We start from the raw sequence: 136,858 nt of genomic DNA, 5'->3' as shown, positions 1-136,858 counted from the left end.
TTGCTGACCAGGCTGAGTTATGGCTGACACCTTGTAGCTTCCACAGGAGACAACCAGAGGGCGGCACGCAGGCCCGGGTCCGGCTCAAGCTGTGACACACATGCTCCAGCCCTCGCCCCTGACCAGCTGGCCCTCCCAGTGAGGGGCCTGGGAGGCCCGGGTGTGTGGAGACAGTGCGTTCAAACTCTCGGCCTCGGACCTTGGGACGGCAAATCTCCAGTGCCTCCGAGAAGGGACGGGGGCCGCTCCCACCAGCATTGGGGCTTCTGACGGAAATACAGGCAAGCGGCCAGCTTCACCTGACAACGCACGACTGGGTCAGGGGGGTCATTTCCCCAAACCCGAGAGCTGTGGTCCCCGCCCTGCTGCACAAAAGCCTTCTCAGGCATTGTTGCGAGAAGGGGTCCCGTGTCCTCCTCCAGAAGAAGCGGCGGCCCCAGCGCCGAGTGTCCCCTGGCTTCCGTCCACAGGACATGGCCTCGGGCCCCTCTGGCTCTGGGCTGAGACGCGCAGGGCTGGGCAGGGCTCTGGAGGTGACAGGCCTGGCTGCGGACGGCGGCCCCCAGCCCCAGCGCGCGCGGATTCCTGCTCGGGGAGCGCTGTCCAAGCGTCCTCGGGCTGCGGCACGAACTTCCACAGACTGGGCGGGGGAAGACAGCAGGAACGTGTGCCTCACGGTTCTGGAGGCCGGGATTGTGAAACCAGGCTTTGCGGGGCCGCGTTCCTAGGGAGACCTGTCGGGGGGTCCTTCTTGCCGCCTCCAGCTACTGGCGCTGCCGCTGTTCCTCGGCTCCCAGCTGTAGCCCTCCAACCTCTCCTCTGCCTTCTTGGCCCTCCTCCTGTGGGTCTCCGTCCTCACGTGCCATCTCCTCAGGAGGACACCAGTCGTATTGGATTGGGGCCCACCCTACTCCCCTTAACTAATTGCATCTGCAGGGACCCTGTTTCCAAATCTGGCCACATTCTGAGGCCCTGGGGCGTGAGGACTTCAACACACCTTTGTTGGGGAGGACAGAATTCAACCCGTAACAGGCGATTTCAGGAGTCAAAGTGATCACGTTCATAGGAGGCCTTGGTCCCGCCTGGCTCACACTCGGCGGCCCCCTAGGGAATCGGAATCGTGGGGTTTGGCTTCTCAGCAGGCGTGTGGCTCTATCTCCTGGTGGAGGGAGTGCTGGCATCACGTGGATGGGGGGACCATCTGCTCCTGGGTGGCTTTGCCCCTTTCTCAGCACCAGGATGAAGGCCTGCGCTGCCCACGTGGCAATTCACACCTCTGGGTCAGCTGCCCAGGGTCCCGTCTGGGGCAGAGCCTGGGTGACCATCACCTGTGGCCTCTCAGGGCCCCAGCAGGAGCTGGGGACCAGCTCCCGGGGCAGGAAAGTTCCAAAGCTCCACCTTTGCAAGACCAGCAGGATGATTTCCTGCCCCATCTCTGCCCTGGGTCCGCAGGCCGGCCTGGTGGGGGCTGGACGACCCGCGTTGTGGGAGGGCTGAGGGTGTCTGGGTGCCGAGGCAGCTGTGGTGGTGGAGGGTGCAGAGGCAGCGGAGGAGGGGCAGGGCCCGAGACAGCTGTGGTGCATCCCAATGGTGTCTCTTCTTCCCACAGAGTCCCCCCACCGAGCTCGGCCTCCCCAGTCCAGGAACAAAGCCCCAGCCCCCTTTTATCTTCCCAGCACGAGGTCCTGGGGGAGGAGCAAACAAAGGCCTTTCTTTACAGCATCATTTTTCTCCTCCTTCACCCTCTGGCCACCCTTCTCTTCCTTTATCATGGATTTTAATAGGGTCAGACCAAGACGGATGGCCCGAGCTCTGGGGGGGCAGCGCCTGTCCTCCCGCCTGCTCGCCAGGACAGGGCTGCAGGGAGGAGGGTCACACCCAAGGGTTGAAGGCAGGGTGCCCACTCCCTGCCTGGGGCTACTCTGCTCTGTGTCCTGGGGTTTCCCAGGGGACCCGGTCTGGGGCTCTCGGGGGCTGGGCTCTCCGCCTCAACGCTAATTCTAAGCTGCGTCTGCTCCCTGTTCCCGCCTCTCCCATCACTCCACGAGGATACGTGAGGGCCCAGGGGCTCCAGCTCCGGTGTGGGAGTGGCAGAGGGGACCCCAACCCAACTCCCACTCTGGCTGGAAGGACAAGAGACGGCCGACATGTAGCATCCCCAAATGAGCCTTTGTTCTTCCCTTCATTCACTTGATAGCATGCTCCCGCCACGACTGCTTCCTCACTGGCTCCTTGTCCTCACTGGCCCCTCTGTTCATTCCTCTGTATAAACACCGCCCGCTGGTCTCCTTGGCTTCTCCAACAGTCCCAGCACGTGGGCGTCGGCACCCCCACTTTACAGATGTGGAGACCGGGCCCTGGGCCTCTAGGGCGCTGTGGTCAGGGTTGAGATGTCAGGAGTAGCTTCATCCTGGCAAGGGGCCCTCCTGACCCCTGGCCTCTTGGAGCTGACCCCGTCCCTCATGGGGAGACTGAGGCCCGGGCTGGCTGAGGACCTGCTCACCCCTTCAAGCCTCAAGAAGATGGGGCTTGGAGCTGGGGGCTCAGGTCTCCAGGCCGGTCTCACCTTTGCTCAGGGACAGAAAGTGCTTTTGAAAATCCAAAGGGCACAGTCTCTCTCCCGGGGATCAATTCACAAATTAAGCTTAAAATGCAAATGTCGGGATTGAGGGTTCCTGTAACAAGAGGATTGTTTGTCAGCTTCTCTGGCTGATTTCTCCTTCCTGGGGGCTGGGGGTAGCTGTATCCACAGCAGCCAAAAGACGGGAACAGCCCAAACGTCCCTCAGTGGATGCATGGATAAGAACACATGGCATATCCATAACATGGAATATTACTCAGCCATAAAAAGGGATGAAGCACTGACATGCTCCAATGTGGATGAACCTCGAAAACATGATGCTGAGTGAAAGACGCCAGACACAAAAGGTCACACACTCTCTGGTTCCATTTATACGAAATGTCCATAAGAGGCAAATCCACAGAGACAGAAAGCAGATCAGTGGTGGCCAGGGGCTGGGGAGGGGGAATGGGAGTGATGCTAAGGGTCTGGGGTTTCTTTTCAGAGTGATGGACATTTTATGGAATGAGATAGTGGTGACGATTGTACAACTCTGTGAATATACTTAAACCCACTGAGTATACACTTTAATAGGGTAAGTTCTATGGTTTGTGAATTATATCTCAATTTTAAAAATTAAAAAAAAAGCCTTACGATGGAGGTGCGGTCAGCCGGGGGCGAGACCCTCCTCTCTGGCTTCAGGAATACCAGACCAGGTCCTGTGCTGCTGCTTTTGGGGTCAGGCCACAAGTGTAGCCCTAGCTCAGCTCACGGAGGGGAGGGGGTGGGATGGGATCCGTCCAGGGTGACCTCAGAATCTCAGGAGGTCAGGGCTGGGACGGCCTGTCTCAGGCCAGCTCCTTCATTTTATAGATGGGGAGTCTGGGGCTCAGAGAGGGACGGCCCCACCACGGAGAGCTCTGAACTCCCAACCAGAAGCCTGGAACTCGCTTCCCAGGGATCTGCCCAAGCAGCCCCTGTGTTGATGGGCACTTGTAACAGGTTCACCTGGAGACCCACAGTTTGGACTCCAATGCTTGATTTCAAACTGTGCCGTAGGTTTGCAGTCAAGCGCTGTAGTGGGTATCTATGGCCGTGTAAGAAATTACCCTCCAACACATAGCAGCTTAAGACAACAATAACCAGGTATGATCTCCCACAGTCTCTGAGGGTCAGAATGTGGGAACAGCTTGGCTGGGCAGTCTGGCCTGGCGTCTCTCAAGAGGATGCAGTCAAGATGATGGCGGGGCTGACGTAGGAGTGGAAGGTCCACTTCCAAGGGGCTTGCACACGTCTCTGGCAAGTCGGTGCAGGCTGCTGGCGGGAGGCCTCAGTTCCTCCCTGTGTGGACCTCTCCACGGGGCTGCTTGAGTGTCCTCAGGACATGGCAACCGGCTTCCCCCAGAGCCAGCGTGCGTGGAGAGAGCAGGGCGGAAGCTCAGTGTCTTCTGACCTGGCCTCAGAAGTCACACCTCATCATTTCCACAATGTCCTCTCGGTTCCACAGGTCAGCTCCACTCAGCGCGGGAGGGGACCGCACAGGGGCGAGGATACCGGGAGGTGGGGTCATTGGGGCCATCATGGAGGCTGCCCACCACAATCACGAACTCATGAAGTTCACATTTAAAACCAAAATCCGTCTGGAGTTGGTGAGTGCAGCCTCTTCAGTCCTTTGATATTGCTGTTTTTAGTCCCTCCAAATAAATTGATGATAATTCCCTGTGGTTACTCATGCTGCTCCCAGCCTTGGGAGCCTCTCTGTGCCTGAGGCGATATTTTTAAAGCTGCCTGACACCGTCACTTGAGCAGGCAGGAAGACTGGCACACCTGAGCACCGATGGTGAAAACACCCCCCGACACATCCCATCCGTGTGCAACGGCTCACGCCAGACGGTGAAGACAAAAGCAGGTTGTACCCCTGAAGCTCGGCACTCAAGGGAGGGCAATGCCTTGAGAACAAAGAGCGCTCGCAAATCAATAAGGAAAACGCTGCTGGTGCTGCAGATCCTCACTTGCCCGGGGACCCCTCTCCCCTGATCCCCATGTGGCCGTGTCCTCAGAGGCTGGCCCTTACGGATGGAATCAAGAGCTCGCTGCCCTCCGGCTTCAGAGGGGAGCAGTACGGGATGGTCAGGGCGCTGAGATCTCTCTGGGAGGTCAGCCCTGCCAGGCGCCCCCTGCCCCAGCCCTCTCTGTCTCTGGGTTCAGGTCACCACCCCTCCCCCTTGCCCCTGCAAGCCTAGAGTGGTGACAGTCCCTGTTTCCAGAGCCCTGTGCCTTGCAGTCTCCCACACCTTTTGCAAATTCTCCCTTTTACAAGCAGCCTTCAAATTACTCTGCCTGAGAGCACCAACGTTGGGAACCCCAACCGATGTGTATCTGAAGGGGAAACTGGGCAAAGGACTGTTGACAGATTGCCCCAGCTCTTCTCGTAAATTCCCTCTCTCTGCTGGGGAAGCGAGTTCTGATCAGGATTGTGGATAGTAAGGACATGAAAAATGTTCACATCCCCTGGTCATAAAAGAAATGTAAACGAAAATCCCAGGAAGACACCAAAAAACAAGTCAAGAATACAGGAAAAGTGGGTGGCCGGTCCCTTCCTGGGCTCACCAGGCTGCATGGGCACGGCTGGACCAATGGCCAGCCGGCAGCAGGAGTCAAGCTGGGCAGTGAGCACACCTCTGACCCTCGTCCCACAGCTGGGGAGTTGGGAATAACCCGAGAGGCACCAAGATGCGCGGAGAAGGCACTCGCCAGAAGGACTTAGTGCCAAGGAATAGTGGAGTCAATTCCTCTGCATCTGTTTGCTGGACCCCAATGTAGCCATCAGAAATGACAGGGACTGTTTAATGAGACAGGAAAATGTGCATGGTATAATTTTAATTGAAAAAATAGGGCACAAAATGGTAAATATAGTATGATCTCCAAGTTAAAAAATAAATATATATTCACAGAAAAAAGACTAGGGAAAAAAACCAACAACTAATAATGGTTATTTCTTCATGCTGGGATTATTGGTATTTTTATTTTGTCTCTTATTCTTTATCTTTCTACATTTTCCGGACATTCTCAAATGAATTACTTTTTTTGTTTGTTTGTTTAAAAAGGAAACAACTTAAAAATTCATGCCACCTAGGACCAACAGAAGGCACATCTCTGGCAGGCGGCATAATGTGATGAGAACATGTTACATGCACAAGTGCACTGCACTCTACAGTTTCCAAATGCCTTTCCACTGCATCATCCGTGGGGAACGACCCCGCAGAGGCTCCAGGGCCCCTGGTCACAGCCGGCCTGGCCTGTCACTGTGTGACCTGGGGAGGACTCCCCTCTAGGCTCGGTCACCTTACACCATCCATGGGCTCTCCTCGTAAATCCTGTTGCTCTGCGAGGGGAGGCCAAGGTCCGGCCACGGGCGAGAAGTCACCGCTCAGGGTCCCGAATCCTCCTGAGCTGGCGTCTGGCTGGGGAGCCGGTGGAGACACCGGCAGAGCTGGAAGTCCCCAGCAAATGGACACTTACCGAGCTCCCAACATTGTGGAAGAAGAAAATGACAGGTCACCAAGAGCCCAACCAAAATTAAGGAATCAGGTTTGGACAGCAGGGGTGGAGGAGCGTCCCGAGGCTAGTTAGGATCAGATAAGGCCCCGTGGTTACGGCCGAGAGGGTGACAAAACGGATTGTAAAGGAAAAAGGTTTTTAAGCGAAATAGTGGGGAAAATGAAGATATATAGACGGATAGGGGACCTGCCAGGAAGCTAACGAAGCTTGAACGTCGCATCCCTCACCTGCAGGGGCTTCTTCTGCGGCCCTGGACCCAACTTTGTAATCGCGATTTTGTACCCTTTTTCTCAAAGAGGCCTGCAAATTGTGTGTGCTGCCTGCCCCGCAAAGCCTGGGTCCGCCCTGATGGGGATGCCTGTCCTGAGCCCCAGTGGAGGATCCCTGGCTTAGAGAGGGCAGAGGCAGGCCCGGGCACTGGCGCCCTAGCCCACGGCTCACCTCCCTCCTGCACCCGCTCTCCCCAGAGCCAGACCCCAGGAGCTTGGTCCATTCCCCGGCCTCGCGAGCCCTCTCCTGGCTCTGGCCTTCACTCGTGCGGCTTCTGCAGCTGAAAACCCGCTTCCGCAGAGACTTGCGCACGTCCCTTCCTTGGAAGGCCTCCTCTGAGCACCCTGGCTAGACTAGGCCCCCAGCCAGGGTACCCCCACTCCCCCGCCCCAGCCTAATGCTCATCATCCGTCACTGTAATTACCAAACCAGAAACCCTGGGGGCAGGGCCAGCCTCAGCCCTGGTCACTGCCGTGTCCCTGCCCCATACTCCTTGTCCTCCTCTGCGGAGCCTCGTGGCCTGAGCGGGGCGTGGGCTCCGCGGGAAGACCACACCCTTGCTCTGATGCCCTTCCACTTACAGAGGAGTCCTTGCCCTGCTCTCCCAGCGGGCCCCTCTCGGCCCGTTCAGGGGCGGCCAGCTGGAGCTCATTCAGAGGCTGCCGGCCACCCCTGGCTTGGCGGAAGGGGGTGTCTGTTGGCCCCAGTGGGTGCCCCTTCTCACTGTCCCCCACTGTGCCCAGCACCCGCCCACCGAGATCGTGTCCCCCCGTCACAGCCAAGCCCCTCGGCCAGACGGGCTGCTGCTTGACTTTTCACATGTCATCGTTGACAACGCCCTGTTAAAAGCTGAAAATACATTTTCCTCCTGCCGATCTTCTTCCTTTTCATTTAGCAAACATTGATTTTCCCCCCTCCTGCAGATGGAATAGAAATGAAATCACACACGTCTCTTTGGGGTGATTTAGTGGTCAGAGCCGGAGGCATGGGCAGACGCGGGGCCTCTCATCACCTCTTCCACGGTCGCTTCACGACCTCGGACAGTCACTTAGCCTTTCTCTTTCACCATGTTCTCCCCGCCTGGGAAAGGAGACCCCGGTGCCCTGGCCTGGTAGAGCAGGAGGCTCTATTCGCCAGCAAGAGGAGCCTCCTGGAGAGGTTCAGAGGAAAGCCTCTGTAAAGAGCCAAGTTCAAGGTTATGTCAACACCAACCACCATGATGTGGCAATTACCCAATTAACTTGATTAGTGCAGACCGAACCGCCAACGTCTGCTTTGCACACCGCCTTCCGCTGGCTTCCTGGGCTCAGACAGCTGCGGCAGGACAGAGGGAACAGTAGAAACAGAGCCTGGGCCTCCGGCCACACCCCTCTCTGTGCCCACTCTCCCCGACCATAGTTTGGGAATGATAAAGCCTCCATCACCAGCTTGTGGTGAGGATTCCTGGGCCAACCTCAGCAAGAGCTCTGGGAAGACCAGGGAGGGCACGTGGGGAGGGTATGGTGCAGACCTACTTGCATCTTGGTGACCTGCCATTTTTTTCTTCTACGACTTTAGGTGCTCCATAGTGTGTATTTCCTGTGGACTTCCTTCTCTCAAGGTCAGCATGGGCAAGTCACTCTGTGCCTCGATATCTGCATCTGTTCCACAGGGATTCTAACATCCCCGCCTCAGAGAGACACAAGCACAGGTGGATGGTGATGATGGTAAAGAGGAAGATGATGATGATGGTAAAGAGGAAGAAGATGATGGTGGTAAAGAAGATGGTAGTGACGGTGATGATGGTAACGATGGTAATGATGATGGTAAGGAAGATGATGATGATGGTAACAATGGTAAAGAAGATGATGATGGTGATGCTGGTAATGATGATGGTGATGAGAATGATGGTGGTGATGCTGGTGATGATGATGGTGATGAGGATGATGGCGATGATGATGGTGATGAGGATGGTGATGAGAATGATGGTGATGACGGTGATGAGGATGGGATGATGATGGTGATGATGACGGTGAGGATGATGGTGATGAGGATGGTGATGAGGACGATGGTGATAATGATGGTGCTGTGGATGGAGATGATAAAACACCTTTCTCATAGGCTCAACATACAGCCAACCAAGGAAACAGCTTTCCCAGAGAGCCCTTCCAAAGTGATCCCTCCGCCACTGAGAGGTGGAGTCTAATTCCTCTCCCCTTGAATCTGGGCTGGCTCTGCAGCCAGTAGAACACAGTAGAAATGATGCCACGCGACTTCCAAGTCTAAGCCAGATGATGCCTTGCAGCTTCCCCACCCCCACATTCTGGGAGCCCTAAGCTGTGACACGAGAAGTCCGACTACCCCGGAAACACCGTGCTGGAGAGGCCAGGCGGAGGGGATGTGGGGGGCAGGCTCAGCTGAGTCCAGCCTTCTAGTCACAGGGCGAGGTATCGGTGTTGTGAGTGAAGCCATCTTAGACTCTCCAGACCAGCCAGGCTGCCGGCTGGGTACCACCAGGTGAACCCAGCCTGTGCCACGTGGAGCCGGAGGCACCCGTCGGACCCCCGTGGGATTCCTGACCCCCACAATCGTGACATGTAATAAAACGGCTGCTGCGAGCTACCAAACGTGGGGGCAGTGTGCAGTGCAGCAACCCCTGGAACAACGGGTCTGGGTGGTTCTGGTCCTCAGCTATGTCCCGGATGAACTTGCGTCTGCAGGTGGCATCACAGACCGAAGCCCCACCCGGCCTGGCCCTGCAGTGGGGCCCACTTTAGACAAGGAGCAATTCAGCCCTCTGAGGTCTCAGCATGGGAAGGCGGGTGTGTTCGGAAGCTGGTGCTCACAGAGCTGTAAGAAGTCACAGAAGGAAGCCGTGTGTGGGCCTCAGGAAAGAGCCCAGAGCAACGTGAGCCCAGAGCTATCCCAGGACCCCCATGGGGCACCAGCAGTGGCCCCAAGCACGGCCGCTCAGGAGCAGGGCAGCCCTGGAGGACAAGATACTCTGGAGGGGCCCACCCAGGCAGCTCCCAGGAGTCCCCATGCTGACCACAGCCTGGCACTTCCTCCTGCCAGGCTGGAGGGGGGCCTGGTCTGCTGTGTGAGGCTGCCCTGAGGGGAAAAGGGGAGTGGATGGTTGGGAGGGAGCAGGACTGTGAGCAGGGGCAGCCCGCATGCTGCCTCCTGTGCCCAGGCCGGAGGGGAAGAGCTGCCAAGGCCCCTGAGCACCAACGGTGGTCAGCTCTGTGCTCACGGGGCCTCAGAACTGGCCTGGGGTGGGGGGGCTTCCTTCCCTACCATTTTACAGGTGAGAATTTGGGGACTGGACCAAAGTCACAATGCTGGGGCCAGAATTTGAAGCCAGGTCTGCTTGACTCCCAAGCCCGTGCCCCCTGCCCCTACATGGGGCTGCCCTATGAGAATAGGAGGAGTTTACACTTAGGGGTAAGGGGTGCCTTTCTGAATCTCTTCTCCTCAGAGGCCCCCAATTTTTGGCCACGGCAGGGGGCACATCTCATTTATCTTGGGATGAGCTTCTAACGGAATCCCACCCCTTCAGAGAACAATTGTGTCCCCACTGCGGTGAAGTTCAGAGTCTTCTCTGATCAGGCATTCTGGCTAGGGAGTTGTCGATTTTGTTGATATTTTCAAAGACCCAGTTTTTGGCTTTGTTCATTGCCTTGTGGTCTGTTTCCATTTCATCAACTTCTGCTCTTATCTTTATTTCCTTCCTTCTGCTTACTTTGGATTTAGTTTGCTCTTCTGTTTTATCATCTTAAGGTGAAAGCTTAGGTCCTTGATTTTAGATCTTTCTTCTTTTCTAATATAAGCATTTACAGCTATAAGTTTCCCTCTAGGCACCGCTTTAGCTGCATCCCGTAAATTTTGACACATGGGGTCGTTTTTAGATGCAACTTTATTCCCTGTATTTGGAAAGGGCAGCTGGATCCAGGAGTCACACCCGTGATTCCACTTCCGGGCACTAGGGCAGAAATTGGCCCAGGAGGCCGTGAACTGCTTGGCCCGCCACGGAAGGGGCGGGGGATCACCTGGAGTCTGACGTCGGCTCCACCCACCCTCCGTCTCAGACCTCACCACCCTCCTCCTCCCAGACACTGTCCGTCCAGGCTTCTGCCTGACGCCACCTGTCCACCTCTGCTGTCGTCGGCATGACCACCTGCCCTGTCACTCCCCTTGTGTCAGCGCTCCAGGCCACTGGTCAGAGCGTCTCGTGCCAGCGTCCATTCATCTCTCTGGACCTCAGTTTCTTCACACGTAAGGTCAGTGTCTGGGTCCTCGTGGTGGCTGTGAGTCCCTCCTTCTGTGAACGTAGAAATCTCTGTCCACCTCCTCGTCCAGGCTGTGGGTCACTGTGGGTCACTACCTGAAGCTGAAGATATGAACACAGCACAGCTCACAGGGCTCTCGTCTTCTCCTTGCTGCCGCCCCATCTCATGTGGGGAGAGGAGGCGTGGAGACACTGGGAGTCTCATTCAGGCTGTGGGTCACTGTGGGTCACTACCTGAAGCTGAAAATCATGAACACAGCACAGCTCACAGCGCTCTCGTCTTCTCCCTGCTGCCCCATGTCACGTGGGGAGAGGAGGTGCGGAGGCACTGGGAGTCTCGTCCAGGCTCAGGGTCACAGGGCTAATCTACGGGGGAGTGGAGAATCCAACACCGGTCTCTCTGCTGCCGAAAGCTGGGACTCCCCAATGGACTGGGCCTGCTCTTAGTGACTGTCCACAAAATCAGCTTGAGGCTGGTGTGGAAGTGGTCTTGTGTCCTGTTGTTCTAGCTGGATGTGCTGCCCCAGGGCAGGGCTGGACACTCTGCTTCAGAGGGGCACCCCCTCCTGAAAGGACCCCAGCAAAGACAAGGCCAGCCAGCAGGTGGGCTCAGACGTGTGGGCGCGCTGCTGATGGGGGAAGAGCCGGCCTCCTTCCTCAGCCACACGGATAATTTGGGCAGTCTCTGGGAATTTCCTTTTCTTCTTCCCACAGTCGTTTTATTTTTTTAAAGCAAAATATATTGACTGCTTGCTCTGCATGCCCACTGTGCCAGGCTCTTTGGCCCTAGAAGCGCCCTAAGAGGGGGTGTGCTGTCACTGGTGCCCATTTTACAGGTGAGGAAACTGAGGCTCAGAGAAGTGACTTGCTCCAGGACACACAGCCAGAAGGTGGTGGAGCCGGGTGGAGCCCAGGTCTGCCAGGCCCTACAGGCCAAGCTGCAAATCCCTCCAGCCTGCTCTGGAGTGCCCCGGAGAATGTGGGTAACTGAGACACAGGGGTCTCCCCTTTGGGTTCCGTGTTAGGAGGAAGAAGCTGAAATGGCCCTGCAGGGTGTTACCCTGGGCCAGTCGAGGCCGGCTGCAGCCTTGTTGGAGATACCGACACGGATGCTGCCCAGGACTTCCTGGCAGCCCCAGAGAAAGCCCCCAGAACACCCCTGGGGGCAGTTCCAGGGCTGGTGGGCACCTTTCATTGCGGGCCCAGCAGACCCCGTGTCCCTGAGACCGGTCACTTTAAGGGGACGTGAGGCTGGGCTAGAGGTAGCATCCTTCGTAGGCATCGTTGCTCCAGTGACAGCGATGACACTTGGCAGGTGTGGCACACCTACTGTGTACCTGACCCTCTAACGCTGCATCTCTGATGCCTGTAACAGCCTTCCAGGAGCTTCCTGGGGCACTGGCTCTAAGGGGGAGGACACAGGGTCAGGGCAGCCCAGGTGCTCACCAGGGTCCCATGGACACGTGAGTGGGCAGAGTGGGGATTCAACCCTGGACTGCTCAGAAGGCTCAGCTCTCTCTGCACCCCCACCCCACGGGCCCCCCAACAATGGGGCAGAGGGCTGCCTGACGCACAGGAGAGCTGGCCGTCTGTCCAGGCGCCTTTGCCTGCTGGTCCCGGTCAGAGAGGCCTGAGAGCTGGCTTAGCTCTGCGCCCGACTGTAGACCGCAGGTGCCGTGGGAGTGGCGAGGACTGGTGGTCTGGGCAGAGCCAGGCCGACACTGATTCCTCTCCAGTCGCCGAAGGGGGTAATCGCAGGAGCGACGGGGCCGAGAAATCCTGTTAGCTCTCTGCTCGGCTCCCGCAGTAGAGTGGCTCCCAGACAAAGGCGCTCCTGGGGCGGCAGGCGTGATGAAGAGCTCAGGCATTCACGGAGGGCAGGCGGCACGGCGGAGAGGCACTAATCCTCTGCAGCTCGCTGGGAAGGGGGGTCAAAGGGAGGAGCCGAGGCTCACTCCACTCCAGAGTCTGCTGGAAGCTTCTGAGGATTGGAAGGCCTGGGAGGCCCTGCAGACGGGGTGGCCCTGGGCAAGCCCCTCCCTTCTTCTGGGTCTCAGAGTCCCATGTGTAAAGCAGGGTGGGGTGGAGAAAACCTCCAGCGGGTTAGGGTGGTCTGGGGGCATCGTGGGTCTTGCCTGGGACAGCTCTGCTCACGCGTCCTCTGGAAGGTGGTCTGGGCAGGCTGAGGCCACAGGCTCTTCTTGGGCACAGGGCAGGGTGGGCCCAGCGCTGAGCTGAGCTGTGGTGGAGTTGGTGGGAGTGGCAGCAGTCCGCCAGCCTCCTCCCCGGCCAGGTGGGACCGGCTGTGCCCTCTGGGAACCAGGCTCCAGCTGCAGCCCAGCCTGGACGGCTTCCTGGGCGGTGCCCTACGGGAGCCACAGTGTCCAGAAGTCACCGGGCCTCTCGAAGCCCGGTTCCCCTCTGCACAAAGGGGCCGACAATCGCCTTTATCTCTGCGTGAGAATGAAACACGGGGGCAAGTGCTCAGGGAAGGCAGCTCCTGCCTTACTGTCCCCGAGGGCAGGTCCCTCTGGGCCCAGACCTGCCCATGGCTCCTGCTGCCCTTTCAACAGCACCTCAGCTGAGCAGTCAGGGCCCTTCCAAGCCTGGGCCACTCTGACCTTGACCTTCGAAGGCAGACCCACTGCTCCCCACTGAGGATCCTGAGCACCCGTCACCCCCACTCCCTGCAGGTGCCCCCACCCCGCCCACCCAGCTGTGATCTGACCTCCCGCCAGGAGGCTTTGCCCTCCCATGTCCCCCGGCCAGACCTGGCCCGACCTCCAGGCCCCTCTGGAGCCCTGTGCCCGGACACCGGGTCAGACGGCCCTGGAACCCCTTCTGGTGTCTCTGATCCCTCATCTCCTTTTCCCCTTTGGTCTTGCGTCCTGTCCTCTCTCTGGTCTGTGAGTGTCTGGTCCACCATGGCCACAGGCTGGCACTGGTGGGACCTGGCCCATGGGGCGTGTGTCACACCAGTGTGTCACCTGGAGATGGTGGGAAGAGGGGGGCCCTGCAGTGCTCCCCCCCCGCCGTCGACCCACCACCAATGGCTCACGGAAGGCACTGCTGAGGGAGGGAGCCGTGTGAGGGGTGCTGGGGTCCAGGGCACCGCCCTGCAGCTCAGAACCTCTGGGACGAGCCCAGCCATTCAGCTGTGTTGGCAACAGAGAGCCGGGAACAAAAGCCAAGCGGCTTCTGCGTCAGCCTTTCAAACCACTGATGTGATCTCACTTGTCGTGCTGCGATCCAAATATTTTGGCCATTTAGACGCAACCTTCTGTGCTTGTGAAATTAAGTGTATTATTAATCTCGCCTGGCCCCGTGACAAGGTGGGCAGATCAGATAAATATCCTCACAGTGGACTGAGGGAGGGGTGAGCGTATTCTTATTGCTGCAAAGTAGACACGAGATGTTTCCGGAAAGACACTGATGGTGCAGAGCCTACCCAGAGGAAGGTGCTGGATGGTGGGGGGCTGGGAGCCCCCCAAGATGAGGAGGGCGGGAGGAGCAGGGGTGCTTAGAGAAGAGAAGAGAAGGTTCCAGAGACACACCACTGCTTCCAGGGACCATGAGGCGGTCGCATGGGGGACATGGGGGTGGGGGCAGACTGGGGTCTTCTGAGACAGGACAGGACCTGAGCTGGGGTTGGCTACAGGCACCAGGGTCGGGTTTCAGATGCACTTCAGACAGGCCTTTGTTAACCCTCCTCTTTCTGATTATAAAAGTAATAAAGGCTTATTATAGAAAGAGAAGAAAATTACAAGGGAGGATGTGGAACGCCCCCCCGGCTCCATTGCTGGGACTCACCACCGTTAACAAATGGGGGGGTTCTTTCCAGATTCTTGTGCCTGCATTTATAATTGGAATCCTACTGTGTATAATTTTAAATGGCTTCTTTTTTCCACTTGGCAGTATATTATTTTTAGCACACGTGCCTATTTGATCGGAGACTGCTCCATCACTATTTAGCAGATCCTCATCAATGGCCGTCGAGGCTGTTTCCCACTTGCCAGCTGTCAGCCGCATTCACTGAATACCTTCCTCACTGAATCTTCCTCTGAGTTTCCGTTTCCTCAGGACCCATCGCTGGATGGGGAGCAACTGGCTCAGATCCGGGCACGGTTCTTGCTCTGCTCGGGGTACCGGGGAGCTGCTGATGACCAGGGCATCCCCAGGAGAGAGTTCTGGAATCACACACCAGTGGGGCAGGTGGGGGACGGGCTTATTTCACAGAGGATGAAACTGAGGTTGGCAGAGAGGACGGGCCTGCCCCATGGCCATCCAGCAGGTAGGCTGACTGGATGGGGTCACCTCACTGAGTCTGACCCCAGGAAGCGACATCGGTCAGGCTGTCAGGAACAGCATTCCCGTTGGCTAATGTCTCTCTGAACCAGGTAAGCTGACAGGACCAGTGGCTGGGCTGTCATGTGCCAGCTCAGGGGGCCAGCCTGGCCAGCCAGCTCCTCAGGATGGCCGATCACTAGTGTGGGCCACGTTGTGTGGGGACAGCTGGCCCCCCTGGTGCTCCCGGCTCAGCCTCCCTGCCCAGTGGTGACACAGTGTGCAGCTGCCTCAGCTCTCGGCCAGTGTCCCTGTGCCCTCCCCAGCCAGCTCTGAGTGCCCCTAGGGCCCGCTGGGAGGCCCTCCTGCCTTCCCAAATGTAGCGCTTCTGAAAAGCTGAGACCCAGGGGCCGAGACAGCAGGGCACAGCTCTGGGGGAAGAACTCTTACCCTGGCTTGGTGCCCAGGGCCCAGCCACCTGCCCATGTCCCCATCTGGGGACGACTCAGCCACAGTGGGCCTGAACCCACCAAGAGGCCCCGGTGCCCCGGAATATCAGGACCAGCATGTGAATATCAGGACCAGCACGTAAACACCAGGACCATCCGGACATTTCCGGCCACACAGCTTGCACCGGGCAACGCTGGGGCCTGGCCTGGGCAAGTTCTCCTTTCACAAAACTCTGGACTGTCGGCTGAGCGCCTTGGTGGGCGGCGGGCTTGAGGTGCGCCCTGACTGAGCGCCCCGGCCGGGCCTGACGAGCCTGTTCCCTGCGCTGTCTATTCAGCGCTGGCGTGGGGCAGGCCTGGAGGCTGCGTTGAGACAGTCTCTCATTCCATCCACACCTGAGGCCACAGCGTCAGTCCAGCCACGCCCCCTCCACTAGGGTTCCCACCTGACTCAGGGGTCTGTGACCCTGCGGGATGGGGCCGGGCCCTCAGGGCAGGGGGCCAGTGGGCAGGCTCCGGGGTCCCCAGCTGGCCTCAAGCAGGGCGTGGGCCCTCCTCTGTCTCACACCTGCTCTTCCACACCAGGGCCATTTGAGGAAAGGGCCTGTCGCTAAGCCCACTCGAAGCCCACTGGTCCCGGGTAGCTGTCCAGGCTGTGTGTGGGACTTGTGACCTCCTGGGTCTGTGTTCCCCTTTCCTGTGTCTCTATCACGCCTGGGCAGGTGGGGACCCTATGCTCACATCCCAGGGAGGAGGTGAAGACACAGGTGCCAGAGCCAGGCCATGTGAGAGCAGCCAGCCTTCTCTGTGAGCGCCCACTGCAGCCAAGGCCTCGGCGGGCTTTGGGGGTGAGAAGGAGCCTGAAGTGCGGGGTCCGCTGCCCGAGGGAGGCCCCGGTGGGTCGCCACGCCGACAGTAGGAACCCCAGTCCTGGGTATTTCTCAGCTGAGGTGCCCAGCGGGAGCCCCACACATGACCAGCAGCACCTATGAAGCAGGAGGCTGGGAATGTGGGCGGCGGGGGCCCCAGGAGGAACGGAGTCTCCCCAAAAGGGCGAAGTGAAGGTCCCCAGCTGCGGCTTAGGAAACACATGCTATGTCCCCTCATCAGCGATGTCTGTGCTCACCTTTGCGATCTGTCCGTCTGTCCTGCCTGTGAGGGTAATGTCCCCAGTCCAGGGAGGAGGGGCACTGAGGCCAGAGCCAAAGACCCCAGGCCCTGGCCGGCTGCAGGTGGGTCTGGGCTCCTTCCCCGGGGGACCTCATTTCCAGGACAGCCGCTCCCCTCCAGGGGGTATCTTAGCTCAGCCGTGGTTCCTTGGGCAGCAGGGACCCTTGTTTGCGGGAGAAACAAAGGCCACTTGTCACTGTGAGCGGGTAGTTCACCAGCCTGGAGGCGGGGCTCCCCTGAAGGGAGCTCTGGGGGCTGGTCTGCAGGGACCAGGTAGGGGGGGTCAGGTGGGGTGATAGTGGAGGGGGTTTAAACCCTCCCAGAGATTTTCTCAGTGCCAAGTTTTTGGGCAATTTCCAAGCAAACTCTGAAAGGCCTCCTCATGGGTAAATGCCCAGGGTCTTCAAGGGGCCTCGACCCCCGAGGCCAAAGACTCATTGCACTGATGCGTAAACTGAGGCCCGGGGAGGGAAAGGATATTTTTCCAAGTAGACAAGGCCTGCAAATCCATAGAGATCCTGAGAGCCCACCCCAGGGCTTGGGGAGGAGCCCTTGCCATGGCATCAGGAGCCAGGCTCCTGAAGACAACATCCTTCCCTCCCACCCTCCGTGATATGCTGGGGTCAGTGGGGAAGGGAAAGCAGTGATCCCCGGTCCCCGGCCTGGGCGAGCTCCCAGGCCCGTGGGAATATCAAGGAAACAGATGGATGACATGGAGGGACAGAGGGTGCAGGGTGCCGGGGGGCACAGAGAAGCCCCAGCCAGGCTTGGGGTGTGTGCCGGGGGTCAGCAAACTGCCAAGAGGGGCCACATTGGGGCTGGGCCTTCAAGTGGAATGTGGAGTGGCCAGGTGTGGACCCTGGTCCAGAACAGCAGTCCGGCTGGGGCTGGCCTGGGAGGGGTGGTTTGTGGGAAGGGCTGGGTGCCTCAGGAGGGAGATGACTCAGGGGAGGGAGGGAGGGCGGCCCTGGCGGGTTTTCTTTGGAGACTGGACTTTATCCCAAGGGTAATGGGGAGTGTGAAAGGGTTTTTAGGCTGGGAGTGACCGGATGGGCGGGGTGGCGGGCAGGGGCTTCTGCTCTATGCTGGGTGGAGGGAGGCTGGGAACTGGCTGACCAGTCGGAGGGTGGTGGGTGGGTGGGTGGGGGTCTCCAGCCAGAGGGGGTGGGGCCTCCTCTGTGGGGATGGCAGCTTCATGAGACCCTGTGCTGCAGCCTGGAGCCAGGCCAGGCCCTTCTCGGACGCGACTGCCTGAGGCTGCAGAACTTTGCCACCCACTCCCCTTGCTGGCAGTCTGGGGGGGGGGAGCCGCATTTTTAAGTACAGTTTCTTTTGATGCAAGCACCAAGGAGCACCAGGCAGACTCCTCAGTTACTTTTCCCATTCTTCAACGCAGAATGACTCTTCTTTATGGCTGCTATCAATAACGGCTCCCGTCTCCCCATCGCCGCAGTGGCCACATATATAATATTTAAACCACACTGGTGGGTGACAGAGACGTACGGATATTTTTAATCCCAACAGGCTATTACGGTTCATATCATGTCTGTCAAATAAATATTATGAATCATTTCCCGTTATCTTTATGGGGGCAAGTTGACTCCATCAGTGAGATGGGGCTCGGCGGCTCTGCCCCGCGTATTTATCCGCCTCTTATGTATATGTATGTGTATGGAGGGAGATTTATGGAGCAATTGTCGATAATAAATGCCCCCGATAAAACACATTATCTTCTTGCTTGAGGGGTGGCGTCTGGAGAAGGGCATGGTGGAGAGGACCCACAGAGGGGCGTGCCATCTTCAGAGCCAGGCCGAGGTTGGGACCGGCACCCCAGGCCAGGATCCTCGGCCTTAGCCCTTCTCCTCAGTTCCTGTGATTCATTAACGTCGACTCCCCTGTTAATATGTTCTCATTTTGTGCCAAAAAGGCTCCACGAGTAGCAGGCTCTTTTCTCTCATTCTATTGGAGGAGAGACTGAGCTTCAGAGAGGGCCACATGAGAGCTGGTGGCTGAGCCAGCCCTCCCTTTCCTGGTACCTACCCCAGCACCCAGTTTTCCAAGTCTGCTGCCTGGCCCTTCTCTCTGGACCCTGGTCTTACCCAGCTGACCCACCCGCACACCGTGAGAAGCAGGGAGGAGCAGCAGTTCCCCGAAGGCAGAAGTTCAAGGCGGGTGGTTGTCTGGAGGCTTCCCTGGGGGCGTCTGACCATCAACCTCTGCGTGAGTCTGGTGACCTCGGCGCCGGAGCCACGGCACGACCTGGAGCCAGTGTCACCACAGCTCCAGCGTCTCCATCTGTAAAATGGGGAAACACGAATCCTGGTGTGCACGGCTTGGGTGGAGGTAGAGGAGACGGTGCCCGGCAGTGCGTGGCAGACCCGGCACCAAGAGGCCCCCAGGAAATCCCCGTGTCCTCCTCTGCGGACTGGGAACCCTCTGAGCCACCTTGCACGCTCTAGCCTCCTGGGCTGCCCTGCTCCCTCCAGGCATCTTTGACTTCTTGCAGGTGGGCTTGCGATTTGGGGGAGCGTCTTTTTGGAGGCCCCTGGAGGGAACCCCTAACTCCTTGGGTCTGTCTCACACGAACTGGTGGCCCAAACCACCATTCGGCTCCCTGGAGGTTTGGGACCAGGCTCCCACCTCATGATGGAGGTAGCCACCTGCCTTCACCTGATTCACGCGGTACCTTTCTCTTGCCCGCGCTGGTCTGGGTGTGCAGGGCCAGACGTCCTTCGGGGCCAGGAGTTGTCTCTCCCTTCCCTCCTATCCTTTCCCTTTCTCTCCACTAAGAACAGACTAGAGGCCTAGTGTGGACAAGGAGCTTCCCTGCGTCCCCCAGACTGATGGAGAGGCATGGCACGACTCGGGGGGGCTGTGGCCTCGCTGTGTGATCTCGGGCAAGCCCCTGCCTCTCTGGGCTTCATCCTCACCTCCCAGTTTGAGTCATCTGTCCCTGCAGACAGAAAGTGTCACCCCCAAAGGAGCCACAGAGGTGGTGAGAAAGGGCCCTCTGGGGGACAGAGGCAGGCCACCTGTCTGTGAGGACAGGCTTGTGGTGCCTGAGCCCCTGCCCTGCTCGTTGGGGGCCAAGGGCCCCTGTGAGGGCCCGCTGGTCACCAGCTCAGGATCACACGGACCCTCCTTTGGGGGAAGGAACCAGAAGCAGCCAAGGTGCCCCTTTGTGTCCCTAGGACTTGTCCACCCAGACGCCAGCCTCAGGGGCCCCAGCCCGGCAGACACTGGCCTTTAAAAATGTTATTCACTGGGGCCCGCCCGGTGGCGTAGTGCTTAAGTTCGTGTGCTCCGCTTTGGTGGCCCGGGGTTCACGGGTTCGGATCCTGGGTGTGGACCTACGCACCACTTGTCTGGCCATCCTGTGGCAGTGTCCCACTCATAAAGTAGAGGAAGATGGGCACGGATGTTAGCCCAGGGCCAATCTTCCTCAGCAAAAAGAGGAGGATTGGCAACAGAGGTTAGCTCAGGGCTAATCTTCCCCACACACACACACAAAATGTTATTCACCAAGCAATTCTGAGACTGTTTACAAGACTGAGCAGAGACAGGCGCGTGGAACAAGCCAAAGTACCTTAAAAAGCATCCTTCAGGGAAATTAAAAAAAAGCCCCAAACAAAAAACAAAAGCCTCTCAGATCCCAAGTTGTAAATAGATGGATATTACTATAAAAATACTTTTGGCTGCAGAAGCACATGGCAGGAAGGCTGGGGGAGGTTTTTTCCACGGTTAGCCTGGCCCTGGCCACTCCAGACGGGGCAGCCACCGGCCCGGGTGGTGTCCTGTGGGATCGTTTGCACGGAAGAGCCCCAGCTGGAGGGGAGAGTGAGAAACAGAAATAACAACCAGCATGCGCATTTTCCATCTAGGAGCCTGCGTCTGCGGCGGCCTCCCTCCAGCCGCCGGCTCCCCCCCAACTCCGAGCGCCAGCTCCTGGGCACCCTGTGCCCTGCCACCTCCCCCGATGAGAAAAGCAAAGACTGAGAGGCAATGAGGCTGCATTTGAGCCTGGACACTGTGCTCCCTTCCCTGCCCACGTGGAGAGAGGCCGAGGCTGGGGAACGCCTTCTTAGGTCTCTTAGTAACAGAGGGCCCCTCACACCCTCGGCAACTCCGAGCTCCTGTGCCTTCCAAGGGGTGGGGACCCTACGTGGACATTTGCCTGTGTGTGCCTTCCCGTCACTGGGCACCAACAGTTCCAGAGTCTCGAGTTTTCCGTGGCAAGGGCGGGGCTGGGGGAGGTGCCGGGGAGGGGCAGGGAGCCCAGGGTGCCAGGCTGCCCACTGTCGGAGGTGACTGCAGATGCCCGAGCCCAGCCTTCGAGGCCTCCAGGACCAGCTTTCCCACAAGTGCCTGGCGTGTTCCGACCTGCCCGCCAAGCAGGCTGCCTGCAGTTCCTTCCCCGTGCTGTGCCGGGCACCTCCCACCTCCGGGCCACCGCTCGGGCCGGTCTTCCTGCCTGGGGCACCCTCACCCTGCCTCTACCTGACGCAAACTTCTCTCCCTCAAAACCCAACTCAAGAACCAGCCATGCCTGGGTCCCCTGGCTGGCATGGCTTCACCCTCCCATTACTGTCCGTAACACCTCCTGTCTGCCCACCCCTGTGATAGTTCCTTGTGAGTGTGTCTTATCTCCCCTCTGGGCTGGGGCTCCCAGAGGGCCTAATTCACCATCTCGTAGCAGTGGTAACTATCACTTACCGAGCTCCTCCTCCTACTGGGTGCCAGACTCTCCCTGTGTTATCTCATTGAGTCATCTCAGTGACTCAGTGAGGAGGGTGTGGCCATCCCCACTTCACAGATGAGGAAACTGAGGCCCAGGGAGAGAGAGGCAGAACCAGGATCCAGCCCATGCCTGTCCATCCAGGACCACACCGCCACCCGAGGACCCAGCCCGAGCACGGGGTCTGGCCCTTGGTAAGGGCTCAGCAGATGTTTGTTGAATGAATGAATGACCCACGGCATTGGAAGACCGATCATTCACTTTTCTCTCTCCCACCACCCTCCACCCATCATCCTCTCTGTCCTGAGAGCCAGTGCTGCAGATTGTGGATGGGCCGTCCATACAGGACATGGCAGGAAGGCAGTGCTGCACCAGTGGTCACCAGGGCCCATGGGGCCTGCGCAGGCTCACACCCTTGGTGGCCCAGAGGTTCCAAGGACAGGCACTGGGTTTAAATGCTGGTTTCATCCTCACTGCTGTGACACGTGCCATCATGTCCCCTCTCCCAGCCTCGCTGTCCTCTCCAGTCACGTGGGCTAGCAATGCCCACTGCCCACCAGTTGTTGGTGTGACAAGCAAAGGCGTGAGTGCCATGGTCCTGGGCACTTCTGGTCACTGGTGCCCAATAGGCCCCCACGTGGAGAGGGCTTCTGGCGTCTTCTTCTCTAGCGGCAGAGGTGACGTCTGATGCAGGCCAGGAGGACAGGGCCCAAACGGGCCTCTTATTGTGCACCATGGCCAAGGGCCCCAGGGCTGGCACAGGGCACGCGCCCCACACGTCTGCTCCTTCTCAGTCCTTTTCCTGAGTTATGCCCGCCCCCAGCCCTGGCGGGAGGAAATCAGCTTAGAAGTGGCACTCGCTGTGCCGCGGGAAGTGGGGGAGAGGGTCTGTTGTGAAGACAGTGGATGGGGGCCGCAGTTAAACAGGCTGGAGGGAGGGTGGGGGCTGGGCAGGGTGTGCGTGAAGGGGCAGGCAGCACCGGGCCCAGAACCCAGCAGAGAGGAGGCTTTCTAGAGCCGGGCAGGGGAGCCTGGATCAAGCAGAAACCAGAGGGACAGGACACACCCGCCCTATGGCCTGTGGTTGTCCTGCAGGAGGCTCCCCAACCATTGCTTGTCCCCACAGCCCCCCAGGAAGCTCCTGCCCCAAGTGGAAGGAGGACCTCCCTGTAGGCAGGTCACAGTGGCCCTCATGGGATCCAGCTCCCAGCTGTCCCGTGGGAGGAGGGTCCTGTTACTCCCATTTCACAGAGGGGAACGTGAAGCCCTGAGGGTGGTGAGGCTGACTCCAGCTCACACAGGTGGCAGTGGTGCACCAGGCAGGACTGCCTCACTTGAAGGGCTGTGGCTGTCCCTGGGCAGCGGGGATGGCCACCACACTCAGTCATCCATCACCTCCCTCTCCACCAGCGCCCGCCCCACGCCCCCCACCCCGGCGCCGGGCCACCACGTGCAGCCCATGGGGCTCTGGTAAGCCCCTCCGCCTCCCAGAAGAGCCCGGGGCTCCCGGGGTAAGATGGGTCTAGCAGGGCAGCAGCCTCGTGGCGGGCAGGCGGCGAGGAGGGAGGCGCGCTGCGCCGGGCCAGCCTGGCGCAGGGGCAGCCCCGGGGCGCCTGCTGCAGGAGGCTCGGCCGTGCAGATACCTCACACCCAAACCCACCTCCAGCCGCCCAAGCGGTCGCAGGCAGGCGTGCTTCCTTTCGCTTTCAAACAAACAAATCATGAATTTACACCCAAGGCATAAAAATAGCCACCGGCCACCAAGTCAGTGCCCAACTCGCCGCAGCTCCTCCCAGCCTGGTGCCTTAAAGAGGGTCCCAAAAGTGGGGCCCACGTGCAGCGGAAGCTGAGCCCCTCGCCCTTCCCGCTGGCCTGTGGGTCCGACCCTGGGGCGTGACCGAGGTGCCCTTCGGCCTTGCTTTCCCTTAGGTGTGAAAGTGGGGGGCACTCTGGGGGAGGGTCCCGAAAATAAAACTCCCCGAACAGAGGAGCGGAGCCCGTGCTCCCGCGTCAGGGCTCACGGCCCTTCCGGGACTCAGTTTCCCCCCGGGTCGGCCGGGGCGGGCGGTGCGCAGGGCCCGGGCCGGGGTGGGCGCGCAGCGCGGCCGCCCGCTTTGTGTGGCCGCCCAGACAATGGCCCGGCCGCGTCGCGCCCTCCAGCCCCACTCCGCTCCTCCTCCACCGGGCGGTGGTGCTTTTTTTTTGGCAGCCGGGGAGGGAATTCTGCTCGCGCCCCGCCCGCCCGCGCTCCCCTCCCCCGCCGCCCCCGCGCGGCTCCCGGGAACCCCTGGCGGAGGCAAACTTGCAAGTTTGCACGGCGCTCGCCCGCTCGCAACTCGGGCCCGGGCGCGCGGGCGCGGGCGGGGCGGGGCGGGGCGGGGGGCGGCGGGGGGCGCGCTCCGGGCGGGGGCGGGGCGGGGCGGGCGCGCGGGCCGGGCGGGGCGGCGGCGCTGCGCCGAGTCCGCGCCCGTCGCGGGCCCCCGCCGCCCCCGCCGGCGCCGCAGCGGTCGGAGCGGGGCGCGGGCGCGCGCGGCGGGGGCGCGGGCGCGGGCGCGCGGCGGCGGCGCGCAGCACAAGTAGTTTACATTGTTGGGCGACTTTTGCAACAACTCGCCGCGCCGCGGCCTCCGCGCGCGCCGCCGCCGCCGCCGCCGCCGCCGGCTCCCGCCGCCCGGGCCCGGCCGGCCGCGCCGGGGCCGCCGCGCTCGCCCGTGTCCCGCCGCCGGCCAGGGCGCCGCAGACATGGACACCAAACATTTCCTGCCGCTCGGTGAGTCTCGGGCCGCGCGGCGCGGGCGGCGGCGGCGGCGGCGGCGGGGCGGGCGCGTTCCCGGCGCGCGCGGGGCGCCGGCCCGCTCGGCCCCGCGTCCCCCGCCGGCCTGCGCGGAGTTGGGGCGCGGGGCCCGGGGCCGGGGGCCGCGCAACTTTTCCCCCGGCCGGCAGGGCGGGGAGGGGGCGAGGGCGGCCCCCGGAGCGGGAGTGGGCAGCGCGGCGGGGCCGGAGGGGCGGCCGGGACCGCGGGGTTCCTGCCCCCCCACCCCGGCGCAGTTTAGTTCGCCCCCCGCCCCGCGGCCCCGGCACCCGGCTCCAGCAGCGCGGCGCAGGGACCGGGCCGGGGCGGGCGGAGCAACTTGTGCGCTCCCAGCCTCCGGCCGCCCTGGCATCGGGACGGCCTCTGCGCCGCCGCCCGGGCTGCCGAGCCCAGCAGGCCGCCGGCCTGGAACCCACGGGACCCCTCCTCCCCCGAGCTGTCCAGGCGCCGGTGGGCAGGGTCACCAAGGGGCCAGGTGACTGGGAACATAAAACCCGGGAAGGCCCCGTCCCAGAAATGGGGCCCCTCACTCTGGCACGCCCGGGGTGTTCTCCGGGGCTGGCCCGACACTTGGGGGAAGACACCCCTGACGCACGGAGGGTCAGTTTTCCTGTCCCCTGCCCAGTGGCCTCCCTGCCCCAGACTGCCCTCCAACCCGGCCAGACGCACCTAGGAGGAGGACGGGGCATGGCCAGGCGCCCCCAGCCGCTGCCCTCCCTAGGGTTTGGGAGCCGGTTCGAGGCAGGGGAGGTGGGTGGGGAGACTTTATAAATGAGCTCCAGGAAGGATATTAATTTGGTGGTGGGGACGGCAGCCAGGCTGTCAGGCTGGGTGAAGGATTTGTGCTGAATGGAAATTAAAACAGCTGATTATGAATGAAACCCTACGGTCTGTCGCCCCTCCTGCCTGTCTGTCCCCCTGCAGCCTGGGGTACAGTTTGGCCCCCGGTTGAGGGTCAGAACACAATATGGCTGCAGGGACCTTGGAGAGTTTGGGAGGTGGAGGGGAGCCTGCATGGAGCTGGTCCCCCCAGCATGTCAGGGCGAGGGTCGCAGCCCCCCAGGGCACACTCACAGACGGGTGTGCTGCAGGGCGACTGGGGTACAGTTTCAAGTTTGTCAAATGTAAGACTCCCTTCCTGACTTCTGTAGGACAGAAACCTTGGTGGGCGCCGGGCTGGGCGCCCTCCTCGAGGGAGCTCTGGGGCCTCCCACACCCCCAGGGCTGGGCACGCATGCCCATTTTGCAGATAAGAAAACTGGCTGGGGGAGGCTGAGGCTCCAGGCTCCAGAGTGGTGGATTTGGGGCTCAGACCCCCCGGCCGGTGGTGCCGGTGTGTGTGGAGCAAAAAAGAAAGCTGGGTTGTTTGTGACTTACCTGCCCGGCTTAGTGTGGGGCTGGCAGGGCCCCTGTGTGGGCTGCCAGCGTCTTCTTTTCCCCCATTAAAGCTTAGCACAGTCTCATGCTCACACACAGAGCTCGGCTCTCCCAGATCCCTTCTGGAACAAGAATGCTCAGCTCTGTCTTTGGCCCCCGCTCCATGTGGCAGAGCCCAGGCTGGGTGCTGGGAGAGGACAGGTCCCTGTCCCTGACATCTTGGGACGGTCCTGGGAGTTGGCACATGTATGGCTCAGGCTGCAGGGTGGCTGAGCCAGAGTCCCCATGAAGAGGAGATGTCATGCCTTCCAGCCACTGTCCCAGGAACCTGGATGGGTGCCCCCCCCCCCACCTCCCTGGCACAAGGAGGCTCCAGGACTTCTCTTCACATGAGCAGCAGCTCTCCCCGACCCGGCCGGTGGCCTCCCAGGCAGCCCACGCCCGAGGCCTGAGCACAGAGTCCTGGGCTCTGATTACATTTTATTTTTTTCTAAGCTTGTGACCAGCTCTGAAGTCCGGTGGAGTTGAAGGTCCATTTAAGCGGCTACTTGCCTAAGCCCTTTTGTCAACACAGCCTAATCCCTCATGGGGGGTGAGTGTCAGAAGGCCCGGCTTGTCCAGGGCCTGGCTGGCGGCCAGGCCAGACCTGGACTTGCTGGGAAGGCGTTGCTGCCCCTTTCAGCTGTGCAGCCACTTTTGAGGCCTCGGGCAGAGAGGGCTTCCTTCTCCCAGCGCCCACCGCCATGGGGCTTGGTGGGCTGGGCACTCGCCCTCTCTTGCCCGGGGTCTGCTGTCCAGTGAGCCACCCGGTGAGGGCAGGAATGAGCCAGCAGTACAGCTATGGGGGCTGAGTACCTCACCCAAGGCAGCCCTTGCTTCCTGCCCCCACGGCCCAGGGCTGGCCAGTGCCCCCGTGCCCGGAGGGGGAGGCTGTACTGGCATCAGCCGGGACGGTGGGGGTGGAAGGCTGAGCCTGCAGAGGAAGTCCAAAGGTCTCAGACCTCACCAGACCCCTCGGCTGCTAGTGGCTCGTTTCCGCGGGGAGGGTTGGGGTGGCCAATAGCAGAGCGATAGGCCCACTGGCCACTCTTTGGGGGCCCCTCTGTGACCTGAGCGAACCTGGAGCCCTGGTGAGGGGCTTCTGGTAACATCAGAGCTCTCAGGACCCAAAATAGAGCACATTCCGGGGCCTCCCGAAATAACAGGGTCACATGACTCTCAGGAGGCTGGGCCGGGAGTCCGGGCTTGGAGTCTGGCCTGTCGAGGCGGTGGTGTCTGGGCACTGCCGGCTGTTGAGGCGGTTGTTTTGGTAAACTCCAGAGGGGGCTCTTGTTTGTTGACTGGGAAAGTGTCAGGGTGAGAAAAACAGCCCTCAGATGTGGTCTGACCGTGGCCTTGCCGGCCTGCATCCTTGCCTGGGTCTGGCTGCCTGTGCCTGGGCCCAGCGTGCAGCCCTGACCCCCTCTGCCCAGACGTGGGTGGGACGAGCTGGGGCCCCAGGCAGGGCCGTGGAGGGAGGGCCGGGCGGCTCTGAGCTAGGGTTGGGCAGAGTTGAAGGATCAGCCCTGCTCACACAAGGGCAGCTGCTGGGGGCCTGTTCCCAGCTCTGCCAGCTCTTCCCGCTGCCCCTGCCCTTCAGGGCTGGCGGGGAGCTGCGCCACCTCCAGGAGGCCCTCTGCCTGTCCTCCCTGGGCCCTGCCCTGCCCCCTCTGTGGCTCTGGGCGGGGGTTTCAGTTGGTCGTCTTCCTTTCCTCTCTTGGGAAAGGTGGTCTGGGGGCGGTAGTTGTGGCATTACTCTGAGGGCACAGAGTGGGTGCTCGGCGGTGTGGCCCCTCCCTGGGCGGGGCTGGGCGCACATGCTCGGGGCTTTGGCACCAGAAGAGGGGTCTCTTGGTGAGTCGAGGTGGGACAGACTTCAGCTGCACAGACGGTGGCGTGGTGGGTAGGGTGGGGTGAGACGCCTGTCCAGAGCCAGTGGAAGCTGCCTGCGGAGTTGCACTTTCTTGGGTTGCGTGGGCTCTGCCCACAGTTGGCACGTTTCAGAGCCGTGGCCTCGAGTGGCGAGTAAGGCCCGTCCTCTAGGAGGAGAGGGCTCTTGGGCTGGCTCTGCTGCTCTCCGTAGGACACAGAGCAGGGGCCACTGAGGGGGCTCAGGCTGGGGCACTGTCATCAGGCTGAGGCTCTGCAAGCCAAGACCTGCCCCTCCTTGTCTTCTCCGCTGGCTCTAGGTTTGTCCAAGTTTGTTGTTTGTAGCCGGCTTCGGTGGCCAGGGCCGCGAGGTGTTCCATTAACTGGTCTCTTTCCATGGGAACTGACCATTGGCAGGGCCAGGGATGGGCAGGGGTCCAGTCTCTCAAGACCGTGTGTGTCTGGACTCAGAGCCTGGGTGGCTGGTGGAGTGGTGTTCATTTGGGGATCACCTTCAAGACCTTTGTTCCGATGCAGGTTAAGCAGGTCAATTTCATGGATGCTATGGAGGGGTGGGGGAGAGGGCTGGTCCCTCCCCTCACCTCCCCTGCTTGCGATATTTACATTTTACAAGGTGCAGCTCCATCCTTCACTCTCTCTTCCTCTCCTCCTTCCGCTGCTATTCAGGCCCCTTTGTCACTTGCTCCCTGCTCCTGCTCTCTCTGGAATGACCTGGCCATCACTGGGTTGGGGGGACTCCAGGAGCTGCACCTTCTGGGGGGGGGTGTGTCCTGTTGCTGGGCTGGTAGTCAGGCCACTGGGGGTCCGGTCCTCCGTCTTTGCTGCCTGTGTGGGTGGCCTGCCCGTGGGCCTGTCTGAGCCTCAGCTGTCCATCTGTAGAATAGACTCCTGCGCTGGCTCTTCCAGGGCGCTGGGGAAGGCAGCCCATTTTGTCCTAGGGGCGTGTCTACCTGGCAGTCCCTCCTCGAAGGCGAGGCCTGTGGCCAGGTCCTGCCTGTGCCTCCTGCCTGGGTCAGAGCCAGGCCCAGGTCTTGAGTGTTTGACCAAACAGGACACGAAGCAGGGATGATGGCTGGTGCTATCCTGGTGCGGAGCAGATGTGGGATGAGAGGGCGGGCCTGGCCCCGTCCTCCGAGGTTGAGCGGACGCTCACGTGGCCCCTGGTCTGGGCGCCCTTGCCCCTGCTGGGTCTCCCCTGTGCGGACTCTCCCCGAGGCCCCTGGGAGCCGTGTGGGGCGAGGGACTCACTTCCACACCCACCCGAGCCTGGTGCGAGATGTTCTGAGTGGTTGTGCCCCAGTGCCTCACAGACAGGGAAATTGCACCCTAGAGTTACAAAGCGATTGTCTGGCTCAGCAGCTGAATGAGCGTGAAATGGAGCAGAAACAGCTAAGTAAAATTGGCCCAGGCCGATGCAGGGGAGAGTGAGGACGTGCACACGCACGTGCAGGGCCTGGGCGTGTGCACACTCACTCACACTCGCTCTCTCTGGCTACATTGTACTCACCCCTGCAGCCAGGCCCTGCCTGCCGCTCCGCCCGGCGCTGTTTGCTGTGTGTCCCCGTGTCCGTGTGTCCTCCTGTCCCTCCATCCCCGCGTCCCCCAGTGAGTGGAGCTGGTGAGCGAGGCAGCGGCTCAGGGCCTGATTTCTTCGTCTCAGGATCCAGATGGTCTCCGTGGTCCCTACCTGAAGCATTTTTAAAATCCTCCCAACTTGTCTGGGGCCCTGCGCTGCCCCTGCGAGGGTCCTTATGGCTCCATCCATTGGGCACCTGCTGTGTACCTAGGACTTGATTTTCGGGACCTCATTGAGGCTTCACGGAGACGGGCCCACTGAGTGGATGGGGAAGGCGAGCCCTCCCGTGGGGCCCGTCACGGCCTTTGCACCAGGGCTGCACCTGTGGGCGGATCTGTCTGCTTTGTCTCAGTAAGTTGATTTCCCAGTCTGGGGACCCTGGGCACCACCCGGGGTGGTGGCACTGCCCCCCAGGCCTCCTGGTCCTCAGGTAGCATCTTCAGAAGCTGCCTGCCTGCTGGGGCCTGGATCTGTGCCCTGTCCTGGCTCCCTGGGAGCCCCGTTATGGGTCTTGGGCCCCTGGGTGAGTGAGTTTGCTCTGTGGGACGTGGCGGAAGATGAAGCTTCTCTATGTCTGTTCTGTCCCCTTTAACCCTGGAAGGCCCTGTAGGGGGTGGAGACCCCTGGTCTTCATCCAGGGTTGTCCTTGGCGGGGGGTGGGCAGGGTAGGGGCTGTCGATGGGCTGGAAAGCCATGGGTGGGTTCAGCAGCCAGGGGCACAGCCTGAGGACCCTCATGGCCTGGCCTGGCACCCACCTCCTCACCCTGCCAGGGCGGAGCTGTCTGGGAGCATATTCCTGAGGGACCTGGGGGCAGACTGGGCAAGGATGGCCACATTGGGTCCCCAGGGCAGGGCGGGGCCTTGGTGGTCTCTGTGCTCTCCACCCCCAACACAAGCATGCACATACGCGTGAATGGAAACCCACATGAACACACATGCACACACAGAGGCACACACACACGCACGTACACACATGCACACAAGCACACGTGCACACGCCCAGCCTCCCCAGCTGATCCTGGAAGAGTGTTGAGCTCTCTCTCAGAAGGACTCAGGCCCGCTGGCTGGGTTCAGTCCACACGGCACCTGGGGCGCAGCTGTTGGGTGCCGTCCTGGTCCTGTCGCCCCACGGAGGTGGGTGTGAGGAGTGGAGGGGTGGCAGGGGCCTCCTGTTGGGGCCGGTTCTGGCGTGGGCTCTGAAGGAGAGGCAGGGTTGCAACAGGTGGTGGGGGAGGGGCACTCTGAGTGGCAGGGACAGCCAGACAAAGGCCCAGAGGCCTGGCCTGGAGGCCCTGTGGCAGGAGCTGGGAGAGGTGGTAATGTGGGAGAGGAGGCTGGAGGGAGCCAGAGCCCCAGTGAGGGTCTGGGGTGCTGGCTCAGGTGTGTGTGCGTCCAGGGGCCATGGGGGCTGGGGGCGTGTGTGGTGATACTCATGGTTGCAATTTGTCCTCCAGCTCTGTGAAGAGCGGGGCTGGAAGGAGGAGGGGTCCCAGGTGGGCTTGGAGCCTGACACGGCAGGTGCCCGTGTGAGTGGGCCGTTCCCCCGCCCTGGCCGGGCCATGCAGCACAGCAGCGGGAGCTGGAGGCTGGGACTCTGAGTGGCCTCGTGGGGGTCAGACAGGCCCACTGGGCTGGGCTGGGCATCTCCACCTTCCCTGAGTGTGGGGTGGGAGAGGACACCCTCCGCCCCCCCCAGCCTGGCTCTTCTCCTGTCGCCTTCTCCCTTCTGGGCCCCCAGCCTGTCCTTGGAGAGATGCTCTCCACCCCATGCGCCCCCCCAGGCACCCCCTAACATTAACTGGGATGCCCCAGGGCCTGGGGTGTTAGTGGCTTCAGTGAGGGGGGCCTGGTGTCTCTGGGAACAGTGATGGAACATCTGGCAGTCAAGAGGGCCCAAGCCCAGGCCTGGGAAGGGCGTGCCAGGCCCAGAGCACTGGAAGAAGTAGGAGGACAGGCTCTCCGTGGGGGGCAGGGCAGCGGGGCCTCCTGGGGTCAGGGCAGGGACCTGAGGGCCATGGTGGGGCCTGGCCTTGGGGCTGTGGCATGGGACACTGGGGGCCCTCGTGGGGCTGGAGCCCCTGAGGGCCTCGGTGTGAGGCGTGACCTCGGGGTCCTCTCCCGAGATTGGCCCTTGGCTCCGAGTTCCTGAGACAGGTGGCCTGGAGCTCTGTCAGCTGGGGCTGGGGGTGCACAGGGGAGCCCTCAGTCTGGCCCTGGCCTCCCTGTGCCTCTGTGGGCCTGTCTGAGCAACAGTGGTATCCAGCTGTGCCTCAGTTTCCCTGGCTGTGTCTGGGGCACGGGCTGTTGGTGATGGGTCTCAGCAGAGGCTGCTGCTGGCCGTCCTGAGTCTGGAGCCTCCAGCACTGAGGAGAGGGGAGGGGAGCGGAGGAGAGGGGAGGGGAGCGGAGGGGAGGGGAGAGGAGAGTAAGTTGGGCCCGGGCCAGGCCGTGTGTAAATCCTCCAGCGGCCATGGATAAACCCCGCGGAGTTCAAAGCTAGCCCTGGGTGTGGCCGCTGGGCCATAATGAGGTTACTGATTCAACAGGCTTCCTGGTGCTGCTGCCCAGAACCGAGGGAGGCTGGGAAGCCCCCGGGAGGGATCTAAGTATCCTATAATTGACCAATTTAGCTTAAGTGTCGGCCCTGGCCCCGGGCAGAGGTCAGGCGGTGACAGCCCAGGTGGCCGGAGTTGCTTTGCTCACGATGGACGATGGACGGCTGCCTTGGCCACAGCCCTCTGGAGCAGGCACCCCTCGGGCCTGGCTGGCCTGTGCCTCTGCCTGGAACTCCTTGTCCCCTCTCCTGTCTGTCTCCGCCTGTCTGCAGGGTCAGCTCTAAAGCCAAGTCCTCTGGAAGTCCGCTTCCTTCCCCAGCCGGAGCCAGCCTGGCCGTCCTTGGTCGTTTGTGTGTGGTGTGGAGTGGAGGGCAGTGCGCACAGTTTTGGACTTGGTGCCGGGCTGCCTGGTTTCACGCCCGCTGTCAGATCCTCTGGCCCTTTGCCTTCCTGCATCCTCGTGTGTACCGTGGGGTAACCCCACTGCCTCGTGGGGACACGTGAGGATTAGCTGATGCGGTGCACGGGCTGGACTTCGAGGCTGTCCTGGTAGAGCAGGTGCTTGGCCAGTGAGGCTCGCGACGTGCCAGCCACCCACTCCGCCGTCTCTTGTTTCTGGGGCTTCCCGAGGGCAGCGTTGGTCGGGAGCGTGCGCAGTCCTGCAGCATCCACTGCAGGTGTCCAGGAGATGCTCGCTTGATGAAGGAGTAGGATGGAGAAGGCCCCACGGCTGGCCGTCAGTGGCAGCTCCATACCCATGCCGTGGAGGATGCGCCCAGTGCCCTGGCGAGGGGCTGGCAGGCCAGTCCAGTCCCCATTGTCCATAGACCCAGGCCTCGTGTCCAGAGCACCTGCCTTACTGGCCGTTAGCCCGTCAGAGGCACGGCTGGGCATTGGGCAGCACTGGTCAGTGGTGGTCGAGGTGGTGGCCCTGTGCTGAGCTGTCCTCGTGCTCAGCTCTCCACGTGGACAGGCCTGCGAGGTGGGGTCTGTCTCGTCCATGTTTTCAGGATGTGGGCTTCAGGCTTGGGAGGTCGAATGACGTGCCCGAGGTGCCCTGGCTGGTGAGGGCCCAGAAGGCCAGCTTGGGAGTCCGAGCCGAGGTGGGGGTCCTTCCTTGAGACAGTCCTTCCTTCCACTCACCCCCTGTGACCCGGCTTCATCCAGACTGGCCTGGGGTGCCCTCAGCAGAGCTGTCGCTGCTCCTCCTGGGAGAGGTTTGTGCAGTGGAGCTCCGGGGGGTCCCCTGAGCCCCTGGTCCTGCCCTGCTTGGGCAGGGGGCTGGTTACCCACTCCTGCCTCCACAGGGCAAGGCAGCAACTCCCAGGCAGGGGTGCAGCCCAGGGCTGGGCGGGTGGCCCAGGTCTGCTCTCTGAACAGCTTGCTGTGTGTCTGGGCAGGTCCCTTCTCCTCTCCTGGCTTCAGTTTCCCTGGGGCCCTCTGGCTGCCAGGGGCCTCTGCCCTTCCTTCCTTGCCCCTTGGCATTGTTCCCATGAGCTGGTGGCCGTGTGATCAGGGTGGCACAGCTGGGGACCAGGTCCTTAGGAATGGGCTGTGTGCCCTCCTGAGGTTGAGGGGGGCAGGTCCCTGGGGGCCAGGAAGCCGTGGGCTCTGAGTTGGCTGGGGGTGTGTATGGTCACTCCAGCGGGCTCTGGCTCTGGTTTGAACTGGGAGTGTTGTGGCGGACACTGGGGGTGAGCAGTGTGTCATGGGGAAATAGTGGACCTCACAAATGGGGGCTGGGCAGAGCAGGGGGCACTGGGGGCCTGTGGACCACCACCCAAGGCCAGGCTGGCTGCTTCTCTCCTTGGGCTCTGACCTCCCCTGCCTGGAGGGGAGGCTCCATGGCTCCCCACTGCCCTCAGTGTAGAGGCCAGGCCTCTGCTTAGTGTCATGTGGTCCTGTAGCCTCCCCTGCCACATTGAGCACCACTCACTCTTCTCCCTGGCTTTCTCGTGTTTAAAACTTGTGGTGAGAGAGGCTACCCTGTGTGATGAGTGAGTGCCAGCTCTGAGTTAGGGGCTTTGTGGCCCTGGGCTGGGAAATTCGCCTGTCTGGGCTTCAGTTGTGTCACCTGTAAACTGCCTGGGGAAGTCAGGGAGGCTTCAAAGAGGAGGTGATGTTGTAGTTGGGTTTTAAGGGATGAATAGGAGTTTGTTGGGCAGGCTGTGGGAAGGGAATCAAGGCAGAGAGAATGGCCTCAGCCAAGGGTATGGAGAGGGAATGCCCATGTGGGCGTGGGTAGGGGTCCTCCCTGGAGGATTTCAGAAGGGTCTGACTGCATGGTCAGGCTCCTCTGGCTTGCCCCTTGCTGGCTGGGTTACAGGTCTGTGCTGGTGAACCATGTGAGCATGGGGGGTGTGGTCACCTGGTCTGGGAATAATTAACCCTGTGAGGAGGTGAGGCTTGGAGTGGGCCTGGCTGCTGCTCAGCCCCTCTGAGCCGGTCCCCTCCTGGCCTGATGTCCCCTCTTCTTCCCGGGCCTTGGAATGTCCTGGTCTGAAGCATGACCCACGCCGGCCCCCCACGTGTTGTTCCACCAGCTCAGAGCTCTGGCTCCTGGGGTGAGTGGCCATTGCTGGGTCCCTCTCTGGGTGAAGCCGCTGGAGGTCTCTTCCCCACCTGCCCGTCTGTCCCCACATCCCTTGATCCGTCCCCGGGGCCCCTGCCCCTCTCTCCGTGGGCAGCTCTAGGCATCATTTGCCCAGGAGCCTCCTGTGAGGTCACTGGGTTGTCTGGTGGCTCCTCACCCTCTCCTCTCCTTGTCTCAATTGAGGAAAACAGCTCTGATTGGGGCCAGAGTCCACGGGAGGTGGCGGAGCCGCCCCGCCTCACCCCTGCTCCTGGACTTTCTGCCCGGGATCAAGGTTGGGAGGAGGGTTGGGAGGTGGGGGCCTTAGGTGTTGGGTGCCCGGCCACTCTGGGCTCAGACCGTGGTGAGGCGGGCCACGGCCTGGGGCGGGGCTGTGCTGGCCACCGCCTCCCTGGGCCCAGCTGGAGGGGCGAGGACAGCGGGAGGGGAGCCAGGGCTTTCCCTCCTCCCTCTTCTGTCTCCCTGGGCACAGCTTGGCGCCAGCCCTCTGGGCCCTTGGGGCCACCTTCCCCCGAGGCTGGGACCCCAGGGAGCCTCACCCCCAAGAGGCCGACCCCTCCAGCGCTGGGCCAAGGGGTGGCACGCTCAGGCCCCTGCCTGTTCCGTTCTGGCTCTGCCACGTGGACTTTGTGACGTGGAGCACGTTACTTCCTCTCTCTTTATGTCCGTTTCCTCGTTTGTAAAATGGAAGGAAGGACGTTGGACCGAATATGATGTGGGAAGTACAGGGCCGGCGGGCGCTGCTCCCAGCCGGGTCCCTGGGCAGCCGTCACTCGTCAGGTGCGGCTTTCGTTCCCATGGGGCCCTGTGACCTCAGAGCACCCCGCTCGTCGATGGCATTGGCTCATGGGTCTTGTTTGCTGCTGAGCCCATAGCGCCAGGTGCTGCTCCAGCCTCGCAAAGTGTTTGTTGAATGAATTAGTGCTCTCTGCAGACCTCTCCCCCATCCCCTCCATTTTAGAAACGTTGTGGGGGTGAGCCCACCCCTTGTGAAGATGACTTCTAAAGTCGTTATCGTTATTTGAATCACCCTCCTTCTGGGGGTCTGTTCAGACTGCCAAAGGCGGGAAGTCCTGCTGGTTGTCTGGCCTAGTGCTGACTCCTGGGAGTGGAGCAGGAGGAGTCCGGGACTGTGGGCCAGCACCCTGCCCTCGAGGATTCCCGGGGCTGGCGCTCGCAGCTGGGGGCCCTGGGAGCTGGGGAGGGAGCCTGGGGCCGAGGCTGCCATGGTGTGTGTTCCTGCGCACGGGGTGAGCCCCCCACCCCGGCTCTGCTTGATGTGGGTGCAGCTGCTGGAGAGAACCAGGGTTTCCCTCAGACTCAGTGCCCAGACGCAGAGGGGAGGGACCCTCAGCCCCAGATGACTGCCTGTGTCAGGGCCCAGCAGGGTGGCCCCCAGAGGAGGGGCGGCGGGGCTCGTCTCTGCCCTGGGGTGTGGATGGGCGCTGGGACTTTCAGCGGCTCTGGCCGGGCTCCTGTGGTTCGTTCCCACTGTGCCCTCTGCCCCCAGCCCGGGGTCTCTGCTCTTTGATGAGCTGTTGAAAGAGTGTGTTTGGCAGCCGTCGAGAGAGGCTATTTCCCCGTGCTGCAGCTGGGGGACACGGAGGGGATATGGCGTGTCCGAGGTCACCGGGCTGGAGACTGGGGCCCCCATTGCATGCTCCTCGCCTGGCCAGGCCTGGACCCAGGCAGCTGGTGGTCGGAGCCTGCGCTGTGGGCTGACCCGGCCTGGTTCAGGCCCATCTCAGGTTCCGCGTCTGCAGTCATGAGCCCGGGGCCCGAGGGGACCAGAGCCGCCGCAGGCAGAGTGCACAGCAGGCCTGGGGGTCTAGGGGCCTCTCCGGGCCCCCCACCTCAGGCTGGGAAAGGGCAGGTGGGTGTGTGGACATGGCTCCCTGGCCTGGGACAGGCCACCACCGGGCATTTGCTCCCTGCCCACTTTTTTCTGGCTCCTGTGGCTGGCGTGGGACAGGGTTTATAAAGAGGAAATGCTGTGGTATTCAGAGGCCCTCCTCGGGTCAGGGCGCCATCTGAATCCTCCTGGCCGCAGGACCGCAGGCAGCGCTGGGTCCAGGTTGACTGGCCCCCGGCCCAGGTGGTGCCCCGGTCCCTCTGACCGAGGCTGGTCCTGGGGTCACCGGGCGAGGTCCTGTCTCCCCGTGTTGTCGCCAGCTGCGGTTCTGGGGGGAGGCGTGTGCCCTGTGTGTGTGCCTGGCCGCGGCGGGCGGTCTGGTGTGGTGGCCTCCCTGCCCGCAGCCCAGGGCCGAGACTTATCTGCTTGTGGACGCTTCTTGCCTCCTGCGTCGGGCAGTGGGGATGCTCTCTAGCCAGCTGATGGAGGGGGAGGGACGGTTCCTGGAGCCCACGCTGCCCTGGACATGGCTGATAAGCTGTGCAGCTCACTGTCGGGGGGGCCGCCCGGGCCCCCCGATCCCCCTGCCGTTACTCGGGCCCTGCGCTCTGCCCAGCCCCGTGGGTGAGGGGCGGGGGCAGGCAGGTCATGGCCTCGGGGGAGCGAGCAGGCCTGGTGGGGACCTGGGGGTCTCAGGGGACCCCAGAGGGAGGAGGTCCCTCCGGGGCTTTGGAGACGGCCTACCCCGGCCCCCCCGCCCCGCCCCTCCGCCCCGCCCCCCACTGTCCCTGTGTCTGAGAGCAACGAGGTGCCTGTCGTCACCACTGTTATCCTTCTGGCTGTCTGGACTCTGCGCTTGGTGCTTGGGGGCCCATGCCTGCCAGGACGTGGGGCTCCGAGCCGGGATCTGGGGCACCAGCCCACGTGGCTGCACAGGGTGGGCTGCTGGCACCCCTGACCTCGGGCCTGGGCTCCATGACCTGGAGGCCAGGGGCCCACAGTCTGCGCTCTGGCCCTCTGCTCACGCCCACGGGCACCCCCTCCTCATGCTGTCGGGCCAGCTCAGAGGGTCTGGGACCTGAGAGCACTGGGAAGAAAGGCCAGGACCCGGCAGTGGGCGTGTTGCCCGCTGCTCCCCGCCCTGAACCGCCCCCTCCCTCAGGGCCCCATCCTCCCCACACCCCCCTGGGGACTCGGAGCCAGAACCACGTGGGGCAGGGGGACGGGGCAGGTTCGCTACTGTGACTGGGGTCCGGAGCCAGAGTGAACCTGCGTGAGCGTGTGTGTGTGTGTGTGTGTGTGTGTGTGTGTGTGTTTGGTGGGTGCCCCCCGCCAGCACAGGCGAGTCCAGATTGGAGATGGGCCCACTGCCCCGGCCAGCTGGCTCCCTCCTTCAGCTGGGTCCTTGAGGGGTGTGAATCCAGGCTGAGGGGACAGCACAGGCAGGTCCAGGGGCTGGCACAGCCCGTTGTGTCTGTGCGGGGAGGCCCAGGCAGGTCAGAGCCAGGCCGTGCTGAGAAGGGCAGGGGGGGCCGGCAGGGCAGGTGGGCTGTATGGGAGTGGAGAGGGCTGAGAGCAGATGTATGTTCTAGAAAGACCTTGGGCTGTCGTGGGGAGGGTGGTTTGGGGCTAGCTGGTGCTGGGTCAGACCAGTGGTGTCACCCCCAGGCCTCCCTGGCCAGTCCCCCAGAGCGCACCCCAGTTCCTGGGGAGTGGCGAGGGGCTGATGGACATCAGACCGAGTGGTGGGGCTGAAGGGGCTCCTGGGAGTGATGAGGAACATCTGGAGTAGTACCTGGTCCGTCAGTGGGGCTTGTACATGGCATGCATCCCACTGTCCCAGGCCCGGCCATGGCAGGCATCACCAGTCGTCTTGAGCACTCCTTCCCTTTGAGTGGGTGCCTGAGGCAGACTCAACCAATGGATGAGCGAGTGTTGATCCAGCCTGTTGATCTTTCCCACATGAAGCCCCGAGTGGAGAATCCTGACACCGCCAAGGATGGGGAGGCGATGGGATACACGACCCTCCCTTGCCCTCTGGCTGGGGTGTCTCAGTTCTAGGACCCCATCCTTCTGTTCTTTACCTGGAGAGAATGAGCCAAACTTGAAGCCAGGGTCAGTCATGCACACTTTAGTGCGAATGAACCTAGTGCCAACCCTGGGAAGGCTCGACAGGAAAGCATAGGAAGGAAGGCTTCCTCTAATTGTTAGATGAGGAAATTGAGGTCTGAGAGCCGCACGGCGAGCGGGGGTGAGCTGAGAGCTGGCTGGTCTCTCACTCCAGTCTGGTGTTCTTACTCCTGGCTGCCCTCCTTGGGGTAGAGCGAGCGTGCGGTTGGGGAGGGTCCCAGAGGGGAACCTGGCAGAGGAAGGTGTGTGGCTGCCTTGAGTGTGTGGGCCACCCCTGGAGGTGGGTCTGCATCTCATCACTGATGGGGAGCGGGGCTCAGCTCCTTGCCTGGGGTCCCGCGGCTGGTTAGTGGCGGGGCTAGGATTTGAACCGGGTTCTCCAGATTCCTCAGGGCACGTGGTGGAAGTCCTGGTGGCACCTGGAGGTCGGAGGTGGGGGGGACATTCCTCACCTGGGAGGGGCCGGAGCTGAGCCCGCCCCCCCCCCGCCCCCGCCCCGGGCGGGGAGATGCCTTGTTTCCTACACAAACACCAGGCTGGTTGTAGCAACTTTATTTTTATTTCCTATTTTTACTTCCCTGTTGGCTCTTTTTAGCAACTCCTGTTAGATAGGTCCCGCCCTCCCAGACTCCACCCGGGTTCCTGGCCCAGGCCCGGGGCCTTGAAGAAGGCAAGTGTGTGTGTCACCCCAGGGGGGCTCAGTGGCTTGGCTTGCACATACCTGGTGACAGGGAGCTCACCCCATCCCCAGATAGTTCTGCAGGGTGGCCCCTCTCATCCTCTGGGGCCAGCGTGGGGAGGGGGTGGTGGCAGTGGGTGTGCCTTGGAGCGTGACTCAGTTTCCTCACGCCCCTCCCCTGGTTCTTGGCAGGAGGTTGCAGTTTGGGGTAGCCACGACAGGAGAAAGGGTGACCGCTGTGGGTGTTTGTACTGGGTGGGGTGGGCCGTGGGCGGTCGGGTAAATAAACACGAGGTGTTCTTGCCTCGGATCTCGCTGGACGGGGTGTGTTGAGGGCTGGGCCGGGCTCAGCCTTGTTCAAACTGTGTCCACCTCAGGCCCTGGCCCGACCTACGGAGGGACCAGCTGTGCTGTGCAGTCAGCGAAACCTAGCCCTGGGGCGGGGGTCGTTGGAGCATCTGGCCAGCTGGGGTCTTTCCGTGATGAGTGCTGCTGGCTGGGGGGACATGGAGACCCCAGGATGGTGGCATGTCTCCCCAGGGGCTCACAGCCAGCCTGTGTGAGCACAGCTAGGCCTCGTGCGGGTCTTTGGTGGAGGGGTGTCCTGAACTTCGAGAAAGCAGTTCAGGCCAGAGAAAGTGCTAGGCCTGCTGTGGCTCCCAGGCCTGATTGGAGTCGGGGGCTCAGATAGAGGACCGGCGGGCGGCAGTCCACCAAGTGCCCAGGTACTGGCCTGTGCCTAGCCCACTGCGGTCCATTTACAGGTGAGGGCTGGGCTCAGAGAGGCTGAGCAGATCCTCAAGGCCACACAGCTTGTGGGTACAGGGTGGCCAATCCCATGTCCTTTCCCTGCATTTTACAGATAAGGAAACTGAGGCACAGAGAGCTGGGGTGCCACTGCCCGGGTCTGCCAGGTGGCCAGGCCCCGGGGCTTGAGCTCGAGACACCGCATCGTGTTGCCCGTTCCAGGCCTTTGGTGAGAAGAGGCTGGGTGGAACGGGCAGAGCCGTTACAGCTCAGGGGACAGGGTTTATCCGGGGCCTGCTGTGGGCCTGAGCACGTGGTGGGGCTGCGGGGTCAGAACGGAAGGCCCGTGCGGCCCTGACACCGGGGAGCTCTCTCCCAGAGGGGGACACGGGATACAGACGTTTTCCACCCTGAAAGGTCCATCCTGCCAGTACTCACAGTGCCTGGCACGTGCCGGGCGCCGCACAGTCAGGGCTGGGACGAGCGAGTCTGCATGAGACCCCGTGTGCTGCTGGCACGGACGGCTCAGGGCTCTGGGTCAGGAAGCATAGCCGCGGTGACTGAGGATGTATGAAGGACACAAGCTCGGTGAGGATGCCGGGCTCAGAGGTGCCCGTGTCGTGCCTGTCTCTCCATCTCTTGGCAGCAATAGCAGATGCCAAGTAGCCAGTTAATCCTGGACTCCGTCCTGCTGAGCCCTACTGGGCCCCGGGAGCCTCTGCCATCCTGGAGGTGCTGGGTGGGCTTCCCAGGCCGACGTGGGCAGCCCCAGCAGAGCCCAGGCTTGCCTGGTGGGCCTGGGGGTTCTGCCCAGGAGATGATGGAGAGTGCTGAGGAGGCACCCGCCCGCCTCCCTGCTGGCCCTCCCTGTCCTGGCTGCTCAGCTGGAGCGCAGCAGGCAGCTGCCGTCCTCCCGGCATGAGTGATATGGGTGTCTCGGTCGTGGAGGTGCCCGGCGGTGTGTGCACGTGTGGCTGCCAGGATTGTTGGTGATCCGTTGATTAGAGGCCAGGAAACCGAATCCTGCGGCCGAGGCGAGTGGGGGGCACCTCCTCCTTGGAGAGGCCCCAGGGCTGATAGGATTTCCACCTGCCCTTCCCTGTCCTTGGGAGCTGGCGTGGGCAGAGGGCACCTGGCGTGGGCAGAGGGCACCTGGCTGTTGGGGCTGCCTCGTCAGTGCTGGGAAGAGGGGCTTTTCCTTGGAGCCTGGGAAGCCGTGTGTGGGTTGGGTGGCCCTGAAGTGCTGTGGTGGCTGGACTCATGTCCTCACTCAGCCCTTTGCAGCTGTGCGACCTGGGACAGTGTCTCCCTCTCTGAGCCTGGACTTCGTCATCTGTGAATTGGGGTGATGACACTTGTATCTAGAGTGGCCGTGACGGTGAACTTAAGTAGGGCCAGACCTTCAGTCCTTGCCTGGGAGCAGGGAAGAGTGGTAGCTAGGGGCCTTTCTGGACCTCAGTATCCTCATCTGCAGGGTGGGGAGAGCAGTTTCTTGCTCTGGTGCCGGGGGGCCTGTGCCCTGTGCCCTGTGCCCTGTGCCCTAGAATGTGGGAAGCACTCAGTGTTGGGCTGGGCACTGTGGGGAGGATGGGAGAGTTCTGCTCCCCTGAGAGGAAGCATTTCCCTGGGAGGGGCGGCTTCAGGGGCAGCTGGTTCCAGACCCTTCCTGGGGCCCAGGAATCTCCCAGGGCCAGGGAGCGAGACCCATTGCCAGGTGCGGTTTTGACATGGACTTGGGGGATTAAATCCCCTGTCCATTCCCCACCGGCCTGTCACTGCTTAGTATCCTGGGCAGGGACGTGTGTCCAGGTAGGTGGTTCCTGGTGGGTGGGCCTTGTCATGGAGCCCCGGACTATGGGACCAGCCCCCCAACCCCAGCCAGTGCGTCACCCAGCCGCGGAATGGTGTGATTCTGGGTTCGCCTTCTTCCTTCCAGCAAAGAGGATCTTTCGTAACTGTGGGAAAGAGCATTTCCTCCCTGAAGTCGCGTGGGGGCAGGGGCTTGGTCAGCAGATGTGACGTCCCCGCGCCCTCCTGCCCTTCTGCCCTCCGGCCTGCAACGCTCACAGGCCCGTTGCCAGGCCTCCTCCGAGACCTGGCGGTCTCTCTGGTGGGGGTGCACCGGCCAAGCAGAGCCGAGAGGTGCCCTGTGCGTTCCTGCCTCTGAGCCTTTGCTCAGGCTGTTCCCTCTGTGTGCCTGCCCCGCCCCTGCTCTTCTGCAGTCCCAGCCGCCTGATACCAGTGCTGCCTCCTCCTTGAAGCCCTCCCCAGGCCTGAGCCGGGCCTCCCTGTCCTCTGCACGGCCCCATCCCCGCCAACCCCCATCTGCTCCATGCCCTGGAGGAGAGGATCAGGCCAAGCATGGACAAGTCCACCCTGCCCTGCCTGGCCCTCAGTTTCCCCAGCCCCGGTGGGTCCCTTCCAGCGCTGACAAGTGAGGATGTTGTGGCTCATGGTCCTGGGGAGGGGGCGCTGGGGCGGGAAGGGACAGGAACTGGCTTACTTGGCTCGGGTCTGGCTTGAGGGCAGCGGACTCGGCTTCCTGCCCGAGCTGCTGGAAGGGGCAGTGATTTGGTCGCCCTGTGCTCCTGCCTCAGCAGCCGCGGGCTGGGGGAAACTGGAGGTTTCTTGACAAAAACCCCAACCCTGGGCTGCCACAGGGCCCAGATTTCTCTGGGGAGGGTGGGAGGTGGAGCCCGAGGTTCCTGCCTCTGCGTTCCCAGCAGGAGGTCGGGATGGGGCTGGAGCAGGGGCTTTGGGCTCCTGGTGCCCGCGTTCCTGGGCGCCCCCCTTGCTGTCAGCTGCACTCTCCTCTGTGTACCACCCTCTGTGGCTCCCCAGTGCCTGCAGGATGAAGTCCTCACTGCTGCCTGGCCCTACTCTCCCTCTGCCTGCCCCACGTCCCTCCTGCCACCACACTGGACACCCCTTGGTCCTCAGGGGCCAGGCCTGCTTCCTCCTCTGGGTCCTGCCCACGCCGTCCATTCACCGGCCCGCTTCCTGCTCTGTCAGGTGTCTGCAGATACCACGCCTCCTCCAGGCAGCTTTCCTGGGTTCAGTCCCCTCCACCCCGCGGCCGCAGTGCCTGCTGGCTGTCCCATCACCCTGGTGGTGGTGAGGGGACGGGCTCGGAGCCCTCGTCAGCGTCAGTGCTGGGCCTCATAGCCGGATAGTGGATGTGGAGTTGGGGGGAACAGGGGGACAGTGACAACTGCCCAGGGTGGGCTCTGGGCTGTGTGGCCAGGCGGGCCCAGGCTGAGGTGCTGGCAGAGAGTTGGGGTCCACGGGGTCTGTTACTTGAGCTGCTGGAGTGGGTGGGCCCTCCAGCCCTCTGCCCCAGTCCAGCGTGCGTGGTGGCCCCTCTGCCGGGACCGTGGCTGGTAGACGGTGGTGGAGATGGAAGTGGATGCTCCCCAGGGGCCGCCGTGAGCGCCCCATAGTGGCGGGGCCGTGGGTGAGGGCCTCCGCCTCCTCACCTGTCAGGTGGGGACAGCGGCTCCCCCGGGGCGTCTGGAGCTGACGTGCAGCCAGAGGCTGTGCCGGCGCCCTGGGTGCGGTTGCTGGGCGGAGGTTGGAAGTTCGGCCCGCATCTGGTGATGGGGTTCCCGTGTCCCCTGGGCTGTCAGCGGTGGGGGCACCTGTAGGCTCATGGCCCTTCAGGCCCCGCCCGGGCCGGCAGGGAGGCCGCCAGCGGGGGAAGGCAGTTGGGTTGAGAAGCTTTAGTCCCGGCCTTGGTGGCCTCCGGCAAGCCGAGACCACAGCCACTGGCTCAGGTCTCACGGGGACATGTTTCTGTTGCTCTGACCTTGCGTTCCTGGCCTGGCCCCTCCTGTGGGCTTTAATTCAGTGTCTGATAGCAGCCTGACTGCCCCCCCCCCCCACGGTGCCACCAGCTCTGCCACCGTTAGCTCCCTGTTTGGTCCCTTAAGGTATTTGTGAAACATGGAGCTAAGAAGGGCTCTTCCTGCTGGGGGGAGGAGGCGTGGGAGCGATTGAGGCTGAAATTCACGGCGCTGCGTGCTCCCCCCCACTGTTGATGCATAATGCATGACGAGGCAAAGGGAACAGTAATTAGAGTCTCCACTCTCGGCCGGTTCATTCATGACTAAATCTGGGTCAGCTCCTGGCACAGATAAGCGTGGGCGGGCACCGCACAGTGGGACTGTGGCAGTGCTGCTGCACGCCCTTTGTATGCTGTGCCCAGATGCCCCCTCCTATGGGAAGCCCTCCTCGATGCCCCCACTTGGGAGGGCTTCTCCCATGCCCACGGCCTGGTTCCTCTTCTACTCTGGTGTTGGGAGTAGGAGCAGAAGCTTTTGTGGGTGGCACGTGGGGTGTGGGTGACAGCCCAGAGCCACGTGCCGTCGGGGACCATGCGAGCCTCCTTGTACGCTCACTCGTTCTGAAACGCTTGTCCCGGTCATGCCGTCCTCTCTTAGATCCCGCCTGCGTTGCCATGGTCCTCGGGGTGAAGTCCCGACCCCGGACCTGGCGCTTGTCCCTGCTCGAGGGGACCAGCTGTTCTGATCTGCTTCCTGTTGCTAGAATGTTCCCAGCCCTTCTCCTCGCGGCCTTTGCACGTGCCGTTCTCTCCCCGGAATGCCCTTCCTGTATTGCCCCTTGGCCGCTACACTGTTGCTTCCGGTCTTGCTTGGGAGTCACCCCACAGACCCCCCTGGCCGCTGTGGCCTCGGCCTCCTAGTTTCCTCCCGAGGGCTCTGCACATCCTGCGAGTGTCCGTCCCTGACTGGGGCGCGCTGCGGGACTGTGGTGTCCCGGGACGGCGAACCTGCCCCGTATCCCGGCGCCCCCGGTCTTTAGCACAGTAGGAGGAGGAATGTGGCGGGGTGCTGGCGTGGGCTCCCCCAGCGGCTGAGCCCCTGCTCCGGGGTCTGCTGCCGCCCCCGCCCCCCGCCTCCTCCCGCGTGTAACCCTGCGGAGCTGACGGGGCCCCTGTGGGGCTGGGGGAGGGAAGTGCTGCCTGGGGGGTGGTCGTCCGTGCAGCGTCACTGGGCTCTGGGGAGCGGGAGCCCTCGGGGCCTCGGGTGCTTGGGGGGCCGAGTCCCGACAGTGTCGGGGCAGAGGAGTGACAGCTGGGGCCTGGCCGAGACCCCACCAGCTCCTCAACTTCCCGTTGGATAGAAGGGAAGCTGAGGCCGGAGGGGAGGCCCTGTGCCTGACTCAAGGCCACTGGGGGAGGAGTGGGGAGGCTGCCTCCTGGCTGCACACACTGGGTCAGACCCGGGCCTCGGGGGGATGGCCCTGTGCTGTGGGGAGGACTCCGGCTGTAGGACTCCGGGGCTGTGAGGAGGACTCCTGTGAGGAGGATGCTGTGGGGATGACCCCGGCTGTGGGGAGGACTCCTGTGTGGAGGGTGCTGTGGGGAGGATTCCTGTGGAGGATGCTGTGGGGAGGACCCTGGGCTGTGGGGAGGAATCCCATGTGGAGGATGCTGTGGGGAGGACCCCGGCTATGGGGAGGACTCCTGTGTGGAGGACCCCAGCTGTGGGGAGGACTCCCATGTGGAGGATGCTGTGGGGATGACCCTGGCTGTGGGGAGGACTCCTGTGTGGAGGATGCTGTGGGGAGGACCACAGCTGTGGGGAGGACTCCTGTGTGGAGGATGCTGTGGGGAGGACTCCTGTGAGGAGGGTGCTGTGGGGAGGACTCTTGTGTGGAAGATGCTGTGGGGAGAACCCTGGGCTGTGGGGAGGACTCCTATGTGGAGGATGCTGTGGGGATGACCCCAGCTGTGGGGAGGACTCCTGTGAGGAGGGTGCTGTGGGAAGGACTCCTGTGAGGAGGGTGCTGTGGGAAGGACTCCTGTGAGGAGGGTGCTGTGGCGAGGACTCCTGTGTGGAGAGTGCTGTGGGGAGGACCCTGGGCTGTGGGGAGGACTCCTGTGTGGAGGGTGCTGTGGGGAGGACTCCTGTGTGGAGGGTGCTGTGGGGAGGACCCTGGGCTGTGGGGAGGACTCCTGTGAGGAGGATGCTGTGGGGATGACCCCGGCTGTGGGGAGGACTCCTGTGAGGAGGATGCTGTGGGGATGACCCCGGCTGTGGGGAGGACTCCTGTGTGGAGGATGCTGTGGGGATGACCCTGGCTGTGGGGTGGTCTCCTATGAGGAGGGTGCTGTGGGGAGGACTCCTATGAGGAGGGTACTGTGGGAAGGACTCCTGTGAGAAGGGTGCTGTGGGGAGGACTCCTGTGAGGAGGGTGCTGTGGGGAGGACTCCTGTGAGGAGGGTGCTTTGGGGAGGACTCCTGTGTGGAGGGTGCTGTGGGGATGACCCCGGCTGTGGGGAGGACTCCTGTGTGGAGGGTGCTGTGGGGAGGACCCCAGCTGGGGGAGGTCTCCTGTGAGGAGGATACCCCCACAGCTTGTGGTCGCTGTGGAGGTGATGGGCAGGCAGATGTGGGGTGGGAGCCTGGATGTCACCCTTGGATGGACGGCATGGGCGGCTGTGTGCAGAGCCGGGCAGAGAAAGGGTTAAAGATGGAGGGAAGTAATAATGTTTCTAATTTTCCTGTGCGATTTAATAAAAATGTAAATCGCGGGGTGAAGGACAGCCCACCCTGTGTGGTGTGGACCGAGATTAATTGTGAGCTCGCGGTGGTCAGCCTGCCTTTGTCTCCATGCCCCTGAGCGAGCGGAGCCTGGTGCCACCGTTGGCCCAGGAGGCCAGACGCGAGGGGCAGACCCACGCGCTCGCCCGACGGAAGGGGCCAGAGCGCTGGGGGCCCCTCGGGAGTGTCGGCGTCTGCTGAGGAGGAGGGCCCTGGAGGAGCCTTCCGAGCCCGCCTCCGGACGAGCGCAGGGGCTGGGCTCGGATGGCCTGGGGCCCGCGGTGACGATGGTCAAGTCCTGGGTATGTGGGGTGACGTCTGAGGTGAGGCTGTGGGATGAGGAGGGTCAGCCAGGCAGAGACGTGGAGGGAGAACGTTCCGGGCTGAGGGAGCAGTGCGTGCAAAGGCCCTGAGGAGGCAGGGAGCTCGGCCCCAAGGGTCTGTGCCGAGGCGGGTGTCGGCCCCGATGGTGAGGGGCGGGCCGGCGTTGGGGCTCGTGGAGGCAGAGTGGTGGGGTACAGCGGGGTACCGGAACTGTCCCCACAGTGATGAGAAGCCCTTGCCCCTAGGGCTCTGGTTGTGGAGTTTGGGAGACTCTGGCCCCGGAGGGGATGGACCTGGAGCCAGGGGTGGTGGCGCGGGGACGAGGCCAGCGGGTGGGACTGGGCTGCAGTTATGGCGCCACCGGCAGGCTGGGGCTCGGGTGGTGGTGCTGTTTGTGGGGGCTTGGGGGCGGAGTCCGGCGTTTGGGTGGGCGGGTGGGATGGCGAGGGGGACAGGCCGCGTGGAGATCGGGCAGGAGAGCGGGAGGCCTGATGCCTGGGCATGGGGAGGGGCTTGAGACTCTGGGGTCTGTGGTCAGAGCACGGAATGTTCTAGGTGCAGCATTTTGTCAGCATGACCCGGGGCTTGAGGGTGAGCACAGGGAGCAGTGGGGTCAGAGAGGCCTTTGCTGGCGTGGCGGGCACGGTGACAATGGCGGGACGGGTACGCGGCAGCCAGCTCTGGGTGGGCGCAGGAAGGTCCTGCCAGGGAGCCGCGCACAGTTGAGCTGTTCTCGGGGGACATTGATCTGAGTTCAGCGGCGCGGGACCCCTCTTCAGGGAGTCGCCCTCCTTCCTGAAGGGGAGGGTCGCTTCCGCACCGGGTCCTGGGGTCCTGGGGCTTCGTCGGGCCTCCCGCCGTCTGCTGTCAGGCATTGAGTGTCTACCAGGACACCTCCCGGGGTTGCTGGACAGCGAGGTTGGGGTTAACCAGTGCCTGGTGGGGTCCCAGTCCCTGAGCGAGGGCGGAATTCCGAGTGTGGCCCCGAGCAGCGGCCCCGAGTGGGCCCCCAGAGCTCAGCAGGGCCTCTCCCTGGGCCCCTGCCCCGCCCGGTGTGAGTGGGAGCTTCAGGGAGGGCGGGTGTATTGAGACCCAGTTCTGGCACGAGCAGTGAAGGGAGGGCCCTCACCGAGAAGGTGGGTGATGCTTGGTCGTGCCCTGCCGCTGGGGCAGGGACCTGCGCTGCCCCTGGACTCACAGCGGTGGTGGTCCCTGAGCACTGCCCCTGCCTCACCAGGGCCCTCGTGGGGCCTTCCCAGGAAAGGGGTCTGGCGGGGCCTGCAGACCCCAGCACGCTGCCCCAGCAGGGCCGGGAGCCTCCCCACACTGGGACACGGGAGCCCTCCTCCCCAGCCGCCCCGTGCTCTGTGCCTAGTCGTCTGCGTGTTGGTGAGCCCGCGTAGGGCAGCTCTGGGCGGGGTGGGGGAGGGGTGGCGCCTCGGCCTGGTGGAGGCTTGGCGGGATTTGGCGGGTGCAGAGGGAAGGCATCCCCAGGTGGAGCAGGTGGGAATGTACAGGGATGGGCCTGTGGGGGGCTCTGGAAGAGGGGGCCCGGCCTTTGAGAGCTGGTGAGGGAAAAGTAGCCCGCTCGGGTGGGCTGTGTGTCGGTGGGCCTCCGCTGGTGGGCTGGGACCTGGCCCCGGGGCCGCGGGGGTGGTGCCACTGCCCGGGTGAGATGTAGGTGACGCACGAGGGAGGTTTGATGTCTGAGATTCTGTGGGGCTGAGCGTGGTCGTGCCTCTTGCTGCAAAGCCGCTGCCCTTGGCGGTGGTGACCAGAGGGGTGGGCGGGGGCAGGAATCGCTTGGCCGCCAAAGCTCCTCATGTGCAGGGAACATTCATGGACTGGGACCAGCATGTAGGGGAGCATGGGCCGGGGGGCAGGGCCAGCGACATCAGGAGGCCCCACGCTGGGCCTGCCGTCTTGTCTCACAACATTTGGGGTCCTCAGTCCCACCCAGGGCTGCCTGCGCCCTAGAGTGTGTATTTTGCCACATAGACCCCAGAATCGCAGCTCTGTGCGCACGATCCCCCAGGGCCGAGACCGTGGGTGGTGCCCACTCAGGAAGGCTCCTCAGGATGCGGGTGGGCGGGCAGGGGTGGGGGAAGCTGTGTGGACATCACACGACACCCTCTCGTTCTGACTTGAACACTCTCCTCCCCTCCCGGCTGGCCGGCTCCTGCTGCCTGGAGGTCCCTCCACTGCTGGGCTCCTTCCCCATGCCCTGGACCCCTGACCCACGCCCCTGCCCAGAGCATGCGCAGGCCCAGGTCAGGAAGAGCAGGCCCACCAGATGGCCAGGCGGGCGCATCTGCCCAGCGGCATCGGGAGACGCTGCTGACTGCGTGCTTTGATTAAATGACCTGTCCGGGCCGGCTGGGCAGCTGGTCAGTGTCAGGCTCGCATGGCAGGCTGCGCGGGAGCTGCCCTGGGCTTTGGGGGGCGGGGGGGCGGGGGAGGGAGGGGCCGGGCTCAGCGCCCTTGGGGGCTGGCGCTGTAGAGTGAGTGCTGAACGCAACGTTGGCCTCAGAGACACTGAGCCCGCGCCCTGGCCCCCACCTACCAGCTGGTGCTCTGGGTCCCCTTCGCCCCTCTGAGCCTCGTGTCCTCTGTAGAAGAAGATGTCTGTCCTCGTCTCACGGCTGGTGGTGCAGAACGGCATTGACGGCGGCTCGGTGGCTGGAGCTCCCTGGGGACTGCCCCGGGGGCTCATGCTGCCTGCAGTTTCTGTCCAGTGTCTTCTTCCTGAGGGCACAGTGGGCACCAGCCGATGGCACAGGAAGGATCGTGCCTGCAGCCGTGTCCTCCGGGCTCACTCACCGTGCGTCCCTGCACAGGAAATCAAGGGCACCTGCCGAGTGGGGAGCCCTGCTCTGGCGCCCGGCCCAGGCTGCCGCGGTGGCCTTGCTCCACGTGCCCTTCCCGCTCCTCGAGGCGGGAGGTTCCTGCCGCACCGGGGGCTGCTTGTTGGGACGTTCTCATTTCTGCTCAGAGGCGGACCAGGTGCGGGGGCGGGTGCTTTCCTCCCCCCCCCCGGATGTGGGGACTTGGTCCAGGGGGCTGAGGGGCCTGGGCTCCCCTCGCCGGCGCTGTGTCCTCCCCTGCGCCTCGGTCAGGTCAGCACGTCTGCCCTGCATGCTGTGGCCCTGTGAGAGGGCGTGGGGCTCGTGTCACTGTCAGAGGCCGAGCGTCACCTGCGCTTCTCACCTGGCTGTGACCCTACTCCTCGGCGAGCTAGGCAGGCGCCCAGGGAGGGCAGAACTTCTCCTCTCCTGCCTCAGTGTCCCCTCCTCTAAGATGGGGGCAGCCAACTCAGCCTTCCCGAGTGTGTTGTAGCCTTGAGGTGTAAATGGCCGATGGGAGGGACTGTTAGCAGTAGGGGCCAGGCCCTCTATTTTGCTGAGGAAACTACAGTGCCGGACACGGGGCTGGTCCCCTGGAGGGTGTCAGGCTGGCGTTGGAGGTCCAGATGTGGCGGGACTGGGACCAGGAGGCCCGGGGCGACGTTGCCAGGGACCTTGGGCCACAGCGTCCGCCTCCGGGGAGTCACCCACCGGAGACCCCCGACCAGCAGCGAGGTTCGTGGCGCGCCCAGAGCGGGGATGCAGGGAAGGAGGAGCCGTGGCCCCGGGGCTGAGCAGGGCGCTGGCTGTGGGGTGGGCGGGCGTGCAGCCCATGCCCCGTGGGCTCCGCTCCTCCAGACACCCCGACTTCATCACCTGAACCTCGGTGCCCTCCCGCTTGGGGAGTGCCCGCAGAGGGCAGTCCTGCACCTTGGGACACACGATCCCCTCTCTGGCCTGTGAATATTTCATCAGCCGATTAAAAATTGACGCTGCGCCGTCCCTGCTCCGGGAGGGCGGAGGAGGGGCACCGGCTCCCTTTCAGGCCTGTTTGAGTATTTTTCCTGATAATGGAGCTGTGTCAATTAGAAAATGACATTGCTGTTTCAGATGTCGTTCTGCGGCCCTCTTTAATTAAGGCTGAGATGTAATAACCAATCTGCTGCCGTGAATGCGTTTACCCGTCAGGGTGAGAGATGGCTGGTGCACAGTAGGGTTTGTCAGAGTGGGTGAGCGGGGCTGGGGGAGGTTGGTGGAGGCCTCGCAGAGGCTGCAGCTCTGGCTGGGCGTGGGCCGTGTGTGTGGCTGGCGGCTGTTGGGTGGGGTCATTCTGGTCATTCTGGGGTGTGTGTAGGGTCGGGTGGGAGAGTCTGGTCTCTGTGTGCGTGTGTTGGGATGGGGAGGGTCTGGCTTCCTGCTGGTCAGGAGACCCGCCGTGTCTGCATGGCCTGATGCCTGGAGGGTTGGAGCCCTGATAGCCCCACGGGAGGGAGTGAGGTCACGCCAGCAGCCGGGGCGGGGGGGGGGGGGGCAGCGAGGGCCCAGGAGCCATGGGGGAGGGGCGGGCAGGGCTCAGGTGCAGCCAGGGGAGCGTGTTCTGGGCTCCAGGGCTGAGGGAGAGAGGGCCCTGTCCGAGAGCCACAGTGGGCTTTGGGGCTGCCCAGGAGGTGTGTGACGGGCACCTGGCAAGATGAGGGGCAGGCTGGCTGATATCAGGCCCCCCAGGCCATGGGGGAGCCCGGGCTGGGAGGAACAGTGCTGCTCTAGATGGGGGCGTGGGAAACCCTGGGTGGGGTGCTGGGTCGGGACAGGGATGTGATGGCGCCCAGCCAGGCCTGCTGCCAGCTTGCCGGGGCCGTCAGGGGTCTGAAGGCTGCATCAGGGCCCTGGGTGCTTCTCAGGCACTAGGAGCATGCGGGGGCCCCCCTCCAGGGCCCTAGATGGGTGGCCCAGGGCTTGGCCATGCTGCCCTGCTCCTCCCCGCCTCGCCCCTGCCTGGCAGCGGGCAGAGGTGGCCGCTCGCCAAGCAGCAGACCGTGCGAGGCGAAGTGTCTGGACCACCCAGCCTCCAGCCACCCTCCCGTTGGGCCTCCCTTGTTTTCCTTTGGCGAGGCGGGAGCTGATCCCCAGCCACTGACGGGTGCTGGGGGCAGCGCTTCCTGGCCACGTCCTGCAGCTCCCGGCACACTGGCTTGACTCGGGCCTCAGTTTCCCCAAGGAAACAGAGTCATGGCTGCAGGTGCCTGGATTGACTGAGGGGCCGTGTACAGGGCCAGCACGGGGGAGTGGCTCTGGGGTCAGTTCTCAACGTCCGCAGGCTTATTGTGCCAGGGGTGCGGAGAGGGTCCCGCGTGTGGTCTGGCACAGTCTGCTGGGAGAGCAAGGATGCTGTGTTTCCTTTGGGGACATCAGGGGCCCAGCTGGCTTCTCCCTGGGGGGAGGTGGGAGCTGAGTCTCCTGAAGCACGTTGGGACATGTCTGCTCTCTCTGTTACCTTCTCTTGGCACGAGGCAGCGGGTCCTCAGTCTGGTTCTTCCCCCTGTGCTTTCTCTCCTCGGGGTCGCGGCCTCACTTCCTGGCGTGGGCAGTGGTGCCCACTTAGAGGGGCAGGAGGGCGTTTATGCCTGGTTGGTTCTGTGCTTTGGCTGTGGAGCACAGCGGTTCCAGCCCTGCCATCCGGACCAGGCCCCTGGCTGTGTGGGCTGGGAGGGTGAGCAGCCCAGGCCCTCATAGTGTCTGCCAACTTGCGGTGCAGGGTCCTCCCTGGCACTGGAAGGAGGGGGATGGGGCTGCCAGGGTGGCTCGGAGGGCCAGGCCCAGAGCTGCGGGCTCTGGGGCCTGGTGAAACAAGAGCAGACGCCGGCTGAGCTGGGTCAGCTGGGAGGAGACGTGTTTATTTTCTTAAACGGATTGAAAAGGCTGCTGGAGTTGTGTTCGTAAATATCCCCAGAAGGTGGAATTTCTGACCGCCGGTGGTTGTGGGAGGCCTGGGGCCAGCGTGGAGAGAGGTGGAGAGAGGGCACCCAGGTGGCCCGGGCTGCCTATGTGTGTGTGTGCATGCGTGTGTGCACACGCTCGTGCATGCACGCCACACGCCTATGCACGTCAGGCCGGTCTGCCTTCACGTGGTCTAGCCACAGGCATTCCTTGCTTTAAGCAAACCTTCACTTGCTTTCAAAAGAGTACTGACTTCACAAAATGGTTCGCTGTCAGCTTCTTGGAACCTGTGTGTCCCCAGTGCATCCAGCTGGACCTGCTGGTCCTCCTGAAGGTGGTGGCCTGGACACACCTCTCCTTCTCCAGGGCAGCAGGTAGTCTGCCCTTTCCCCACCCTCCCTGGGGCGGGAAGCCTGTGGTGCCCTCTGCCTGCTGACGCCAGGCCTTGGGAAAGGAGGGTCCTTCTCGCTGAAGCTTCCTCGTGCCTTTGGAACGTGGTTCCTTTACAGGGCTGGGGGGCACCTGTTTGGTAAGCCAAGCCGTGTGAGGTTCCTGACCTCTTGCTGTGATATTGGCAAGACTCAGGGACAGCTCCAGACATGTCCACAAGCCGAGCTGAGAGCGTGTGCGGAGAGCTTCGTCTGCAGTTGGGGGCAAGTGTCCCGAAGGTGCTGGTGGGAGTGGGGTTGGGGTGAGTGAGTGACGCTGCTTCAGAGGGCAGATGCCACCAGCCGCCTGGAGAAAGGGCAGGGACTCAGCCCATAGCTGCTCTTGCCTCCATTAAATACTCGTTTGGTCCATGCCTGGGAAAGCAGAGGCCTGCTCCAGCCAGCACGCCTGTTCCGATGGACCCATTGTGGCTGCGTGGGGCTCAGCAGTGAGCAGTTCTGGGGCCTCACTGCTGGGAGTGGGAGAGGGTGATGTGGTGGATTGCTGATGTTTCCCGGGGAAGACCCGGGGCAGGCAGAGGTGCGTGCTCTGCTGTTGCCATCCTGGCTGCAGCTGCTGCAGCCAGTCACGGTGAGCTCCTCCACCGAGAGCTGGCTGATGAGGCTGTGTCCGTGTCCATCATCACTTCTGCAGAATTTCCAGCTGAAGGCTGCCCCTGGTTGTTCTGCACCCTCCCTCCTTGAGCAGTCTGGCGTGAGAAGGCCTGCAGATTTGTTCAGTGCTGGGCTGAATGAATCCACCCGAGTTAGCTGTGGCCTGGCCTTGACCTGGTCAGTGGTTCTCACCCTGGCCGCCCATCAGGATCATCGTGGGAGCTTTCAAAACTCCTGGTGCCCGGGTCGCACTCCAGACCAATTAGATCGGTACCCTGGGGGGCAGTGCCTGGCCCCCTGGGTGATTCTAATGTGCAGACAGGTTGAGACCCACTGGCTCAGATCATCCAGGCTGGGTGTTCCCGGGGGGTCCTTCCCACAGCTAGTTCTTGTTACTGGAAGTCTCAGATCTGGGTCAGGCCTCTCTCCCGTGTCCCATGCCTCCGCGCTCCTGGGGCAGTGATTATCCGAGTCCCGGTCTGTGGCTCCTGTCCCACACACCTGTGCACTCTGACCTCCCCTGCGGCGCCCACAGGCTCCAGAGGCCGAGAGGCCACTGGGAAGTCTCGGCTGGGAGTTGGGGAGCCTGTGCTGGAGTTCTGGGGTGTTCAGGCTTGGGGGATCCCCCGAGACGGGCTCCCCTGCTCTCAGGAGACTGCGTGAGTGGGGTCTCCGTTGTAGAAGTGCCCAGGACCCATGATTCCAGGAAGGGTGTGTGTCCCTCTCTCCTCTGCCCAGGTCGGCCTTTGGGGTTCAGGGCAGGGCTGGGGCCAGGCCACCCCATCCAGGCAGGCGGGAGCCAGACATGCCGAGCCCTCCTCTGTGCCCTCCGCTCTGCATGCCCAGCGCTTGGGCACCACCCTGGGGCGTGATGGCCGGGGGCTCGCTGGGGGCGGACCTCCCCTGTTGAGCTTGTGTGTTTGCTTCTTCTCTGTGGTCTGTCCTCACCCGTGGGAAGTGCAGGCCCAGGTCCCGGCGTCTGTGCTGTGGGTTCCCAGGGTCCGTGTGAGCAGTGCACCGTGGGCCGGGGTGTGAGCTCCCGGCGGGGCCAGGGAGGTAGTCTGACTTGGAGGGGGCAGAGAACCCAGTGAAGCCAGCCCGACCCTCACCGTGGGTCAGGGAGGCCTCGGGCAACACCCCTTCCCCCGGCCTCAGTTTCCTGGTCTGCTCTCTGGAGAGCCGGCGGGGTGAACAGGGCTCATGGCTCAGCCAGCCCTGGGAATTGCACTCTTCGGTCTTAGTTAATCTCTTGCTTGTGCCCCACCTGTCAGGTGGGGTGGGGAGGGAGAGGCACGGGCCCAGAGTTAGGGGGGCAGCAGAGTGCAGGAAGAAGATAGGATAGCGGTTGTCTGCAGAGGTTTTCAAAGCGCCCGCAGTGGCCAGGCCCGAGTGCCCAGAGGCTGGGGAACCCTGGACCCCCGCCCCACACTCAGGGCGGGGGAGGCACGCAGCCTCTGCCCTCATGCTGTTCTCCAGCCTGGAAGGGCGGCGGGTCCTTGCAACACTGCAGAGGCAGGTAGGGACCCAGCCCACTGTGCAGGCTGCAGCTGTGCAGGGAATTCCTTCCAGGGCCCTGGGCTCTGCCCTGCCCTGGAGTCTGAATTTTTTGGAAAGCTTCGTAGCACCCTGGTCCCAGGGGAGCAGAGGCTTTCAGGAGGCTGGCCTGCTCCCAGGTGTCAGACAAACCCTGGGCGGGGAGCTTGACCATGGCCAGGCTTAGGGGGCAGCCACTTGCCCTCTGGGATGGCTGCGGGGCCTCGAGACCTCCTGTAGAGAGGCATGGCCATGCCCCCACAGGGAGCCAGAACGAGGCCCACCCAGAGCCCTTGCTGTCCGACGCCAGGCCTCCTTCCCATGGTGACTGGTGACCGAGAAAGCATGAACCCTGTTGGCCTCTGTTCCCCCCCTGCCACCCCTGGTGGGCTGGGACAGGGTGGAGGCCTTCTCAGGAAGCTGCCCACCTTGGCCCAACTTGCCAGCCCCCAACCCTGTGGGGCTGGGCAGGCCAGTCCCAAGGAGGTTGGGGAACTCTCTCAGGCTTTTGGCGGTGACCCCCACTGGGGAGGCTGGGGGCCGTGGGCAAGCTACTTAACCACTCTGAGCCTTGATTTCCTCATCAGTGGAATGAGGAGAATAAGGTCCTGCCTTGTTGGGCTTTTGTAAGGTGGAGAATTGTCCTGCTCACACCCGGGTCACACCCAGGACGTGGCCAGGGGGCTGGGGGTCCCTGGGCCTGGCCTTGGGCTGGGCTCAGGCTGCCGGGCGTAAGAAAAACATCCCTGACTGACGGCCAGGCCGAGGGAGGTGTCGGTCCCCACTGTCCTCCTACTGTGTGCTTGCCTGCAACTCTGCAGATGAGGGCAGCCTGGCCACTGGCCCTTCACACGGGGGAGCCCGGGGAGAGTTAGGGCCTCGCGCGGGGGCGTTTCCCCCACCCCAAGTGAAGGCCTGTTTTCCCAGCGCGCCGTGTGCTGGGCACCTGGTGGTGCTGCTCAGTGGCTCTTGGACCAGACGCCCTTGGGCCTCAGACAGGAAGGTGCACTTTCTCATCACCGTCCTGCTGGAGGGGAAAGTGACAGCTTGGCTGGTGGCACGTGTGCCCTTGTCGTCGGGAAAGGGCAGCTTTCTCAGGGGCTGCCTTGCACCCGAGCCTCCCCCTGCCCGGGGCGCCTGCTCAGGCTCCACCCTGTGATGGAGGGTGTCTCCCTGGGGCGTTGGCACCTGCTTCCCTCCCAATGCCCCAGCCCTGCTGGCACCCAGAGCCCTGTGCCCAGGCCCTGCGGGGCATCCCCAGGAAGCCTCGGGCCCCTAGCAGGGCTGGGGAGCAGTGGAGGCGCAGCACGGGCAGGAACAAAACAAAACAAAAATCCACCCCCCCTCCCCATCTCCTTATCTGTGTCTCGCAGCCTGTTGCAATTGCTTGCGCGGTGCCGGGTTGAGAAATGCGATGGAGCAGATAGTCGCCCAGGTGCCGAGCCGTCCGGGGCGGTCGGACAGGTTTGGTTCCTGCGTGGGTGGAGGGCTCTCTCATCCCGGAGAAACCTGGCCGGAGTTCACTGCCGCAGGAGGGGCTGCCACCTCCTGCCTGCCCACCTGGCTCCTCGCGGGTTCCTGGGAAGAGGGGGCCTTGCCCAGAGCTGGGGCCCGCCTCGGCCCCCCTCCTGTAACCGTGGGCTGTCAGTTACTTCCCGCACCTCAGTTTCCTCATCTGCCCCAGCGGGGCTGGGGGTTGTAAGAGGACCGTCTGTCTACAAGGATTGTTCACAGTGAGCACGGAGGGTGGATTGCAGGCCGGGGATGGCTGTGTCGACGGGGGTGGGTGAGAGCCCCTGAGGCCCTGGTGAGCCCCCACCCAGCTGTGGCTCTGGGCGTGAGGCCCTGCGAGGCCAGGGGATCGCTGTAGGGGACACCGTCCTGAGCAGATTTTAGATAGGGAATGCCCTATCCAACCTGAAGTCGGATTTCTGTTAGCCGGAACCTTCCGGAACACAAATGTGCCAGAAGTAAGCAGAAAGGGCTCCCCTCACGTCAGAGCCTATGTTCTTAGAAAACTGTGTGTAAATCCTGGTTTCTTCACAAGTTTGTTGGGTCTGCCCTGGCAACCTTCGACCTGTCTCATCACAGGACGAGAGCGTGTGGGCAGCTTGTAGGAGACCTGAGGTCAGCAGGGACAAGTGACCGCCAAGGAGGAGGCAGAAAGGACCAACTGGCCTGGGCAGCTCAGGAGGGCCGGGGGCGCTGCCGTCGTGCGCGGTGCCCCGGGAACATGGGGCGGTGGGTCGTGGGTGGGCTGCGGAGCCTGGGATGCTCTGGGCAGGCCGGAGTAAGGTGTGATACCCACAGGCGTTTTCACGGACAGACCCGGCTGCCTGCCACCTGGGCGCCGTCTTTTTCAGAGCGTCCCCAGGCCGTGTGCCCCTGCTGCTGGGCGCACTGCCCCGGCCAGGTCCTGGCCCAGGAGGAGCCGAGCGTGAGATCCGCTCCCAGGTCGGAGCTGAAACAGCCTGGGTCTGCCCAGCCCGGGGTGGGTGTCCTCGCCGTGAGCTGGGCAGGAGGCCAGTCAGGCTGTCAGTGGCCCCTTTCAGGCAGACAGTAGGTGACGGCGCAGGGTGTGGCTGGGCTGAGGGGCAAGACATGGGCAGCTGCAGTCCAGAACGGAAGGGTTTCCGTCAGCCTGGGCTGGGGTGGAGCTTGAGGGAAGGCTTCTTGGAGGAGGTGACTGCATGCAGGTCCGGATGAGGGAATGGGTGTGGGAACAGCGTATGCAGAGACTCAGAGGTGAGAGAGGAGTTCTGGGTTTTGGTGGAGAGGTCAAGGGCTGAGGCTGGGCAGGTCTCAGAGGTCCTGGACAGGGTCTGAGCTTGACCCTGTGGGAGCCGTGGAAGCGTTGTGTGTGAGAACCAAGGTTCAGTTCTAGAGACTGCTCCAGGAATCCAGGAACCCGGCTTTCCACACTTCTGTTGGGGTGCCGTTCCAGCAGAGTGGCGCTGCTGCCAGGCTCTCCCTCCCCTCCCCTGGCCCTGGCCGTCAGACCGGGCAGGGCCACTCAGTCCTGCCGGAGACAAGCCGTGCCCTGGGCAGGCCTGGGCCAGGGCTGGGGTCTCCACGCGGTGGTGGCTGTGGCCTTGGGAACGTTGGCGAGTCTGAGCCTGGCCTGTGTGTGAAGGTGTGCTGTGCACGTTGGCAGAGGGCGGGGTCCCCGCGATTTGCTGCCGTGGGCTCAGGGGGAGGGATGGGGTCCCAGTGAAGGATAGGGGACGAGGTACAGGGGGAGCCTTGTGGGCCAGGCTGGGATCAGCCGAGGGGCTCACACGCCCATGTGAGGGGCATTTTCACTAAGCTTCGTGTCCCCTGCTCCTTGCCGTGGCAGAGGGGCCCGTTCAGTTGAGGGAGCATTTGTTGAGTGCCTCCTGGGTACAGGAGAAGTTCGGGGTGAGGCCCAGGAGGAGATGCAGGGCTGCAGCCAGCGAGTGGGGTGGGTGGAGGCCAGCAGAGTGCTGGGTACAGAAACGGCTTTGGGGGACCTTCTTGGGCCACATGCAAGTAAAAATGAGGAAGGCGAGGTGTTCCTCTGGTCCGGGGGCTGGGGGTCCCCTGCTCCACCTGAGGGGGCCTCAGTGCCGGATTTGAAAGCCACTGACCTCACTGTACAACTGGGGAAACAGGCCTAGCAGTGGACGCCTGAGGCCGTGCAGAGCCTGACACCGGGGTGCACGGCTCTGGCGGCTTTGATGGGGCTGCCGTGGGCTCTAATGTTTTGGAGCGGCCTCGTGATAATTATCTGGCAATCATGAGCTAATTAATTGCTGTGGGTGTGCCGGGCCCCGGCCCCCCTCCCTGGGCACTTTTCCCATCTCTCTTCACCTTCTCCTCATCCGTCTTCACTCTCTGGTGCTCCTGCCCACCTGGCTCTCGCTGCCCTGCCTGGGCCCTCCTCAGCCCCCCAGGCCCTGTGGACAATGGATTCCATAGATCTTCCTCCTCATTCTCCTCTGGGCTCCCGCTCTCCCAGGACGCGGAAGCGGCTTTGTCTGCCTGGGGGTGCTGGGGGGCGGAAGACAGGGCCCTGGGGGAGGTGGCTAACCTCCCTTCTCCCATTAGGGGCCCTAGATTGCCTTTTCCTGAAGTTTGGTAAAGGAAGACCCCTCCCTTACTCAGCTGAATACACAATAAAAAACCTAGTAATCATTTGTGGCCTGAATCCCGGAGATGGCAGGGTCCACGTGGCCCTGGGGGCTGGAACAGCCGTGGTTGGGCCCTGCGCTGGTGGGGGTGGGTGGCTGGCTGGGGTTGGGAGGTCCTGTGACAGCCCTGTGCCCTGGCTCCAGCCCCAGGCTGCCTCCTGTCCGTTTCCTTCATGGGCTGGCTCAGGCCGTTTGTCCAGCTGGGCAGGGCAGCCTGCAGGGAGCTCTGGGTGGGCCTGGCCTGTGAAGGGAAGGGGCTCACACAGCTGAGGCTCCTGGTCACCCCAAGGGACAGGCGGAAGGTTCTGGAGCTGCCCAGGGTCCCATGGCTGGAGAGGGGGCCCAGAACCAGGTCAGGCATGGAGCATGGTATAATGAGCAGTGAGTGCAGCCTTAGTCGGATGGTCCAGGCTGGTCTCCTTGTGGCCTCTACCGCCAAGGAGGTGGAGGTGGAGGGACCCCCAGGCCCTTCCTGAAGGCGTCTCCTTCACTCTGTCCTGCCTGGGGCGGTTCAGGGTCCCTAGGCTCCGCTCAGAGCTGCCCTCTGCGGCCTCCACCGGGCCTTGGGTGCTGGGTTGGCGTCTGGCTGCCGCCCGAGCCGGTGACGGGCTGCAGACTCGCTTGTGGTCAGGGGCGGGGGCAGAGTGGGCAGGAAGCAGCTGTTCCTTCCCCGCTCCCACCCCTGCTGGTCATGGGATCGTGCAATGACAAGGAAGCCTGGGTTTGCCTGGTGGCCTTGCAGACCGCGGGAGTCGGAAGTCCCAGGTTCGAATCCGCCTTCCGCCATACCTGGCTGTGTGGCTGCCCTGAGTCTGTTTCCATTTCCGAAGGTCGGGTGGTGGAGACAGCGTGGGTGCTGCACGCCTTGTGGCTCACCGCCCTCAGGTCTGTTGAAAGTTCTTGAGAAACGGAGGAGCCGTCTCAGGCCTCGAGCAGGAGCTGCTCTGGCCATGGGGCCTGCCCTGTGTGGGGCTAAGTGGGCATCCAGGACCACCGAGGGAGGAGTTCTGGCCGGAATCTCCTGCGGGGAATAGCCCCATCCAAGTCCTGGGGTCCCTGTGAGTGAGGGCTGCCCCCAGGCAGGGCCAAGGCCTGGAGCCTCCGCCTGGGCTGGGGGGTGGACGCATGGGGCTGAGCTGTCAGGAAGGCAGGCCCCCCAAGGGCTGCCTGTGTGTGGCAGGAAGGCTGTGGGGAGGGCTCCCAGGCTAGTACCAGATCCCAGTCCCGGTGGCTGGCAGAGCCCCTGGTCGGGGACCCAGGAGGCCTGGCAGTGTTTCCGAGGTACCTGGCTCAGGTCTCTTTGAGCCCCGATGTGGCAAGTGCCTCGTCTCCCCGGCTCTGCTCGGGTTTTGTCTGATGAGCGGGCCTTTTGGAGTCAGACTTGACTTTCCCACTTGTCCTGCCATCTGCCTCATCACAGTAATGCACTGACCATTTTGCTAATTTGTTCATCAGCTAATTGATTCTGGAACGTTCTCTGGGTCAGGCACCTGGTCTCAGAGCCAGAAGGGAACTGAGAGAGCTTGTTGACCGTTCTCATTTCACAGTTTCCTCAGGGAAACTGAGGCCTCCCTTGGGGCAGGGCGGCTGCCCCCACGCTGGCCCCGCCTCCTCTGGCCACCGCCTGGTCCTGTGGTCCAGTGTGGGCTGAGGGCCTACTGTGTGCAGAGGCCCATTTGAGGACTGCTCGGCTGTCACGTTGCTCTCTGCATCTCCCACGCCGCCTCTCTGCTCTCTCTCCGGTCGAGTCCATCCCGGTGCGGAGGGGCTGCCTGGGGCCGGGGCAGCCGTGGCAGGAAGGTGCGGGTGACACATGCGGCTGCAGGCGCTGAGGTGGCATGGCTCCGGAGACGGAAGGCCTCGAACGCTCCTGAGGCGTCAGGGACCAAGTGCCCGGCATTCACTGGTCGTGAGCTTTATCATACTGTAATTTGTCTCCTAATTGCCGAGCAAGCGCCTGATGGCACTGATCAAATCGGAGGCACTCTTGTGGGTCCCTGTCTGGGAGCAGGCCTGTGGCTCCCAGGGCTGCCCACCACCTGCCCAAGTGACCAAGCAGAGGCGGAAGATTCTGGAACAAGAGCTCAAGCCTGAGTGCCTTGGGCCTTTTCCAGGTCTGACCTGGGTAGGGGATTCCCCTGCCAGTCTGTGGACTGGGGACAGCAGTCTGTCGGTCCCCTGCAGTGAGCGCCCTGGGGAGCCAGGGTGTTCGCACAGCCTTGCCGGGCTGCAGTCTCGGCTCCCGTGGGGACAGGGCCGGGGCTGGCGGGAGGAGCCCCAGCTCTGGCTGCACTGCCTCTCTTGGCCTCTGTCCCACTGGCCGTGTGGGTCGGGAGGGAACGCGGCCCTGGAGGGCGAGCGGTGCTTGTCTGTGCTGCTCATGGCACTCCGTGCTTGTGCCCTCAGGGTCCCCGTCACCCCTGGGCTGACTCTGTCCCCTCGCTCGCCCGGGTGGACCCACACTGTGTGCCTTGGCCCCTGCCCACCTCGAGCCTCAGCCCCGGCCATCCTCCCTGCCTGGACTGCCCCCTGGGGGGGGGGCTCTTGCTCATCTCGCATGTCTCTGGCCAGACGTCTCTTCCTTGGGTGGGGGCATCTCCTGGACCCTTTGCCTGAGTGGGGGCCCCCGTCAGACACTCCCACAGCCCCCCTTGTGTTTCTCCCTCATGCCACAAGCTTCCTGTTTTTGGTGGCTTGTCCAAGGTCTCCCCGAACCCCACTAGACTGTGAGCTTTGAGAGGGCAGGAGCTGAGCTGGCCTTGTCCCCACCGTGCACCCAGCACGCAGCACAGTGCTGGCGGGCCTCTGCAGGGTGCACTGAGTGAATAAACGATGGTATTCCTCGGTAGCAGAGCCGCCTCAGGAGCTGGGCTGCCTTCTCTCCTCTTGGTGGCTTCCCGAGCCTCTACGCTGAGCCGGTGCTGGGTGGACACGGAGGCACGTGCGGTCATTTCCTTCAAGGTGGAGAGACGGGAGGCCCTGCAAGAGTGAGGCTCAGGATCAGTGTTGGAGCCGAGCCCACCACCACTTTCCGTGTGTCCCTCACGTGGCCTTGGCTGGCTCCTGGCCTGGGTGAACGCCCAGGCTGGGAGCTGAGCCAGGCTGGCGGGGCTCGGAGCGAGGAAGGGGCTTCTCCTTGGGCAGTCTGCGCCCAGCCTCGTCCCCACACCACCTTCCTCCCGGCCGGGAGCGTCCCCTGTCACAGCATGGCGCCCCTCCCCCGGCTGTGAGCCCCAGTGTGGGCGAATCCTTTCTGTCCTTCATTAGAGGAGGATGAGGCTGGCCGCGAAGCTGGTGCCCCTGCCTCCCACCCCCTACCCCTGACAGAAGCCTGGAAGCCATTGAGGCGGTCCCTTCGCCCTCCTGAGGCGCCGGGTGCTGGTCTCCTGCAGTGCTCTGCCTGCGGACGGGGACCCTCCTGGGGGTCATCATGACTGGTGATGGATGTAACCCGAGTGATGGCCGCAGGCGGGGGGCAGCGGGGCCTCATCGCTCTCTGTCCCTGCACAGCGTGGAGGTGGCGGGGCTCCTTCGGAGGCGCCGCCTCCCCTGGGGAGCCGAGTGGTGGGCCGAGGAGACACCGCCCCTGTGTGCCCATCCCCTCCCCTGCCAGGAGGGGAGAGGTGGAAGGCATCCATTGAGAGGATCAACTAATTTCACACCTCGCTGGTTTCCCATCTAAGCGCCAACCTAATGGGCCTGGGGTGGACCCCGCGGGCCGCTCTGCTGGGTGCCTCTCGGCCTGCTCTTTGCCCCTCGCCCCTGCAGGGGCGCCTGTCTCCATGGGGCTGTTTGCTGCTCTCCGGTTTCTGTGCCTTCTGGCACCGTTTCCAGGAAGGGCCCTGATGGTGCACGTGGACCGAGGGTCGTGTACTGTGGCTGTGGTGAGGACACTGCCGGGAGCCCCGCGTCCTGTGCCGTGCAGGTACTAAGAGCATGTTCGTGCTTGGCTGCCACGATAGCGGCGGCCGTCCGTGTGTCCGCTTGAGCCCTGCCCCCTGTCCTCGGGAGCCCGTGGAGGAAGGCCCTACACTGCCCCTTCTGACGGTGCGAGCGTGGGGTCCCGGGGCGCGCTGGGCCTCCTCGCCTGGGGCAGCGCCTGCTTTCCCATGGTCGGTGGGGCAGGGGGCTCGTCAACTCTGCTTGCTTTAGCGGTTTTTGGGGAAAAGCCTCACCTGAGAACTTTACAGCTGGAAAAAAGAACAAGTTGAGAAAGAGGGCGCTTTGTGCAGCGAGTGTGGTTGCTGGGAACGGGCCTTGCCCAGACCTCCCCCTGCCCCTGCTCCAGCCTGACTTTCTAGACTCTTCACTGCAGGGATGGGGTGACGTGACTGATCTCTTTTCCCTAAATCTCAAACTGAATTAAGTCCCACTGAGCTGAGTTTCTGAGGTTCACAGCGTCTGGTTTGAAGTCCAGGCATTCAAGAACATGGTGCAGTGGCCGTGGGGCGGGAGCGTGTGCGTCCAGGTGGGGCAGAAGGTCGGATGAGCGTCCGCCCTGTGGGCACCGGGAGCTCCTGTGTATCACGCAACACCTGCCCCATGGCGGACGGGCCAGCGGGCCTGCCGAGAGGCTCTGGTCAGAGCCTGGGGTTGGCGTCTTTGCCGACAGTAATGACAGCAGCTCCTCTGGGTGCCCACCTGTCACGGCCGTGGTCCCTTCACATGTCCCAGCAGCCTGAGGGGCAGTTTATGGCTGTGGAAACTGAGGCCCAGACAGGTCAGGTCAGGCTTCTGGCTGGGGCACTGCCCTGCTCCCCTGGCCTTGGCGCCCTGCAGGCTCTCTGGGCAGCTTCCTGCTGGAGGGGTGGGTAGAGGGGGAGCAGCCCCTGGGCCTGGCCCTTCCCCTCCCCCCACCCAGGCGGGGCTTTGCCAGGCAGGGGCAGAGAGGTGGCAGCGTGGGGCACTCTGGGAGTTTCGGAAGACCGTCTGTAGGGCCGTGCTTTGCCCGGCCCTGCCTGTGGTGACGTTAGGACCGTCTGGGACTCAGCTGGGCCCCTGACTTTGGCGAATTGTGGGAAAGGAGCCGGGAGTGTGGGCTCCAAGTGTCCAAGGCTGGGGCTGGCCTCGTGGCCCTGGCTGTGGTCCTTGCTTTTTGAACATTACAGATGAGGGTGTCTGATCCCTCCCCCCCTCTCGCCCATCCTTTCCGTCACAGACGAGGAGTCTGAGGCTGGAGAGAGTTGTTCTCTGTCCCAGGTGACTCTGCATGCAGGGGCAGTCCTGCAGCGTCTGGGGGGCGTTTCCCTTGGTAAAGGCTGGGGAGTTTCCGCTGGGACTGCAGCCGTGGTCGGATGCTGGGAGGGAGGAGGCGGGGCGCGCTGACAGCTCCTGGGGCAGAGGTAGCTGCTGGTTGGGCTGACTGCTCGCCAGGCGTCGGAGAGCACCCGACGTGCGCCATCTTGCAGGGTCCTCCCGAGAGCCCCCGTTTTAAAGATGGAGATATGGAGACTCGGGACACACCTCAATAGCCTGCCAGCGTCCGGCCAAAACCCCTCTGCCCTGTCTGCTGTTTCCCCTGGGGCTCAGTGGTGCCTGGGTGGGTGAGCCAAGGAGGCATTCGGGTCCTAGGTCTCCTCCCTGTGCGCTCGGAGCATGGGGCGACCCTGCCACCGCGGGTGGAATTGGGCAGGTGCACCTGCTTCCAAGAGAGGCACCTGCACCCTGTGTTCCAGCGTGAGCCCCGACTGATCCTGGCTCGTCTGTGGGTTTGTGCAGCCTCGGTGTGGACGCTGGGCCCTGGTGCTGTGTGTGGTCAGGCCCACCTGCTCTTCTCTTCAGCCTTAGCCGTGCTGGCTGGATGAGGCAGGGTGCCAGGGGCCCAGTGGCTTGTGCCGTGTGTGTGTGTGTGTGTGTGTACTGGGCCCCAGCTGTCCCTCAGTGGGCCTGGGATGGGACAGTAGGACCGGTTTTATGTGTGCCCTTGGTGGCTGCAAACCCTGGCCAGGGTAGTTCTGAGGGGCCAGCAGACTCACAGAGGGGCAGTTGGCACCCTCCACGGATGGAAGGGAAGACATGTCACGCAGGAAGAACCCCGCAAATCCACCCCTCCATTCACAAGACCCCCCACCCTGTTATTCATCCCGCCCGGGTCAGGCCCCTCTCGGGAGAGGTACCACGCTGTGGGGCTCAGCTGGCGAGGGAGGCACACACAAATGCCCGGCAATGATGAAGCTGGGCCCTCTGCGTGAGCTGGTGGGTGGCCCGTGGGGTGGAGGGTCGGGGGTCAGGGGTCAGGTGAGCGACCTCTAGGAGAGTTGCTCTGTCTTGGGTGGAGCCTTAGGACTGTGGGATCTTGTCTGGCTCTTGCTTCCACCTCTTCCTTTCTGCAGGGTGGGGTTGGCACCTGGTCAGCATCTCTCAGGCCAGGCCCCGAGTGCTTCAGCAGCATCCTTGGAAGAGGTGCTGTGCCTGGTCATAGGCGGGGGACTGAGGCTCCGAGATGCCAGGGCCCCAGTGAGGAATTGGCCAGGGGAGGGACTGTGGTCCTCGGGGTGTCTCCAGCATTGGTCCCACCTGGGTGGTCTCTGGCATACACATGGGGACGGGCAGTGGTCTCTCCTCTCCCCTGCGCTGCTCGCCGCCCCCTCCCGGGTCCACAGGCCTTGGCACAGGCTCCGGAATTCCACGTTATCTCAGGCGTCTCCAGCTTCCTCAGCAGGGTGCCGGGCTGCTCCTGTCTTCCGCCGGCCACACATCTGGAACGCGTTACCTCGGTGTCGGGGCCGAGCCGCACGGCTGTGGCAGGCTCCCCGGGGAAGCGGAAGCAGGCCCCTCCCCAGCATCAGCCACAGCTGCCCCCTGCCCTGAGCCCCCACGGGCTGGACGAGGCCGGCCTGGGGCATCGCGGCAGGGCCTGGCCGTGGGAGGGCAGGGAGAAGCATCTGCCACCAGCAGGCTTGGGCGGCCTCCTCAGGAGGAGCCAGGTGGGGCTGGGGAATCCGTCTCCAGCTGCCTGGTCTTCCTGCTGCACCTGGAAATACGGTGTCAGGGTCTGAAGGGCCCAGAGGGACTGTCCACAGGCTGCGTGGGGACCTGAGGCCCAGAGAGGTGGATCCGTTGCCCAAGGCCATGCAGTGCCCTGGGACCAGGGACTGCCCTCTGCCCCCTAAATGCCAGCTCCTCTGTGGCTGGGGAGGCTGTGCTCCTTGGAGGCAAGGTGTGTGGCACAGAGCAGTCAAGGAACCAGCTGCCTGGGGATGTGAACCCAGGTGGCTCTTGGCCCCTTTGCCAAGCTGTTAGGGGTGCCGGGGACAGGAGGGTGTGGTGGGCCTGTGAGTGTGCCCTGGCTGTTGGGTTTGCCTTGAGTGTCGCCTCCCAGGCCTCGACTTGCCCCAGCTCTGCAGTGGGCACGTGGGAGCACATGCGCCCCCCAAGGGGCGCAGGGACGTGGAGAGCTGCGAGGGGCGACTCCCGTGCTGTCCTGCGGCACCTCGTTTGCACCTCCGGGGTCCTTTCCCTCACCAGGCCCCACCCGAGGACCCGCTCAGCCGGGCTCTGGCAGCCACACTGGTTCCCGGGCCCCGGCTCAGCCAGCAGTTCTGCTGACCCTGCAGGAACTGCTCATTAAGCTAATAGTTCCCAGAGCTCCTTGACTTCAGTTGATGGTATCAGCCCTGCTGGAGATCCTCGCCGATAAGGCGCTCCCCGCCTGCTCGGGGTAATTTGTTATTAAACAAACACCGCTCGCTTCATTATGAAGCCCTCCTTGGAGGTGCCAGCATGTGTGGCTCTGCTCCAGGCCCCGGCTGCCCGGAAAGGGCGCCTGGCGTCCGTGGTGCCCGGGAGCCTGGCTGCGGGGGGTGTGGGCCTGGCGTCTCCTCCGCCCCATCGGGACTCTTTCCACCATCTGAGGGGTGAGGGGGGGGTGCTTCCCAGCTTGAGCCAAGGGGTCCTGGGCTTGAGGAGGCCCCAGGCCCTCAGCCTGGGGAACAGCAGCCCCTGTTTAATCTCTTCCTTCTCACTCCAGAGTTACCGAGGTGCTCATTCCCCGCATTGTCACCTGCGTAAGATGAACAGCGTGAGGTGGTGGCTTTAAAGCAAAATCTCTCCCTGGGCCTCGGCTCTGCGAGCCCGTCCCTGAGAGCCCCCCTCCCGGTGGAGGAGGACACGCCTGCGTACTTGGCCCTGCCCGCTCCCGGCTCTGGCTCCCCGGTGCCCCCACGGGCTCAGCAGAGGCTGGTCAGGGCTTGACGGGCGTGGCCACTTCTGGGAAAAATGGCAGCTGCTCTCCCTGGGCGCTGGTGTGGGCGCTCCTGAGGGCCTGGGGTTTCTCTCCGGGGGCCCGGCAGCCCCTGCATGTCAGTGCGGTGAGATGCAGCCTGTGGAGTGAAAAGGCACAGGCAGCAGAAGGTTCTGGAGCGCTATCTGTCTTGCTTTGAGTGAGCAGTCAGGTGTGTCGCTCTGTGGGTGGTGCACACATGTGTGTGCATGTGTTAGTGTGAGGGACAATGAATGCCACACCTCTGAGGGCCTTTTTGGGCCCCATCCCAGAGAGCCCCCCCACCCCTGGCCCCACCCGGGGCTGCCTGTATTTTGGAGTCACGGGCCTGGGTTCGAGGTCCAGCCTGGGGCGGCTAGGGCGCTCTCCAGCTGAGTGACCCCGGGCACGTCCCCCTTCCCGTCCTGTCCGAAAGCTGCCCTGCTGTCTCCTGCAGCCTCGTGGTTCGGAGGCGTGGGGGCCAGGGCTGAGTGGAGACACCCCCTCCTCCCGGTTCAAGGCCCATTTTAACCTGAAACCTTACACACGTTGTTTATGCAGTCACACACGTACGCATGCGCCTGCACAGACGCTCAGACACGTGAACTCACACCGGACTTCTGACTCTAGTCTGCCGAATGGACGGGCTGGGTGTTCACAGCCCCTCAGTGTGCCAAGCAAGACCCTCTGAGGTTTTGGAGTCTTGCTGGGTCTCAAGACCTCGTAGGGTGCTGGGGGCAGGGCTCCAGGGCGGGTGGGCATGGGGGGAGGGGGAGCCCCATTGCCTGACTCCCCAGGACGCAGCCGGGATCTGGCCCTTGGTCTCCCAATATGGGGACTGGAAGGAGAACCATCTGTCCCCATCGCAGGTATCTTTGAGGGCCCCAGAGGGGTGCGTTGGGTGACATCCGTCCACAGTGGGCCCTGGGGGAACCGGGTTTTGTTGTCTCAGACCTGAGTCTGGACCTGGCAGGGCTGCTGTCGCCCTGCAGGAGACTGCCTGCCTGGCTGCTCTCATTCCCCGGCTCTCCACGAGCCCTTTCCTGGCCACTGGGCCCAGACTGGGCCTCCTCGCCCGGGAACCTGTGATTACCTTCCTTATTTCTGTGCTGGTTCACTCTCTGTCCCCCCAGTGGGTTCTCTGTGTGTCCCCAGATCTACAGCAGTATCTGGTGTGAGGTGAGGGGCTCATGGTCACCCCTCATTTGAAATTCTGTATCTTTTGATGTGGCCTGGCTATGCAGAGCCTTTCGGGATTTCAGAGAGCCAACGGTGGCATGACAGCTCTAATCGTGCTTCTTTGTCACCCCCAGCCTGTCCCCGAGAGTCGGCTGGGCATTGTGCTGGACACCAGGGGTGGGGCACCCAGACACCATTGTGGCCCCTTGGAGCCCATGGTGTGGTGGAGACCCCGGCGAGTCTGCAGGGTGGGGAACTGGCAGTGGCAGGACCTGGGGGGCTGGATGCCCATCAGGCTCAACCCACAGAGGGGCAGGGCCAGAGGGAGCGTGGATGCCGCTGGGCCGCACGTTCTAGGAGAGGGTGCTGCTGAGAGGGGAGGCTGCCCCACTGGGTGGCCGGCTGAGGGGTTGCCGCAGTCATTGAGGGAGGTGGCAGCCAGCGGCCAGGGCAGAGTCCCCTCTGCTCACTCCTGTGGGATGTCTCCTGAGGGCCTGGGGTGAGGCCACGTGTGGCCTGAACAGCGGGCAGCTGTGCTGGGAGCCTTAGCCCCCAGAGCTGAAGAGAGAGTGTGAGGGTGTCGGCTGGTGTGGGGCCCTGGGCGGGCCCTGGGCAGGCTCTGGAGTCAGCGGGTGCTGGGGCCCTGGGCATGTCGTCCCAGGGACACATGGCAGAGGGCACGTGGGCTGGGCATTTACCTCCAAAGTTGGCCCACCGCCCCCATCGGGCCCCTACCCCAACGAAAGCTCCTGCCTCCTGCTGGCCCGGTGCGGGCAGCCAGCTGTGGGGCTGGGGTGGGGTTCTTGCTGCCCTGCTCCCCCAGGGGTGGCGTTGGGTGAGTCCCTGGCCCTCACTGGGCCTTGGTTTCCTCCTCTCTGGGGTGGGCTTGCCGTGAGGGCTCATGTCCCTGGAGCACGAGGTGCCCTTGAGTGGCAGCTGCCGTCCCCGGCCCACTCTTGTTTCTGCTTACAAGTCAGCAAAGGCGTGCAGGCCGCACGTGGGCCGGGCTCGGCTGGCCTGGGAGGTGGGGGCGCGCTTGCTCCACCTGGCTGGCCGCCGTGGGGACAGGGAGACGACCCGCGAAGGGGCCCCCCGGGCCTGGGCGGGCAGGGCGCCCTGGGCACTCGGGGCTGTGGGCGAGCCTGGCGGACCCCTTCCGCTGCCACTCCACTTGCTGGGCCTCCCGGGGCTGGGGAGGAGGCCCGGCCTCCGCGGGCGCTTTCTCTTTCCAGAACACTGTCTCCCCCCGAGCTTCGCCCTGCAGGTCCGCAGGGAAGCCTTAACCCGGTTCACGGCCCCGCACGGTGGCCCATTTCTGGCCTGGTCCCCGCCATTCCCGGGGCCTGCGGCCTGGCCTGGGGAGTGGGAAGCAGGCTGGGCGTGGCCTTTGCACCTTCAAGGTGGCCCCACCCTTGTCTCTGCGTGCCCTGAGGATGAGGGCCGTCGCCCAGGTCGGGGGGGGCCCGGGGGCCGTGAGCCCTGTGCCCCGACCGGCCTCTCCCCGCGTGGCCGCCGGGCAGTGGACAAGTTGGCAGTGGCCCTTGCCCGGGCGCTGCTGCGTGTTGAAACCAGTCGCTGACGCGGCGGGCGGTGTTGAAATAAGTGCTCCTGGGTTTCCCAACATCCTGCCAGCCTGTCACAGGACTGGGTGTCAGGGGCCTGGGTGCCAGGCCCAGCCTGCGCCTCCCTCTTGGGGTGTCGGGCTCCCCATTTCCTCCCCTCCCCCTGCTGCCCGAGGTGCTGGCAGAGTCGTGACACTGGAGCAGGGTGACATTACTCTGGGCCCATGTTGTCTTTGTGACCTGCCCGTTTTACAGAGGTCAGGTGGCTTTGGAGTGGAAGGTGGGATTTGAACCTGGGCCTTGGGGCAGGAAGGAGGGTGGGGGAGCAGAGGCAGGCCGAGGACGGCTCGCCAGCCCGGTGGGCACACAGCGAGCAGGTGGCAGAGGGCGGCAGCCAAGGGTCCCAGCCCCCTGTGCCCTCTGAGGGACTGTCCTGGCCTACTGGGCCGCCCCCTCTCGAGGAGATGGTGGGAAGAAGGGAGCCCTGGGCAGCACTGGGTGGCGCCCCTCTCCCTTTGGCTGGCGTGAGGTCTGGCTCGTGGGCCTGCACTGCAGGGGGGCAGACAGTGGCCACGGGGGCTGCACATTCATCGATTGTCCACGTGCTCCAGGCAGTTGACTTTGGAGGGGTCAGGGGGCCCTCCCCTTAACCTCCTGGGGTGGGCGTTCTCATTCTCAGTGTTGAGAGGAGGAAACTAGGGCTCAGAGAGGCCAAGTGACCTGCTGGGGGCATCCGGTTCTGCAATTCTGAGCTGTGCGACCTCAGGCGAGTAGCCCAGGCTCTCTGATCCCCGAGGGGACTCTGCTGGCCTGGGCAGGGAGCTGGTTGAAGATGTTTCTGGAATCAGGCCCTCTGGGTGAAGGGGAGGAGGAGAGGAGCTCAGGATCACCCTCGCACTGCTGCAGACCCCTGTCAGGTCCCCTGCCGGGTGGGGCCTGGCTTCTAGGAACTGTGGTCAGGCCTCACCCCTACTTTGGCGTCTGCCCGTCGCCTGTCAGCAGGGGAGGGGCCTGGGGGCAAGTCTCTTATAGATGAGGAAGCAGGCACCAAGAGAGGGTGAGGGGCTGGGTCTGGGCCACACAGCGAGGCTGCCGCCCAGCCAGGGGCCCATGTGGAGGCGGGTGTTGGGAGAGGCGCTCGGTAAGGTGGGAGTTTCAGTGGTCGGGGTGGGAGGACCATGTGGGTTCCAGCCGGTGGCAGCGAGCGCTGTCACTCGGGCTGGGATGACAGTCACGGGAAGAGCAGTGACCTCCGAAGGGGCTCTCGGTTGTCGGGCACCTGCCATGTGCTGGAGTCGTGGCCGGTGCCTCCCTGCCATAGCAGCCCAGGCCTGCTGGGCGCCGGGCACATGCTCAGCTCGCCCGGTCATCCTAGAACAGCCCTGTCTGGCGGGTTTGTGAGCCCATTTTCCAGATGAGAACACTGCGGCCCCGAGATGCGACGCCACTGACTGTGGTCCCTGGCTGGGGGAGGTGGGGCTGGCCTTGGACCCGGTGCCTCCTGGTGCCAGGGGTTCCTGCATCTGTCTACCGCCTTCCCTGGGGCTGTGGCTGTGGTGGCTGCCCTGGGGTGGGCATGTGTGTAGGTCTTTTCTATCTCCCAGCTTGTGGACAGAGAGCCGAGGGGTTGGTTTGGAGGATGTAGGAGTCTACTGTGCTGTAGCTGGAGGGAGGTGAGTAGTGCCTCCTACAGGAAGCCTTCCTTGATTGATGTCTGCACCAGGACAGAGTGCCCCTCCTCCTCGTGCTGCATCACTGACTGACTGGGCTCTCTCAGCTCCGGGAAAGGCTGTCGTCTGACTCTGGATGGGGTGTCCCTGGGCAGGCCCGGCCTTACTCATCTGCCTGTTCCTAGCATGGGGGCGGTGGGACACAGGTGTCCCCTAGTGAGCGCTCTGTGTGATGTGTGAGGGGGGCTGAAGCCGAGGGCACCATCCCTTTGTGGGGACAAGGACTCTTAGACCCAGCGGGGTTGAGTCAGATGCCCGGGGCCCCACCCAGCCGTGAGTCGTGCAGCCAGGACTCGAACTCAGGTCTGCTAGCTCTGGGCCACCTGCGCCTCACCACCTCTGTTCACCATCTCTGGGGACGGGTGAGAAAGGGCAGCTTCAGGGTCACTCGTCCACTTCCATTGCCTCCTGACCACTTCCTTCGTATGTGACATCTCTTTGCAGAAGAAGAATTAAAGGCTCAGAGAGGTTGCTTAATCTACTTGGAGTTGGACAGCTTGTCAGTGCCTTAGGGTCTGTTTGAAACTTGGTGCTTGCTCAGCTGGTTCTTAAGGACTGTGGTGAATCCTGTAGCCTGTGTTCACCCATTGCTAGCTCTCCCACCCCCACCCCATCCATCCATTTAGTAAGTCTTTATTTGGCACCTGCTGTGTGCCAGGCCCCAGGGGTGCTCAGTGAACCAGTTATAGTTCCTACCTTCAGGAGCCCCCAGACCTTGGCAGGCACAGACAAGTGGGCTGGGACCACCCTGCGGCATGGTGAGTGCTCTGGGGGTACATAGTAGAAGAGGCCTCTGCCCTGGCTAGGAGGATCAGGAGGGCTTCCTGGAGGGGGTGTTGTTTGAACTGAGCCTGGGTTGGAGTGAGCCAGGAGACAGATAGGGGGAGTTTCAAGCCCAGGGAACAGCATGTCCGCAACTACAGGCGAGAGAGCTGGTTCCTGGAAATGATCCAGTTCCCAAGGCTGGGGGTGGAGAGTGGACAGGCCCAGAGAGCATGGGGCAGTGTGGGGAGGGGTGGGAGCCCCCAGGGCGGGTGAGGAGGAGCACGGGAGGTGCTACTGTGGCTGTGGTTGGCTTGGCACCCCAGGAGACCTTCCTGCCTCCAGAATTGCAGTGGTGCGGGGCACTTGGCTGCCCGGTCAGGGTCAGGGAGATGGGCAAGCTTCTTGGAGGGAGGCTGAGGGGTCCCCCGGTGGGCCTCGGCCCTGTCTGGAGCTCTGGGGTTGGGACGCCACAAGAGGTTGGTCCTAGGCGGCTGGCGAAGGCTTCCAGGCAGGCCCCGGCCCAGAGTAAACCCCGGTTCATCCCGGGGTCAGCCCAGGGACCGTTTGGACGGGCTGGTGTTAGTCTGGGCCGAGCCATGCTGGGTCAGCCAGCTCACCTTACAGCCGAGGACATGGGCCGGGCGGTGGGCGCGGGGCTGGGCGGGGAGCTCCCAGCCCTCCTGGGGCTCCTTCCAGCTCACACTGGGGGAGGGTGGAGGACTCTGCGGCAGTGGGTTTAGAGAATATCAAACCTGTGTTTGGCTAGGAGGGTGCTTTTGGTGGGAGAGTTTGTGCAAGTGGCTGATCAGGGATGATGCTGAGATTCTGTAAAACAGCACCCCCCAAAGAAAGAAAGAACTCCAAAACCAACCACCCTACAACTCTGTTATCAACGCCAAACAGAGGAAGTAAAAACCGGCCACGGCGTGCCCCCGCCCAGGGTTAGTGCTGCGGGCCTTTGCTGTGGCCCGGCCTTCCTCCGCGTGCGGATGTCTGGATAATAGCGTATCTCGGTATTTATTATTTTATGGACAAAGATGGAATGCCGATTTTTGGTTTCTGTCAAAGTTGGGATTCCCCCTTCCCCAGTTTTTGGGGAGGAAGAAGTTGGCCTCTTGCTGGGACTGGCCAGGCCTTTTCCACGCCAGAGGAGGAGAGAACCGGCGCGTTCTCGGAGACTTTGGCCCCAGGACCCGGGGTCCTGCTCTGGTCACCACCCTCCTGCGCCTCAAGCAGCACCCACCACCCTGTGGGCATGGCCCGGGGTTGGGAGATTCTAGGAGCTTCTGGGCCCCAGCAGGGTGTGTGTGGGGTGTAGGTGTGTATGTGCTGATGTCCGTCCATCTGCGTGGAGACCCCTAAGTGGTCTCCGTCCCCTTGTTGGGGCAGAGGTTCCCTCCAGTGCCCCTGAGGTTGCCCCGCTCCTCTGGCCTCCCCCACCCTCGCCCTGCACCTCGGGCCCAGGCAGCCCTGGGTCCCGGTCTTGTCTGCCACTGACCAGCCAGCTGTGTGGCCTTGGGCAGGTTGAACTTTGTGCCTTTGAGCCTCAGTTTCCCTTCTGTAAAAAGACAGTGGTGCTTGTACGGTTTTTGGAAGAGCTGGAAGATGTCTGTGTTCTAAAGTGCCCAGCGCAGGGTCCCAGGCGTTGAGGATGATCAGAGCACGCTGAGCGTCCTCCTCACGTGGCACTGACAGGTGGACGTAGGGGCGTCGGGCAGGCGCCTTTTTCCCACTCGTAGATGCAGGGCTTGGGGAGGCACCTGTCTGACTCCCGGCACCTGAGACCAGCGATAGGTCTGGGCGCTAGGGAGCTGGCGGGGCCTGTGTGGGCTGTGGGGTCCAAGGGAGGTGGGGAGCTGCAGCGAGGGGACAAAGGCCCTGGGGTCTCTGGGCCCGTGGAGGGCTAGCGTGGGCCAGCGCAGGACACATTTACTTCCCAGCTGGCCAGATGGGTGGGCTCCGGGCAGAGCATGGTCTGTGCGTCTGTGGCCTCACACCCTCCCTTCGTCCTCGGCAGGCTCCCTGCCACTGTTCCTGACCTGAGCCATGTGGGTCCTCCTGCTGGCCCTGCGGCCCCTGGCCTACTGGTGAGCCTAGTGAAGGGCTGGCGCTGGGGAACAGGGACCGTGGCCAATCTGGCTGAGCCTCTGGGACCCGGTGGGCGTTGGAGCCTCAGACTTGCTGCTTCTGAGCTGTGGGCCAGGGGAGCCCCGCCCTCCCTTCTCGGGAGCTCCCAGGCAGTGTGAGCAGTGCTGGAGATGCGTCCATGTCTTCCTTTCGTCCTAGGAGGCAGGTCTCTGCTCTGTGTCAGGTTCACCGTGTGAATGGGCCCTGTTAATTCATAGTTGTGTGTCGCTGGCCTGGGGCCAGCCAGACTGATGCCCCGTGGCTGCTCTCCCACGCTCCGTTCTCCAGGGTCGTAGCCTGGGAGCGGCTGCCACGCGGGGAGCATGGTCGGAGGTGGCGGTTTTCCCAGGGGTGTCCAGGTTCTGCCTCGGTGCTTCACACCCTTGTTACACCCGTGGGAAGCCCGACTCCGATCTCGTCAATGGTGGGACGAAGGCCCAGGCGTTGAGTGCCTGGTGGGCCTGGGCCGAGACGCCATCCCCACCTTGTGTTGGATTTTGGGGGGAGTGAGGAGCACCCTGTTCCTCCAGAGACTTAAAATCTGTATCCTGGAGTCTGATTTCTCCCCTTTTGTTAATTCTCTGTGTGTGTGTCTTTGAATCCGTCACAGCCTCCTGCTGCCCAGCCCCACTCATGTCCCCAGGAGGCTGTCCTGCCCCCTCAGGTCTGGGGAGGGGGTGGTGGGGAGGGGATAGGTGCGAGTGAGGCCCCTGTGGGGCTGAGAGAATGCCGGGTGGCAGGGCCAGCCTGGGGCTGGGCAGGGCCGGGAGGTGTCAGGGGTTGACGCCCCATGGTCCTGCCTCTACGCTGGCCTCCCAAATGGTGGCCACCGTGGCCGATGGCGGTGCCGTGGGTGGCGAGCGGGCTTTACGCTGCCCATGTTTGGGGTTAAGAGCGCTCTGCAGGAAGCCAGCAGCCGCCGCTGAGTTCTGGGAAGGTCCGGAGGGGGCGGGTAGAGTCCAGGTGAGGCCCTGGGCTCCAGGGTGCTGAGGGTGCCAGGCCACCCTGGGCGTTTCAGGGGCCTGTTCGGGGCCGGGAGCTGTCAACACGGGGAGAAAACTGTGTTCTCCGTCGGCTGTGGCTGCGTTGGAGCCGGGCCGCCGGCGGGTGTAGGTGTGTGATGGCTGTGTTGAGGGCCCCGCACCGGGACCCTGGCCCCTCGCCTGTGTGTGGGTTCCTAGCCCCCAGTTGGTGTAACCCTTGTCTCCCGAGGGGCCGCACAGTCCTGTCTCCGGAAGGGGGAGAGGGGAGAAGAGGTGGCCTGCGCCCGTGGGGGTCTGTGGCTTGGAGGCAGATGAGGATGCTTGCTGGTTTATTTGCTCGGAGCCGGGCTCTGGGGCGCCCAGAGAACAGGCCCTGGTACCTGTCCCCATCGAGCTGTCCTGGGGGGGCCGTCGATCCCCAGCCAGACCATGGCAGTGCCTGGGGCCAGGTGTGAGGTGGCAGCTCTCTCCGCCTCGCTAGCTGGCTGGGGACCATGGTTCACCAGCCAGTGGGTGGGAGCCTGGGGACCCGCGTGCCCGCCCCGCCAGCTGCTCCGCCCCAGAGCTGGGTGTGCCGCGGGAGCGCTTCCCTGCACACCGCGGGCTCTGGATCCCGGAGGCGCCCCGGCCTGACCGTGCGTCCGTCTGCCTCCGGGAGTCCAGTGGAGATCCTGCCCTCAGGCGGCCCTCCTGGCCCCCATCCACCCGCCTGCCTGAGCCCCTCCAGCTGAGCGCAGGGTGGGAGCCAGGCCGCCCTTGGCTGGGACTTTGTTTTGTTTCCTCGAGTCGGATTGTCCTGCTCCATCCTGTGCCCGGAAGAGAGGCCTGCTTCTGTCCTCGTGTGGGGCCGTGAGCCCCTCTGCCTCCCTCCGGTGCGGGTGGGGGTGGGGGTGGGGCTTGTGCTGCCATCCCTCCTCCAGTCAGTCAGCAAACCTGGTTACCGCCGAGTGGGATCGCTCTCCTGCTGACACAGCTCCTGGGATCCGGCCCAGACTCGGGCCCCTCCCGGCTCACTGGCTCTGCCCCGCACCCTCCTCTGTGCAGCGGGTCTGGACCTCATGCTGTTTCCTCTCCTTCCTGCTTGTCCTTGCTGTGCTCTTGCTGGTCCCTCTGCCTTTATTTCCCCTTCAGACCCTGCGTCCGTTCACCTGCACCAGGTGAGGCGCCTGCCCTCCGGGTATCTCCCCACTTCCTGAGGGCTCCCCGAGGGTGGGCTCGGGTCTGCCTCTTGCTGCTGAGGGAACGAGGAGTCGTGCGCCGGGGTGCAGGGAGTGCAGGCTGCCCTGAGCTGGGTGCCCAGCACCGTGGCTCCTGGGGAGATCCTGGCACGGGGCCTCCCTTGCTCTCTGGCCGTGGTCGGGGGGGCCCGGGGTGTCTGAGGAGGGCCCTGCCCCGGGGTGGTGAGTCAGGGTGGTGGACATTGCTGCCCAGTGGCCCTTCTGTGTGAAGCCCGCTCTGACACAGAAGTGTTTCCCGTGCTCCTCCAACTGCTGGCAGGGCCTCGCCCTCCTGCTTGTCACCCCTTCTCGCCCCACTTTGTTCCCAGGAGGTGACAAGACACTCCTGATTGATAGCTGAGACCTCTGCCTTGAGCAGAAGCAAGGCCCTGGCCGAGCCCTTCCTCGCGGTGGGCTTTCCTGCGTGGCCCCACTGGAGACCGAGACGCAGAGGCCTGTGCTGTGTAGGGGACTGGGGCCCCTTGGCCTACCTGGCCTCCCTGGGTGAAGCCCAGCCTCACATGGGGAGGAGCAGTGGCCCCAGGCCTTTGGAGGGTCCAGCGCCCTCCCCGGTTCGTCAGCCTGCTGGCGTCTGGGCTAGGTGACTCGAGGGGGCGGGCCCTATCTGAGCTCCCTGGGCCCTTGGGCCTTTGGGATCGGGTCCCCAGCCCTGCAGGGGCCGCATTTCCTGGGCCCTTCCTGGGAGACCCTCTGCGGCGCAGTGCCTGGCTGGCCCACAGCGTTGGGGACACCTGGATCCCAGGCCCGCCCTGCTGTCCGCAGGCATCAAGTCTGGACAGGTGTGTGTGTTCAGGGCGGCCGCCTGGTGGGGGCCGAAGGCGACGTGCCGGCCTTGTGAGTCACGCCGGTGCTGGGAGTGGGGGCAGCAGGGCCCGGCTGCGGGTTGACGTGCTGAGGCACGCCACTGGCCTGGCGTGGGGACCTGCCCTGGCACGGGGGAACGGGGGGAGCGGTTAGGGAGGGGGGCACCTGCCCTCTGCCTCCCAGAGAACGGGGACTGGACCAGATCAGGGGTTGGGGTCTCCGAGACCCGGCCTCCCACCAGGCTCTCCTGCTGGAGGCCCAGGCTGTGGACCGGGCGCCTCCCTGGGTCAGTGCTCTAGAAGGAGCAGATGTTGCTCCAGCTCCGTCTTTGAAGGGGATAGAACACCCCCTGGAAGGGGAGGAGATGAAGGTGGGCAGGCAGATGGACACAGAGTCCAGACCCCGGGGTTGGGTGGCTCAGTGTCCCTGGATGTCCAGGGAGCAGACGAGGTGGTGTGGCCAGTCTGAAGGGGCCGCCCTCCGCACTGGCTCAGCGCCTGCAGGCCAGACCCTGGCCCTCCTGTGCCTGTGCCCCACGGCTGCTGACCCTGCTGTCCCGTTCCTGTCTGGCTGCGGATAACCCGGGCCGCCGAGTCTCGCCGAGCACCTTCCACAGACCCCTTGCACCCAGGTTTTGGCAGGGGTCAGAGGCCAGAGGAAGGGCCTCCATGGGGCTTCAGGGCCGCCAGTCCTGGGGTCAGGGGGTTGGAGCTGAGGAGTTGTGAGGAAGACAGCAGCCCCACCTCTTACCGAGGGTCAGCACGTCCCTGCCCACTTGGCGGCAGAGACAGCAAGCCCCAGCAGGGGATGGGAGTGTGTGTGTGGCCCCACTGCGGGGGAGAGTCGAGAGGGAGTGGGGTGTGTGCACCCCGCTGCGGGGGCGTGGAGGGGGCCGGGAGCTTTGTGTGCCCCCACTGGGCGGAGTGGTGCAGGGCAAGGAGTCAGCCGCTTGTCAGACCTGTGAGCCGGGCACCGTGCACGGGGCACTGTGTGCAGGTCTGAGTCTCAGTGCTGCATCTGGAAATGGGAAGGCTCCTGCCCTTGGGAGGGCCAGTGTGGGCACCACCGTGAGGAATGACAGCCGTGTGCGCTGGGCTAGTCACGGAGGTCCTGGGGGAGGTGGGGGCAGCTGGAGCAGGTCACAGGCTGCAGAGCTTTGAAGAGACAGCGTGGCTGGGAGTGGTGACCAGCCTGGGCTGGGGGCTGGGGTCCAGGGATGACCTGCAGTCTCGGGCAGTGGGCTCAGACCGCACCTACAGGGCTGGGCTGAGTGCTCTGAGGGGGTCTTTCGAGGCCGGGACCCTGTCTGCACCTTTCTACTCTGTCTGGCGGGGGCAGGAAGGGCTTCCTGGAGGAGGTGTCCCTGGCAGGAAGAGCCAGAGGGAATGACCGTGCCTGCTCTGAGGGCCAGGGCTGGGGCTGAGAGGGGCCGATGGCCACACTAACTGGGGAGGGCTGGGAGGCTGGGCTGGGCTGGACACCGAGGCCTGCATGGGGCAGATTGCCCTCCTCCAAGGTGGCCACAGGGTCCCTCTGGGAGAGGAAGGCGGGGCTAGTCTTGGTGGGAGTGATTGACAGAGACCCCTGTGTGAATTCGGGGCTTTTGCAAGCTGACATTTTTGCGGTGGGGGGCCTCTGGCTCTGCCCATCTTCACTGCCCTGGTCAGGGCTTGGAGGGGCGGCTTTGCCTAGAATTAGCCCCTGACCTCCCTGGAGTCCTTTGCTTGTCGGATGACTAGAAGGGAGGCAGTGCCTCTGTCTGGGGCCTGGCGCACAGTAGGTCTCATGAGGAGGTGACAGAGACGGCCATGCGTGCCCACCGTCAGGCTGTCAGAGGGTCCCCCGTGGCCCCTCCTCCCCTCTTCGCCCTCTGCCCCCAGACCCCGGAGTGCGGGAGAGGCTACTGGCCTCATGGTGGCCCTTGGTCTCTGTGCCGACCCCCACCCTGACCCCCAGTCCCCCCCAGGATGTGAGTGAGAGGGAGGGGGCAGCAGGCTGAGCCGCGGGGCAGCGCTGGGGCCGCAGGTAACCGCCGGCGGGCCTGGTGCCTCCCGTTCCCTCGCTGCCAGCTGCGTGCGGGGAGGAAGGAAGCTGAGGTTGGGGTGTTTGCTTTTGCCCGGGCCCAGGCTCCGGCCTCCAGTGCCTTGACTGGGAGGGCGAGGCCTGGGGCGGGCAGTGGGCCTGCGGCGGGCTGGGGCCTCCTGGGGGCCAGGAGCTGGGGCAGGTCCGGGGCAGCTGGTGGGAGAGAGGGGCCAGGCTGCAGGCTTGAGAGGGCGGCACAAGGCTGACCCCCAGACCCGTCCGCAGGGGTGACCCCTGGGTCGCCATCTTGGATGTGTCTGGACTGGCGAGGCGGACCAGAGGCAGCGGACCGGACGAGAAAGGCCCCTGTGCTTGGAAGAAACAGCAGGTCTGTGGGATTCCTGGGGTGCTGGGGGAGCCCCAACCCCATCCAGTTCCATGTGGGGGAAGCTGAGGTGCAGAGAGAGCAGCCCAGCGGTTAGGGTGGGGGCTCTGATCCGCGGTGTTTTCCAGTTTCCGTGCTGTCAACACTCACACCACGGCTAACCTCACGCTACTGATGATGCCGCTAAATGCTGATTGGGAGAGACACGCCTGAGCCGGTCCCAGCCAGTCCCACCCCCCCGCTGGGCAGCCCCCCACCCCCACTTTTCTGCCCACCCAGAGGCGGCCGACACTGTGCTCGCGATTCTTCTCAGCGCCCCGCGCATTCTCGCCGCTTGCTAAATGTTGGAGCGCCTTTGCCCAGGGCAGGGCCTGGTTGGGGAGACCCTGCGGGGACCAGGAGGCGCCTGGCCGTGCCTGGGGCTGGCCTGATGCTGCCTGGGCTCTCGGGCTGCGTGACCCGCACAGATGTGACTAGTGTGCACACACGGAGGCGGGGCTGGCGGGGGCTGGCGCATCTGAGCACCCAGGTCTGCAGGAGGCCTCCCCAGCTGTCTGCACACAGGGGCCCATGGCAGGGATGTGCGCCCAGACTGCACCACCTTTGAGCCCACCCAGCCAGTGGTACAGGCCCTGTGCCTGGTCAGCTGGGCTCCTTCTGAGTAAATCTGTGTTGGCTCTGAGAGGTGGCCCCCCAGTCCCGGACCCTGCCTGCCACCTGTGGGGCTGAGGGTGAGCCGTGGGTGGTGCTGAGCACCTTTTCCTACCTGGTTGCTAACGAAGGCAAGAGTTAGCTCTCAGGTGATGAGGCTCGTTGGGCACAAATGAGCTGATTCAGTGGGGTGAGGCCAAGAGGACCTCACAGGAACCTCCCAGCCCGCCCTGCGAGCACAGGCTTTCGGCTGACTGGCCAGGCCCTCAGGCAGCTGAGGAGGATCTGGGGGTCACGGTTGACCACCAGCCACAGCTGAGTTGGCACGGCTTGCCTCTTGAGAATAAAGCCTTCAATGAGCTGGGCGAGGGTGAAGTAGGCTGGACTGTGATCCTCACTCCAGGTGGGACCTCGTCATGCCGCTGTCCGTGGGGTGAGCTTATCCGTGGGGTGGTCCCGACGAGCCAGTGAACCAGACGAGCAGGGAGCTGGAAGGTGTGAAGAGGAGTGCTTGAGGGATCCGGGCGCACACGGGGGAGGGGCGGCCTCGGGACTGTCTGGCCAGTGTCCTGCTAAGCTTAGGCCTCTGCAGCTGCGGTCTGTGTCATTATTATAAAAACACGATAACATGTGCACATGGCCCAGACTCGAACCAAATGGAATCACAGGAAATGTTGAGCATCTCCCACAGCTCCCAGAGCCGGGAGTCCTGGGCCGTGCACCCCGCAGTGTCACCCCTGGGGCCTGCCCCCAGCGTCCTCCCACCCAAACTGGGCAGGCATTCCTGGGGTGCCTGCTCTGTGTGGCTGGGTCTGGGGTACAGAGGGCAGCGAGCCATGACGTGGGGCCCCGGTGACTGGGGACGGGGTCAGGATGTGACAGGCTATGGGCACGTGGACAGCCCGTTGTCGGGAGAGGCTGGGGAATTGGGAATTAGTGGGTTCCCGTGAGCGTGGACCTTTGCGGGCAGGGCAGGAGGTCCCTGGAGGGAAAGGACCTGCCCGGGTCCCACGGAAAGTTGGGTTTCAGATGGAGGATGCAGTGCGAGCGGACGGGGGTAGGGTGTGCTGAGTGGCCTGGGGCGGGGCAGGGGGCTGGAGAAGAGACCGGGGCAGGGTTCCTGCTGGCCCCTCAGCCTGGGTGTGAGGTCACTGGCCCTCCCTGTAAGAGTCCTGCAGGAGAAACAAGGCTGGCCCGGCCCTGCCTGTGTCCCACGGTGCCAAGGCTGTAGTGGGCAGCGGGGTTTGTGCTCGAGTGAGGGCAGTGCCGGCTTTGGTCCATGGCCTTGAGGCCTCCAGCGTGACCGACAGCTACCACCGAGTGCAGAAGTCTTCTCAGACAGCGTGGGCATGTGTGGGGGCCGCCGCGGGAGAGTCCTCCTGCCCCTCCAGCCCTGGGCCACATCTCAGCCGCCCATCCTCAGCGTTGGCGATGGGCAGCAGGCAGTGTGCGGGCAGCCTCGGCCCCTGCAGCCTGGGCAGGGCAGCCCACTGTGGACAGAGTGCATTGGGCCTCAGACCTCCTGGGAGTGGAGGACTCAGAACCCCCCACTGACCTGGCAGGGACTGGGGGACTGAAGGCTGTGTGCTGTGGCCCCCGTGCCCCCACTCCCACTGCCAGCCCTGGGCTGGGCCGTTGGTTGATGGGCCACAAAAGGCATTTTGTGCCCCGGAAGAATGACCCCGTTGTGTGGCAGGAGGGCGGCTGGGAGCCGTGAGGGCTTCCTTCCCCTGTGCTTCCTGCAGACACCCTCCGAGGCAGCGCCCCGCCCGCGGCCCATCCAGTCCTGCTCAGGCCCTGCTCCCTGCCCTGGGCTCCCTGTTGCTCCCCCATGCCTCCCGGCACTGAAGCTTCTGCCCCACTCCGAATTCTGCACTGCTAGGCCTGGCGACCCCTGTTCTGTCCTGGACTCCGGCCTCGGGGCCTCTACCTTCGCTGACCCTCCTCCTGCAGGACCCTTTTCCCAGGCCCTTGGTGCTCCAGGGCTGAGTGCACAGAATGCCTCCTGCTGGGGAGCAGGGGGACAGTGTGGTGGGGACCTGAGGCTGGACGGGGGCATGTGGCCCCCATGACAGCTGCCTGGGCTTCCCCCACAGCCACAGCGCACCCCAGGCCAGGCCAGGACAAGCACAGTGCGTCTGGGTGCTGGAGCACTCCTGGGCGCGCTGGCCGGCACAGTATGGGGAGCGGGCCCCGTCGCCCTGTCTCCACACCAGCACACAGACGGGGAAACAGGCTCCGTCTGGTCACCTTACTAGCCTGCAGCCAGGCAGCTGGTCAGCGGTGGAGCAGATCTGAACTCAGGTCTGCCCACTGTCTGTTTGTTATTTCCCTCTACCCCAGTCCCTAGCCGGGCACTGGCCCCATCTGCTGCACCATCTGCAGGCTCAGATTGAGGAACGAGGCCGGGGTCCTTGTCCTCTTCCAAGAAGCTCTTGGCTTCGGCCAATGCGAGCCGCCTGTGGTCACAGGTGTCTGGGTGAGGGTGGTGGGCCGGGCGGGCCCTGGGAAAGGGGAACTCGGCCGCTGGGCCAGCGCGAGCTCCACTCGCTCCTGACGAGCTGCCGGCTGCCTCGCGGACACCAGGTCCTCCTGGGCCTCCTTCCCCTCCCAGCTCCCCTCACTGAGCTGCCACGCTGCATCCCCGGAGGCTGTGGGACCCCGAGCCGGCAGGCCGGGGGCTGATGGGGCCGCCCCCGTGGTGGGACCTCTCTTCCGCACTCGCCATGAGGCTGCACCTCCTGGCCTCTCTTTCAGGAGGTGGCCTGGCCTGGCGGGCAGGGGACCACAGGTGGCTGGCAGGTGAGAGCCGGGATTGGTGGCCACTGGGGGCAGCATGGTCTGGGAGGGTGCTGGGGTCTTGCCTACGGGGTGTGGAGCTCATGGCAAGTCTGCCTGGGGGCCCAGCTGAGGAGAGCCCAGGCCAGGTGCTGGGCCCTGGCATCTCCCCGGAGCGTGCCTTTCTAATGCCCGGCCACGGCTGCTGAACACACGCGTGGTGCTGGTCGTGCTGAGGGCGTCTTGTTCGTGTCCTGATTCTTGCCACCGCTCTCCCAGGCTGTCTGTCAGCTCCTTCCCACAGATGAGCACACAGAGGTGACTTGTCTGAGGTCACATGGGCACGGCTGTCGCAGGGGTCCCAGGTCTGCCAGACCCCACAGCCTGAGGCCAGGACCCCTGGGCTCTGGCCTGCCCTGGGTGTCTGGGCCAGTGGGTTCTGGGGTGGGGTGGGGAGAGTGGCCATTCTTCTCTCTCCTTGCCTCGAGACTCTGTGGAGGGCTCTCGAGGTTTGGCTCACTCCCCTTTTACAGATGAGGAAACTGAGGCTGGGGACAGTGGGGACTTGGCTAGCTGGAGGGGTGCAGTGGACCCGGCCCACCCTCCTGGGTTTAGGATTGGGAACATCCGTGCTCAGAGCCGCAGACACCCTGCAAGGGGGCTGCAGGAGGCGTGGGCTGCTTGGAGCCGTCCTGGGACAAACAAATGTCCCCAGACTGATGCCCCTGGGTCTCGGCTCCGGCTCCTGGTGGCTGAGTGTGGGTGTGTGTGGAGAGGAGGCCTGTGGGTGGCTGGTTGCGCCTCTGGGTGGGGAGATGAGGGGCAGGAGTCCCAGTGGGTCCCATCTAGCCTTGTTGTGCCGGCTCCTGAGCACTTGTCCCGGCTCATGTCCTCTTTCCCTTCGGGTTGGTCATAGGGACGTCTGAGTGCCCTCACGCTGTGCCGAGGTCTGTGGGGGTCACTCACTTACCTTTGCAGATGTCCCGAGGAGGACTCACTGTCTTGTGCCCAGGTTCCAGGGGAAACTGAAGCTCAGAGATGTGAAGTGGCTTTCCCAGGGTCACACAGTGGCTCAGGGGAGGGACTCAAACTAGACCTGGCCGGCCGGGGTGAGAGCTCAGACCCCATGTCTCTTCCAGGCCTTTTAAAGTCCTTATGCAATTTGTGAACATTTAGCCCTTAACGCCTAGGGCTCCTCACCGGCATGTCTGTGTTGGGGCTGTGGTCTGGCCTCCCGTGCGCCGTGTGGACAGTGGTGGATGCCAGGCGAGGCTACGTTGGGCAGTCTCTGGGAACCACTTAGTTCGGGAGCTGGAACCTGAAATAAGAGAACCTGCCACTGGGCACCGTGCTGTCTTGACTGGGGGCCACCTGCCCTTGCCATGTCCTTTGCTGCATCCTGCTCTGTCAGGAATTTAGGGACACAGGGTGTGCCCACCCTGAACGCTCCACCTGGGGCCGGCCCTGGCCTGCTGGTGGCCTGAAGCCCATGCTGGGCATCTCTGGGCTCAGCTTCCCCCATCCTTGCTTGACTGTCCTGGGTGAGTGACCGCAAAGGCTCGCTCCAGGCCTGAGTCTGTGAGCCCAAGGTTTCTTGAAGGCCCCGTCCTCCTGCAGCCAAGAACCCTCCGGCACGTGGATCGGGCTTCAGTCTTCCTGTGTAGAGGTGTCGGTGGGGTTTGGGTTCATGTCCCTCTGGCCCCCCTTCCTCGAGTGCAGGAGCTGCACGCATGTCCTTGGTCCCCACCACACGTGACCACAGACAGGCCTCTTCAGCTCTCAGCTTTGGTTTTTTTATCTGTAACATGGGGGCAGGAAGAGAATTTTCCAGGTCACCTTGTCTCTTGATCTGACAGAACCTTTAAAATCATATCAAATTACTTTTCTACAGAAAAGGTCCCGGGCCGTTATGCCCTGCTCTGTGGTCTTACACGGAGGGTGGGGATGCGTTAGCACCGTGTTTGGGGGGGGTGTGTATGTGTGTGTGTGTGTGTGTGTGTGTGTGGTGCGTGGTTGCCGTGGGCACTTGGTGGCTGGGCCAGGCATTCTCAGTGTTGTGCACGGCTCGCTGACTATCTTCTCTGCGGGTAACTGGGTAACACTGTTCAGGCCACATGCAGGAGACACGGGCAGGGGCTCTGATTTCTCTGCGTAGAATGTGCTCCCGGCTGCCAGGTGTTTGTTTGATTTCTACTCTTCTCGCATTGCCCCCTGCCTATCATCTCTTGCTGCCACCTTTAGCTCTTTATGGTTATCTAGTCTCTGGGGAATCCTCCAGGGTGGCCTGTCAGCGCTGTGTGTGAAGTGGAGTCCATGCGCTCTGAGCAAGGGTGTCTCTGGGCGGCACACGCGGGAAGCGGTTCAGCCTCTGGAGAGGACGGTAGCTGTTCTGAGGCCATCAGGCTCCCTGCTCTTTCCTGGGGTCTTCTGTGTCTGGGTCTGCGGTCTTCTGGGTCTGGATATGTGAGGGGTTCCCCTTGAGACCTCTGGAGTGAGGTTGTACTGCTCTGTCCTTTCTCTGGTGGTCCAGGTGACATCTGAGTGCCGGCAGGGCCAAGTGCTGAGGGTCACCCAGGCGTCCGGCAGGCTGGCTGTGCTCTGGAGGGACCCAGCCCCTGTCCCCACTCAGCGGGGGCTGCCCCTCCACGAACTACCTGTTCATAATGCTGTGGGCTTTGGGAATTGGGGTGGGTTTGAAGCCTTGGAAGGATCCCCACTCTCTCTGGAGGGCGGAGGGCTGGAGGCTGTGGCCTGCCCTGCTTGTTCCCCCAGGCGTCTGTGCTGCCCCCGCCCTGGTAGCTGGGCCTCACTGAGCTCCAGTCCCCCAGGGCAGGGGTCTGGTCACCGGGACCCCTCGACGTGGCCCTGCCACTGGGAGCACTTGTCGGTCACCTGACTGGTCCTGCGGTGGACGGCCCCCAGTCCTGCCCCCTCTCCCCACCCCCTGGGCATTCAAAAATGCACGTTGTTCGTAGTTCATGGAATGTATTTGCAGATATTCCCAAGGACAGGAGCGAGCAGTGGGAACATACTTTCCCCAGATTGCCTCCCCAACCTTGACCCTGGCCTTGGCCACCTAGGGGGTTGCTCGTGGGACCTGGAGAAGTGGACATTGGTGAGGCTGAGAGGGCCAGAAAGGGGCACTGGGGCAGGGACTACAAGGGCAGAGACCCCGGCCCCAGGCGGCCAGAGCAAAGAAGGCAGGAGTGCTGGGGAGCCAGGGGGCCTGGCTCGGGTCTCTGGGGTGGGCCAGGGGCTTTGGAGTTTGGGGGATGTAGTGAAGAGCCATAGGAGGTTCTGGCGGTGACTGAGTGACGGCCTTGGGGAGGGTGTGCTGAGCTGACTGGGGCCAGATCTGAGGTTGGCCAGTTGAGGTTCTCATCTGTACAGAGGGGCTGGTGGGGCACTCCTGGTGGGCAGTGCTGCGCAGATGGAGGTCGTGGTCATCCAGGCCAAAGAGAGAGGCTCTCCTGGGCTCTCTGTTGGTCTGTCCATCCCCCCGTCTGCCTGGAGGCCCTGTGGACTGGATGCTCAGGCTGGGCACCATGTGGGTACTTGCTGCAGCCCCATCCCAGGTTCTTGGGGCAGGGGCCGCAGGACATGGACACGGCCTGTCCCGTCACCCTCATGTCTGCAGGGTCAGCCGGCTTGTCCCCTCTGCCATCACGGCAGCCCCTGAGAAGTGCTGGTTGGGCGGTGAGGGTTGTCCCGCTCCATGGCCTCCTGGCCGCCGCCCAGGTGTGTCAGGAGTGAGGCCTTAGGTCAGAGACTTGGGGACATGGTTTGATGCTTCGTGAGGATGGGAGTGGAGGTTCAGGGGTCAGCTGGCCCTGGGCCTGTGCTCATGCAGCTGCCTCCTGGTCTGCTGGGCCTCTGTGTCCCCCGTGCAGAGTGGAGCCCCTTCCCCTGTCCCTGTGTCCACTGGGGACCCAGAGTGGGAGGGGGAGGGCAGAGCCTGGCACACAGTAGGTCCCCGAAGGGTGGCTGGGTGGGGTATCAGGTCTCAGCTTGGGAATCAGTCCCATCAGCGTTGTGGGCCCCAAACTGAGCCAGTACGGCGGGACATGGCAGTGGGGGGTTTCAGAGGCTCAGCCTGTGTGGGTCCAGGGGCTGCCCTGCAAGGGGAGTCTCCCCTGACCAGTGAAGAGCCGGCAGGGCTGTCCGTGGGGTGGGGTCAGGGGGCTGTGCTGAACTTTGAAGAGGCTGCTCTGGGTGCAGTAGGGGTGAGTGGTTGGGGAGGGGAGATCGGGTCTGTGCTGGTCCAGGTGAGCCCCGCTGGAGGCCCCCGCCCTGCTGAGGGGAGGCGCCCTCGCTGTGGCTGGGATGGGGAAGCCCCGCTCCAGTGGGCGGATGTCCTGTTCTCGGTCTGTCTCACGGGCGAGGCCCTGTCTCTGGTCTGCAGAGGCCCCCGCCGGCTGGGCCCCCGCACACTGCGGGTACCCACCTGGGGCTGCCGGCTGAGTCAGTGTGGCGTGGGTGAGCCTCTGCCAAGGGGAGGACGCCGTGTGGGCCAGGGCTCACGGCTCATGGCACTGGGGGTCTTGGAAAGCTCTCCGTGAACCTCTTGGGAGCTGGGCGGATGCTCTGCCCTCCCGGGACTCCCGGCTTAGCCTCTGCCCCACCCACCACGTGGCCCTGGGCGACCACACTGTGGAGGCTCTGAGCATCCGGGCCCATGTCCCCGAAATGACGATGCTCAACGGGCAGTGGGAGGACTTGGGGCCGTCCCCAGGACAGGCCAGCCCATGCCGCACCCAGAGGAGCTGTGCCCGAAGTGTCCCCTCTCCCTGACCATCCCCGAATGCTCTGACTTGCCGGCCGCCTGGCATGGAGCCCCCCACACTCCACCGTGGGTGGCTGGGGTGCAGGTGAGCTTCGACCTGAGCATCTGCGATTGTGTTCCATAAGCCGGGGCGGGGGGATGCAAATGAAATCTAGAGAGAAAAACAGCCGGGGTGGGGGGTGGAAGGCACAGGCGTTCCACGAGAGAGCAGCGGGCGGCGGGCCTCTGAGCCGGCAAGAACAGCCAGGCTCAAAATGAAACAAGAATCGTTCTTTTCCTGTTGAAGAGAAACTGCCTTGCCAGCCCGCAGGCTCGGGGCCCCTTTGCCCCCCAAGCGGCCGTGGAGCAGGCGGGCTTTCACCAGGAATTCCCCCTGCCCTCCGTCTGGGCAGGCACCACGGAGGTGCTGGGGACAGTTCAGGGGGACCACCTGGAGGGGAGGCCGTGGTGCCCAGGGCCCCCGCCTGGCCTCAGACAGGTGAGCCTGCTGCAGCTTCCGTCCATCCCCACGGCGGGCGTCACTGCCAGGCACCCCAGGTCCCTGCCTGGAACCTTGTGCCTGGCCATCCCGCTGGCCGTGGGGGTGTCTCTGTGAGGGTAGAGTGTGTTGGGAGCACGAGGGGCAGAAAGTCGGGCCCTGGTCCTGGCCAGGCAGCTCTAGCTCTGGCCTGGGAAGCCCCTCTCCCTCCAGACCCCTTTCTTCATCTGCAGGGTGGACAGAGGAGCAGCTCCGAGTCGGAGGTTCTGAGGGCCCCTGTAATCATGGCTAGCGCGGGGCGGATGCGTCCTAGATGCTGCTGCCCGGACTCATCTGTGCATTAGGGACTCTCCTTGTCTTCAGCGAGGCTTTACCACCCACCGCGCATGGTGGGCCCGGGGTACGGGAGTCTCCATTCTGCAGAGGCCAGAGGGTGACAGCGTCACAGGCAGGTTAACCATGCCTGCCTCCCAGCTCCTCTGTGGCTGCTCCCTTTTGTCACCCCTTTCTGTGCCTGTGCCTCCTTGCCTAGGGATTCCAGCAGGCCTGGGGGGTCGACTGCTACCCTCCCTGGCCTCTCCACTGGGTAGCACGTGCTAGGCTGCTGAGCAGGAGGCGTGGCCCATCTGTCCGGCAGCAGATCCGGGCGGTGCACCTGCTGTGCCCGGGAGGGGGTGGCCATGCAAGGGGTGCTGGCCGACCTGCTGAGGGCCTCTGGCCACGGGGCTGGAAACCAGCTCTGGGGACTCTCCAGGGCCCCTTGGCATCTTTTTGGGCAGGTGGCCCTGCCCCCGCCTCCACCCAGCAGCTCCTCTGGTGGGGGCGCCTTTCTGGGGACCAACTGAGAGGCGGCGTGGCTGGATGGGACTGAGCTGGGCACCGCCTGCCACTGCGCTCTCCTGACTCCGTACTGTGTGCCGGCTGGGCCGGGCTGTCCTCCCCTCTGGGTCCCTGGGATGGGCAGGTCCCTGATCACTGGGCCGTCTGAAGCCTTGTTGCCCTCCAGCCTTCTCTGGGGTGGAGGGCTGTGGGGTCCTTTGGTAAAATCAGGTGCCTTGGAGCTCCAGCCTCAGATTTGGGGGCCCAGGTGATAGCCATGTGGCCTGCATCTGGTGAGGTTTCTGCTTGTTGGGTGGATGGAGAAACAGCACGGGGTGTGGGAACCTGGCCCTGGGCTGAGCACTCCAGGCTGGGTCTCTGAGTTCCATGGCCACTGCCTAGTCATCACCAGCCCTGACACCCCTGCCACCTCCCCAGGCTTCTAAGGACAGGTCTGCCTGTTGGTTCTCATCAGGGGCGGCTCTGCCTGTAGTCACCTCGCTTCTCCTGAAAAACTGGCCCTGGCCCGAGGTTTCGGAGGCCCTGGGGTCAAGGAGAAGAGGGAAGGGAAAGGTGGGGAGTTGGCATGTCCTGAGCCAGCGTTTGGGGTGTGCAGGACGGAGCCAGGAGGGAAGGGTCTGTGCAGCAGGCCCTGGTTATCCTGAAGCCGTGAGCAGCCTGCGAGGTCTTCTTGTAGCACCCAAGTGCACACCGCGTGGCCTGGGGAGGAGGGGGCCTGACAGCCAGGAGGCTGGGCCAGAGAGACAGGGCTGTGGCGGGAGTCTGGCCCCCACCTCCCAGGTGCCTGGCCAGGGTGTGTCTCCCGCCCCCTACATGTTTCAATAAGCTGTAAAGAGCTGGGAAGTGGATGCAGCTCCAGACTCAGTTTCCTCATCTGTACCCTGGTGGTTTGAACAGTGCTGCTCAGCTTAAGTTAAGTGCTCAGCTCAGCACTCAAGGTGCCCCCAGAGGGTGCCTCCCCCTTCTGTTGGAGTGCCCTGGCCTGGTGGGTGATGACAGCGACTGCTGTCAGAGTCGAGGGGAAGGTGGCGTAGATGCATCTGGTTGACTGTGTAGCTGTGCCTGGTGTGAGGGCTGTGGCCACGGCGTCCGTGGAGAGTGGGCTTCTGGAAGGTGGGCATGGGGACAGCCTCCTGCAAAGACCTGGGCCCTAGTGCCCTGGTGCATTGGTGCCATCACTCCTCAGCTCTTTCTTGAACACCTTCCAGGCCCAGTGAAGGGCTGGCTGGGCACAGGGAGCCCTTCCTGGCCACCCCTGTCCTCATGGCTGTGTTCCCCACTTCCCCACAGTGCTGGGCTCCAGCTGCAGCACCCCCGGAGTGTGTGAGTGGGCTGGGCTGGGGTGGCTGCCAGTTTGGGCACTACTTCCCGTTCTTCCTCCTGCCCCTCACCAGCCCTGGCCTACTCAGTATGACCAGCAGAGCCCCGAAACACCTTCCTTTTGCTACTTGTGGCCAAACCCATCTAGTGTCACCATCAGCCTCTCTGGGCTTCAGCCTTTCGTCTGTGGGGCAGGTCAGGGGGTTGCCCAGGTGGTGAGGAGGAGGAGGAGGATGATGGTGATGATGATGGTAATATGGTGATGGTGATAATCATGGTGATGGTGATGAGGATGGTGATGGTGATGGCCATGATGGTTGTGATGACAATGATGGTGGTGGTGATGATGATGGCGATGGTGGTGGTGGTGATGATGGTGATGGTGGTGATGGTGATGCTGATGATGGTTGTGATGACGATGATGGTGATGATGATGGTGGCAGCGAAGATGATGATGGTGAGTGATGTGATGGTCATGGTGATAATCATGATGATGGTGGCGGTGAAGAAGATGACGATGGTGATGCTGATGATGATTGTGATGACGATGATGGTGGTGTGATGGTGATGATGGTGATGGTGCAGACGTGTTTGTCATCGAGTGCTCACTAGATGCTAGTACAGATGCCTTACCCTGAGCTTTATTATGGAGAGTGGTTTCCCTGGTTAGACCTTTTGGGCCTTGGTGGGGTCTCCATGAGGGGCATTGTATTGCCCTCTGCCCTGGGGAGTTTGTTGGTCAGGACTGAAGGGCTTTAGGTTGGTGTGTCTCCCAGCTGGGACCCGGAGGTCGAGGTGTTTGGGTCGTGGTTCCTTGTCCTCATGCCCTGGGAGGCCGGGGAGGGCCGTGGCTGGAGATCCTGCAGATCTGGGTTGGAGATCCTGCCCCTGCCTTTGTATCTGTTTCCCCTGGGGGTCCAGCCACCTGGCCAGTCGTGCCTGCAAGCTATCTGCCCTTCCACGTCAGGGACCAGAGGCCTCAGGCAGCACCCCCAGGCCCTCGCCTTCACGTCACGCCCCCACGCTTCCCTGTGTTTCCCAGGCTCCCGCTCAGAGCCAGCCCCTGATCCCATATTGGGGGCCAAGGTGGGTCCAAGGGGAGTGGATAGGGTACATTGAGTCCCTCCCAGGCTTGTTGGGCAGAGCGCCAGGAGGTGAGTTCACGAAGGGAGAGCCCAGCTGCGTGGCCCGCTCCTTGGGGAGGGGACAGGGAGCCGAGACCCTGCTTTCCCCAGTTTGGGTGGGGGTGGCAACTGTAGAGGTGGGTTTGGCATTCCTGAGTCCGTGAGGTCTCCTGCTCATGGAGCCCAGGGGGCCTGAGCTCACAGAGGCGGAGGCAGTGGCCAGACTGGAGTCCAGGGCCCTGCCCTAGCCCCGCCCACCTGGGGTCACTCTGAGCCCTGGACACCTAAAGCTCTCAGGGATGTGCCTGAACCCTGGGCGGAGCTTCTGCCTGCTGGGTCTGCAGCCCTGGTCACTCTGGGCCCCTCGCAGCCTTGGGGCTGGCGGGTTTGTGGTGTCTGTCCCTCACTCAACAGAGCGTCCTGCCTGTCCCTGGGCCTTCGGTGCCCACCCTACCTGAAGCGCCCCCTCCAGGCCCTTGGGCATCCCCGTCTGTGTCACAGAGGGCTGAGGAAGGCAGTGCTAGGAAGCAGTACTTTGGAGAGGCCAGCCAGTAGTTTCTGTGGGGCCTGTGGGAGTGAAGTCCCTGTTGGGTGTCCAGGGCCTGGAACCTCTTAGAGCCACTTCCCGTGGGCGCCTGCGGACGGGTGTGGGGTGGGGGTGAAGAAGATGTGTGTCGTGGTTCACTGTTCCCCATGCCCCTCCCTCCTCGGGAGTCTGGGCTGGTCTGGGCCACTCTGGGCTCCTCAGTCCTGAGTTCTGGCCTCTGCTGACCGATGGACTTGCTGGGCCTGGCAGAGAGAGGGGACTAGGTCCTTTCTGGCCAGTGGGGAGCTCTCCCTGGGGGTCCCTGAGGCTGCCTTCCTGGTGTGCTCCCCATCTGACCCTGCTTTGAGGCCCTAGGCTCTTGGAGGGGAGCTGGAGGCAGGCTGGAGTTTCTCCTGACCACTCGTGAGGGCCGAGCTGACCTTTGTCCTCAGCAGGGGCTGAGATTTGGGGCTGGGCCCATTGGTTGGGGAAAGGGCAGGGTGACCCCAGAGGAGCTGAAATTTCAGCCCAAGCCACCTGAGCCGTAAACTGACACTCAGCTAGAGGCAGTGGGTCAGCTGTGCTCCCCAGGGCTGGAGGGGATTGGCCCTGAGTCCCGGCCCACCCTGTGCTGGGAGGTTGGAAGCAGGCGCCCAGCATGTGCTGGGAACCCACCCTGGGAGGGCTCATGGGGCCCATTCCTGTGGGCCAGCATAGCAGCCACTGCTGTTGGCATACCCATTTTATAGAAGGGGAAACTGAGGCCAGGGAGAGGTGGGCCCCGTGGCCCCAAGGGTGGGTAGGAGGCATGTCTGCCACCCGCCCCCGTTCCTGAAGCCCGTTGCCCTGTGGGGCCTGGATGCTCTGCCTCCCCCTCTGTCTGCTCCAGCCGCCCTCAGCTTCCCCCAAACCCCGACGCGCCGTGGTCCCCACCGCAGTCCCCACGGGGCTGCCACTTCTCCTCCCCCGGGTGGCAGGGGAAGCAGTCCTTCCGGAAGGTGGGGGCTGGAGGCGGGCGTCCCGGGAAGCTCCTGAGGGACCGCCGGCTCCCCGCCTCGGGGTTTCGGTTCCGGGGGGTCCCCAGGCAGAGGTGCAGGGGTGGGGGCTATGGACCCGTTCTTGTCGGGTGTGGCTCACTGCGGGGTCCTTCCTGCCCCTCTGTGCCCTCTCCCCTTCTGGACACCTCTGTTGACGCTTCCATGCCGTCCTTCGTGCCCCTCCTTGAAGCCCCTGGCCCTCTCCAGCCCCATGGGACCCCACCCTTGGTCCGTTTGGACCGCCCGTCCTTCTGCTCTGCTTGGCTGGGCCCCCGTGTCCTCTCCTGTTCAACAGGACACGTGGCCTGGGCCTTGGCCCCAGCTTGCGACCTGCTGGGACCCTGCCCTGGTTGGTCCTGCATGCTCAGAAGGGCGTTGGAGGAGCCCTGAGCTCCCCTTTGCAGGAGCTGGGGTTTCCCTGGTGGCCTGGGAGGGGCTGGAGTCCCGGGCTCGCCCCCGCCCTGCCACAGCGGGCTGGCATTTCCGGCCGCCTCCCCGCCTCCCCTGCCTGCCAGGCAGAGGCCGGAAGGGAGTTGGTGGGGGTTCCCCGGCTTCCTGCATGGGGACCAGGGGGACAGGAGGGTGGGCATTCCAGGGGGAGCCCGAGCAGCTCAGGAATTTGGGTCGGTGGGGACGTCCCTTCCCTCTCTCAAAGGGACCTCAGGGGCCACTTGCTCGGCCGTTCCTGGGTGGTGGTTGAAGTTCCTACTTGCATACAACCGCGATGGGGAACTCTGTTCTCAAGAAGCAGCCTGTGCTGTTGTCAGTCACCATGAGAACATTTTTTATTTCAACTTCACTAAATGTAACTTTTCATTCTCACACTCTGGGGCCCAGGGAGCTCCTCCGTGCCTGCTCTGGGTGCTGAGCATTCCGGGGCATTCCATGTCTGCTCACGGACTTCTGTTTCTGGCCTGCAGGCATTTGCATCTGAGACTCAGTTTTGTGTTCTGAAACGCCTTTTGTGCCAATGGAGAGAGCTGCCCACCACCTCTTCCATGCAGCCTTCCTGGACTGAACCTGGCAGCCCCGCGAGGTGCATTTGCATGTGTTGGGGCTGCCAGGGCATCCCCTCTGCCTGGACGGGGGCCTCTTTCTGGAGGTCTCTGTGAGTTCCCAGGCCCTGGCCTCCTTCCTCAGAGTCCCATCTATTGCCGATGGTGCCAGAGGGCACGTGGTGGGGGTAAGGTGTGGGGTGCTGGGGTTTGGGGCCCGGTAAGGCCCAGGTTCTGAGGGTCCCAGATTCGGCACTTGGCTTTTGCCCCTCCGCAGAGGCCCCTCTGCACCCTCTGGGTGTCAGCTGGCTCCCAGGGTTGGGTCTGGGGTCTGAGTCAGGCATCCTGCAGCCGTGGCCCCCGCCAGCCCACTGAGCTGAGCATCAGATAAGCGTGTGGTGACCGGCGGGTGACAAGGCCCTGCAAGTCCCAAGGATGACTTTTTAAGAACAACCTTATCGCAGCCACTGCTTATCGGTGGGTGGGAACAGATAAATGGCCAGGAAAAGGCAGAGCCTGCACGCACGTGGAGGGCGGGCTGGCGGCCTCTCTTGGCCGGCGGAGGATGTTTAGGCATTTTCTGCCTTTTCTTTCTAACATTCCCTTCCTGGCCAGAAAGTGCCTCTCTCCAGAAGACTCCAGAAAACACACCCAGCCATTGTCACCCAGGCTCCGGGAAAGTGTCTGCTGTGGATGTTCCGTGTAAACAGGAAGCGCCCGGAGTGGGGGCCTGGGGCAGCTGGGGTCTTGCCGAGGCGGGCATTGGTGGGGTGGCCGCCCCCTCCAGACTCAGGGGCCCCCAGGGGCTCACGGTCATCTGTTGGGAGCAACTGCAGACACTTGTCCCTGGGGTGCAGAGGAGGGGGGGTATGCCTGAGGAGCCAGGCCCCCACGTTCACATTTGGGGGATGGGCTGCACCCACAGGCTGGGTGCCCTTTCCCCCCATTTCCCCCTTTCTCCCGGAGTTCCTCCTTGCACCCCGTCTTTCCTGCCCGGTTTTCCCCTCCATCTTATTGGCTCCCCCTCCTCACGGTCCTCAGACTTGGGCGGGGTGTGGGTGGTGCCTTGGGGGGGCTGGGGGAGCTTTGGGGTGCAGCCTGGCAGCTGGCAGTTAAACAGGCCTCCTCCCTCCCTCCTTCCTTCCGGCCGAAGCTTTCTCCCGCCGCTCCCTCCCCTTCCTGCCAGAGCAGCAAACAAATAAACAGCCCAGCAGCTCAGGCCCAGCGCAGGGCCAGCGGCCAGCGTGGACCCGCAGCAGCCTCTGCAGCTGTGTGAGGGGGAAGTCCCCCCGCCCCCCGCGGGAACACTCCCTGTCAGGTGTGGCCGGCCAGCAGCAGAGGCCCCTCCGAGAGGCTCTGGGCCCGCCTGGCACTGCTGGCTGCACGCAGCCCCTTAAGGAGAACAGCCCCCACCCCCGCCCTCCCAGTCCCCTCCTCTAATTCAGAGCCCTCCAGTCCCCCCAGGATGCAGAGGGACAGGGGGTGGAGGTGGGGAGCTGTGAGGATCCGGGAGTGACTTCTCCCTCTTGGCCGGGAAATCCTCCTTTCGTTCCCAGAGGCTGGGCAGCCAGGCCTTCAGGCTTCTGGATGCGTTTCTGGGGTGGGATGCTCCTGGGATGGACCCCGCCCGGCCCAGCCTGCTCCCAGATGCCCCAGCGGTTCCCTGGCTCCTCTTGGTCTGTGGTCTCGGTGGAGATGTCTGCAGAGTGCATTTTGCAAAGTCCTTTTCTTTCTCTTACACCTCGAAGTCAGCGGGGTGCTTCTCTGGACTGCATGACAGGGGCGGGGCCCGCCCTGTTCGCCTCAGCCTCGGCCTGCAGAGTGGCCGTGCCTCTCCGCCTGTCACAGATGAGGAGACGTGCTTGGACGGGGATGAAGCTGCCTCAGGGTTCCTCGTCCAGGGGCGGGTCCAGGTGTCCCGGTTGTGGCCTGCTGGAAATTACAGTGGCCGAGGGGCAGCTGCAGGTTTCTGGGCCTGTGCCTTTAGGCAACTCTGGCCCCTTCCCTGTGCCTCAGTTTCCTTGTCTGTCACAGGTGGGTGGACAGGGTTGCAGGAATTCAGTGGATCAAGGATATGCAGCCGGATCTTGTCTGCTACTCTTGAACCTCCTTTTCTGTCTGCCTTCTCTCGCCAGCTTCTAGCGGAGACCTCTGGGCGCATGGAGTTGGGCATCCACGCCTGGGTTCAGGGAGTTGCGTGACCAATAGGGCTGATTTGCAGTGCTGGTCTTTGCCAGCAGGCCCCGCTGCATCCGGTTCTGGAATTCCTTAAGCTTTTGTTTTCAAGTTTAGTGAAACGGTTTATTTCCAATGTTGCGAATGGCTAGGGTTTCAGAAGAATCAGATGAGGCTCGTTTGCTGGTGGAGTCAGAAGGTGCAGGGGCAGGCAGGCCCCCCCACACCCTGGCTTGAATGTGGAATTCCAGGGCCCCCTCCTGCGGCCCTCCTCCCGGGATGGAAACGGATAAATGCGTCCAGAAGGGGGGTCCGGCAGGCGTGGCAGAGCACCCCGTGTTCCTGCTGGGACCACCCCACCGTAAGGGCTGGCTGCTGCCCAGCACCTCTGTGGACAAGTGCCTAAGGCCCTGGATAAGAGCTCAGGCCTTGGCCGGAGTCAGGTCTGCCCCAAGTCCTGAGTTCCGAATGCGGGTCGGTCGTGGTGTCTGCAGCGCGACGGTGCGTGTCCCCCGACTCAGTCTGTACAGGGCTTCTTCCTGCTCCAGGCCTGGCACTCAGGGAACGCTCAGGACACGGGCCCTCCGAGGGTCAGGGGGCGAAGTCGTCCTGGGGCCGTTGAGTGGGGCAGCCGGCGTGGGTCCCCCGACCCAGGGTGTGTGTGGACGGAGGCCACTCCATCCCGCCCATGGTCCCAGTCGACTTTTCAAAAGCACGTGTGATCGCTGCAGGCTGGGGCGGGAGACCATTTTGCAGATGGGAAGACCGAGGCCCAGAGAGGTGCCTTGCCCGGGCAGAGGCAGGACTCGCTGTCGCCTGCGGCTCCTGGCTTGTGCTGCCTTGTTTGGGCTCCTCCAGTTCCTGATGGTCTGCTCAGGCCCGGGGGCAGTGGATTCACCACCTGAGAGCCTCCCTCCTGGGGATGCTTCTGCTTGCCAAGCCCTCGGCGGGGATGGGGAGGCCTAATTAGCCATTATTGGTGCTTTGAAATCCCAGAGATGAAAGGCTGATGTGTGGGAGGTCCCAGCCTCTCCCCAGACTCTCTGCGGGCTGCCTGTCGCCATGCCTGGCGCACACCCAGGCCCCCTCCATGAGGCCCACCTGGAAGCTCCCTGCCCCCGGGCTGCAAGCTGCCAGGCCTGGGCACACACACAGGAGTGTGCACCTCTCTGGGGCCCCACCAGTCAGGGAGGCCTGGGGGTACCACCGCTGCTGGGGTACCTGAGCAGGCCCAGTCAGTGTTGCCTGGTGGTTAAGTCCGCAGACTTTGCAGTGGGTCAGCCTCCTGGTGCTGGTCCCGCCCTGCCATGGGCAGCGGTAGGAACGCAGGGCCTCAGTTCCCCAGCTGTGAACCTCCTAACGCCACGCATCAGTCTACACCGAGGATGTGGACTTGCCCCTGCTGCAGAGTGGGTGCTCTGCAAATTTCAGCCTTCATTATTTTTATTAGTATTCCCAGACCTTCACCTAGACCTCCTGAGTAGATGGGCAGAGGGTCTGGCAACTCCTGGCGACCAGGCATTCCAGGTGGACAGGCCTGGAGTGTTGAGTGTCCAAGCGGCAGCCATCCGGCCTCCCTGACCAGATAGGCATCTTAGCGCATGCTGACGGCAGCTGTCAGCCTGCCCGTCCTGCACCTGCCTGGGGCCCGGCCTGAGCCCTAGAGCCTGGCCGGGTGGGATGCTGCCCTGGAGGGGGTGGCGTTGAATTTGTGTCAGTGAGCCGTTAGGATCACCGGGGGTGCCTGGGGCATCTCGGGGCCTCGTGCTCTCTGTGGCCAGAGGGGCAGCGGGCCAGTCATTGTGGATTCCTGACCGCCTTCCTGTGGTTCTTGTCTTGCAGACTTCTCCACCCAGGTGAACTCCTCGTCCCTCAACTCCCCCACGGGGCGTGGCTCCATGGCCGCCCCCTCACTGCACCCCTCTCTGGGGCCCGGCATGGGCTCCTCTCTCGGCTCCCCAGGACAGCTGCACTCGCCCATCAGCTCGCTGAGCTCACCCATCAATGGCATGGGCCCACCCTTCTCCGTCATCAGCTCCCCCATGGGCCCCCACTCCATGTCGGTGCCTACCACACCCACCCTGGGCTTTGGCACTGGCAGCCCCCAGGTAAGTGGTGGGCGGGGCCAGAGGGGCGGGGCCTGGGCCTCACCTGCAGGATACCTGCTCCATCCTGTGGGCTGGGCCAGAGGGGCGGGGCCTGGGCCTCACCTGCAGGACACCTGCTCCATCCTGTGGGCTGGGCCAGAGGGTCGGGGCCTGGGCCTCACCTGCAGGATACCTGCTCCATCCTGTGGGCTGGGCCAGAGGGGCGGGGCCTGGGCCTCCCCTGCAGGACACCTGCTCCATCCTGTGGGCGGGGCCAGGGGCGGGGCCTGGGCCTCACCTGCAGGACACCTGCTCCATCCTGTGGGCGGGGCCAGGGGCGGGGCCTGGGCCTCACCGGCAGGACACCTGCTCCATCCTGTGGGCGGGGCCAGGGGTGGGGCCTGGGCCTCACCGGCAGGACACCTGCTCCATCCTGTGGGCGGGGCCAGGGGGTGGGGCCTGGGCCTCACCTGCAGAACACCTGCTCCATCCTGTGGCCCCTGGAAGGCAGGTGCTGTCGTTTCCTCTCTCAGTCTCTGGGAAGCAGAGCCACAGAGGCGGCCTGAGCCTGGGTGTGTGTCCAGGTCTGCTGACTCCTGAGCCCGTGACCCTCAGAGGTTGTCAGCCAGGCAGGTCCCCTACCCTCCCGGGATTCGGAGCTCTGTGGGGTGGGGACTCCACCTTCCTCGGGTTTAAACCCTCCACCCTGGAGCCCCGTGTCCTCACAGCTGGCCCTTCTCTGGCCGGCCCTTCCCTGCTGGCCTCTGCTCACACCCACGCCGGGCAGTTTCAGTGCCCCTGGGCCTGGACCTCACAGGCGAGATGTGTCCAGGCTCGGTGCAGACACGCCCCTCCTCGGGGATGCCAGGCCTCGGGTCCACGGGGGCCTCGGCTTCGTCTGCCGGGCTTGGTGGTCTTGTCCATGTCATGTGTTTGCTCAGACACTTCTCTAGAACAGTCTGGCTGCTGGGGTCGTGTCTGGCTCAGGTGCCTGGCCGGGCCTGGCTCAGTCCAGTTCTTGCCGTGGGACCTGGAGGCACCTCTTGTCCGAGCCCTGCAGAGTTGTTCTGAGTTCCCAGGACCCTGGGTTGTGAAGGGGCCTCAGGGCCCAGCTGGGTGTCTCTCTCCTGGCTCTGGGTGGTCGTGGTGGATTTCTTGCTGGTGGGCGGGGAGACCTGTCTGAATCCCTGTGGGTCCGCCCTCTCTCGGGGTCTCAAGCTGTCCTTCCTGGAATAGGCAGGGCTCCCTCTCGCTCTGAGTGTCCAAGACCGGGCTCAGCTGTTCCTCCCCAGGGAGGTGGAGGCGTGCTCTGGTGTACCGTCTCTTTGGGGCCTCAGGACAGCCCTCCAGCTCCCCTGCCCAGAGCCACCAGTAATAGTGTCAGCTGTGTCCTCTGGACTACCAAGCCCTCTGCTGCCCACGGAGCTATGCCACCTCCAGGGCAGCCCACTCTGCTCCCGGCCCAGGAGGGCTGGAGTGCCATTGGGGTCTGTAGGCAGCCCACTGCCCATCTGGCTGGGCCTGTCTGGAGGTGGCTTTGGTGGAGAATCTTGCTGGCTTTTCCAGGGTGACCTTGTCAGCCCCTTTGCAGCCGGGGGATGGATGCAGAAGAGCTAGGGCCTCAGGCATCAGTGCAGAGCTCCCGGGACCCCCTCATGTCGCCTTCTAGAAGCAGGCAGAACGCCCCAGGTGCTGGCATGAGGGAGATTGGGCCGCCTTCCTGGGCCTGGCCGTGTTATTTTTAGCATAGCCGCCCCACCCCTGTTCTTGCTGGTTGCAGCATGTCACACACTGACATGGCAGATGAAGACTGGCCTGCGCCCGTCCCACAGGGGACCGGGATAGAGGCAGGTCCCACTGGCGCTCAGAGCCCCATGAGGCTCCTTGCTGGTTCCAGGCCTACTGCCTGCCCTGGACGCCCCGAGGGCTTGTGCACAGTAGGAGCCTGGGTGTGAGGGTCTGCAGTGGGGGCTGTGCCAGCCCTGGGCCCTAGGTGCCCAGCCAGGGTGGTGGTGATGCCTCCAAACCTCTGGGGAGCCTGGTGCCCCTTGGCACTGTTAGCCGTCTAGGGGAGGGGTGGGCGGTGCAGAGGAGGGAGGTCTTTGGGGCCACGTCCGTCCTGTTCTCTGTTGTTCTCTGTTGCTCTCTGTTGCTCTCTGCACACAGCGAGGTTCCTGGCACGTAGTGGGGGCGTGCTGAATCCAGGTTGCTTGTGAGTGAGGGGCTCCAGGCCCTGTGAGGTTGATGAGGTGATCAGTGCAGGAGTCGGGCCTGGGAGGGGGGTGAGTGTGGGGAGCAAACCTGGTGTGCCCCAGACGTTCATACTGTCCTGCTCGTCAGCCATCCATCCGTCCATCGGTCAGTTGGACGGCAGTTAGTTTTGCCTTGGTCTGAGCCCCATGCTCGGCCTCCAGCCGCTCTTCCGGGGTAGCCTCAGTCCCCCGGCCCCTGACCCCCATCGCTCCTGCCCTGGGAGCTGAGTGCAGCTTCTAGCTGAAGCAGTTTCTCCTGGACACCCGGAGTTCCCCATGTTCATGGGAGTGTGGGTGGAGTTCAGGGGGGGCATGCCCCCACTCCTGCCCCAAAACCACAACCACGAAGTCATAGCTGCTGCAACCAGCGAGGTTCTCTGACTTCTGCTGTTGTCGAGGAGGGCCTGGCACTCTGCCAAGCACCGCCTGCTCGAGTCCACAGCCAGGGAGGGCCGTCGATGTCCCTGAGTCCACCTCACCCCGCCTCTCGGGGAAATGGGCGCCGGGGGTCTGGGCAGAGCCAGGCCAGACCACAGGTGCCGGCCTGAGCTGCCCCGCATGTCTCCCCTGGTCTGGGGGCTCCACCAGCGCAGGAACCAGGGAGCATTTCCCACCGTGTCCCAGAGCCGCTCACAGTGCTTGGCACTCGTGGGCACCTCGGTGTCCAGGCCTCGCCAGCCCCGCACAGCCTCCATGGGGCAGGGCGTGTCCAGGCCTGCGGGGCGGCCGGCCCTGCCTGCTCCTTGTTGTGGGCACCACGGTCGTGCGGCCTCTGCAATGGGTCGTCTGCATGAGGCTAAGCGGACTTCACAGGGTGTGTCGCCTGCCTTGGTGGGCAGATGAGGCCAGCGAGGCCAAGGGCGGCTCTTGGTGGGCGGCGGGTCCGGAGCCTCCCACCTGAGTTCTGACCGTGGGTAGTGGGCCTCCCCTGCGTGGGCACGGGAAGGAAGGGCGTGGTGGGTGGGGGAAGGAGTGGGAGAGACGGCCGGGCCCCAGGGGGGCGCTGTGGAGGCGGGAGGTTATTTTAGTGAGTCTCGTAGGCTCCCGGGGGGAACCGAAATAGATGCCAAGGATGTGAAAGGGGAAATGGGCGGGCCCCTCCCTGGCCACGCCACGGAGTCCTCGGGCTCCTGGGAGCAGAGTGGAGCAAGCGGGGAGCAGACCCCGTAGGTGAGGTCTGCGGAGGGGGCCTATGCGGCAGGACGAGGCCCCAGGGGCCGCCCCGCGCTCTGTTAGGGGAGCTGTGAGCCCGGCCCGAGGCCTGCCTGCTTGGAGCTGGGAAGCGGAAGAATGGCCCCTGGCCTCTGCACAGCCTGCCCCAGTGGCCACGTGGGGATGCCCACCAGTCGAGGCGGAGAAGCAAAGCGGGCGCCCGGGCCTGTAGTGAGGGTGCGGCTGCAGCACCGCCTTCGTCTTCCCACACGTGCGGGGGCTCCTCGGGCTCCCAGGGCCTCTGGGCCGACCGCTGTGCCCATGGGGACCTGGAGCCTGGGAGGGCAGGGTGCCCCCGGCACACGGCCTGGGAGCCAGCTCGCCCCGGCACTGACCCTGACTGACCGCTCCCCCTGCAGCTCCTTCCCTGCTGCTGTGGTCCTGCCTCAGTTTACCGAGGGCAGGCGCCAGTCCCAAGGGCCTGCACACGGGGGCTAGGAGACAGGGCAGGCGGCCCTACCCACCCAGTGTGGTTTGGGCGGCCGCAGAAAGAGGGGAGGCCCGAGTTCCTCTCCTCTGTGCCGCCAGGAGGGTCCAGCCCTGGGACTCGTGGCCGGGCTCCCGCAGCACGGGGACGGCTGGAGCCCAGAGAGGCGTCCCACCTGGCCCCCACGCCGCGCCTCCTGCTCATGGGTCCTCAGTGGCTCCCGCAGTTGGGCCCCTCGGGACCAAATGTTGCTCTGGCAGCCCCTCTGCCTGGGACGCCCGCCCGCCCGCCATCGTCCAGGCCCAGCTGGTGGTCTCCTCCTGGAGGCCGAGTGCTCATGCAGCCGCCGCTTGTGCCGCGTGAGCCGGGTCGTTCGCTGCCTGTCAGCACTGCTGTGGATCAGCTCGGTGACCCCGACATCAGCCTCACATGGATGCACTCACGTTATTCCATACGAGAAACCTCAGGCTCAGAGAGATGTGATAATTTCCCCTAAGTCACACAGCAGATGGAGGAGGCAGGATCCGGAGGCCTGGGGACAAGCCCCTTCTCCCTCCTCCTGGCATCTCGGACCCGGCCAGCGAGCACTGCAGGGCAGGGCTGGGCTGTGTGCTCCTAGCTGGCTGGGCGCTTAGTGAACAGTGCAATGTGGGATTGCTGAGTGGCTCAGGGCAAGCCCGTCCTCTGGGGGCCTCGGTTTCCCCTTCTCCAGCGTGCGGTGATCACCTCGGTGTCACCACCTGCTGACTCTGAGAGGGCTGAGCTCAAACCTCTGCTCTGCCACTGGGCAGCTGTGTGCCCTCGGCCAGGCCCCTGACCTCTCTGAGCCTCCACGTCTGCATCTGGGAAATGGGAGAGCACGTCCCCGCGGGGTGTTCCTCACAGGGAGAGGCGAGCGCGTGTGCAGAGCCCGGCACGGTGGCACCGAGCACACAGCGGGCGCCTTCTCTTGGTCGGTGTCCCTTCTTAGCTCCTCTCTCAGCTGGGAAGGCTCCTGAGCGCTGCAGACGGCGCAGGGGGCATTCTCGAATGACAGAGGGCTGCGCTGTTCTGCAGTGGGGTCCCCGTATGCCCTCGCGCCCCCCTCGGCTCCTGTGTCCTGGCAGCCCGGGTGGTCAGAGCCGGCCTCCTGGCCTCTCTGCACCCCCCTGAGTCCCCTGGGGGTTAAGCATCTTCAGAGCCGCATGGCCACCTGGGTGGAGGGAGGGGTCCTAGAGCCCGCTGGGCTGGGAGAGTCACTGCCGGCGCTGAGGGCTTTGGGGGGGGGTTCTGCGTTGTGTCCTTTGAGCCACAAGGTCCTGCCGTCCCATGAGAAAGGGGGGTGGGAGTTGGGGGCCGTGGGGGAGGAAGGAGGTGCGGTTCCCGCCCGCAGGAGGGGCCGGGGCTACCAGGGGGCAGCGCAGCAGCTGCTGCTGCCCGTCCCCAGAGGCGTGCACGCCACCCAGTTTCCGCCTTTGTCAGGGGTTTGCAGAAGTGGGGGTGCGGGGCTGCATGGCGCTGCCCGGCCGGGGTCCTGGCGCCTGCAGAGACGGCGGGCTCGCAGGATGCGGCGGGAAGCACCTCTGGGCCCTGGGCGCTGGCGGGAGGGCTGGGGTGGACGCAGCGGAACCAAAACTGCTGTGTCATCGCAGCCGCGGCAGCTGTTGCCAGGGTGACCGGTGAGTTTCCCACGCTTCCTCCTGGCAAGGCGTCAGGCGGCCGAGGGTGGGGCGGAGGGCTCTGTGGAGAGGGGACGGTGTCCCTGCAGCGGACGCCCGAGGGGTGTCTCCGTCCCTCTCTCCCTGGGTCCTGAGATTAGAGACCCCGCCCCGCCCGCAGAGGCCCGGGAAGTGTAGCCTGGTGGGGTGGACCCCAGCTCTGCTCCGTCCTCGCTGTGACCAGGGCTCAGTGCTCGTCTGTGGGTTGGGGGTCCCCCAAAGTGCCTGCCTCAGCAAGAGGGTCCTGGAGCTCACGCTGTCCTGCCGAGGGAGCGCCCAGTAATGGGAGGTGGTTCTTGTTTAGGTGGGTGAGGGGCAGGGAGCATGAGCAGGGGCCTTGTGGGGGCCTCCTTCCCGGGTCTGGGGTCGGCCGTGGGAGGGTGGAGCCCTGAGGGCAGGGCAGCCTCTGCCAGCCCAGCGGAGCACCCCCGGGCAGGCGTCCAGCTGGCGCTCAGCCGGCCTGGGCTCTGCCACTCCGGGCTGTGTGGCCTGGGGTGGGCAGGGCTCCTCTCTGAACCTCAGTTTCTCTCTGTAAAGTGGGGGTGTGCCACAGGGTTGTTGGGGGGACTCTAGCACATGCCCCCCAGTGCATGGCACCAGCCTGCCAGGGCTGACCCCCAGTGTCCCCTCCCCAGCTCAACTCACCCATGAACCCCGTCAGCAGCAGCGAGGACATCAAACCCCCACTGGGCCTCAACGGTGTCCTCAAGGTCCCGGCCCACCCCTCAGGGAACATGGCATCCTTCACTAAGCACATCTGTGCCATCTGCGGGGACCGCTCCTCAGGTAGGCTGCCGCGGGCGCAGGGGACAGCAGGACCCACGGGTGGGGGCGGGGGCCTGGCCAGGCCACCAAGGGGGTGCTGGGAGCTCCCCTTTCACATGGGCCTTCTAGTGGTTTCAATCAGGGAGGCAGTAAGTGGGGGATGCCACCGTGCGCAGGGTGGTCCGGAGGCTTCTGGAGGGAGGGCAGCTGTTGGTGATGACGATGACAGAGGGGGCTGTGCCCCTCTCTGGTCTGTGCCCTGGGCGAAGTGCCCCTCGCATCCTGCCTCTGAACCCCGACGGCACCCTCTTCTGGGGCCGCTGGCTCAGACACAGAGGGGACGGCCTCACCAGTGCCTGGTCCTCGGTGGGGCCGCTCCCTCGCCCGGCGGATGGAGCTGGAAGGCTGGGGGGTCTGCAGACGAGGGGGCCATCGGAGAGGACGCCCGCTCCGCAGTGGACACTCTGGGGCTCACGGCCCGCCCGCCCCCCTGCAGGCAAGCACTACGGGGTGTACAGCTGCGAGGGCTGCAAGGGCTTCTTCAAGCGGACGGTGCGCAAGGACCTGACCTACACCTGCCGAGACAACAAGGACTGCCTGATCGACAAGCGGCAGCGGAACCGCTGCCAGTACTGCCGCTACCAGAAGTGCCTGGCCATGGGCATGAAGCGGGAAGGTAGGCCACCGTGCCGGGTGGGCCAGGGTCAGCCCTCTCCTCCACGGGGCCTCCTGCGCCCTGTGGCCCCTGAGCACGGCGTGGAGCCCTGGACTTGGCGGCTTTGCAGCCCTCTGGCGCGGCCAGCTCCTTTGCATACCTCTGGTGATAGGGTGCTCACTCCCTCCAGAGGCCACTGCTGTACTGTGGGCGGGGCGTCCCCGTGGGTGATGATGGTACCAGACCTCCCAGCCGGGTGTTGATCTCACTCACCAGATCGTTACTGAGCGCCCGCTGTATGCCAGGCTCTGGGACACAGAAGGGGTAGCCTGGGTCCTGCCCGCTGGCAGCTGCCAGCCCTGTGAGGGACAGGCGTCGATCAAACCCTCTCCGAGGTCGTAGCAGGCCCGGGTCCCGCACGTGGGCTCTGGGAGACGGGCAAAGGCAGAAACACAGGGAGGCCCGCGACTGGGCGTGGGAGGTGGGGGCGTGCAGTGGAGTGGTTGGAGCCCAGGACGGCAGGTCCATGTGTCCTGCGGCCGTGTTCCGGTTGTCCAGTATGGGGACGGTCGAGGGGCCCTTGTGGGGACAGCCCTGATTGGGGGATGGAGGGAGCAGGGAACTCCAGAGACTGTCAGGGTGTCCCTGAGCCAGCCCGACGCCAGGGTTGTCCTGCACCCCGCTTCCTCCTGCAAAGCTGGTGGGGGTGCCCAGCAGCACCCAGGGCCTCGGAGCAGCGGGACTCGAGCCGTGGGCCTCTTGGCCTTGGATCTTATCGACAACATTTGTCGGGGGTGGGTCGCGGGGGTGGGTAGCATGGAAGGTCACTCTCCTCAGGCCATTGAAATTGTCAAGCTCCCGAGTCCGTGGCCCCAGCTTGCAGTGTGACCTCTCCCAGCCCCTATGTGTCCGTGGCCTGTGCAGGTCTGACGACTCCTGCATCCTGAGTGGACTCTCTGGGCCATGGTGCATCCACACTTGAACGGCAGATGGACCCCACCCTGCTGAGTCTGCGCCCGAGGCCTCGTGGGCTTGGGAGGTGCTCTCTGGGGTCGGGGTCCGCGTGGTCTATTCCCTTCTCCGCTGTGGCTGCTCCCGTGGCCCACACGTGGCCGGCGTTTGTCCACCTCGTCCCCCGGCCCCTGACAGGGTCCCCGAGCTGCTGTCTCACCCCCGAGGACTGTCCTCTCGCGGTGGCTGCAGTCTTCACCTCCTTTCATCCATTTTTTTCTTTTGCACCTTCTCGGCCCCACTTGTTCTTGTTGAGAAACTGAAACCCCAGCTGTGCCTCGTGGTCCTGCAGGATTTCCTCCTTGAGGCTGTGAGGGCGAGTGTGGGGCGCAGTGATGAAGGCGGGGCACCGCGGCAGCCGCTGTCTCCTGCAGCTGGCACCACTCCTGGTGAGGGGCAGCGGGTCCGTGGACCACAGAGAGGGGCCTCGTGGGCTCGGCGCTGAGCTGCGGGGCCTGGCCTGGGCTGTGCAGGGCGTCGTATAATGCTTGGCCCACCTTGCCTTGTGCAGGTGGAGAAACTGAGGTCCAGAGGGTCCAGGGCTTGCCCAGGGTCGCGTGCTGGGCTGGAACCCGGGCCTCTGGCTCCCAGTGCAGACTCTATTCCTTTAGGCCAGTGAGAGGGCAGAGGAAGCATGTATCTGGCCAGGGGAGGCGTGTGCCTAGCCCCGGTTCCTTGGATGCCCTGTGTAGTCAGGGAGGGCTTGCTGGAGGTGTTGGGCACAGGGTTGTTCCTGAAGGATGGAAACTTGGGCAGGGGACACGTGTGGTGGGCAGCGGATTGGTGTGTTCCCAGGCGTGGAGCTGGGCCAGAGGGCCAGGCGCCAGTGTGCTGGTGGGAGGTGGGGCCCCCGCATGAGGCTCAGGGGTCCTGGAGGACAGCACCACATGGTGAGCTTGGCTTTAGCCCCTGAGACCGACCGTTCACTTGCTGAGCTCACCGCTCCTGGTGCCAAGCACCACGCCAGGTACAGCAGTGAGCTGGGGGCATCTGTCCATTGAAAGTGACCGTCAATAACCAGGCAGGGCCCCTGGCGTGGTCACTGATGACTTAGGGGAAGCGTGGGGCACTGTGGGAGCCCAGAGGAGGCACCTGACCCAGCCGAGGGCAACGGGCAAGGCTCGGGTGGGCGGGAGGCGTCCAGGCTGATGCCTGAAGAGTGGAAAGGTGTCAGGCAGAGCGTGTGCCCCACTGGAGGGAACAGCTGGGCAGAGACCGAGAACATCAGCAGATGTGGCACAGTGCAGGGCGTGGATGCCATTCCGAGGCCCAGGGAGTGACCCTCCCCGGATCCCTAGGACTGTCCAGTAAACACTGACCCCTTCCTGAGTCCCCCTCAGCCTGTCCACCTGTGAGCCTGGGCATCATCAGACTCCAGCTGCCTGTCCCCCAAGGCCTTGGGGAGAGGGGGTGGCACTCCTGTCCCATCCCAGGGGAGCTGCAGAGTCTCAGGGCCAGGAAGACCTGGAGTCACCTGGTCTGACCTCTCCCCTGGTGCCCGGCAGTGACCGGGTCTCGTTACAGCAGCTGTTAGGAGCGCCTGCTGTGTGCGGGGCCTCGTGGGGCCTTCGCCCCCATCTCCACGCACTCTCTCTCTCCCCCGTGGTGCCACGATGCTGTCCCCATACCTCCCATGTGGAGAAACGGGGTGCAGAGAGCTTGGGCACTTGGGGGGTCTCAGGGCCAATGCAGGCGGGGCCGGGGCTGTAGCCATTTGCCTGGTCCGGAGCCACATGGCGGTGCATCTCTCTTGTCCCTGCTCTCGCGTCTGATGGGTAAATCTGGTGCTTTGGGCGCGTTCCTGAGGTGCCACAAGGCCCTTGAGACCTGATTTATGGGCCGTTAGATGAATGCCTGGTCCAGTCAGGCCCCGCCTCCCCTTTGCCTCTTACTGGATTTATGAATCACGAGCATGCAGTGAAACCCTCCCACAGCGCTCTCTCGTGCCCCAGACACAGCAACCTGCAGCTGGGCCTAGCTGGCCGGCTGTGTGCGGGTTTGTGCAGCCCTGAGAGCCTTGAGGACGGCAGGAAGGCGGGGCGGGGCCTCCTGCAGGGAGCTCTGTCCTCTTGTGGGTGGCAGCTTCTCTTACCCACGCTCCCCCGGGCGTGCAGCTCCTAGCGAGGGAGCGGTCTGTCGTGTGTCCCGGCACCCATGGGCCCAGTCCAGAGCCTCGCTCCTGGGAGGAGTGACCAGCGGCCCCAGTGTGGCCTCCTTGCTGGCCCTGCAGGGCACTCCGCGGTCTCCCAGGTCAAGCGGCCCAGAGGAGTCGAGAGGCCCACCCCCCCACCCCGCCAGACAGCCTGCAGCTGGGCGCTGCCCCCAGTCCCCCGGGAACTGTCCTGAGACAGAGCTCCTGTCCTCTCCGCTGTCCTGGGGCAAACCACTGCAAGGAAGGCTCCCTGGCAGCGGCGGGGCTGTGGCTGCATGAGTTGGGGCAGCGTGGCAGCCTGGGGAGGGGGCCGCGTGTGCCAATCCAGCTGTGACTGGAGCATATAGGATGAGAGCTGTTGGCTCCCAGGGCTGGCCTGTGCCCTCCTGAGTGCCAGCCCTGCAGCGGGCAGCTGTGCTGACTGGCCTTGATGCTGCCCGACTCCTCGGCGAGGCTCGTGATCACACCTGTTACAGGTGAGGACGCAGAGGCCTGTACCTGGCGGCCTTGCTGAGTGTGGTGCTGGGAGGGCGCAGCTCGGGGCACCCAGCTGGCTGAGCGAGAGCCCAGGGGGAGCTTCTCTGGCTCGGGGCTGACAGGGACCCCACCTCCGCCACTAATGAGGGATGCAGGCTGACGGGCATCTGCTGTTGGGCAATGGTGAGGGGCCCTGGCACACAAGCAGCCGGGGGGGGGGGGGGGGGACGACGACTCGTTCCGCAGCATTCCGGGGGAGGTAGGGGCAGAGGCCCAGGTGGGAAATGCACGTGGGCTGGCCTCCACCAGGCTGAGCCCGGGCCTGTCTGCTGGGGCACGCAGTGGCAGGGCTTGGGGGCCCTGCCGGCGCTCACAGTCTGACAGGGGAGGCAGGCCCCACACTCCGGGCTTCCCAGTCTGATGGGGGAGACCTGGCCCCACCTGGGGTGACCTGGGGTGACCTGGTCCAGGCTGGAGGGGGCAGCACTGCTGCCCCCACCTCTCTGCTTCCCTCCTCCTCCTCTAGGAGGGCCTCTCCTGCTCCTTCTGCCTCCGTAGGCTTCCTGCACCCCATCTCCTGACTCTGAAGGACTGGGGTGTGGAAACGGCAGGGTCTGTGTGTGTGCGTGTATATGCGCATGTGTCTGTGCGTGTGCATGTGTGTACATGTGTGCATGTGTGTGCATGCATGGGCGTGCGTAGCCCCACACGTTTCTGCTGTAGAGAAAGAGCCCCTGCTGTGTTCATGTGCTGCCCTGTCAGCATCACCTTTCTGAGCCTCAGTTTCCTCCTCTGCACAGTCGGGGGGTCGGCAGGATTCCCCCCCGCCAGCTTGTGGGGAGGAACGTGCAGGGGGCAGCACCGTGCCTGGCTGGTGGTGGAGCTGGGAGTAGTGACTGTGGTGTGTGCATGTGTGTGCGTGTGTGCGAGTGTGCGTGCGTGTGCATATGTGCATGTGTGTGCGTGCCCGTGCGAGTGTATGTGAGCATTGTCATATGCAGGCTCCTTGTCCTGGATTGAGTCCCCTGAGGGAAGGAGGGACGTGTCCTCTGAGCTGGAGAGCCCCTAACTCACCATGTGACCTCTGCAGGATGCCCCGTCTTCCGGTCTGTTGTCCCAGACTTAAGAAGAGGCGGCTGGGCCAGAGCCCTTTGGTGAAATCCAGTCCTGCCTGCCGTGGGGGCTGGACAGGGGACGAGGAAGGGCCTGCCAGCTGGCCGTGCCCAAAGCAGAGGAGGCAGCAGGGCCGGGGAGCTGCCAGCCCCGGACGCCCCCTTCCCAGCGCCTGGCTTCCTGCCCGGCCCCGGGAGCCAGGAGGGTGGCGGTGGGCATGGCGGCAGGTTGGGGGTGTCCCATTCTGGCTGGGGGACTGCTCGCCCTCGTGTCAGCGTGTCTCCTATGAGAGGAGGTTGGGGACCCCAGTTATGTTGGGCGTTGAGCCCCCTTCCCGGGTGTGTGTGTGGCTGCTGGGGAGGGGTCAGTCTGTGCCTCTCGGGTCTTTCCGGGTGTCCCCAGCGCAGGGCTCGGCCCAGCCTCCTCCGCCTGCCTGCTCCGGGCTGGAGGATAATGAGGCCCTGTCTTCACAGACGCCTCCCGCCTGAGGCTTCCCGGCGCCGGCAGAACGTAAGTCCGACATGACTCCATCTAGGAGGTGAGGGAGCTGGCAGAGCATCAGCACCCGGGATCCGCCTGCTCCTCCGCGTCTGTAAATAAAACCGTAGTATTTATAACGATGCTGCTCAGAGCTGCGGGCCCTTCATGGCTTCAAGCGCTTCACAAAGTGCTCGCTAATTAATTCTTGTGCCCCCGTGGTGGAGGCAGGTGCCGAGGAACCCCCGCCCGCTGCCCGCCCCCTTCCACACCCTGGGCCTGCCCACACTCGGGCCGCCCCATCCTCCCCCCTGTGCCCTGGGACTGTCCTCGGAGTGGAGGAAATGCCCGTCGCTGGGCCACGTCCTGGGGAGTGGGAGGTGCTGTGACAGCTGTGAGCGTCCCGAGGGTACTCCCGGTGGATCCGCCCCAAGAGCACCTTCTCATGGGTCCGCCCCGAAGGCTGCGCTGTCAGTCTCATTCTATGGCCCAGGCAGCAGGCACAGAGAAGCGGGGGATTTGCCTGAGGCCACACAGCCATTAGGGGCAGAGCAGGGTCTGGGGACCTGGGGCCCTCTGACTCCAGAGCCTGTAGCTTTAAGCTGCCCACTGTCCTGAGAGCTCAGCCACACCCCTTTGGCTCTCTGGGCCTCAGTTTCCCCACCCGGTAAAATAAGGCGGTTGAGCTAGGCCACGTGCCTCTCAGCTGTGTCCTCCCTCTGAGGGTTTAGGATTCTGCCCAGAGGCCAGACTCTGGGACCCCCATCCTCAGGGTCTCAGGGACACTGGCCCACTTGGGTCCCTATCACCCTGGATGCTGGCCCAGATCAGCCTTTGTGGCTGCGTCCTGCCGGGGTGCCTCTGCTGGCCTGTGACCCTGTTCACTGTGACAGAGAGGTGACAGGAGGAGGTGCCCTGCCCCAGCCCAGCACCTGCCACCTGCAGGGTCGCGGAAGATGCGGGGGGAGGGCCCGGAGCAGGGCGGCCTGCTGTGACCCTGCCGGCCCCTTGCCACCCGCTGGCCAGCTGGAGCTCCGCACTCAGCCCTCACCTGCTGTCAGATTTTCCAGAAGAGCCAGGCTTGCAAAGACGCCGACTCCAGGCCCCTGCCTGCTCCTGGCCCAGCTGGTGTGATCCGGGCGTGGGCTGTCTCCTGTCCCTGAGTCTCGCCACGTGGAAGGAAATTCCCTCACTGGAGTTGGTCCTGTCGTGGGGAGCGCAGCCCCTGGTCCGGGGGCAGCTCTGAACAGCCGTTTGTGGAAGCAGGAGGGATGCAGGGCCTGCCCTCAGGGAGCCCCATGACCCCCAGGGGGCCAGAGATCAGTCCCGGCATCTCTGAACAGTCATCGGTGGGGGCATGGCGAGAAGCGGTGGCGCGGGGCCGTGGAGAGGTGTTGGTGCTGGGCTGTTACTGAGCTGTGGGCAGCGTTACGGGAACCAGGCAGGCCTGGGGGACTCCCCGGGCCAGCCACTGCGGGAGGCCTCCCACCCCAGGCCTGGAGGATTGAGGGAGGGTGGGCTTGCAGAGCCCCGAGAGAGGGCAGCTCGCTGGGAGCTGTGGCCTTGGGAGGAAGTGGCCACTGAGAGCCGTGGCTGGGCCGTGGGCCCTGTCCTCCCTCCTCCTGTCCTCCTCCTTCCTGCTGGTTCCCGAGTTTGCCTAACCCATTGGAAGCCAGGGAGCCCAGGGCGAGAGGGCCTGGGTCAGGCAGCCCCGAGCTTGAGCTCGGGCCCTCAGAGCCAGGGCGAGGTGGGGGTCTGGTGGGGTGCTGAGCGGTCTCGTGACAGCCGGTGTTGTAAGAATAGGGAGCTGTGTTCTGAGGGGAGGATGAGCCCCGACCAAGGCCCAGAGGGCAAGAGCACTTGGGGAGCCCCTGAGGGCTGTGTCCTCCCGCCCTCTGGAAGGCACTGCCCCAGGGCATTGGGCCAGGGAAGAGGAGGGGCGCCAGGAGCAAGGTCCCACAGGAGAGCGAGGGCAGGGGCGCCAAGCTGAGGCTCGGTGGGGAGAGCCTGGAGCTGGCTTTGGGGACACAGATCTGGAGCGGGTCAGAAACATGGAGAGGGAAATCCAGATGGGATTAGGGCAGGGTGGAGGGAGGAGGTACCAGCATCCGGCCGGCCGGCATGCTGGGTGTCCTTGGGAGGGCCTGAGGCCCCTTTGCCGAGCCCCCACCTCCAGGGCTGGCCGGAGGCCGGGCAGTGGGCCAGAGGGCCTGCAGTTGTCGGGTCAGCTGACCTGAGCGCCCCCTGTGCAGTGAGTGTGACCTAGGCTGCGTTGGCTTCCTGCAAACATCACTGTCATTTATCCTAATGTCCTACCCTCGAGTCCCCAGGAATGGGCTGTTTACCAGGACCTCTGGGTGCTGCGGCTCCGGTTACAGCCAGGGGAGCAGGACGATCCCCAGGGAGGTGGGGCGAGTGGCCGCCACAAGGCCTGGGCCCAAGCAGGGTGGGCCGGGGGCTTATCCCCTCCCTTCGGCAAGGCCCACCATGCAGATGGTGGGGGTCTGCAGAGGGCACGAGGGCGCACATCTTCATTCTGGCCCAGCTGTGACACTGGGCCCAGGAGGTCCATTCTGCGTCTGGGAGTTGGGCTGCATGGTGGCTCACTGCCGTCTCCCATTCCATCTCCCGAGGACCAGCAGCTGCTGGCGCCTGCCCAGTTCTCAAAGCCCTGGGATTTCCAACAGGGAGGGAGCCTCCTGTACCCTGGGGTGCTGCGGGGGACCCAGGCCTGGCCCTTGGGGGGGCTCTCCCCGCTCAGGATAATCTCCCATCTCTTACTGGGAGCCTTGTGGACTGGGGGGACCCCAGCTCTGCCCATCCCTGCGTCCTCCCTGGGGTCTTCGGGCCCTGGGCTCCGCAGTGAGGGGCTGTTTCCAGGCCCTTCCCCTCAGCAGGGGCGGATGTGTGACAGAGGGTTCAATGCAGTGCTCTGAAGTTGTCTTATTCAAGCTCCCGCTCTGTGTTGGGGTCTCCAGAGGCCCCGAGAAGCCGAGGGCCTTGTCTAGGGTGGGGGCTGAGAAGCTGTCCCTGAGGGGGCCATGGGCACCCCGGGAGTCTATGGGGGTGTCTGGACGTCGTCTCTGGCTCAGAAGAGCAGGCCCACAGGAGGGTAGGCTCTAGTGGGCTTAGGGGAGGACCCGTCCATCCTGGTGCTGCTCCCTGCTGTGCACTGGTGTCTGGGGTGTCCCTGGGGGCACGGGCCGCATACCCCCACCTGGTCAGGCTGTAATGGTGCCGTGTGGGTGGCCCTCCAGCCCTACCAGGCCTCAGGCAGTGGCTTCTGCCCACTGCTGACTCCCGTTCCCTGGTCCAGGGTCCTTGGTGCCCACCAGAGAGGAGGGGGGTGGATGTGGGGGTCAGGCCAGGAGGCTGCAGGGGCCCCCAGGGCCCATCTCAGGAGATTGTGGGGTTCTGGCGGGGTCCCCAGCCTGGCTGTGGTTCAGTGTCGTCCCAGGCCTGCTGGGTGACCTCAGGGAGGGCATGGCCCCCTCTTGGGAAGGGCGGCTTGAGCTGCATGGGCTCCCAAATGGGAGGTCTGTAAATGCCCAGCAGCGTACCCTGGCCTCCTTGGCATTCTTCCCACGGCGGTCTTCCTGGGGACAGTGTTGACGTGTCCCTTCTTCTCTGCCTCTTCCCATTGCCTCTTTTCCTGGGCTCCCAGACACCAGGCCGCCGCCTGAGTACGCCGTCTGCTCAGTCCCTGCCCTTGGTGCTGCTCACCCTCTCATCTCCCCCAACCCCTTGGCTGGCCCCAGCCATCCTGGCTCACGCCCAGGTTTGGTCTCCAGCTTGTGGTCTCCCTGGGGCCCCTCTCCTTCCCGCAGCTGGAGGGGACTTTCAGAGATGTGCATACTATCCTGTCCTTTTCCTGGGCTGTGTCAGACCCTCCCTGTCCAGGAACTCGGCCCTGCTACCCACCTGTCCCCTGTGCACTGGCTCTCCAGCTGGTGTGAGAGACCGTTCCTCATCAGGAATCTCTCTGCTCTGGCTCTGGGCCTTTGCATATGTCGTCTCCTCTGCCTGAACCCTTATTGCTATTTTTCCTGCTCCTTCAGTTTCATTGCCACTTGTTCCGGGAAGCCTTCCTGGCTTTACCTGAGTCCATAGCCCATCAAAGCCCTTTGCACTCCGTGTTGGGAACTCTGCTGAACCGTCGGCTTCATGAGAGCCAGGCCCCATCTGCCCTGGCCTGTGCCTGTCCCCGGGAGGGTCCCGGTGTGAACGTTAGCTGAATGAATTAGCGAGAGGCAGGTGTGCTCTGTGTTCTCAGAGCGCACAGCCGAGAGGCCAGGCTCGGGGCAGAGACGGCGCCATGGTCTGGCTGGCTCTGAGCGGTGTGTCCCACACCGGCCCTGCTGGGGACGCTGGTGTTGTGGCCACACTGGCTTGGAGCTGGCACTACTTGGCCCCGTGGGCTGATCGGCTGGCCCCCGCCGTTGCAGCCGTGCAGGAGGAGCGGCAGCGGGGCAAGGATCGGAGTGAGAGCGAGGTGGAGTCCACGAGCAGTGCCCACGAGGACATGCCGGTGGAGAAGATTCTGGAGGCCGAGCTGGCTGTGGAGCCCAAGACCGAGACGTACGTGGAGGCGAACGTGGGGCTGAACCCCAGCTCGGTGAGTGCCGCCCGCCCGCGTGCCCTGCCCTCAGGTGGCGGGGACCTGCCTCGCTCTGGGGACCGCTAGTGCTCCTGGGTGGGAGCTCGCATCGTCCCAGGCCCCCTGTGGGGCACTGCGGCTAAGCCCCATGGGGCGCGCGGGATCTCCATGGCTGGAATCAGACAGGACTTTGTGCTCATCTTCATGCTTGGTGTTGTCTCTGGCCCATTGTCCCGCTGCTCATCCTGGCTGAGGCCTCTCCCTGCGGCCCCAGGTCCCCCCCCGCATGCCCAGCCCCGTCCAGCCCGGTGGCCTCAGTGCCAGTTTGTCCCGGGCCTCCCACACGAGCCCTTAGCAGGCCCTTCACGTGGGGCCGGGAGTGTTTAGACTGCGTATCGCTTCAGTCAGATGGTTTCTGTCAGGGGAGGCTCTTCAAAGGAGGCCTTTCCTCCTGTGCGGAGGCCCGGCCATTGTGGTTTCTAGAATGAGGGATTTCCACGTCCAGTGTATGCGCTCCCCCTCGCTCAGGACCCAGGGGGTCTGAGATCCAAGCTCCCCGGCCAGGATCCAGGGAGGGGGCTCCTGTGCTGCTGCTGCTGCCAATGAGGCCCACCTGGGTTTCCTCATCTGTGAGAGTGATTGGAGAGTTCCCTTCTGGATAGAACTTTCCGGAAGGGCCTCTAATGCCACCCTGTCTGTCTGTGTGCCACCTCCGTGTCTGATAGGAAGAAACAACACGGGAGGGCCACCGTGACTGTTAAGAGTCCCACCCCAGCTCCAACACCCAGCCCCTCGGGCTCCTCGTCTGAGACCGGGGTCACCCGGCACCTACCTCCCACTGCAGGGGGGACGAAATGGGTGGTACAATCAGGTGATCCTCCTGTGGCTGCTGTAACAAACGACCACAGACTGAGTGCTGAAAACAACACAGATTTTAGTACTTTACAGCTCTGGGGGTTGGAAGCCCGAAGTCAGTCTCGCTGGCTGAGGTCGAGGTGTGAGCAGGGCGGGTTCTTTCTGGGGAGAATCCGTTTCCGTGCCTGTCCCGGTGCTGGAGGCGCCCACGTTCCTTGGCTCATGGTCCCTCCCTCCAGCTTCAGGGTCAGCAGGGTCTTCTCTCCTCTGACCTCTGCTTCCGTCCTCACATCTTTTCTCTGACTCTGAGCCTCCTGCTCCCTCTCATGAGGACCCTTGTGGTGACACGGGGCCCACCCGCATCATCCAGGATCATCCCCATCTCAAGATCCTTAACTCGACACGTCTGACAGTCCCCTTTGCCATGTAAAGTGGCGCATCCACAGGTTCTAGGGATTAGGACGTGGACGTCTTCGGGGCTGTTACTCAGCCCACGCCGGGTAAAACCTGTGAGCGGGGCCTGGTCCTGGGCTCTGTTCTTGCAATAGTGCTCACTTTGGCCCCCTCCCTCCACCAGCCCAACGACCCCGTCACCAACATCTGCCAGGCGGCAGACAAGCAACTCTTCACGCTGGTGGAGTGGGCCAAGCGGATTCCGCATTTCTCTGAGCTGCCCCTGGACGACCAGGTCATCCTGCTGCGGGCAGGTGAGTGGTGGTCCTGGTGGGCACTGGGTGATGCAGCGCAAGCAGAGGGGGCGGGGGCCTTGGAGCCCCGACAGTGGGACAGATCCCAGGATGCTCCTCCTGCCGCGTGGGGCCGTCGGGGACAGAGCACGGGGTGTGTAGGGCCTGGGCTTCTCCCCCAGCACTGCCAACTCTGGCCCCGTTTTCCCTCCCCTCCCTCAGAAGGAGGTATTTGGTTTGAGGTCTCTCTAAGTGGTCTTCAGACAGGTGAAGGGCTGTCGGGGGGTCTTCTGGAGAGGGAGGGCTGAACGTGTCCCGCAGGGGCTGCCTTCGAGAGTTTGTGGGTTCTGCTGCCTTCTCCCCCGTCACGGCCTTGGCCCCTGTACTGAGCAGGGCTTGCCGTGCACAGGGCCGGTGCACAGAACATGCTTGCTCATGCTCAGCACACGCCCTGTGCCCGGATGGGGTGTGCCAGAGGTGGCCGGAATGGTGGGTGAGAGCGTCGGCTTTGGGGTCTGGGGTCAGGCCTGAGTCCTGACGTGGTAGGCCACCCCCCAAGCCACTTCCTCATCTGGAAAGTGGGTGTGACGGACACACCGAGGGGAAGCCGGTTTCTGCTGTGAGACTAGGGTCTTTAGTGCAAGTTCCTGCAGGAGGGACAGTGGGGTGGGTGAGCTGAGGTGTGCCCGGCCTTCAGAAGGTGCCAGCAGGGAGCACCCCCGCCCGCCACTTCTGCTCCGCCGGCCTGTCCATCCATGCGTCATGGGCTTGCTGTGTGCGCCGGCCCAGGCTGCACCCTGCTCAGCCGCCTCCTGATGCCAGCCGTGTGCCAGGCCTGTGCTGGGTGCTGCAGGAGTGTCAGAGGCCGGCTCAGCCTGTGCCTGCCGGACCCCAGGAGAGGTGGGCTGGCGCAGAGCTGGGAGGAGGCTGGGTCGGCCTCAGTGGGGACGGAAGGGAGAGGCAGAGCGATTCAGAGCGGCAGGGACAGGTCCAGGCGGGGAGGGCAGCACGCTCAGGGCCGGCTCTGCCCCTTGCAGAGCTCTCGTCCTCAGCCTCCTGGGCCCCTGCGCTTGGCTGGCAGGATGTCCCTCCATGCTGGCCTGGTGGGAGGGGAGGAGGGCCTGTCCCTTCCCAGAAGAGTTTCACTCTAACTAGGGCATAAAACCCAACACCCAGAGCCATCGGGAGAGATGACGACCTTCAGTGTAGGAAGGACCGGGGCCTGGGTTCTCATCCTGACTCAGTTTCTCCCGGTATGAAATGGGGCTAATACTTGCTTTGTAGGATTGTAGTCAGGATTTAATGGGATAATCCACATGATACCGTCCGCCACGGAGCTTGGAACCTTCTGAGCACTCGGGAATGGTGGCTTTGAACTTTGCTGTTATTGTTCTTACTGAAGATGGCTGCATGTTACCCGTCTTACAGGCGTCATTAGAACGTTTCAGCACAGAAGTTGTTTTATTTCAAGTTCTCCTTCTGTATGTTTTCTTAACCCTTTGATGCCCTCTTTGGTTTCTCTATGCTGGGTCCTCATATAAAGAGTGTTGAGTTGGCCTGTTTCAATTCAATAATTTCCTATTTTGTGGTATTCCTCATAGTAGACATTGATCTCTGAGTTTGCTATTGGGACCGGACTGGCAGCAGCTATCCTGTGGCCACCCCGGAGAGAATCCCCGGGAGGTCCCCGAAGTGCTCCATGGCATTAGCTGTTTCGTGGCCATCCCAGAGAGAGTCCACAGGAGCTCCCCCACATGCTCCGTGGCACGAGCTGTTTCGTGGCCGTCCCAGAGGGAATTGTAGGTGCTCCCCCATGTGCTCCGTGGTGCAGGCATCCTACACTTGCAGAAAGAGATGCCCCTGGCCCCTGAGCTTGGGCTGCCCGGGTTAAGCAGAGCCGAAGGAGGTGCTCCGTGCAGGCCTTCTCAGGGCCTCTCCTGGGCCCATGTGCACTGTAGAGGAAAGAGGCATTCCAGACGTAGCTGCTCGGGAACCTCTTTTATGTAGAACGCTCATGGGGTTCGAGTTGCACAGACCCTACTTGGGGAACCCTGGCCTGGGTTCTCAAAGGGATGGGTCCATGATAGCGATGCTGCCTTCGGAGGGCCGAAGAGGGGTTTGGGGGAGGGCGGGCCAGCGGGGCTGGAGACAGCCGAGTGACCGTGTGCCCTCCCCCCAGGCTGGAACGAGCTGCTCATCGCCTCCTTCTCCCACCGGTCCATAGCCGTGAAGGACGGGATCCTGCTCACCACCGGGCTGCATGTCCACCGGAACAGCGCCCACAGCGCAGGGGTGGGCGCCATCTTTGACAGGTGGGGGCCCTCAGCCCACGGTCACATGCTGCTTGACGTTCATTCTGTTTGCGAAGGTTATAAACGTGGGGAATGGAGAAAAGTGCGAGGAGAAGATTGAAGTCCCCGACGTGCCCGTCTGGGGTACCCGACGGCCAGTTAGCTCTTGGTGCATTTCCTCCAGCACTCTGTAAATCCCGCACCCAGGAGGGACAGCGCCCTTTCTCCGGAAGCCGTCGATTACACGGTAGACAGGGTTTTGTAGAGTCTGTTACGTAGGACACGAGCTGTGGTGTGACGCATGGCAGCCTGCGTGCGCCCTGTACACTGACCCCTGGTGCTCAGCTGTGTCTGAGCCACTGCTCCTGCCCCCTCCCCCATGGAGCCCGGAGGCACGAGCCTCCGCTGCTCCTCAGCTCACGCCCCGGGGCCGCGCTGGGCGGAGGCGGGCCCGCGGCCTGTCTGTCTCCATTCACACTGCTCTCCAGAAATGCGGCCTGTTTACGCCCCACCTGGTGAGGGGCACAGGAGCCACCCATCCCTGTCTCTGGCCGGCCTTGTCTCCGAGCCCAGGGGACCCACACCAGGTGCGGGCGTCAGCTTTAGCCAGCTGGAGTGGGAAGGCTAGGGGGACATGGCAGGGTTCCTCGGGTGGGGGGCTGCGCATGGCAGTGAGTGGGAAGGATCAGGCCCAGGGGAGGAGGCGGTGGAGGGGTCCCAGGCGAGCCCCCAAGTGTGGGAGCCTTGAAGTTGGAAGTGAGCAGAGGCCCCCCCACCATCACCCACTGGGAGTTCACTCCTCTGGGCTCTGCTTTGGTTTAGTGATGCAGACCCAGCTACACACCAGCTGACAGTTCCATGGTCCCAGCTGCCGGAGGGGTGACAGTGATGGAGGCATCAGGTTATGTTCTCTGGGGTCCCGGAGCAGCCGTTGGGAGGCCCAGCTTCTCCTCGTCCTTTGTGTGAACGAAACGAGAGGATGGGGCTTTTCCGCGCTCTCTGCCCACCTCTCTGCAGCTCTGTGCCTCGTCTACAAGCAGACTCTGAGGCCCCGGGACATCTGAGCGCCCGTTCTCTCCCACTCCAGGCTCCCTTGGATCTTTTCCTGGGCTGCGAGCACGTCCGCCCCCAGCCTGTGGACCTGCAGGACTCCCCTGGGCCCACAGGGAAAAGCCTGGGCTCCTCAGGGTGACCGTCCAGGCCCCACCCGGGCCACCCCCCTTTGCTCCCCTGCAGCCTGGCCTCACCACCACTCTCCACTTCCTGGAAGTGACTGTCACGTTTTGGGGGTCGGCGGGTGGCTGATGAGGTTGGGGAGCCCAGGCTGTGGGGGGTGCTATAGATAGGCCAGGGGTCTAGGATGCTGCCACCCGCCGGGGCTGGGGTAGCTAAGGTTGGATCAGAGCCCCCCAAAGGGTTGCAGGGAGGGTGCCCCACTCTCCGACAAGGCTATCCCCGGTGGAAATCAATAGCTGGTGATAAGAAGTGAAGTGTAGCCACTCTCACTCTCCAGCAGCTTGGAAGGATCTAGGAGGGGCTCAGCCTGGGAAGGTGGCTTTCCCATGGACTGGAGGTAGCGGTCACCAACGTGATGCCCCAGGGCCCTGCTTTGGGCTGCGCTGCCCCTTCTGCAGCTGAGCGGGACGTGTGGCAGTGGACTCTGCCCCCGACGTCCAAGCCCCCGGCTCTCCCTGGCTCAGCTGTCACGAGGTCCCCCCTTAGTCTCTAGGTTCCCAGAATGAAATGTCATGCGCAGACCCTATCGAGGGAGGGAAGGAGAGGAGCCCGCCCAGGGGCGGGACCGGACAGGCCTGCGCGGTGCCCTGGTGTGGCCTTGTCTTTCTCAGCTGATTCCAGGGCCGCACTGGGCTCCCCGAGTCCTTCGGGTGTTTCTGGGGGGCCCTGGCAAGGGGCACGGTCTGACTCGGGCATTGGCACCTGCCTGCTTCCTCTGCAGGGTGCTGACAGAGCTCGTGTCCAAGATGCGGGACATGCAGATGGACAAGACGGAGCTGGGCTGCCTGCGCGCCATCGTCCTCTTCAACCCTGGTACGGCCCTCCCGCCGCGCGCTCTGCCGTCCACGCTCGGGCAGCAGCCCTCCAGGGTGGCTAAAGGCACCACGTCTCCCCCCAGCTCCACTGCTTCTGGCCTCCCTGCTCTGGCCGCGGTGTCTCCTCTTTACGAGGGTGGAGTAGCCGTGCTGCTTTCCTCTTGTGGCCCTTGAGGGGGTTATGCGGGGCGGCCTCTGCATTCCACAGGGCTCAATGAGCACGTTCGTCCTTAGTGGTCTGGTGAGGCCTCTGGCCCAGCCTTCTGAGTCTGTCCTCCAAAGCTTGGCTCCACTTTGCACTGGGATCCTGGGCTCCAGAAGGGACAGACCCTTCATGAGTTCCCAGTGCCTCAGTTCTGGAGCCCAGACAGTCCAGGCTGGTGTCGGTGATGGGCTGGACCTACCTGGGGTCCCTATGTGAGCAGCCAGTCCTGGACCTCAGGTGCTGTGTCGGGAGGGGCCTTCTCGGTGCTCCACCCTGGACGGGCGAGGCCGGGGTGCAGGCAGGCCCCTGCCACGGCACCGCACTTCTCTGGCCTCTGTTTGCCCTCTATCAGAGCCTCTGAAGTGACCAATGCTAATGCAGTGCTTGTGTGCTGGGCCCCGTGCCCGGCTTGGGGACCCCCCAGGGTGCAGCTGGGCCAGGCCCACCCTCTGGAGCTTAGCAGTCGTGCAGGACGCTTCCTGGAGGAAGTAAGTTTAGAAGGCCAGGTGTAGTGGGAGGGGGTGAGGGCTGGGCCTGATCCTGGGGCTGCGGGTAGCCCTGGAGGGTTCTGGGGGGCAGGGAGCTGTGGGGTGCCTGTGTTTGCAAACTCACCTCACTGTCTGTGGGGTGAGGGGGACCCCAGGGGCAGGTTCAGGGCTGCTGTGGGCTCCAGGGAGAGGTGGAGGTGGGCCGGCCCCAGGGTAGCAGGCCTGACCCACTGGCCTTGGAGAAGCTCCGGTGCTGAGGACTGGGCTGGGGTGAGATGGGCGTCCTCTCATGGGGAGAGCCCATCTCTGGGGCCGTTTGTCACCCAGGTTTGTGCTTCGAGCCCAGGATCCCGCCAGCATGGGAGGCTGAGCCCTGCGTCTTGGCCCTGCCCGGTGGAATTCTCGTTCAAGTTGTGCGTGGTTTGGCTGCCAGCACTGGTTGCCGAGCCGAGGCCTGGGCACGGGTCCTCTTGGACAGAGGGGTGACGGCTGGAGCCAGGACGGCCCCAGGGCCTGGGGAGCCCAGCTACAGAGGAGTTGACATGTTCCTAAGGTGCCTGGGACCCTAGGCTACCCGTGGCGTTCACGCCAGGCCATGGTGCCCCCGCTGGGATGTCAGACTGCCAGGGCAGAGCCGGCGTGAGACCCCCTGGCCTGGGGCTCAGAGGTGACCCGACAGCAGGCCTATCCCATGGCAGAGCCCCGTGCTCTGCAGCCGCTCTGGACCAGCAGCAAGGGGGCAGGTGTGGGCTCTAGCCTGTGTCCTCTGTGCCACCGGGATGGGCCACGCTTGGCTGGAGCCACACCCAGGACTGTGTGAGCCCAAAGCGGGACGCCAAGTGGCGGCTGCTGTGGAGAGAAGGGTTTGTTCGATGCGGGCTTGGTGGGTCCTGGGAACCCGCAGGAGACGAGGCTGGGCAAAGCTGTGCCCGGCACAGTGGGCTCTTGTTGGCTCAGAAAGCCCCGGGACGTTCACCACAATGACCCTGGGAATGACCCTTGCTCCTCACACCCCACCCCTGGGCCCTGGAGGTTTCGACCACCCTGGTTCCAGGTATCTCTGTCCACAGGCAGAGCCCCCTCCAGACTGGGCTTCTGCCCCAGGCTCCCGGCCTCCCCCACGGCATGGGCCTGCCCATTTCTGGGAAGAGGGTTAAGAGTTGCGTCTAAAGGGGCTCAGACCCCAGTGTAGTAAAGGCCGCAGGGGTCAGCTGGCTCTCCGGGCACTGTGGTGACCAGGACAGGGTGAGGGCAGGCCCGTCGCCCTTCACAGATGGGGAGGCTGGGTGGTCGGCAGGTCCAGGGACTGGCCCAAGGTCACGTGGCCAGCGAACGGCAGGGCCAGGCCTCAAGCTCATGGTGGCCTCGAGGGGGTAGAGCCCGCCGTCCAGCAGCACACTGCCGGCCTCGTCTGAGCAGGGGCCGTGGGGAGCCAGCCTAAGTGCCCATTCCCGGGGCAGCCTCCCAGGCGAGGGGCTCTGACCTGCGGCCCCTTCCCCCTCACAGACTCCAAGGGGCTCTCGAACCCGGCCGAGGTGGAGGCGCTGCGCGAGAAGGTCTACGCGTCCCTGGAGGCTTACTGCAAACACAAGTACCCCGAGCAGCCGGGAAGGTGAGCCCCTGCTCGCGGCCACTGTCCTCCAGGGACTCTGGATCCTCACCCTGCCCGGGCAAGACCGTGCCAGCCCTTCCAGCAACTCCGTGAATTAGGGGCGGCACCCCTCCTCCGTGGAGGGCAGCCTGGGAAGCTCCAGGCTGGTCTTCAGTGGGTACAGGGTGCTCTCCGGGCCCCAGCGTGTGCACACTTGCACACTCTCCTGTAGCACCCCCAAAAAGATGGGCTAGCCACCGGCACCCAGTAGGGGCTTGTCTTTGTGGAGTGTGTACCTGAGGGTGTGCCTTCCTCCCCACTAAAGGGAACCACTGGGGGCAGGGTTGGCATGCTCACCCCAGGAGGGACAGGTGCCAGCACATAGTAGGTGCTTTATGAGCATGTGCAGAGTGATGGCCGTGGTTGGGTGCAAAGCTTGCCTCTCTTGCCACCTGACTGTGGGCCCCGGAAGGCTGGGACAGGCTCATTTCTGGGTCCGTGGTGCCGGGCGCACAGTAGGCGTCCAGGAGAAGGGGACAATAGTGGCCTCGTGACATTCCAAGTCCGTTGTCCTGATTCCGGCCATCCTTCCAAAAGGGCATCTCCGGGTTTCGGGGTGTGCAGGCCCCCCGAAGACAGCAGGCCCCCCTCTACCCCGCCCGCCTGCCCCTGGCACCCACAGGGTTAATCGACCTGCCCCTGCACAGCCCTCATCTGCTTTGGTTTAAAGTGAACCATCCCGGAGGACCAGGAGGAGGACGGAGGGGAGGACGGAGGGGCGGGAGGGCCGCGTGTTTTTCCTGGCTCCATGCCTCAGCCCATCTTGCCAGCTCAGCAGAAAACGGCTCGTTCTCTGGCCGCACTCCAGCCTCCAGGCTGCGTTTCTGCACTGGAAACGCGGGTTCTGCGGCAGCCAACCACAGGGCTCTCTCCCCCGAAACACAGACAGAGTTAATAATTGACGGGCCCCGCAGCCCCTGAGGGTCCGTGTGGAGAGACCGGGCAGCATGCAGGGGCGGGCAGATGTAGACGCCCTGGAGGGACATCTGGCTCAGTCCCCACACGGCACTGTCCTTGGCAGCAGAGCGGCTGAGCCTAGCATTCCTTTTCCAAGAGCCCCCAGACGTGCCCCCCCCCCGCCATCCAGTGTCTTTCCTGGGAACTCCCCAGGGGGCGGGCAGGGCCCGAGAAGCAACGCTTCCCTCCCATCCACCCTCTCTGGGCATCGCGTGCCTCCGGCCCAGCTCCAGCAGAGCTGGTCCTGGGGAGTGGGTGCTGGCACGGGGCGCACGGATGCTGCACTTTACGAGAAGGGGCTGCTTGAGCACAGACTGGCGCCCCAGCTCAGGAGTGGCTCCACCTTTGCCCTCCCCACTGCAGCCAGAGGCATCGCTGAGACTCACATCCATTCTCACAGCTCTCTCCCCTGCTTAAAATCCTGCTGTAGCTCCCTATTGTTCTTGGAGAAAGCACACATATTTTAACTTCCCCACAAAGCCCTATTCAGCCTGCCACAGCCTGGCCGCTGGCCCTTCATCCCAGATCTCCACTCCATGGTGTTCTTTCGGGGCTTTTGTGCCCATCCTGCACTCTCCTGCCTCCAGGCCCGGGCGTGCTCTGTTTCCACTGGCTGAGAGGCCCTGCTTCCTGCTCTACGGCTCAGCCCAGGAGGTCTCGTGCTGCTGCAGCTGCAGGGGAGTCAGGCAGCGAGGCTCGTCCGGTCCCCAGGAGGCAGCCAGGCCCCCGGGCAGAGGAGGGGGGCTGGCCTGCCCCGCCTCACGCCCCGCTCTCCTGCAGGTTCGCCAAGCTGCTGCTCCGCCTGCCAGCCCTGCGCTCTATCGGCCTCAAGTGCCTGGAACATCTCTTCTTCTTCAAGCTCATCGGGGACACGCCCATCGACACCTTCCTCATGGAGATGCTGGAAGCCCCACACCAAATGACTTAGGCCCGCAGGCCCGTCCTTCACGCCCACCGGTCCGGCCGCCCCGCCTGGCCGCCAGCTGCTCTTGTCAGCCGAGTCCTGTCCCCGCCCCTTCTCTGCCTGGCCTGTGTGGACTCCGGGGCGCAGCCCGTCACTGCTAAGCCTAAGAGATATGTTGCCACCCTTGTTATTTTTAATACTACTTGTCTTTGGACCTGGGCAGTGGCTTTCCCGGGCGGCAGCCAGAGTGGCCAGGACTGGTGTGAGCCCTGGCCGGGCCCATCAGGCTCTCTTCGGGGGAGCTCGGGGCAGCTCACCGAGACCCCCGCCCCGGGAGCGGCAGCGCTCGGAGAGGGCGGCTTTGTTTTGGTCACATTGTTGCTGGTTTTGGAATCTCCCAGGTGGTCCCCCTCTGTTGGGAGTGCCCCCTCTTCCCTCCTTTCGGTGCTGGTGCCCGGCCAGCTTGGCACCCCCCAGGATCAGGAGGAGGGGACGGGTTGGGGGGGCTGGTGTTTCATTGCAGAAGACCCCTTGTGCCCCCTGGAAGACGAGAGGGGCTCTGGGGCGAGCAGGCTTCCTGCCCTCAGAGTGAGGGGTGAGCTGTCCCTTTTCCAAAGATGACTTGTGATTTCGTCCCCAAGCCAATCAGAACAGGAGCTCGCCTCTGTGCAGGGACTGGGGTCACCCCCCACCCCCCCCACCTCGGTTGTCTCTTTGCATCTTCCAGGTTTCACTTTCTTCCCCTACGTGGTCCCGTCCAACCCAGGGTAACCAGAAGGCAGTGCCCCCCTCTCCTTGACCCCACATCTTCCCTTTTAGTCTGTGAGGAGGGCCAAGGCTAGCCCCTGGTTCCTGGCAGGCTAGCCTGGTCTCCAGCCTTTCTGTGCCAGACATGGCCTCTGCTGACCTCTCATGGGTAGAAGTCACCACCCGGGAGGCCCCCAGGGATGGGGGGGGAAGAGGGTCGATTTCCCCAGAGGGTCTTCAAGCAGCCCTGCACATTGGGAGGGAGGCAGGAGGCCCAGGGGAGGTATGGAGACCAGAGGGACTTGTGGCCCACAAGCCAGGCGGGGAGGGGGCCGGTGGGGCGCATCCTGGAGCTCTCCTGGTAGAGGGGCCTCCTTTGCTGGCTCCTAGAAGAATTGGAGTTGGGGACCGTTGAGTGCCAGCATCCTTGGGCCCGGGGCTAGACGCCCCTTGGGAGCAGCCAGCCCGTTGTCGTCCTGTCTGGGTGACGCAGCCTCAGGTGGGGCTCCATCTGACACCGGCTCTGGTGGGAGGCTCGCCGTGCAGCCCAGCCCGTGCCTGTGAGGCATTTCAACCACCCCAGGCGGGCGCTGCCTCCTGGGTGGGCACTCCGGTTGAACCGGCCCCTCTTGCACTGTAATGCTCTCCCTGTGGTCTGAGTCCTTTCCACGTTCACGCCTCATCCCATGAATGCAACGTTTGTCAGTAGTGGGGCCTGAGCAGGGATGGCAGGGATGGGAGGATGCGGGTAGGGGTCCTGTCTTCTCAGCCCCTGATGGATGCTCTGTAACACCGGCCCCCCTCCTGCCAGCCCCCAGCAGCCCAGAAGCTGCCTTCCCCAAGGTCTGTTTCCCCAGACGGTGCAGGGGCGCCCCTGGGCTGGGCAGGGAGAGGCGGGCCTCCAGTCCTCCATGGAGGAAAGAAAGTGTCCATTCTTTGCCTTCCAGCGTCCCTGGCCGGCCCCAGCGAGCGCGAGGCACTTGGGCCGAGGCTGTAAAAGACTCCGCAAACACCTTCCTCCTCCGGCTGCCCCGCCCCCAACGCAGTGGCTGAGGAGAGGCGTCCCCTGCCATGTGGGCACCCCCTCGGCCCCCTTCAGGGCCTGCCCAGCTGTCCCTCCTCCCAGACTCTCCCTGAAAGCCTTGGTGGCCTCTGGGACATGGTTGTGACAGGCTGAGTGATGCGGGCACTCCTCTCGGGGTCCCCCCGGTTGTGGGAACGTTAGACAGCCCCCCACGCAACCCCCCTGGTGCCTTCTGCAGCCAGACGCACCCCGCAGTCCGAGCCCAGCCCCTCCTTGCTTCCCTGGCCCCCTCCGGGACGGGTGGCTCCCGTGGAGAAGACCCAGGACGGGGCCACCTGCTGGGGTCAGCTTCGTCTTGGGAACTTCGCTGTCACCGGTCCTGGCTGGCTGTCCGGAAAGCACTGAGGCCCCCAGGCCACCACCTCCCGAAGCCAGAACCATCCCCCCAGCCCGTGGGCTCGTGCAGCCACCCAGCGTCTCAGGCCTCGGGCTGTCCTTTCCTCTCCTGTCAGTCCGCTGTCATCATTGTCATGTGAACAGTGCTGTTTGAGGCGGTGACGACGTGTGGGGCATGGCACGTCACTCAGTAGAGAGGGTGAGTTTTATTTAACCAGACCTTCAGTAGTAGTTCCGATCTGGTTCAACTAAGGTGATTTTTTGTAATTATTATTATTATTATTATTATTTTGGTGGGACAATCTTTAATTTTCTAAAGATAGCACTAACATCAGCTTGTTAGCCACCCTCCCTGCCTCGGCCTGGCCGGACGCTTCCTGGGCACCGGGCCTGCCGGCACCTCCGACGAGTTGCTCGGTGTCACCTCCCTGCTTTGACATCCAGATGGGGCTCCCAGGCCAGGGAGCGAAGACGAGCACATCCCCGGCGGAAGGTGTCAGCAAAGCCAGGCTCAGGCGCGCCCCCCGACAGGGATCTCCTTGGAAGCTGGCCAGTCTGGGACGTTCACCAAGACGGTCCCCATGTCAGCCGGCTGGCCCTTGTCACCTGGAAGCACGCAGTGTCCGGGGGAAGATGGCCCCACACCCTTGGTTTTCCAAGTCCCTTCGTTCCCAGAGGATCCAGGCTGTCGGCAGGTCCTGGAGACCACGCGGAGGCCCCTCCTCCGTGGGGGGCCCCAGGAGGGCCGGCCAGCCGTGAGCCAGTGGGTAACCAGCTGATGTTGTCCCCATCACGGAATTAGGCGCATGGCCTGGTCCCTGCCCACGCAGGTGTGTGGTGTAACATGTCTGTGCTGTACAGAGAGGAACTGTGCGTGGACCCGCACGCCGTTGACAGCACATGCGTAGCGGTTACCAACGTTCTGTGTTTATTTTTAATCAAGACTTTTTTTTTTCCTGTTCTGTAAATTTGCTTCACGTAAGCAAGTACATAAGGACCCCTCCTTTGGTGAAATCCGGGTTCGAATGAATATCTCCAGGCAAGGAGATGCATCTATTTTAAGATGCTTTGGAGCAAACAGCTTTAGCAGTCCGCAATCCTTAGCAATGCCTTAGCTGGGACGCGTAGCTCACATTCAGAGAGGATGACAAAGACACACAGAGAGTAAAGATAAGAAAATGTCTAAAGCATCGGGAAAGGTAAAAAAAAAAAATCTATTTTTGTACAAATGTAATTTTATCCCTCGTGTATACTTGGATGATACGGCGGGGAGGGTGGGGGCTTGTTTTGTTTCTGCTTCTAGAGTCCAGGCGAAAGCTTTCTCAGTGAGACGTGGGGCGTGAGGCAGTGCAGGGAAGGGGCCGGTGGCGCTTGCGGGCTGGGTGCGGAGCCGCGGCTCGGGGACCCTTCCCTGCGGGGCGGGAGGTGGACCTGGACCTCCGAGGGTCTTCTTCCCCTTTCGAGTCCTTGTTAAAGCCGCGCTCTGCTCTGTCCCCGTTGCCAGCCGGCCTTCCGGCGACTCCGTTTGACTGTGAAATGCCTTCCGTGTGTGACGGTTCTCGAAACGCCGCGGCTGCAGGTGCCGGGGTGGTCGGACGGTGGTGTCAGCATTGTGGGAAAGAGAAAAACAGAGGAGAAACAAGCAAAATATGAGCGTTTAAAAATACATCGCTGTTCAGTTCTCATTTGTTCTGGGGGGTTTCCTGTTTGGGTCTGGAGGTCGGCCACGCCAGGGGGCTTCTGGGGGCTTCTGGCCGCCCTGGAGTGGGACAGCCTGTTGGCCTCGGCCTGACCTGGGCCCAGTCCAGGTGGCGCCTCAGCTGCCACCTGACCAGCAGTGGTGGCCGGTCCAGGGCAGCGAGACCCCAGATTTGGGCTCCTGGGCCACCCCTGGCTGTTCCTTTTTCCCCGTCTGCTGTGCTCCACAGCTCTCCTGGGAGACCCCTCTGGGGCCTGGGCCGGTCGGAGGCCTCCCCTAGAGGGCTGCCTGCAGCATCCACGGGCACCAGGCGTGCAGGCACTTGCAGGTGGTCACATGTGGCCACCTGCCCTGCTCTAGGCTGTCTGAGCCCAGCCCCTGTGTCCACACCGGCCCAAATGGGCAGGAGGTTCCCACGCAGGGCCACAGGATGAATGATGTCATCTAACTGCCCCGCTAACAGCGAGGTAATGACGCCCCGTCTGGGGCTGGGCTGTGCTGTGCTGGGCTCAGCTGCTGATGGTGCCTGAACCTCTGGGCACCTCTGTCCAGTGAGCACTGTCCTGGGGAGGCCCTGGGCACTCTGGATCCTGGAGTGGGGCCTTGAGGGCCGGGGGCCTTCCCTGTGGCACCGGACAGGTTGGTGCCGAGGGCGAAGGCGGCTCCCAACTGGAAGGGGGTTAAACCTTACAAGAGAAAGGCCAGCAGCCCGAAAAGTGGGGCTCCCCTCATGTCACACCCTCTGCGTGTGCTCACGGGCATTTATACACAGTCTCACGTGCTCTCACACACGCGCACACTCGTGGTCCCGGGTCTGTGTCAGCCCCAGGACGAGGGACTGGGGGAGCAATGGGGATGGGTGGGCCTCTGTGGGGCCTCGGGGAAGCCGGAGGCAGGACTGAGTTGGGTCACCACACCCACATTCTCCCCGTCCCAGGGTGTGTAGAGGGGTGGCTGCACCCTGAAACCCGGCCGCTCCCTGGGCCCCCGACCACAGCTGAGCGTGGGCGCCCGCCGGACTCAGGAAGCACAGGAACCATTTGCCCTCCATTTTAAAGACTCACTGCCAAGCCTGCTGCTGACTCGGGGAGCCTGGTCCTCCACGTGCCCTCCCCGGGTCAGGGCCCGGGTTCGCCTGCCAGAACTGCGCCTGGACTTCCTGGAAGGGAGTGGACGCGAAGGGAGCTGTCCGAGGCGCCGGCCTGCTCCTCCCATAGCACGGCCCCCCCACTGGCCTCTGGGCCTTCCTGGGAAGCAGGCCCCCCCCACTGGCCTCTGGGCCTTCCTGGGACCAGCCCACTGGTTTCCTGTCATCAAAGCTGGCACATACCAGCCATGGGCCCCTTCCTTGGGCTGGAGAGGGGGTCAGCCCTGGAGGCCTGGGGAGCTGGGGTTGCCTCCCCGGTGAGGGGTGTCGTCCTACCTTCCACATTCCCAAACCTGCTGCTGCGAGCACTGCCTGGGCCCACTGGTTCCCTGATGGTCCCTCTCCCCTGCAGGCCCAGCCCCAGCCCTGGGCACGGCCTCTGTGGAGGGAACGAGTGGACCCTGCAGGCAGATCTCTGGCGGGCTGCAAGGGCACAGAGGTGGGGCCTCCAGCGGGAACTCACTGTGCCCTGGGGAGAGCAGGCTCTGATGACTGCAGGGCAAGGGAGGGGTGCCGCGGTCTCGGGGGGACCTCAAAGAGGAAGGTTCCTTGGGTTCCCAGGGAGTGGTGCTGGAGGGCAGATCCTTGTCTCCCAAGGAGCCACGCAGTGGGGCCCAGGCCAGCGCTGAGCTGCTCTCGGAGAAGGTTGGGGTAGCCTGGGCCGGAGCAGGGCGGTGACTGAGCTGACCCCCGTGGGGGCCGCTCCTCTCCAAGCCCAGGATCCTCCAAACACTCTGCAGGATGCAGGCTCCAGGGAGCACAGCTGGAGGAGCCCACCTTGCAGCCCTTACCCCGGGGGAGGGGGACCAGAGGAGCCAGTGGGCGAGAGGGCCGGAGAGGCGGGTGAGTCCCACACCTGACTTACTGTGGTGAGTGGGGCCTCTGGCGACCCCCCTAGGGGTGGGAGCATCACCTGGTGCCGCCAAGCTTCCGCCAGTCAAGCTGAGACCCCAGGCTGCCCACAGGCCTTGTATGGCAGCCTGGCCTTGGGCCTCCCTGCTGCCTCTGGTTGCCATGGCAACACCTGCCCAGGGCAGTCCCCCTGGACCAGAGATGCTGGGCTTGATAAGCTTATCACTGGTGGGATCAGGTAGTGACAGGCTGAGCCAGCAGGCCTTGGGTCCACAACCTGAGAAGTGAGGGTGGGGCAGGAGCTTTTGCGTGGGACAGTGCTGAGCACCCATTGTATACCCGGCCCTGTGCTGGGTGCTGGGGGCCCAGGAACAGGAAAGGGCTGGCCTGCCATCAGCAAGCATGCAGCGTGATGGGAGAAAGAACATGCATGGGAAGTGGGGGGCATCCTGGAGAGGGTCCCTGGCCTCCAGCAGAGGACACAGAGGACAGGGGAGCGGGTGCCATCACTGGGCCCGAGGGTAGCAGCGCTCGGAGTGACTGGAACCCAGCGGAGGTGGTCAGGGGGGTCCTGGGGACCTCAGGCAGGGATGGGCTGGAGCATGGAGGGAGTCAGGGAAGGGGGGCATGGAAAGATTCAGTCCTTCAGTCCCCAGCCCCTAATGCCCAAAAGGGTCCATCTGTCCCCAAACTCGGGGACTCCCCAGTGGCGTGAGGACCGACCCCAACCAGGATGGGGGAGAAGCCACCGCCCTAGTGCCCTGCCAGCATGGTGGGGGACCCAGCCCAGTCCCGATGGGTGAGCGTGGGACTCGAGGGGAGCAGCCGGCCTGCTGCCTGTGGACTTTCCCATCCCTCCGCTCCCTAGGGGGGCGTCCTGGCCGCTGGTGACGTCGAGGGCTCAGAGTGGACTGGCCATATAATGTAGCATTTCCATCCACCTTCCAGCCGCAGGTCCCTTCTGCATAGATGCCTGGAGAGAACCCAGAGGAGGCTGGAGGGGGCTGCAGACCCCTTGGGAGGAGTCCTGAGGCAGGGGATGGGTTGCAGAGGCAGGACCAGCCCAGCCGCCAACCCCCTGGTTATGACGGACCCCCATAGAAGACCCAGCACCACGGTGCCTGAGTGTGAGGCGGCACTGCCCTCTGCTGGAGGCACTAGGGCAAAGCCCACCCAGAGTCCTTCTGGTCCCTTCCCATCTGCAGTGCGTAGAATCAGCGGGAGCCTTAGGGAACCCTGCAGCTCAGGCGCCACTGAATCAGAAGGTCTGGGGTGGAGCCAGCACCGGGCTTTATAAAGACACCCCGGGGGCTGGCCCAGTGGCTTAGCGGTTAAGTGCGTGCACTCCGATGCTGGCGGCCCGGGTTCGGATCCTGGGTGCGCACCGACGCGCCACTTCTCCGGCCATGCTGAGGCCACGTCCCACATACAGCAACTAGAAGGATGTGCAGCTATGACATACAACTATCTACTGGGGCTTTGGGGGGAAATAAATAAATAAATAAAATCTTTAAAGACACCCCGGGGGTGGGCTGTGCAGCCCTACTGTGTGCTCAGCCTGGGGCGGGAGGTGAAGCCAGTCCTGCCCTCTCCAGGCCTCAGTTTCCCCATCCCCACAATGAGAACAGAAGTCCCTGTGTCCCAGGGCCGTTGTGACGAAGGTGTACCAGACCTTGTCACCCAGAGAAAGCTCTGAAGTCTCCGCTTCCTGTTTTATTTTGGCGTGAAGAGGCTCCAACGCTGGGCAAGGGGATTCGGCCGGGGGTCCATCTCTGGAGAAGGCCGGGGCTGTGGGCCCGGGGTTCTAGGGCCTGGGGCCCCAGAGGGGGCGTTGGGGAGGGGTACCCTGAAGGTTGGCACCATTGTGCCCTTGAAGGTGAAAATCCCCAAAGGGAGGTCGGAGCCACCGTGGCGGCCAAGCTGGGTGCGTTTGGGAGTCATGGAGAGGGGACTTCATTCATTCATTCAATCATTCATTCACTGGACAACACTTGTCAGGCCCAGGCCCCATCCTGAAGGGCTCTCTACCCAACTAGGGCAGGAAGGCGGGGAGGAGGGCACCGGGACCCCCTACCCTTGCTGTCCACCGTGGGCCCGGGGCACAGCTCTCCCTGACCCTGAGCGTCAGGGCCCGTCTTGACACCAGGTGGCCTGACCTGGCAGGGCTGCTGTGGTCTGTGACCCAAATGCTCGGCACACAGGGCAGCTGAAAACATCCGCTTCCCCCTTGGGGCCCGGGTGGCTCCAGTGTCCACGAGGCCAGGTCAGTCAAGAGCTTACAGGCGAGTCCAGGCCCACAGCCCAGAGACAGGTATGGGGCGGGGCCGGAGTCAAGGCGTTTCACAGCGCCTTCCCTGGCTGCCTTGCCCTCCAGGGGGCTGCTGATGCAGCAGGACCCAGGTCGCAGCCTCGAGAAGCCTTCTCTGGCTACGGAGCCACAGGTCTCCGGGGCAGCCACCGGGGCGAGGCCACCGTCCTCCCGCCATTCTCGCACCAGCAGCTGGGCATACCTGGCCCGGGCCGTCCAGGGAGGCACGAGGGGCAGGCAGCCCAGTCTGCGGTCCAACCCCAGCTGCAGGTTGGTGCGCAAATCATTTCCCTCCCTGGCCTCGGCCTCCCATCTGTGGACGGGTGAGAATTGTCGTGAGCTTGTGCTGTGAAGGCCAGAATAGAGAGTAGATAATTTTGCCAGAGATGGTCGGGCTCACTGCTCAGGGGAGAAACTGAGGCTGGGAGAGGAGGTGGTTGTTCGGGGTCAGCTAGACCGGAGGAACCAGGTCCCTGGCTCTGGGCAGTGCTCTGGATGTGAGCTGGGCCCGGCGGCTGCCTCTGAGGGTCTCCCAGCTGTTGGGACAGGGAGAGGCGGTGGCCTCACAGCAGCCTGGGGTCGGTGTGGCGCCGGCCGGAGGGGCAAGTGTGAGCCCAGGGACAGAGGGAACCCAGGCTGCCAAGGGGAGCGGGGGCGGGGGGCTGGGGCCCAGCAGCCCCAGCAGAGACGGGGCTCCCCTTCCCATCTGCTGCTGAGCCCTCGGGGTAGCGGGGCAGGGGCCGGGCGGTGGGCCCAAACTCCTCAGATCCCCAAGGCCACTTGAGAGCTCGGAAAGGAAAGAGGCATCCTCCAGCACGTCCATCTCTGCTCAGAGAGGGCGGGGGCTACGGCCACTTTGGCAGGCAGTTTCTTACAAAGCTGGACACTATCCAGCCATGGCACCCCTAGGTCTTTACCCAGCTGATTTGAAAACATAGGTCCACCCCAAAACCTGCACATGAACGTTTATAGCAGTCTTATTCATGATCGCCAAAAACTGAAAGCAACCAAGATGTTCTTCGCTAGGTGATGGATACATACCCTGAGGTCCATCCAGACAGCGGGATACTCCTAGGAATGAGAAGAAATGAGCTGTCAAGCCACAAAAAAGACATGGATGAATCATAAATGCATATTGCTAAGCGAGAAAAGCCTGAGAAAGGAGCAAGGCTGCATGCTGTATGATTCCATGCATACAACATCCTGGGAAAGGCAAAACCATGAGATGGTGGACAGATCCGTGGTTGCCGGGGTCCACTGGGGAAGGTCGAGTAGGTGGAATGCAAACTGTGCTGTAGGTATCGTGATGGTGGGTACAGAGCACAATGCCCTTGTCAAAACCCACAGGACTCACAGCACCAGCAGGGAGCCTTACTGTCTGCCAGTTTAAGAGATACCTCAGGAGGTCGGAGAATCCCAGGGTGGAATGGGACTGTGACAGAACCGTCCCCCGGATCACGAATGTAGGAAACAGCCTCACTGAAGGGAGCAGAGGGAAGAGCTGCTGACCTGGCAGCTTTGGAAATGAGTGGGGTTTGTAAAAACACGGGTGAAAGGATGTGTGTGAGGTTGTACTCCAGCTGATAAAGCTGCTTGCCAGGCCCCAGGGGCACAGCCCCAACACTGCTGAGCAATTGAGCACGGTGGGAGCCAGGCTGGTCACTGTCGGAGGGCGGAGTGACGGGGTGTGGGGGGGAGATGCTAGAATGATCCATAGGGTGATGGATTAGAATTGGAGACATCAGTATGAACTCAGGTGTAACTTCACACAGATGGCAACATACAGAAATATCTACAGACACAATCTGTGACAACACAGATTGGGATACACACCTGAACTTCCTTGCTCTGTCAGTTGAGGGAGACTAGAAGCAACGAATAGCTCCCAGAGGTGACGGGCACACCAGCGCCCAGACCTTGGTCTCTAAGACCACGCTCCAATGAGAGGACCAGGGCTCCTCGGGGAGATGGCTGATTCCAGGGCTGGGGGCAGGAAACGCCTGCGATGAGCCTGGGGCATCGTGTCGTGCCAGAAGGTAAAGAAGTGCGGGAGCAACAACAGAAACACAATGAGGCGTGTGTCGGGGGAACACGGTGGGCAACCACACAGCTCCCAGCGGCCAGGGCTGCAGCAGCTGTCGCTGGAGCAGAATAAATAAAGTCGTCCTGGATTATTACTCAAAGGATAAACGAGAGGTCTGCGAGTCCACAGTCACATAAATAAACAACTGAGTAAATAAACAAATGGTACAGAGGAATTCCAAACGGTTCGTGCAGACGCTTGGCCGCCCTCAAGGAGGAGAAGCTTCATTCCGCTCCTGAGTGCTGCACAGTGACTTCCTTAGAAGAGGACAGTGTAGGGAGGGAGAATAGCAGTGACAGCACAGGGGGGAAACCTGGCAGACACGACCTCGGCCGGTGCTCAAGGTCAACACCAACCCAGGTAAGTCCTGGTGACGGCTGCCCCCTGCCACCGTGGGAGAGGAAGGGCACTCACCTCTGGGGTCTTCCTCCCCAGCCCACCGCCCCAGTCTCGAGACACAGGTCAGACAAATCCCGGTGGAGGGACTGTCTACGAAGTCCCTGCCCAGTCCTCTGGGTCATCAAAAACAAGGGAAGTCTGAGAGACTGTCACAGGCCAGAGGAGCCGAGGAGACGGGACCACTCCCTGTCATGTGGGGTCCCGGGATGGAGAAGGACATATGGTGTAAAACAAAGGAAAGCCAAACACAGCGTCGACCTGAGTAAGACCACATCAGTGTTGGTTCACTCTGACGACACAGCAACCCACCACTGTGAGGTGTCAGCTGTCGGGAGAACGGGGGTGGGGGCCCTGGGAACTCTCTGTGCTACCTTTGAATTCTTTGTAAATCTAAAACTCCTCTGAAATAAAAAAGCTTGTTTACAAAATTCAAGCAGCGTGTACATGTGAAAAATGTCATGGCTGTGGCGCAAGCATTGACCCCTGGAACCGTCGTGTTTCACGAAGACCCTGGTGAGAGACTTAGGGCAGCAGCTGTTAAGTCGAGA

At 63.5% G+C, this 136,858-nt stretch overlaps 1 protein-coding gene across 5 annotated transcripts; it reads left to right on the top strand.

Moving 5' to 3' along the window:
• Positions 1 to 23,963: 23,963 nt before the first annotated feature.
• On the top strand, positions 23,964 to 129,488 carry RXRA (retinoid X receptor alpha). Of its 5 annotated transcripts, none has more exons than XM_087418829.1 (10): positions 23,964 to 24,066; positions 98,488 to 98,753; positions 104,956 to 105,106; positions 105,582 to 105,761; positions 115,416 to 115,585; positions 117,000 to 117,129; positions 119,288 to 119,420; positions 121,357 to 121,448; positions 123,650 to 123,755; positions 125,532 to 129,488. In XM_087418829.1, the coding sequence occupies exons 1-10, from the start codon at positions 24,039 to 24,041 to the stop codon at positions 125,677 to 125,679; spliced, it is 1,404 nt and encodes a 467-aa protein (XP_087274955.1). In that variant the 5' UTR covers positions 23,964 to 24,038; the 3' UTR covers positions 125,680 to 129,488. The 5 variants fall into 5 exon arrangements, with proteins under 5 accessions (XP_087274955.1, XP_087274951.1, XP_087274952.1 ...); XM_087418825.1 differs by lacking the exon at positions 23,964 to 24,066 and adding an exon at positions 71,007 to 71,025; XM_087418826.1 differs by lacking the exon at positions 23,964 to 24,066 and adding an exon at positions 79,924 to 79,941.
• The last annotated feature ends 7,370 nt before the right edge of the window (positions 129,489 to 136,858 follow it).

Source organism: Ceratotherium simum, chromosome 29 (assembly GCF_057802395.1).
Source record: "Ceratotherium simum simum isolate JZ-2026a chromosome 29, ASM5780239v1, whole genome shotgun sequence".
NCBI lineage: Eukaryota > Metazoa > Chordata > Mammalia > Perissodactyla > Rhinocerotidae > Ceratotherium > Ceratotherium simum.
This window is presented reverse-complemented; position numbering and strand designations above follow the sequence as displayed.

Coding starts and splice junctions, on each gene's coding strand:
- RXRA (XM_087418829.1), top strand. CDS start 24,039: ATGGACACCAAACATTTCCTGCCGCTCG. Junction 121,449..123,649: donor CATCGTCCTCTTCAACCCTG/GTACGGCCCTCC, acceptor TCCCCCTCACAG/ACTCCAAGGGGCTCTCGAAC. Junction 123,756..125,531: donor TACCCCGAGCAGCCGGGAAG/GTGAGCCCCTGC, acceptor GCTCTCCTGCAG/GTTCGCCAAGCTGCTGCTCC.